At 41.2% G+C, this 127,083-nt stretch overlaps 14 protein-coding genes and 1 long non-coding RNA gene across 21 annotated transcripts; 6 read left to right on the top strand and 9 right to left on the bottom strand.

Moving 5' to 3' along the window:
- The first annotated feature begins 10,023 nt into the window (after positions 1-10,023).
- LOC147308519 (uncharacterized) lies at positions 10,024-21,446 on the top strand. The gene is made up of 3 exons (XR_015126053.1): positions 10,024-10,336; positions 17,607-17,644; positions 19,785-21,446. It is a non-coding gene; the product is annotated as an uncharacterized LOC147308519 (long non-coding RNA).
- A 3,247-nt stretch (positions 21,447-24,693) lies between these two features.
- Positions 24,694-26,154, bottom strand: LOC147308518 (C-C motif chemokine 20-like). Its single transcript, XM_086272163.1, has 4 exons — positions 25,971-26,154; positions 25,746-25,854; positions 25,549-25,623; positions 24,694-25,460 (listed from the first exon to the last, which is right to left on the bottom strand). The coding sequence occupies exons 1-4, from the start codon at positions 26,035-26,037 to the stop codon at positions 25,421-25,423; spliced, it is 291 nt and encodes a 96-aa protein (XP_086128289.1). The 5' UTR covers positions 26,038-26,154; the 3' UTR covers positions 24,694-25,420.
- A 5,388-nt stretch (positions 26,155-31,542) lies between these two features.
- LOC147308517 (C-C motif chemokine 20-like) lies at positions 31,543-32,229 on the bottom strand. Its single transcript, XM_086273288.1, has 4 exons — positions 32,083-32,229; positions 31,852-31,960; positions 31,680-31,754; positions 31,543-31,591 (listed from the first exon to the last, which is right to left on the bottom strand). The coding sequence occupies exons 1-4, from the start codon at positions 32,147-32,149 to the stop codon at positions 31,543-31,545; spliced, it is 300 nt and encodes a 99-aa protein (XP_086129414.1). The 5' UTR covers positions 32,150-32,229.
- A 2,548-nt stretch (positions 32,230-34,777) lies between these two features.
- Positions 34,778-35,579, bottom strand: LOC147308516 (C-C motif chemokine 20-like). The gene is made up of 4 exons (XM_086272255.1): positions 35,456-35,579; positions 35,260-35,368; positions 35,088-35,162; positions 34,778-34,999 (listed from the first exon to the last, which is right to left on the bottom strand). Exons 1-4 carry the CDS (start codon positions 35,520-35,522, stop codon positions 34,951-34,953), a joined length of 300 nt encoding a protein of 99 aa, XP_086128381.1. The 5' UTR covers positions 35,523-35,579; the 3' UTR covers positions 34,778-34,950.
- Positions 35,580-40,658: 5,079 nt separating this feature from the next.
- On the bottom strand, positions 40,659-41,299 carry LOC147308515 (C-C motif chemokine 20-like). The gene is made up of 4 exons (XM_086273287.1): positions 41,233-41,299; positions 41,000-41,108; positions 40,808-40,882; positions 40,659-40,719 (listed from the first exon to the last, which is right to left on the bottom strand). Exons 1-4 carry the CDS (start codon positions 41,297-41,299, stop codon positions 40,659-40,661), a joined length of 312 nt encoding a protein of 103 aa, XP_086129413.1.
- Positions 41,300-42,942: 1,643 nt separating this feature from the next.
- LOC147308514 (C-C motif chemokine 20-like) lies at positions 42,943-43,897 on the bottom strand. Its single transcript, XM_086272187.1, has 4 exons — positions 43,768-43,897; positions 43,567-43,675; positions 43,398-43,472; positions 42,943-43,310 (listed from the first exon to the last, which is right to left on the bottom strand). Exons 1-4 carry the CDS (start codon positions 43,835-43,837, stop codon positions 43,271-43,273), a joined length of 294 nt encoding a protein of 97 aa, XP_086128313.1. The 5' UTR covers positions 43,838-43,897; the 3' UTR covers positions 42,943-43,270.
- Positions 43,898-49,662: 5,765 nt separating this feature from the next.
- Positions 49,663-50,487, top strand: ccl20a.4 (chemokine (C-C motif) ligand 20a, duplicate 4). Its single transcript, XM_086270963.1, has 4 exons — positions 49,663-49,787; positions 49,897-50,002; positions 50,103-50,183; positions 50,310-50,487. The coding sequence occupies exons 1-4, from the start codon at positions 49,721-49,723 to the stop codon at positions 50,317-50,319; spliced, it is 264 nt and encodes an 87-aa protein (XP_086127089.1). The 5' UTR covers positions 49,663-49,720; the 3' UTR covers positions 50,320-50,487.
- Positions 50,488-52,063: 1,576 nt separating this feature from the next.
- Positions 52,064-58,437, top strand: capn10 (calpain 10). Of its 3 annotated transcripts, none has more exons than XM_086270958.1 (13): positions 52,064-52,378; positions 52,635-52,805; positions 53,108-53,239; positions 53,366-53,562; positions 53,663-53,892; positions 53,970-54,111; positions 55,188-55,321; positions 55,448-55,704; positions 55,780-55,982; positions 56,065-56,320; positions 56,504-56,697; positions 56,784-56,829; positions 57,371-58,437. In XM_086270958.1, exons 2-13 carry the CDS (start codon positions 52,662-52,664, stop codon positions 57,398-57,400), a joined length of 1,965 nt encoding a protein of 654 aa, XP_086127084.1. In that variant the 5' UTR covers positions 52,064-52,378; positions 52,635-52,661; the 3' UTR covers positions 57,401-58,437. The 3 variants fall into 3 exon arrangements, with proteins under 3 accessions (XP_086127084.1, XP_086127083.1, XP_086127082.1); XM_086270957.1 differs by having other exon boundaries at positions 52,065-52,378; positions 52,632-52,805; positions 55,188-55,354; positions 57,371-58,436; XM_086270956.1 differs by having other exon boundaries at positions 52,065-52,378; positions 55,188-55,354; positions 57,371-58,435.
- A 24-nt stretch (positions 58,438-58,461) lies between these two features.
- eif4e2 (eukaryotic translation initiation factor 4E family member 2) lies at positions 58,462-62,995 on the top strand. Of its 2 annotated transcripts, none has more exons than XM_086270961.1 (8): positions 58,462-58,705; positions 59,521-59,632; positions 59,952-60,086; positions 60,227-60,331; positions 60,416-60,568; positions 60,664-60,800; positions 61,961-62,038; positions 62,135-62,995. In XM_086270961.1, exons 1-7 carry the CDS (start codon positions 58,581-58,583, stop codon positions 62,007-62,009), a joined length of 816 nt encoding a protein of 271 aa, XP_086127087.1. In that variant the 5' UTR covers positions 58,462-58,580; the 3' UTR covers positions 62,010-62,038; positions 62,135-62,995. The 2 variants fall into 2 exon arrangements, with proteins under 2 accessions (XP_086127087.1, XP_086127088.1); XM_086270962.1 differs by having other exon boundaries at positions 60,664-60,804.
- On the bottom strand, positions 62,360-71,225 carry LOC147308510 (phospholipid scramblase 1). Of its 2 annotated transcripts, XM_086270960.1 has the most exons (8): positions 71,086-71,225; positions 69,711-70,029; positions 69,545-69,622; positions 69,259-69,451; positions 67,419-67,530; positions 67,227-67,326; positions 65,044-65,102; positions 62,360-63,372 (listed from the first exon to the last, which is right to left on the bottom strand). In XM_086270960.1, the coding sequence occupies exons 1-8, from the start codon at positions 71,086-71,088 to the stop codon at positions 63,346-63,348; spliced, it is 891 nt and encodes a 296-aa protein (XP_086127086.1). In that variant the 5' UTR covers positions 71,089-71,225; the 3' UTR covers positions 62,360-63,345. The 2 variants fall into 2 exon arrangements, with proteins under 2 accessions (XP_086127086.1, XP_086127085.1); XM_086270959.1 differs by having other exon boundaries at positions 62,360-65,102.
- A 259-nt stretch (positions 71,226-71,484) lies between these two features.
- chrng (cholinergic receptor, nicotinic, gamma) lies at positions 71,485-78,721 on the bottom strand. Its single transcript, XM_086271352.1, has 12 exons — positions 78,469-78,721; positions 76,953-77,089; positions 76,636-76,680; positions 76,419-76,543; positions 75,453-75,608; positions 74,966-75,063; positions 74,640-74,840; positions 73,024-73,138; positions 72,834-72,948; positions 72,466-72,730; positions 72,200-72,333; positions 71,485-72,092 (listed from the first exon to the last, which is right to left on the bottom strand). The coding sequence occupies exons 1-12, from the start codon at positions 78,719-78,721 to the stop codon at positions 71,877-71,879; spliced, it is 1,860 nt and encodes a 619-aa protein (XP_086127478.1). The 3' UTR covers positions 71,485-71,876.
- A 961-nt stretch (positions 78,722-79,682) lies between these two features.
- prss56 (serine protease 56) lies at positions 79,683-85,865 on the bottom strand. 2 transcript variants are annotated; one of them, XM_086271367.1, is made up of 14 exons: positions 85,239-85,862; positions 83,860-84,018; positions 83,485-83,739; positions 83,201-83,390; positions 82,990-83,098; positions 82,737-82,893; positions 82,500-82,642; positions 82,237-82,396; positions 81,884-82,072; positions 81,586-81,777; positions 81,317-81,513; positions 80,507-81,038; positions 80,314-80,420; positions 79,683-80,242 (listed from the first exon to the last, which is right to left on the bottom strand). In XM_086271367.1, the coding sequence occupies exons 1-14, from the start codon at positions 85,336-85,338 to the stop codon at positions 80,069-80,071; spliced, it is 2,664 nt and encodes an 887-aa protein (XP_086127493.1). In that variant the 5' UTR covers positions 85,339-85,862; the 3' UTR covers positions 79,683-80,068. The 2 variants fall into 2 exon arrangements, with proteins under 2 accessions (XP_086127493.1, XP_086127492.1); XM_086271366.1 differs by having other exon boundaries at positions 83,485-84,018; positions 85,239-85,865.
- Positions 85,866-93,689: 7,824 nt separating this feature from the next.
- On the top strand, positions 93,690-107,650 carry vwa5b2 (von Willebrand factor A domain containing 5B2). The gene is made up of 22 exons (XM_086272005.1): positions 93,690-93,799; positions 95,220-95,384; positions 96,737-96,943; positions 97,673-97,898; positions 98,000-98,157; positions 98,406-98,537; positions 98,625-98,749; positions 98,841-99,017; positions 99,128-99,238; positions 99,856-100,058; positions 100,978-101,092; positions 101,456-101,641; positions 102,367-102,577; positions 102,660-102,985; positions 103,314-103,551; positions 103,638-103,979; positions 104,079-104,213; positions 104,676-104,804; positions 104,883-104,933; positions 105,298-105,406; positions 106,109-106,232; positions 106,522-107,650. The coding sequence occupies exons 2-22, from the start codon at positions 95,246-95,248 to the stop codon at positions 107,281-107,283; spliced, it is 4,206 nt and encodes a 1,401-aa protein (XP_086128131.1). The 5' UTR covers positions 93,690-93,799; positions 95,220-95,245; the 3' UTR covers positions 107,284-107,650.
- Positions 107,651-108,324: 674 nt separating this feature from the next.
- On the bottom strand, positions 108,325-111,944 carry alg3 (ALG3 alpha-1,3- mannosyltransferase). The gene is made up of 9 exons (XM_086272006.1): positions 111,698-111,944; positions 111,131-111,230; positions 110,899-111,046; positions 110,408-110,568; positions 110,116-110,236; positions 109,796-110,001; positions 109,366-109,441; positions 108,750-108,895; positions 108,325-108,660 (listed from the first exon to the last, which is right to left on the bottom strand). Exons 1-9 carry the CDS (start codon positions 111,927-111,929, stop codon positions 108,480-108,482), a joined length of 1,371 nt encoding a protein of 456 aa, XP_086128132.1. The 5' UTR covers positions 111,930-111,944; the 3' UTR covers positions 108,325-108,479.
- mul2 (mitochondrial E3 ubiquitin protein ligase 2) lies at positions 111,939-117,891 on the top strand. 2 transcript variants are annotated; one of them, XM_086272008.1, is made up of 7 exons: positions 111,953-112,023; positions 113,072-113,093; positions 113,361-113,512; positions 116,099-116,186; positions 116,312-116,432; positions 116,529-116,760; positions 116,876-117,891. In XM_086272008.1, exons 3-7 carry the CDS (start codon positions 113,396-113,398, stop codon positions 117,350-117,352), a joined length of 1,035 nt encoding a protein of 344 aa, XP_086128134.1. In that variant the 5' UTR covers positions 111,953-112,023; positions 113,072-113,093; positions 113,361-113,395; the 3' UTR covers positions 117,353-117,891. The 2 variants fall into 2 exon arrangements, with proteins under 2 accessions (XP_086128133.1, XP_086128134.1); XM_086272007.1 differs by lacking the exon at positions 113,072-113,093 and having other exon boundaries at positions 111,939-112,023.
- The last annotated feature ends 9,192 nt before the right edge of the window (positions 117,892-127,083 follow it).

The following is a 127,083-nucleotide window of genomic DNA, read 5'->3' as shown; positions in this document are numbered from 1 at the left end:
CTCCTGGCGAGCAAATATATTCTCCGCACACATGTACATGAGAAGACGTGCGCATACAAAGCCATGCACTCATTCAAACAAGCACCCCACAACTGCCCACCCACTGTTTTTGGCCTCCACTGGAACACTAAAAGAAACACCTGCGTTACGGCCAGTGCTCCACTCTGAGGGAAAGTTTTGCATTTTTCTGCAATTTTTGTTTAAAGCAGCATACAGCTTTAAAAGCTTACGCAACAGTTTATTTTGTTCAGATTAAGATAAAGGTTATGGATGGATGGGTGCAGCTTTAGGTAGCCTACACACATTCAGGCGTGTTCTGTGTATCAAGGCAAAAATAAACTATCACATACTGAGGCTAGTTTATGCTGTTGACAAAGTGAGCCAACAGATCTGAGCTAATGTGACAGTTAACCAGCATTAATTCAGGAGCAAAAGTAAATGAAGCGGGCCTGCGGACACGACAAGGGAGTGCAGCGGGGATAGGAAGATGTGTGTACTGTACCACACTGGACCATGCTTGGATGAGCATGTAGGCCATGCCAACAACAATGCATAATACAGCCTCTGGTGATGGGGGGATGGATACGAACACACAGAGCTCCCACCTTACCTCATGTGCACACAACACGCAGACATTCACTTGTGCAAGCGCACGCGCACAAACTCACACGCATGCACAGACATTGACGGTGATGCGGCATGGAGCAGTTTATGCTCATATCAAAAGAAAGTCTTTGATCAGTGTGACAGGAAGGGCACTCGCCCCAAAGGAATTAGCTAACTCTCCTGCCTTGCACAGAAAAAAGCACATCCACAATAAATCAGGCGTGCTTGCATTTGCAACAGAGGGGAGAGAACGTTTGATATTTAGCTTCATTAATATGCTAAATGTATGAATATGATTTGTTCCAGTTCACTGTCCAGACTAGCATGTCCATAGTGCCATGATAACCATAAAGAGCAGAATGTGCAGAAATTCAGGTTGCATGTATAATCCGCTCAGTTTAACAGCCTGTTACTCTGCACAAGCAATTTACATACAGCTTTTAAATTAGTACCACTTTTATTTCTCCTAAAAAAAAATGTCCTGACACGGAGAATACTTTTAAAAGAATCCCCGATTTTGTTTATTTTTGCTTGCTGGAGCGTTTCACCGATATAAGATACGGTTAAGGTGATGTAATATTTCCTCTTAGTATATAAAATTGAAGATAATTAATTAGGAACAGTTTGATACTTAGGTTTTATTGCTTAATGTTAATAAGAAGATTACAACATTCATGTTTGTCACTTAGATTTGAGGCCACAAACTGGAGCTGTTTAGCTTTGCTTAAGTTAGCAGATAACTTAACCCTTTAAGACCTACCATATAACCAAGTCCACCGGAGCTTATCTTTATATTTTTACATGCTGTAGTGCCATTTTTGGGAGCATTTCAAGTTGTTATACATCAATACAACCGTCATAGCCCAAATGTTAATAATATGTATGCATTAAGTGCATAATAACTACATAAATTGCAAAAAAGTGCAATAAACTACAAAAAAAAAGAGTTAGTTAGAGAAATTTCCGAGGTTTATCCCTCAAAACTGTAAATACAAAAAAGTTGCACAAAATAGTTTCCAACAACAGGAAATGTATTTTGAGTGTCTTCATAGTTTTATTTTTGAGATACACCAATTTTTATATATTGCAGGAAAAACAAAAATAAATATTGTAATGCAAATTTGTGAAAAAAACAAACAAAAAAAGCATGTGCATAAAAAGAAACTATTTCCAGCAGTGCAATTTGAGTTCTAAGCATCCCAGAAACTATTCAGAAAAGCATGAAGTCAAACATGACTTTTAAAAACACCAGTATAGGCATATAAGGTCCCAAAGGTAAAAAACAAAACAAAAACTACATTCTCTGCGAAATGACGTCACTTCCGGTTTCGGGCAGGTAATGGCGGACATGCTGAGGTCTGTTCCAACATAGGAAGTGTTATGAACAGCTGATCGGATGGCAAAGCATGTTTCTGGAATATTATGCTTTTGTTGCTGCAAGTGCTTTTTATGCAGTTTTTGCAAAGCCATATGTGGAAGGAAACCGTGACTTAGGATAAGCTGATGGCATCAGATGTAAGTACAACTCCTGCAGTTTCTTAAGCAAAAGAAATTATTGCACTAGTGTACTTCTGGGAATCCATCCTACCTGAAATAACATCCTATCCAATGGTTCTGCGCAGACTCGGTGCATGCGCACAACACCAACCCCGAATTAACTTCTTTTTCTCTCACCTATCCGGAATATTTATATATTTATTTATTTATGAATTACACACCTATGAGAATGAGCAAGTCTAAATATTTTCTCTACTCTCAGCTAAGCTAAGCTAGCTTCTGCCTGACTATAGCTTAGCTGTTTTCAATCTCTTAATCTAGTTATAGTAAACAAAGTAAATATATAATAATATTATTATATGATAATGCAGCGGTAGAATCAGTCCATATTGTAATTCTACTGCTGTTCCTCAATAATTTGTAACTTTTTATAACTTAAAATTTCAAGATAACCACTCGAGTTATGTATCTAGCTTACATAATTTCAAACAACAAAACAAACACAAAAAACAAAAAATAAGCATCTTGAAATTACATGTTGTTTCTAAATGAGTAAGACTTAGAGATACTAACTTGAAAATTTGATTTTTGTGGCGGGAACAAGCTTCCAAACTACTGGTTGACAGTGACAATTAGCTACAAAGTAGCCACTGCTTCAAATTCTCTGTTACTTGTTATTGGTGTAGGAAGTCAACATTTTTTTATACTTTCATGCTTGCGTTAAAAGAAATTTAAAAAGAACTAGCTATGAGCTCTAATTGGGGGATAAAGTATTTTATTTTTATTTTATTTTTATTTTTATTCCTATTTATTCTATTTATCGCCTTCGTATATTTTATTTATATTGTCTCTGTATTTATATATATATATATGTGTGTGTGTGTGTGTGTGTGTGTGTATTATATATATATATATATATATATATATATATATATATATATATATATATATATATATATATAATATTCTGTAACTCTGTAACTTCTGTCGGTGCTGTGCTTTTTTGGAAATCGAATTTCCCAGAGGAACCCACCCGAGGGATTAATAAAGTTCTATCTAATCTAATCTAATCTAAGTAGGATTTGGCAGCTAGGATAACCCTGAAGGCCTTTACACAAAAAGCATGCTGTGAAAAAGCAACATGAGATCTGAACTTCCTGTGTAATGAAATGTGAAAAAACGAACTTAACATCAAACCATGATGAGCTAGTTTCTAAACAAGAAAAATACAAAACAGATTCATATAATTCAAAATAGAAGGCAGTTTCGTACATATTTTAGGATGTCAGTCCAGCAGTTTGAGCTCTTGTTGGCAGAGTTGGGACCACATCTGAGGAGGCAGAGAAATATTTTCAGACAGCCGATTGACACCAAGCAGTGTCTAGCTGTATGTCAGAGGTAAGTATCATTGTATATTCAGTACTAGTGTATGTTTTGCACTAGTAGGTCACTTGCTGCCAAATACAGTGATCTGACTGGTCAGCTCTATTTATTCTGATCCTATAAATTGAGCTAAATGCCACAAAAAAATCATCCAGCGAAATCAGGCTGTATTATGAATAAGTGAGCCCAAAACACATTTTTATGCATCAGTTGTGTAAAGGCCTTATGACAGGGTCACTTAGAAATATGTCACAATAATTTTTTATATTGAGCTGCAATAATAATGGATTAATAATGGATTGGATTTATATAGCGCTTTTCAAGGCACCCAAAGCACTTTACAATGCCACTATTCATTCACTCTCAGCTGCAGTGAAGTTACATTTCTATTCAAGCTGTGTGAAATTATATTACATCCTTATATGTGACCTGTGCTGCTGCAGCTGCTCTGAGAGTCACTGTTGTTTAGCCAAAGAAATTCAACACGATATAAGCAGAGGTTACATAATCATGCTGGTTTTCCAACCCTGTACAGTTTAAAGCTTGTACAAAGGATGAATTCGGTGAGTGAATCTAATCAGCATCATCATCTTAAATTTAAATTGCTGTCTGCTGCCCTTGATTTAATCTAGCATTGAGCATGAACAACACAATCTGCTCTGCACCAGTTCAACACAGTACATTACCATAAATGTAACCAGTTTAGCCTGCACTAACTACCTCATATTTTCATGTAACCTTCGAGCAACACAAAATTAGTGTGGTTCAGTTTGTTTTGCAAGATATTCACAGAATGGACCCCCCCGACCTATCAACACATTCAACAGCCAATTAAAACTGTAAAGAAATATAGAATTAAACCAGAATTAGTTTACCACACGTCAGTGCTTACCTTTGGAAATCATTTGTTCTGTCTTCTTTCTTAGTCTGGCACATAGTCCATTTAGCTAGCAGACTCACTGTCCTCTGAACAGAAACAGGATGCAATATGTGTTTGTTAAGCTGTTCGAAAAGTCGCATCTAAAGAAATTGCTCTTAAAAAAACTATAGATGCTGAAGTACAGCATGTGGAAACTTAATGACAGCTGTACTGTCAGAAGAAGGAACGGGTGGAGGGATCCAGATTCATGTTCAGATGACTTTATTAATCCCAAAAAAGGGAAATTTGTACCTGCTCACATAGTCAAACTCACACAACCCTGAGAGTGTGTGAGGTCGTGGGGTGTCGTTACATTCTTATTACAGAACAAGTATCTCCATGCCGTCAGCTGAAAGCATCACCAAGCTGCAGCGCACGAAAATGTGCTCACTCCTCAGTATTAAGTATTAATCTGCTTTTCTGCTTTAAATGCTCATTAGCCAAAGATGCCAGCACATTCGGGACTATTTTAGCCCCTAAATTTAACCCCTTCTATTCTTTTATACTTCGCTATAACCTCTAAATGAAACAAGAAGCTCCGCTGAGGGGATTCCCCCATTTATATAATCTGTGATATAGCCTATATGAGAGCTAATTTCTTCCCTCCTCTATTTCTCCTCTTTTCCCCCCTTCGTTCAGCCTCTTTTTAGTGTGAGAATCCCCCCGCCCCCCAGTTTATAGTGATGGTCAAATTGATGGCTCTAATTCTATCCAATGAAAAAAGGTTGTTAAATGTTATTAAAGTCACCCACCCAAAGCAGGGGAGAAAGGAAGTGAAAGAATAAGAACATGGTGAAGAGGAGAGGAATTAAAACTTGCTTTGTATCGGCAATGAAGAAAACTAAAAGAATAAATGGACCCAATCTGGCTGCACTTGGTGCTAGAATGGCTGCCCATCCAAAAGCCCATGCCCAATCCACCATGTCACTTTTGTCCGTCTCCAAACCCTGCGGATGCTCTGCTTTTATAGCAGATGCACAGAACCAAAGGATGTGAGGCGTGAAAGCAATGGGAAATTCATTACATATTCCTACCCCCCTCCGTTCACCATAATCACCACAATTAGCAGACATCTGCAGTGACTCCAAAGCTGGGAGTGTATTCAGGCAATCAGAGCAGCTTCACCAACAGCACTGACTGCAGCCCCCTCTGTGATGGGCCTCATCCTGAAGGGAAGCATTCCATTAGAAACTCAGTGATTAATTGAGACGCCGAATTCGCTTCTGGCATCGAGCACGAATGAAACCCAACAGGAGGCATCCATGATGGCAGAGCCGCGCACGGGATTGCGGTCCAGAGTTGGCGGGGACTTTAACATAGTGTCGATGGTGTTAGATGAGGCGCTCGCGCTGTTGGTTCGCAATTATCAGTATGAGAAGAGTTACTAGAAAACAGCTATGTGAAGATTTTCTGACCCATCAAGTAAACAAAACCTGTGTGTGTCTAACGATAACCTGGATTTTATAGGTACTTACGGATATTGGTATTATCCCCCGTGCTCTGAGAAACCTGGAATCCAGATTCCTGAAATCCACTAAAGCCTTTTATGTTGTTTAGCTGTAGATGTATCTTGTATGTAAAGGACATTTTAAAGGAACTGTTTAACTTAAATGTGAAGCACCGGCTGTCAGACATTTGCTTAGCATAAGATAAAAGCAGGAATCTAAAATAACTTTTCCAACCAAATGATGCTGATCTGTACTACTGTGTGTTATTTCTACCCTTCATTTGTAAATCTCTAGAGATGTTGGTACATTTAGACTCCCTGTGTTTATACTTCTTGACCTAAGCAAAGTTAACACTCTCAGTTTACAGATATGAAGCGTCAAGCTTTTCAAATCTCTGCGAGAAAACGGGCACATTCTTCAAAATGTCAAACTATTCCTTTAAGACGTCTCTGATTGGATGATTATCAAAAGTGTTGGGTGGCCCACTGTATGTTCTCCATCTGTAGTGGATGACAGCATGTTAGACAGCTCATTACTGAAGCAGTTGGAGATGTCACTCTTACTAGGCACAGTATGGAACATCCACGGCTTTAAGCCTCAGCTTGTCATGAAAATTAACAGTAACACATTGGACTCTTATCATCTTGCCTTGAGTCCGGCGCCGGCTCGTTTCCCGGATTGCGCGGCACGTGGAAGTAAGTGTAAATACGTACATCAGTCGAGCTTACGCGGACGCAGCTGCAATTGAGCCTCATTGTCCTCGGAAAAAAGGGGGAAAAAAGCCAGCTTTTTATAAACTCAGCAGACAGGCATGTTGTCACACAGACGAAAACACATTTGGAGTTTATGAGATTCATCTGCAGGAGATGAAATCATCCAGAACAGTTGAATGATTATGTGTATCACTTTATAAATGGTTTTTAGTAATGACTGATGCATTATTTAGAGAAACACCACACTATAACAAATACTCCAAACAATCCAAAGGAATCCTTTTAATTTTCCTGTTTTATTTCTTTACAGTGAGTGTTTTTCTCCAAATGCACAGAGTACACGCTTGATATTTGCCAAACTTAGCTTTTCCTCCTCATATGCAAAGCTGACGTACTTTGTATTCTGCAGATTTTAAAATGTGCATTATTTACATCAGATGTGATTATGCGTCCGCAATGGATTTCAGTGCTTCTTGGCACATCACTACGTATCAGTAGAATAACATGAAAGCCAGCCACCGCAAAATGTACGGCAGCCGTCCCGCTGCTTGCGTGTATGTGTCCTAATGAGATGCAAACAAAACATAAGACCACTCATCAAAGCACCGTTCAGTGAACTCATGCTCAAAATATCCACATGGTGATGTAAAATTATAGGATTTTGTACAGCATCGAGGGTTGTTTTGTTTGAGGAAGTTGGAGCTAACCTATAACACAGAGTGGTGCAGTGGTTAGCGCTGTCATCTCACAGCAATGAGATGACAGGTTTGAATCCACCAGCTCGTTGGGGTTTTTCTGTGAGTTTACTTTACTCTGGCCTTCGTCTCCCTCCACAGTTAGAAGACACGTTCATAGTTATGTTGTGATTCTAAATTAGTCATCTAGATTGTCAACCTAGGCTAGCTTTTAAGAAACTTAAATGTGCTTAACTAGAAGTACAAAGCAGAATAAAATGGAAGGGCTCAATGAAAGTACAAATACCTTAAAAAATCAACTGATTTTAAAACTGCTCTCGCATTAGTGTGCATTTTCTACCAGTGTAAAAACACAAGCAAACAAAGAAGCCTTAAGTTTGGAGTTATTATGTGATGTATGTAATGAGTAAATGTGGGGTGTTTTTTCTTCTTTTAAATGAGGCTTTAAATTTGTATCTGTAGTTATAAATGTTAACACGCTAGTAAGAACATTCCAACCCAGTGGAGAGCTCTGTGATAAACGGATCGTTCTGTTCCAGGAGTGGTTCATCGAATTAAACGCAGACAAAAAGGATCTTTTCAGTTTGTCTTTTACAGCAAGGCCGTTTTCAGCTACTGTCACTGTGCAAGTTTATCATGTTACACCTGCATTTATTAATCACCGAAAAGACTCTTTCCTGGTGAAGTCAGCAGAACTGAAAGGGAATTTCATGCAAAAAAAACTAACCCACCCAGCCCGAAACCCCGGGATTTCACACATATACTACCCTTCTCACAGAACAGAGCTGACCCTAACCAAAGCAGAAAGACAAGTGGGGGGCCCCAGTGCAAAACTGATGAAGAGGACAAGCACATCAGACGCCGCACAGGTCTTCAGGAGGAAGTTTCATTAAATAGCAGTGCTGTTGTATGATATCTTGTCTTGTTTGGTGTTGTGTTTGGTTTAGCTCACACAATGTGTTTGTAGAACACAGGAGTGGTGTTCGCTAAAAATGGACCGCTGAAACAATCGTAAACAACTAATGACATGTAATTCTGTGAATTCAGTGTCTTTTGCATTTCTGATGAATTCCATGTCATATCAGATCAAATACAAAAGGAAGGTCAGCTAAAAGGTAACCCTGAACTTTAGATTTCACTATACCTTGTCAAAAAGGGGCACCCAGATTCTTTAAAGTCACCGAGAACCATGTGACGCTTTGGTTTAAAAGGAAAGATGAATTGCACCGACTAAGGAATTATAAGGTTTTCACACCATAGCAGCCGCGCGCATAAACACCCACGTGGTTAGATTTGTGAAAGAGCTGTGATTGAAGCTGGGGCTAAATTAAGAGGAAAGACAGATTAGAAGCTTAACGGAAATCAAGCCAAGGCTGTTGCTCTCATTTGGATGTTGGAAATTAGACCGAATAGTGAATAAATCTAGGTGCTTTACTTTCGAGAGCACCGTTCCCACCAGTTATGCAAATTAGCCTTCAAAATGCACACAATAATCGAATGATGTGGCGCTTTGTTTGGAGCTTTGAGCGTGCTTATTTTATAGGTTTAACAGGGACGAGAGCGGCGCCTCCTCGTTTTGCGGCTTCTTCGTGGCTGTCGTAAAATCGTAGAGCTACAATGAAACGGGGTGTGATCCTCCACTTGGTGTTTCCTTCCTTCTAGCATGGGTCTGGGCCTTATAAAGGCCTGTGTGGTGTGCCACAGACACGCCGCCTTTCTGCTGTGTGGAGAAATGTGTTCAATCACCATGGCTACTGGACAGACCCCTGCTGTGGTTATTAGGATTTCTCTGTCTGCTCGCACAGGTTAACCACTCACTGTCTGTGTTACGGATGCGAATGTGAGTGAGTGTGTTCAGGAGGGTTACAGGTCAAGAGGTGATTTAATATTATAATTATAGAGCCAGAGTGGTGGGTTTTTTTAAAAGCAGGATCTCACCTAGAATGGATCAGCTCGGACCGCGCTGCCTCTCAACAGTATGTGAGAAGGGGGAACATGAGAAAGCTTTAAGCTGTATTGATTCAGCCGACTACTCTCGGAGTGAGTACCAGAGGATCTGAAGACAGAATTATCCATGCACCATTTCCTCCCCTGCTCCTGTGTGGAAAATTCTGCAGTTCCAGCTTTGTCGTAGCCTACATACAGCAGAAACACACACACACTCAGGGCCCCATAAACATTGTGCTTAGGGACACACACAGCAAGAGAGAGACACACACACACAGCGTTGAGGTTTGATGTTGCAGAATAATAGTTGTTTGATTTATTTATAGTCATTCCCTTCCATCTGAATGGCTCTGCATATTTTTTTGTTAAATTAATCTTAAAATAGGACAAGCAGACGGATTAAAAAAAACCCTGCAGAAGCACGCTGCTGTAATGCTGTAAAATTTAGGATTTTCTCTATAGGCTGCTACATCATTTTCCCCATATTAAGTTATGCCGTAATGTGGGTTATTATAGCGGTCTCTGAGCCTACATAAAGTGCGCTGAGGTCTTTATAAACACTAATAACACGCACTTGGGTGCTCCAGTTTCACTCTGAGTCCATATGAAGAGATTATGGGAAGCCATAAAACTGTGGAGGATAAGTCCCACCAATGAAATCTGAATTTCTGAGACACGGGGCATTGTCTGCATATGCCTCTTTGCCCTGAGTATCCTCCTCCTCTACTCCCCACCCGGTTTCTCCTGAATAATGCACGATGGACACCCCCTCCTGCGCTTCCTCCCTTCAGCCCCCTCCTCCGCGCCGGCCCTGTGTCCAATAGCCGACGCGCATTTTATCAAGCTATCTCTTCTGAGCCAATCCCAGTCCACTCAGTGATCCCTGTAAACCGGATGCCCTCCCTTCTGCCCCTCAAACAGACGTAATCTGTGGATCAGAGAGGCAGGCGCCCAGTCAGTGCGTGGACTTGGTGTCGGATGAAGAAGATGGGAGTAAGAATAAAAATTAAAAAAATTAAAAAAGAAAAGAAATACTCCCCGCTGCAGAATCAGAAGACACTGCGATCAGCGCCCCCGCGACAGGAGAATGAGTCCTGCTGCTTCACCAGCAGGGTGAAGGGAAATCTTGTGAGTATGCCATCATGTCAAATGCATAACCTAAAACGGGGATGTGGTGTTTTTTTGGTTAATCCGGTGCAGTCGGCGCAAAACCGGCGGTTTAGTTAAAAAGAGATGATGCATCTTTTTTTTTTATATATGTGCGTTTTTTTAATAAAGTATGAATGAGCTGATTAATACGTGGCTGGATGTGAAACTCTGTGGCGGTGTGTGATGTACTCCGGGTTGTCGCTCGGTACTATCGAGGCGGCTTTAGCTCTCAATGCCACTCATTTCTTCTTCTGGGCATCCGTGTGACTAAAGGAAGAGAAGGGGAAAAGGGCGATTTCCGATTGCTTTGGCAAGTATGAATCCTTTTAAAGCGCACTTCAGTTAAAAAAAACGCTCTCGCAGACGCGTCGATTGCACACGGTGGGCAGACAAACGCTGCCCTCCCTTCTCGGAAAGTTTTAACGGTGTGTTTAAAAGAGCTCAAAAGAATCACGCCGAGAGGCTTCAGTGCAGCATAACTTTGACTGCTTTCACTCAGCAGACAGTCTTTCGTTCACACTGAGGCCTGAAAGTCGGCTGATAAATGGTGTCTATTATTTTTCCCAGCCGAACAATGCGTACCGGCTTTGTTTGGACCATCTGTCATTGTATCGACATTACAGCCAGCCCTCCTGCCCCACAAAGAATCCTGAGTGGGAGACACCTGAAGCGCAGACAGCAGACGGCGGTCGTTCAGAGCCGCCACCCGTCTCTCGCCAAGCCGTGACTCATGGTGTGGTCCGTCTGAGTGGATGGGTGCGTAACGCGGCCACAAAATAAACAGGCGCTGGAACAAAGTGTTGCAATTGAAACATGATTTGTTTTTGGGGAAGGGATTCCACATCATGCACGCGTGTCTGCTGATGTGTGGTTTATCCTCAGATGTACGCTGGGACTGGAATAGTGCAAGTAGAGAAAAGCGTTTGCTGTATTTGCGCATCCTGAATTCTCGGAAACAGCTTGTTGCGCATCTGACTTCCTCCCGGAATTTTTGGGCCTTCGGCACATGGCGAAAAAAACAAAACAGCCAGACTGCCATTTTCAGGGTGGGCACACACACACACACACACACACACACACACACACACACACACACACACACACACACACACACACACACACACAGATACAAATAAACACACTCCATCACAAGCACTGCACACTCAGTTTGGGGCATAGAGGCCTGATAAGCAGCACAGCTTTGACCCTCCAGTTAGTTGAATGCAGCTGAGGCCAGGAGACTTCAGAAACTGCACTGCTTAGCTTATAGACACGTGGTACCAAGCACTAATATGCCTTAAGGTTAATGAGGCAGTCTCCATAAATTCTTTTGCCATCTGGATATAGTAGGTCTAGACGCTTAGTGCAGCACTACATTTTACCCACTATAGATTACTCACAGAGTGATTTGATGAAAAGAAAAATCAATGGAATTGAAGAAAAAACATTTACCTACTGCCGAGAGCCATTTAACTGCGTGTACTTTAATTTCTTTTACATAAATTAGTGGGAAAATCTGTCTCAGTAAGCCGTGTGGTGGAAGAACACTCCTGATAGGCACTGATGTGATCAGCTGTGATGGCCTCGCTTCCATCCCTGTCAGGACTGAGTTGCATTTAATTCACTTTAGCCGTGTCCCCTGTGAAGTAGAAAAAGCTGCTCCCTCACATTACAGAGCAACCAATGTCCGGGTGCATAGCTGTTTAATTCGGTTTCAGAGAGTTATCGGGGTGGGATAAGTGAACGGAGCAAAGCCAGCGTCTTCCTGCCGCTGTAATGTGGACGCAGGGGCGGTTTGGATGTTGGCTTATCTTATCTCCTGCTTGGATCTATGATCATCATTCCTGCATAGCTCATTATCACATATGATGAGTTTCATCAGCTGCACCCTGCAATTATGTTGAGAAGCAACCTGCTATCACAGCGGAGAGGCTCTCAGCCGCAGATCACTGTTGTTCCTCCATTACACGGCATCTATTTCTCAACAGAGTCCGCAGAACAGTTCCAATTAAACATTATTGTTGCTTTAGTTCGTCTCTGTCGGTGGAAATGCAGCGATGGCACAGGGGATCATCATCAGCAACAGCAGCTGGGGTTCGCCGATTCGTTCATTCTGGCTCAAATTCAACTCCTGGATGACGAAAGTGTTGAGGATAGCACAGCTCAGTTCAGCTGCACTCATTCAGCACGACTGCCTTTTTTTAAATAGCAAAAAACTAGTTACATCTTGTATATTTTTATAAATCCGTCTCTGTCTAAGGATCCAAAACAGCCAATACAATACAATCTCACAACTCCTGTGAAGAAACCTTGCGGTATGTCCATGCATCTCAGCTAAATGGAAGTTTAGGCCTGAATGCGTTCATATCAACAGGATCCTGTGTGTGTTTGTTCTTCCCCTGTGTGTGTGTCTGATTGGGTAATGGGTAAATGGAAAGGCTAGGTAATGGAGACCCCTGCACCCTGCCTTAGGCATTGTGACATACTGCGTGTCTAGATGAGTGTATGACCTCTAACCTCTTGTCTAGCCAACGGCTCAGGTCCGCTTGGGTCAAGCCAGGTGGCTTTCAAAAGCCTACTGGCCCGTTCACAAGCAGATGATATTTAAACTCTTTGCACGTCGGCTGATCAGCAGCAACATTAAAGCCACTTGCCATAACATTGTGAACGCCCACCTTGTCTTGCACCAATATTGCACCTCTTGATGGGTGGGCCTCCAGGATTGTTGGACCTTTGTCGTGTTTCTCAAGCTGTTCCTGAGGAGTTTTTGCCGCATTGTGGTGGACGCCGCTGCTATCAGGGAATACCCTCGCTGTGGTAGGTACACTTGATCTACGACCATATTCGGAGGGGTTTGATATGCAGATCAACGCACATCTCAGAGGAACGAAACAGTCCAAAATAAGATCTACTTAATTCAGCCTTTTCCTTACTTCTTAAATTCAGCTCCCGAGAAATGGCCTTTCTCTCGCAGCAGCTCAAAATCCCAAATTAAGATCTTAAAATGCTCTTTTTCTTCTCTCTGCGCTGGCCGTTTGTTTATTTGAAATGACTAACCCAAGAAAAGAGTAAGAATCAATCACATATATATGATTGGACTGCACAATATCAGAAATCAGTCTCAGTGATCGAAATCGAGCCTTTGAGTCTCTGTGCATTTTATCTCCTGCTTTTCTTGTGTTTCTCCTGCTATTATCCAACTGGGCAGAATAATTGGTCTTAGCTTGATTTATTATTTTGCTCTTCTTATGGTTCTGAGAGGAGACAAAGACGAGAGGAGACAAAGAAAATGGTTGTCTGGCTTTTGTGTTACAGGTAAATTTATAGAGTAGTAGTCGTGGGAAATGCTGATTATGGTGCTAAGAAAACAAGTTAAACATCTCTGGAATAATCAGATTTTACCCGTCCCATGCCTACATATTTTTTTTCCCCCAAACAGCCTGATTCTTCTTCTGCTTTTATCTTAAAGGGTCAAAGTGTAGTTGACCAATAAAGATATGAGAAACAACAGATTTAAAAATCCAGACGCAGATCGGCTAATCTGCTCGTTTTTCCCACGTCGTGGTTGCGGTGTTTAATCTCAAACTACCGTAAGACACAAACTAGCCTTGAACCTGTCGCTGCTGAGAGAAACAGCCCGTCTCCATTCTGTCACTACATGCTCTCTATTGTATCTCTGCACAAGAAACTCCCCATTGGAAATTTTGGAATCTTTCCCATTGTTCCTAAAGGAAAGGGGGGCTTTCATATGGAAGTGGGGAACGCCAGGAAATGACTGGCATTCTTTGTGGACAATTTGAAAATAAACTTGTGGGTCCTCACTTCTCTCTCAACAGCCAAGCACAAAACTAGAAATTAGAAGTGAGGGTCATGGTGTTAACAATTCCCTCTTTCTTGTGTTTGCTGCTGTAATTTGTCCCCAAATCTATATTTTCTTCTACTGGAGACGCGCCACCGCAGTTTCCGCTTTTTGTCGAGAGCTTTGCACCCTCTTCTCGACAGTTTCTTGAATGGACGCATTCTCTCTGTCTTTTTTTACTTTTCCTTTTCCTTCAGTATTTGTCCTTATTTTGCCTTATCTTCCCCCCGCCTGTCTTTAAACACAACCCCGCTGCTTGGGCTCTGCTTTATGAGGTGTGACAGTTGAAGTCTGGTTGCCGAGGCAGGCCGCGTGGACTGGAACGTAAAGCTTTGCATTCAGCCGGCTGCAGCCGGGTTTGTGGAGGACTTAAACTCAATTCACCCCTACAGTACCTCGTATACAGGAACTGCCTTCATTATGCTGAGCTGGCATGAAAGTGCAGAACTGGAAGGAGGGGAGAGCGGGGAGAGGGAAAAAATAACACTTTAACCTCGGAGCTCGTAGTTGAACACATGCAGTTGCTACCTTTGAAGGGAAAAACTGAAAGAAGATTAAAAGCAGATGTTAATTGAATTAATTCATCACTTCAGCTGCACAAAGTTTAGCCTCTTTTTTTTCTTGTGTATTTTGGCTAAAAGTGTTCATAGCTCTCTCTCACTGCTTTGATTTAATACTAAACAGGCTTTCTCAGACGATCAGCCTCTCCACCCCACAGATTGACACTCACACCTTACCCTCCTCCTCAAACTCCTCTTGTTGTTTTTCCCACCGGGCCAGGGGTAGTTCCCAGGTATTTGACCAGTCTAGCGTAGCAGGGAGGCTGGTTGTTGTGTCCTCTGTGAGACAAAGGCAGCGTGCCTCAAGTATAGGGATGAAAGGAAACGGGGCTGTGCAGCCACTCATTTTTACAATGGGAAACCTCCTTAGCGAGGCTGTAGGGCAAATGACCACCTTCTCTCTTCCTTTTCTTTAACAAGCACCGAGGCTGAGAGCGTGTCTCTATCTTTTTTCTTTTTGTAGTAGGAGGAGCAGCGCCGCGTATATACCTATAGATGTGAGTTTGTGTGCGCGTGTAAAGGAGGAAGGGATATCCTTTGTCTCTGCGCAGAGTGCTTTTTGAGCTTTCGCTTCCTTACACCTGCTCAGCTGACAGATGGTGCTTCGCTGTTAAAAGATGAACCAGCAACCGAGGTTGAAATTGTTAAAAGATGGGTGGGGGAAATTTAAGGGAGATATCAGAAAAATAAATACGTATGCCATTTAAAAATGTTGCTGGATCCTCTCTTCAGTAAAAGGGGACACGGACATTGGGTGTTTTGCTTTCTTCAAAATTGAAGGAATTACCTTCAATTACCAGTAAGAAAAAAAAGAAAGAAATAAAAGCCACTTTTAAGATATTAAAAGCAACAAAATCTGTTCAACTTCACAGTGTTACATTTAAGGCTCGATAAGGGCTGTAGGACATTTTGGCGTCGGTGAGTCTAAAAACCTAAAAACATACAATATGATGTGAAAATGCCTTTAATTTTATGAGCAAATGATATATTTTTTTCATTAAATCTTCTATATTGGTCCTCAGTGTAGTGTTGTCAGGAGGGGCGGGGGGTGGGAGCGGAAGCCGCAGGAGTCTTTTATGGCTCCAGGTCCAGAGACAACCTGTTCTCAGGCACTTCTCTCCTGGCACTTTTTTATGACATCATAAATTCCTCCATTTCCTCTGACCAGCCCTAGGTGGGTATAAAGGACGTACCTGGCCAGTAATTGTCTGTCTGGCCCTCTCATCTGTCGGATTCCTAATGCTGCTGGTGACCTCCTCCAGAGCCAGACTCTCAGACTGCCTCAGGATACAGAGATCTCTTAGATCTGCACCGTGGACCAATAAAAACTGTAGTTTATTTGTTGAGTGATCGAAAAAAAAGAGTGAGAGAGAAGAAGAAACAAAAAAGCTTGTTTCTAGTTCATTTAGATTAGCAACGAGAGTCAGCCTGGCACCCACATTATGGAGGCCTCTCTGCGTGCATGTGCTCTTCAGACCGTCAACATCAACCCACTCCCACTCTCAGACCTGTTGATACCTTTTGTTTGTTGAAATATGAGGACGAACAGCAGAAAAGAAGGGATTAGGGGAAGAAAGACAAAGTTTTTTTTTTCTTTTTTTTGGAGGGAAGGGGGCCCAGAAACACTCAGCGCTCACATTAATCTGACGCTCAGCTCGGCTGGCCTCAGGGAGGCTCGAACAATACACACACCAGCATGACAACATTCCTGGAGGTTAAAAAGGTCAGGGGTCACCCAGTGACCCCACCCTGCCAATCAGTTCCAGGGCACTAACTCGGGGCCTTTGTTTTTGCTTTATGTCTTCGCACTTGTTGAACAGACTCTGAGCCTTATGTTACAATGTGCCCTTTGCTCTCTAATAGACTGGATTGGCACGGAGCACTTTTACGTTTGTTAAGTCAGTTTTGGCTTAGATAATAATCGTTTTTTTAAAAACAGGGAGGGGGCTGCGAAGAAGGAGAGCGTAGCAGTGTTTCATTGCTGCAGCTTCGGGGTTCAGAGGCTTAAATGCAAAACAGAACATGGAGAAAGAAAACACATTAGCCCGAGGCTGCAAAATGTGCACATTGACTTTAAAAAGCTTTGGCCAGGTTTGCTTGGCAGTATACTTTTTAATATTATGTCTGTAGCCTATGGCGCATACTATAACCCAGCCAGATGTTTGGCAAGCCCACATCTATATATGGGAGCAAAAGGAACCACGGCAAAGCAGCCAAGCTGTAATTATTGTCCATATTTTCAATTGATTTATGCCCATTTTATATAATCAGCCCTCCCGTGTCACTTATTAGTCCAACATAGGCAACGTCGATGCTCAAAGTTGTATTTTTCCTTCCTCATGGAAAATCCAGCTTCGTTTTTTTTCTTCTTCTTCTTCTTCTTTTTTTTTTTTTTTTGCAAACAGCACAGCAGACTTCAAATAAAGTCTGCGAGCCGTCATTAAAGTGGAGCGTATGCATGTGTAGGCATGGAGTGGCATGTGAGGCCCCTACGGGGAGACTGCAGGTCTGTTAGTCATTATGACTGAATGTACAGTATACACTGGAGTGGACACGCAGCTACATTAAAGCCTCACCCACGGCCACATTGGACCACCCCAGAGACACACCGCTGGCACTTCCTCTGCCCGCTTCCATCGCTCAGCCTCAAGGGAAGTGCGTTTAGGGATTTCCTGAGCAAACTCGGGGCAATTAATCGTGGGTTGATTAGGAAACTTTCTAGTGAAAATCCAATTAATTGTAAGAAAACATTGTACTCTTTTCCTTCTTTTTTGTGTTTGTTGTTCTGTGCATTGAAATAAACACCCTCCTGCGTTTTCTTGTCTTCTAGGTTTTCCCACCCGGCTCCGTGAAGATGATTTCAGTCAGGTATACTTCACCACAGCACTCACTTTCTTGCAAAAATATTCACAGTGCGTCACAGAAAGATGGCTATAAACCTCTTGAATTTTATCCTGCATGCCAAATCCGCTTATACAGTGGAGGAAGGAGACACCGCTCTCTATTAGTCTGCAGTTAGAAATGAAAGCCTATCTTGGCTGCAGCTGTGGAGGAGCTCCAAAGATGGGGACGTTTATTGTCAGGAGCAAATAGAGGCCTTTTTATTTTGTCTAGCAGCTGACGCCTCTCCCCACCCACTCCTCCATAACCGCTTTTGTCAGTAATGTAGAGTGGCCTGCTCGGGCAAGAGCGAGAGACCATGAGAGTTTCAGAGTGGAAAGGGAAAAAAAAGAAAAAGAAGTGGAGTTAGCTGTTGATAGGCTCGGGGAGGAAAGGCACGGCTGTTTGCCATATGGCGCAATTATCAGCTATTTGAAATGATTATCACTCTCCATCAATACAGTGTTTAAATGTATATATCTGAGTGTGTGTGTGTGATTTGATCTCTGGTTTGTGCCCCCGGTGTAATGTTGAGATTCTGTGACCTGCAGCTTGGCCCCCCATTTAAACTGGGATAGCTATGATCTACCCACCTCTAACCCCAATCCCTCCTCCCTCTGTCACCCCCTCCTTCCCTAACACACACACACACACACACGCAAAGTCTACCAGCACAAAAGAAATATTCAGCTGTAGAGAGGGGGTCTCTCAGAGGGCGCGACATTGAACTGGGGGGGGGGGATTAAGTAGAAATGGCTGGCTGACACTGGGGTTGCCATGGCAAAGCCCCCTTTTTCTCCTCTCCCTTCGACCCTCCGCCTATTTTTCATTTTAGGTCTTATTGTGGGGGCGAGGTGTAAGTGTGTGTGTGTGTGACTGTGATGGAGTAGGGACAATCTAATTCGACATATGAATTTAGGCTCTTATCAGAAGCAGCCCTGCTTCACCCCGGGAGAAAAAGAGACCTCTGCTTCAGTCAGAAAGAAGAGAAACATCCGAACACGTGATGTTACAGACCTGCTATCTGCTGAGTATCATTAAATATTATGGTGCATTTTATTTAGCAGTTAATGTATTCCTGTCATTTAAAAAAAATAAAAAATGACTTGAACATCTTTGCATGTACACAGAGGAAAGCATCCCACGGCAGAATTCAGAGGCAGTAATTCAAAGACGCGGCGTATGCACGGGACAAAGAACCAAAAAACAAATTGTCTGTTTTATGACTGAATTACAGCGGCAGTAATATGGCGCATTACTCATCCGCTGCAGCCGGGGCGTTATCACGCTAGCCTCATGCTGGCCTCCCAGCAGCCCCAGCAGAGTAATGGATGCAGGTCGAGCTCGCGCGATGACATCAGCACCCTAAGCCGATGAAATGGGGCGATGAATGACCATAGATCAGCGTTTACCAACCTGACGTCAGCCCCTGCTCTGTGCAGCAGTGCACTGACACCGCCGGCAGTTGTTCCCTCAGATACTGGTCCGCTTCGGACAAAGGGAGCTCACAGCAGGACGTCAGTATTGTTCTCCGGACTCGGTGTCCATAAGACCTGTGCCAGGATTGAAGATGGTTAAGCAGAACTGCTCACAGGGTCTTTAAAGAGTAGAAATACAAGCATATGCTTATTATATTTTAGTAGAATTCAGCCTAATTACAGAAATCCATTTTCTCCCCAGTGCCCAGATATTTGTCTCTGAGATTTTATTTTATGCTTCCACCACAAAAAGACTGAAGATGAATGGAAGCACTACTTTGTAGTGAAGAAATGGCTCTAATGAACACCGCTGACAGAATGATATGTGGGTTATTTATAGAAGCTGGGACTTTGTTTCTGGAAAGATGGTTTCGGTATGTAACGTTTTGAATGTTTTTTTTCTCAATGCTGTGATCAAGAAAAACAAAAAAAGAAAACGGCATAAATCAAAGAGCTCAGACAGATCTCACAAAATCTATGCAAAAGAAGCCAAATTTATCCTCATGGCTACACACCACAGGAGGAAATGGAGAAAATGTTTGTCTGCGTGTGTGTTCTTCTTCTTCTTTTTTCATGTGTGTGAAATCAGTCTTTAAAGAGAAGACAGTGGGATATCAGCGCTAACAACTTTTTCTTTATCTGTGTTTCAGATGCTGTTACGAGCAATTTTCATCTGAAGATGAAAGACTTCGTGTTCCTCTGATTAATGAGGTGGTAGTAAAGCTCTAAAGCAGAGCCTCTCAGCTTATGCTCGAGCTTAAGTATGCTTCGTGATGCTTTTGTGTGTGTGTGTGTGTGTGTGTGTGTGTGTGTGTGTGTGTGTGTGTGTGCGGGGAACATAACCAGAACTGTCATTGCCCTGAGGACAGCGGACTCATTCTGCCACTGTCTTGTGTCGTTATGTCCTCTCGTTACGCAACCTGACCTCTGTGGTTCTGAGCATCGTCCCCGTCCCCCTGTCCCATGCCTGTCTGACTGGCTCTCCTCCCTCCTCTTCCTCCACACCCTGCCTCCCGTGTCAGCTCGGCTCACGGTCACAGCTGCCGTCCTTCCTCGCCTTGCTTGCCTCGGTGAACATTCAACGCTGTCGGTGAGTTTGGTATGGACACAAAAAACCATCGACCGTTGACTGTGCCCCGTGGTTCGCTCCGACGGCGTCAGGAACGAGCGAAGGAAGAAAAAAAAAAATGAACAAAGGGGCAAAGTGGCTGCATGAAAATCCGGTGACGAGAACAGACGCACACAGCCGCGCCGCACACAAAAGTGACACTCTGTTTCCACTGTACCCGAAGACCTAAGGTCACAATCAACATTCATTGCTGTCGCTGGGTTGGACTGTGTAGAAAAGCTCACTGAACAATGAGTGCAACTGTGGCCCAGATCTGCCTGACTCGCGTCTCAGCCAATCAGTCGGCCGGATGTGAGGCACTCTGATTATTTTATTTATATACTTCTTGTTTTTCACTTCTATTTTCTCCCTCCTTCCTCCCTCCCCGGTGCTGGGAGTCTTAAGGGGAAAGAGAAGGAGAGATAGAGACACAAATAGACTCCTGGCTGCTTGCTTGTCCTCATCCTCCTCTCCTCTAATTGATGGTTATGTGTGCAGCAAGGGGGAAGGAAGCGGAGTGAATGTGTAATCATTTGGAGTCTCTTCTCCTTTAGATGTTTCATCCCTCTCTTTTTTGTTTGTCTAATTATACACTGAGCTGAGTTAACTCTGCGTTAACTGTGCGCCTGTGCTGGCAAGAGAGACGGGCTGATGGAGAGGGAGGACAGGGAGAACAAAAACTCCAGAAAGCTTACAGCAGTAGATAAACGATTATCTAGTTTTCACTAGATTTTGCTCGATGTTCCCCCTCATGCAAACGTGCTGGGAGAAGGAAGGAAATTCCGGCTGTATAAAGTCGATTGTTTCCACCTTTCTCACCGAGGATGCCTCATTATCTGTGTTTGAGTTTCATGAGAGGTTTCCTGCCTGCCCCTGTTTGTTTGTGTGTGTGTGCGCTGGCTAAGATAGAGGACCTGTCTGGTGATCTCACGGTGCAATATGTCATTTTCCTTCTATGCTAAAGCCTGCTGTCTCATGGGGAGGGGGAAAAAAGCAGTCTATAACCTTGTCTTCCTTCGCAGTCTGGGACCGGCCACACCGCTGCCATTTCTCATTGTAGCCGCCTGCAACGACTTCTGTAATTCAAGTAAGGTGAACCCAAAGCTCACACATGTGATGTATGGGTGTAAGAATGTTTGTGTCACTGATTTGTCAATTAAACTAATAAAGTTGAATCAGTTCATTAGGCTGATGTGATTATTTACTGTTCGGATTAACTCGTGTTTCACGTAAGAACGATCTTTGTCATCTGTGTCATTTAGTCACCAAGTCCCATGTCCGTGTACCCCCGCCTCCCAAGTCTCTCTGTATTATTCATAGAAAAGCACTCTGTGCAGTGGTGCAGAAGAGTGGAGGTGATGTAATAGTGGCCTTGAGCGTGGCTTCGGACTGTCATTTGGGATGGATTCATGCGACAGGAGAAAACGCTCGGTTTGTTCAGCCTTGTTGGTGTCGCCAAAAGGCGCAGCTGATGGCAAGAGACGATAAATAAAAGTGTCATCACAGTTTTGTTGAAATTAAACTCGGAAAGTTATCCAAACCATAAAATGTATAAAGGGAACAGTGTGAAAGCCCACATCGTGTGAACCAGTGTGTAAGAAGCTGGGATGCTGAGAGACACGAGAAGAAACCTCGGGAACAGACTTGAGCTGGAAACAAATCCAAGTGTTATTGAAACGTTGTTTCACAGCACCTCAAAGTGACACTACCCCCATCTAGTGCTGAGCTGTACACACAGCCTCCCTCTGTAACGATGTGGAAATCATGTATCATTTATTTAGCATAGAGTAGCTGAGGGAAACTGACCAACCACAGCCGAGTATTTTGGTTAGCTTTAATTTTTAATTGATCTTGGGTTTTTTTTTGTTTGTTTTTTTACAGAAGTGCATTCCTTGTCATTAATCTTTAAAATTTTAAATTGCTTTGGAGCATTACAGAAAAAAACAACAACATTAGAGTGTTACAGTTAAATCATTTCCAACCCTGGCTTTGGTTTGGTGTAATTAAAAGTGCTACATAAATTGGGAATTATCAATTTGTTGAGATAAATACATCACATTAGTATTGAGAAATTAATAATGCGCTCGCACTGTAGTTTTTTTTCTTTGGACATCGGTTGCTTTTTCACTTCTGACCTTGTTCTATGAAGGATTCAAGCATAAAAAGGGCAACGAACTCCAGGGATGAACCAGTGTTGTGTCGACAAATAACGGACAACTTGTTAAAGAACAAATGTTAAAAACGATCTTTACCCACTTTGTTATAAGATGCTTTCTTTAAAAGACTCTATGATAATGATGATAGTAAGTAGGGACGGGTACCGGTTCTGACATAAACGGTAGTAACCAGACCGAAAAGCAGCGCACATTTCGGTGCTTTTTTTTCCTGAGATGTCACTTTGGATTCTATAGCCAATCATTTTAGGTTTCCGAGGATAGTAGGCGGGCCCAGGTACGTACGTTCTGTTAGAGCAGAGCTACAGATTAAAAACGCCCAAGGCGAAGCGGTCAAAGTCTGGCTGTACTTCACAGCAAAAGATGCAAACTCAGCAGCCTGCAACAAGTGCTTTAAGGTGATACTGTGCAAAGGAGGTAACTCCTCGAATCTGTTGAAACACCTGGTGACGTATAGCATTTTGTTATACGCCGAGAAATGCTGCGAGACCTCACACCGGGCACATCTACTGCGGGTGTGGTGCCTGTTATTGGACCCAGAGTTAGCAACATCCCCCAAAAACACGAAGAGGAGAGTCCTGGCCCCTAGCCCTGCCAGTGTAGCAGAAATGATGACGGATGATGACGGCAGCAGCAGCCGTTCTTCTCTGCATGAGTAGCTTCATGTTGTTCGTGTGTAATTTACGTTGAGTACACTAACCAGTTATTACATTAATGCACGTAAGGTGAACTAGCAAACACCTTTGTAGTTACATGCAGCTGTGGTCTTGTTTGATGGCAGATACTCCCTGCACCCTGGCCAAAAAGGCTAAAATGACCAAAGAAAAAGTGGAAAACAGTTAAACATGAGAGGTTTTGGACAAAGTTTGTGTTTTTTCCATTGTTTAAGCACTGCTTCCAGCCAAGAGTGATGCCATAAATCCCCCATAGCTGCAGAAAAGGCTAACATTGTTATCTTTTTACAAAAAAAACAGCTGAACATGAGAGGTTTTTGGACCAATTTTGTGTTCTCCATTCTTTAAGCACCGGTTTGAGCACCGTTTAAGCACCGGCACCGTTTCAAAAGTACCGGTTTGGTACTGGTATCGGATAAAACCTAAACGATACCCATCCCTAATAGTAAGTGGTGTTGGGAATTATGATCACAGATAAGTACTGTCAGATTTTGGCCTCCTCAGAGCCCAGACCAACAGAATAAAAGACGGCCAACATCCAAAGAAGAGCTTTGAATGTCCTTCAAGCCTGGAGAATTCTTCCTGCAGACTACTTAGAGATTAAGAGAAAGCTCCATGAAGAGAGTTCAGCCAGTGTTGAAGAATAATGCCGGTCACACCAAATACTGACTTTCAAGCTCTTTAGAATTGTACATGTTGTAAAGACCCACCTTTTAGCACATCCCAGCACACCCATTCACTTCACCAGATACACCTTGTTTAGTTCTCTCACCTTTGATTGGGTGTGGTGCTTGTCCTTAATTGCACTCACCTGTCACACATAATATAAGGACTGCATTCACTTTTGGCTCACTCCTTCTTCACTCCCACACGGGGCGGCAGCAGAGGTGAGGTTCTGTTTGGGGTTTTTATTTTATGTATTGTTTAAGGTAATGAGTAACTTAAATCTCTGTTTTCTTTCAGCATTGGCAGTCCATGTGTGTCTTTCCTTCCTTCTTTGCTTTATTGATTTGAGAATAAAAGGAGAACCCTGTGAATGATTAGATGACTGCTTTATTCTTATTCTAATCGGATGAGCCCATGATGCTGATTACTTAAACCCTGAGCCTTCCTTCCTTCATAACAGTACATACTCTGTTTTTGATTTATATACTTTATATAGACTCTATTTCTATTTATGTCTGTACATGTTTCAATAAATCGTTGCATACATCTCTCACTTTTCTAGCTAATTTTAAAGAAATTAGGGTTTGCTCAAGACCTTTGCAGAATATTGAAAATGTGCTCCTGACAGCACTTTGCAGCTGTACAGTCCTTTTGTATTTCTTATTTTGTCTACTTAAAAATCTTTCCCTCATTGCCATATTACATTATTACCATTAAAAAGATAAATTGCTGTTCTTTAATATTTACTCCATGTCTTACCCACAGACGCTTACCACTGCAGCCAAGTTTATCGTAGTGAGTAAAACTTAACACTAAAACCAATCAAATTTAAAAAAAAAATCTAATTTTGATAACTCTGCTGCCTACAGGCTGTTTCTGAAGGAGCCTCGGTTCCTTGCATGCACAGAATCTAGCAAAATATAATTAAGATAAGACGAGAAATACTTTATTTATGCCAACAGCTGGGAAATGACTGTGTTTAAGCAGAAAATTAAATGGAAAATACAAAAAATGAAGATCTTCATAAATCAGAATATAATACAATAAGATTACCTGCATTCATTTTGTGTTTAATGTGTAACGAGGTATTATACTAAGTCAAAGGTCAAACTAGCTTAACCACAGAAAAGCTACAGGTTAAAATCAGGGCAGATTTCTCATCTAACTGTCAACAAAGAAATACCTGCTCTGCAACATTCTTTAAAGAAACAGATCCCACATTGTCTTTCTGCTTATGTTACTGGAAATTCACCTAATGTTTAACGACTTCCTGGGTTTTTTATCACGTGGCACAGAACTTCCAGAAAACTTCTCACAGTGAGAACTTTCAGAGCTGGAATCTTTCAGCGTGAGAAGATAAACAAAGAACTAAGATAAAAGGAGGCATGCAGTGTCACGTGTTAATGTGGACAAATTCAACAGCACACAAGCAGAAGTGGTTTTAGACCTGAACAGGTACTCAATGTTTCCCTGAAACCACACAACCACTCATGGAACTGGTTACTCTTTCTCACCACAGCTTAATTCATGGACAACTCTTATATTTACAATGAATACAAACATTTAATATTACACAAGCTCTTAAAACTGAGTTGATATCTGCAGCATATTTGTCATTTGCAGCAGGCTCCATAAGACGCCGTTCACTATAAAACAGTGAGGAATCACAGGCTGCTGAGCTGGTGGATCCTCTGCGCTCTATTCCTAAAATGATGATAGATGGAGTTACTTCTCCTGCTGTTTATTAGAAAATCACAGTGTTTGCTCTTTATTCTGTTTCTAAAAATCTCACCTTATGCGATCGACACAGTTCATCACCCATCTCAGAGCTGGATTGGCGCATGCTTTCCCCTTCTTTGTGTAGAAACTACATTAAAACAAAGCAATATGTTAATATTTATACACCCACAGTAAACACTAATGTTGTGTCAAGTTTTTTTTTTTTTAATTTTTAAAGCAGTTTGTTAAAGTAATTGTAATGATGCTCACATGATGGCATTGATGGGACACATCTCTGTGACAGTCTGGACTGAGTACCCCTCGATGGCTGAACATGGTAATCTGCCTATCATGTACCTTCGACAGCAGTAACGATAAGCTGTGAAAGAAGGAAAGAAAACGTGTTAAATTAAAATATGTGTATGCTTATGTGTAAATGTGATTAAACAGACAAAAAATCAAAGAAAATAAGGCAAGAAGGAAACAAATACAAACCTGCTGATGTGTTTGCAGTCAGACAAACGGTAAGTGCGATCACCACCACAGCTCGGATTGGCAGCATGTCTTCTTCGTTTGTGTTGGCAGCAGTGACTCTGATGATGAAACTGTCTCGCCTTTTCAGGTGGAGTCAGAGAGGTTGTGCTGGTAAACCTGCTAATCACAGCAGCCTCATGTATACCTCAGCTCTAAACGCATCAAGACATGTGACATCATCACAAAAAGTCCCAGCATTTTCCCGAGTTAAAGATAAAAAAAGAGGAAGCGGTGGAACAGGTGGAGCAGGTGGGAGTGGCTATAAATACAAACTACACTGTGTTAGTGTCAGCATACCTTTGTTTTGACTTTAGTAAGTATGCAAATATGTGTGCACATGTTTATTTCACAGATGATATCAGTAAAAAACAAACATTCATGATGACATATTTCCAAGCAGGTGAGGAAAAGATGGTGTTCTTGTTCCAGCAAAATTATTAAATGTTAAAAATTTAATATCAGTGCAAAAAAAGTGTTCTGTCTAACGGTTCTATATGCATGTATATCTACGATCATTTTTAGTTTTTTTCATTTCTATGTTTCAAACGTCTGTCCAGAAAAAGAATCCAAACTTTAAAATGATGAATGAATAAACAAAGCAACATATTATAAAGCTTAACACGCAGTATTTGGGAGGATGATGACTGGCATACCACTGGGACCACCATCACCTTCACCCTCCACATCTTCTCGAGCTCTTCTCTGAGCCCTTGGTATTTCTCGAGCTTCTCGTGTTCCTTCTTCCTGATATTGCTGTCATTTGGAACCGCTACATCGATCACTACGGCCGTCTTCTTCTGTTTGTCACCACCACTATGTCCGGTTGGTTAGCCACCACCATTTTGTCCGTCTGTATCTGGAAGTCCCACAGGATCTTAGCTCGGTCGTTGTCCATCACCCTTGGGGGCATCTCCCATTTTGACCTCGGGACTTCCAGGTTCTATCTATCTATCTATACATACACACAATTATAAATTTATATAAATGTTAAAGATATATATATATATGCATACAAATATTGGGTCACATGTTAGGTTAACACTCCCTGACAAGACAAAAACTCCTGCAAAGCCAGCTCCTGCAACATGGGAAGTTTTATAAGGAGTGTCTTTGCGACTTACCAGGCAGTTAAAACAATTAAAACATAAAAGAGGCAAAAATAAAACTAATACAGTGTGAGACATTCAGAAGCACATGGGGATAAAGTGTTTAAAGAGGATAAATTATCAACTAATGCAAAATTACAAATAAAAATGAAAATCTGTGGAGTTGGAGAGCTGGAAAAGGTCACGATGAACATGTAGCCGGTGTATCAGAGAAACTCAGGAGAGTTTTCGCCAAGCACAACATCCCAGTGTATTTCAGACCCAGCAACACACTCAGACAGAAACTGGTTCACCCGAAAGACAAAACTCCAAAACACAAACTTAACAATGTGGTGTATGCTGTACAGTGCAGCGAGGAATGCCCAGACCTCTACATTGGAAAGACCAAACAGCCACTTCACAAGCGCATGGCAGAACATAGAAGAGCCACCTCCACAGGACAAGACTCCGCAGTCCATCTGCATCTTAAGGATAAAGGACACTCTTTCGAGGATGCCAATGTTCACATTTTTTTTTTTTTTTTTGTCTTTTATTTCATTTATTTGCAACAATGGTAGTAACATAACTGTAAGAGCCTTTAAGATAACAAGTGCTGTGGAATAACACTTGTACCAGGACACACACACGCAAACAGCAAAAGGAACACAAGAAACAAAGATGGTAGATACAGACGAGCGATAATCATGTCGCGTCACACAACCCATCAAATCTAAGATCTCTCCGCTGTGCCATATCAACTAACAGACAAACTAATGAAGAGGAAAACAAATGCCAAGAAATTCAAGTTGAGTGTTGAATGTGAAGATTTAAAGAAACAAAATCTTGCAGAACAGTAATTAGTGGTAATTGATCCTGGCAGCTTTTGATTTTGGGGACTACACTGAAATCTTAGAGCCGTGTGATCTTATTTACATAAGATAAATAAGATGAAAAGTGCATTGGTGTGACATGCAGGTCACCCCAATTCTGCGGATTCTGAACATATATGAACAACACTTCCCAGCAAAGGTTCAATGTTTTAGAATCTGGCAACATTGCAACACCAGGTTAAAAAGTCCAGCTGTGGATGCTGTTAAAACAATACAACAGAGTCATGGTTTTACTCATCTCCATATCTGGTTTCACTGTAGACCCCTGGAGCAGAGGCAGATACCACCTCCCATCATCAACGACCTCTGGGGAAAATCTTCTCTACTGTAACGACCACATACTTGCAACTGTGCATAACTGCACTCTGACCTGCTGGTACACTTTTGCTGTCCCCGCAGACTGAGGCTCTTGACAGCCTGAAGTGAATACTAAGCTTCATATTTCAGTAAACCATTTCCTGCAGGCAGTAATACCACGTCTTTTTCTAGGAGATACTGTACAGCTCATTTTTCCACGAAACATCATATTGCAAACAAGCTGCTCTTCACACGGCATCTTCTTTACAACACTGCTTCAGGTTAGGTCCTTCAGGTAAGGTTTGCAGGCTTTCACATATGCACAGCTCTCCTGTCACAGCATGTCAGTAAGGTCGAGGTCTGAACTCTGACTGGATCATTGCAACACCTTGATTTTTTTCAACAGGTTTAACTGTTGGACAAATGGCCCACAGGTACCCAGGTCCTGTAACTGCAAAATCAACCCAAAGCATCACAGCTCCACATATGTGCTTGACAATTAGTACGAGTATTTTGTTTTCTTACACACAATTGCGTGTAAGGAGACAAAAGAGCAACTGTCCCTCAGATTGATTGTGTGAATACAGGATGTGATCAGGTGGTGTTGAATAGAATTTAAAATTAAAGCTGGACAGTGGTCTATAAAGATATGGGACATGTGGAAAAATGATATTTGTTAGATTTATCTTGCACAATTTTTGCAGGTAAGTGCATATTAAAGTTACATGTTCCTTGGAAACAACAGGCATGTGTGGGGGTTTGATCAATTATCACTCTTAAATAAACCAGGAGACACGTGTCTACACATCCTTACCTTTCCCTGTCGATAAACATCTGTCTTTCTCTCTGCACCTTCCCATCACCTCCTCCTCCTTCTTTTCCTCATCCACCCATCATCCTCTGTCCCAGTGCTTCTTTTTTTTTTTTTTTTTTTTTTTTTTTTTTTTTCTAAATGACATCAGAAACAGCAGTATGCGACATTACGTGATGGCAGAGCTTCAGTTCATCCTTTGTCATTTTTTTTTTTTTTTTTTTTTTTTAATAAATAGGACAGGGGGAATGAATGAGAGAAAGAGGGGGAGAGAAAGAAAGAAAACCAAAGGGGAGAAGAGACGGTGAGAAGGGGGGGGAAGAGAGAGAAGAAAAAAAAAGAACTCCTGGGTCACCTGTATGGAGAAAAAAAACAAACAAACAAAAAAAACAAACAGAGGAGACAGCAAACAACAAAGAGCAACATAATAATAGAGAAAACAATGTTCACATTTTGGACAGAGAGGACAGATGGTTTGAAAGAGGAGTGAAAGAAGCCATCTATGTCCACTGTGAGCGACCATCTTTGAACAGAGGCGGGGGTTTACGACACCAACTCTCTGCCATCTATAATCCAGTTTTGAGATCCCTTCCCAGACGCCTTAACGCCCACTCACACCCTGGGCCATCTGACCTCAGGAAATCACATGATAGGGTGGGGTTAGGTTTCACAATGAGCTCACCCAAAACCAGGCTGATTGTGACCCACACCCATTTTCACACCTTGGCTCATGTGATTAGTTAGAGGATAATCAGGGGGTCCCTTTGTCCCTGTTTGGGGGGAAACTCCCACTGGGTTTAAATCTGGGACTCTCCACCATTTGACCTTAGAACTGAAGAAGCTTCTCGGATGAGAGATGAAACGTCTTCAAGCAACTCAAAGAAGTCCAGATGCTTTTCTTTGCAAGCTCCTTAGACTAGAGGTAGTAAACTATATTGCAGTTAATATATCTGATCAAACAAATACATAAATACATACAATGAAAAACTACTAGGAAAAAAAAGATAAGCATTTAAAACTATTACAAAGAAGTATAAAGCTAGAAGGCAACAAACAAAATGTCAAAACAGTTAAAGGAATAAAGAGACAGAAAAATCAAGGAGCCAAAGATTCAGGGACCACAATGAGATTTAAAAATAAAATTAATTAAATCAATTATACACAAAATGACCAGAAAAGACAACAAACTGCCATAAGAAACCATAAATTGGGTGATAAGAAGCCAGAAAATTGGAATAATAATATAGAAACATTTCCCAATAAAGCGATTATGAAACTGTAAATAATGATCAAGCAAAATGTGAAGTGACCATAAGAGCATAAGACATGCTGAACAGCCACGGTGTGTAGTGCAGAGTACCCGCAGTGGGTGGCAGTGCACAGCAGCACATGAAGGACTCGCCACATGACCGCTGTGCATCCATGCCATCTAAAAATCACTTTCACTCGCGTACCGATGTGGCCTAAAGCTACATTTGATTATCAAAGTGTTGTATAGCTGCTCAGAAAGTATTGCAGATGTTTCCAGGTAACAGGCCACATATAATAATGTTTCCGCTGCAGATGTAAGGTAAGATTCATATTAGCATCATAATATGGTAATACTATCCTAATACGTTAAAACATTAACCCATATTACCTTATTCTTATGAGGTTACAACCACTTTAAAGTCAGTAAATAAAAATTCAAATGCACAGTTCTTACAATTTTATTGCTAGCAGTTTATCATATTGTCCTCGATATACTGCTGTACTAACTGGCATTGTTTTATTGGCATATGTTGTTTCTACATTTCCCACTATTCCCATTTTCTGGCCTCTTATCACCCAATTAGTCTAATATTGGTTTTTGTCAAACAATTGTGATTCATGATATGACCTTGATATTACTTTAGTAATTAGTAATAACGTCCTCTTTCTGTGTTATTACTGGGCTCCTTCCACCTCATTACCCCCACTATTGCATCATTATTACCAGCCTGTAGTAAAAAGTGCAACTAAACACCATCATCAGAGCTGATGACATCTTGTCTGCACAGAAATACCTGTTCTGATACATGCTTTAAATAAACAGCCTGTGACTTCCTCCTGCTGATGTCACAGGACTTTCATCTGCTATTGTTTAACAATTAGATTGCAGCACAGAACTTCCAAGCTGGAATTTTTCACTGTTACAAACTAGGGAACAAAATAAAAGGAGGAATGCAGCGCCACGTGTTAAATGTGAAAAAAACTCAACAGCACATAACGGGTAATAGTTTAGACTCATTTTATTTAAATGTATGTATAAAATCACAAAAACATATTCATAAATTACGCTTTTTTGCCACAACACTAGATGCAAAAACCAAAATCTGATATTTACAATGTATAAATTAATATTATACAAGCTCTTAGTTTGTTTTCTGTAGCTGGCGTCAGTGGTCTGTTTAAAAACCTCAGATGATCTTCTACATCTGCAGCTGTGAGCTGCGCTGGTGGATCCTCTGCGCTTTTTTCCTAAAATGATGATAGATGGAGTTACTTCTCTTGCTGTTTATTAGAAAATCAGAACACTTGCTCTTTATTCTGTTTCTAAAAATCTCACCTTATACGATTGATAGCGTCAATCACCCACTTCAGAGCTGGATTGGCGCATGCTTTCCCCTTCTTTGTGTGGAAACTACATTAAAATAAAGCAATATGTTGATATTTGCACACCCACAGTAAACACAAATTTCTTTCAAGCAGTTTGTTAAAGTAATTGTAATGATGCTCACATGATGGCATTGATGGGACACATCTCTGTGTCAGTCTGGACTGAGTACCCCTTGATGGCTGAATATGGTAATTTGCCTCTCATGTACCCTCGACAGCAGTGAGGATAAGCTGTGAAAGAAGGAAAGACCATTTGTTCATATAACAGAGGACAAAAAATAGTGCTTATGTGTAAATGTGATTAAACAGAAAAAAATTAAAGAAAATAAGACAAGAAGGAAAGAAATACGAACCTGCTGATGTGTTTGCAGTCAGACAAACAGTAAGTGCGATCACCACCACAGCTCGGATTGGCAGCATGTCTTCTTCGTTTGTGTTGGCAGCAGTGACTCTGATGATGAAACTGTCTCGCCTTTTCAGGTGGAGTCAGAGAGGTTGTGCTGGTGATGTGCTGATCACAGCAGCCTCATTTATACCTCAGCTCTTAGCGAACTAGAAAAATCCCAGCATTGAAAGTTAAAAATAAAAACAAAACAAAACAGGTGGAACATGTGGGAGGGACCTATAAATACACATGGATCCATGGATCTGCAGGCTTCTGAAATTGCACTGATTATGGAATGTTGTGATATTTATAGACCAAATATGTGCAGATGCTTACTATTTCACTGATAATATTAGTTTAAAAAAATTCCAGGTATGATTAAATGTCTGTTTCAAAACTATTTAAAGATTAAGTAGGCGAGATCACATTTTCCTTCTTATTCCAGGAAAATGACCGCAGATCCAGCAGCAACAAGCCATACAGGACCTGATGTAAAGTACTCAATAAAAGACAAGCTTATGAAAAGCTCAAGTATGCCTGGGTAAATATACACTAATTTAAAGTTTTTGACTTAAAAGTAACAAACTATATTAAACTCAATATATCTGATTTCATTTTTAGTCTTGCTGAAAACTTTTTAGTTGCATTTTTAAGAACAACACTAAACTACTGAGTTTTACATCAGCAAAGACAAAATTCTGATAAGTAAATGAGACTAAAGGACACAGTTTCTTAATAGTAAAAGTAATACTGACCCTCCAACCATCCAACCCATCATCAAACCAAACAGCTAACAATCCAGCCAGCCAAGCATGTGATAATTCATTCATAGAATGATTGGGATGCATTTCCAGTTCACTTTTTACCTGCAAAGATTATGGCTTTAACCAAACTAGTGTGGTTTACCTATTCAGAAGAAACAGTGTTTCAGCTAACCTTCTGCTGTGTCCTCTTCATTTTATTTATTCTACATTAAATAAATGTAGTTTTATCAGCTAAATGTTTGTAAAGGAAGGCTCCATGTGTTGCCACGGTGCAGTGGTTAGTACAGCAGCCAAACAGATGAAAAGTCCCAGGTCGCCAGCTGGGAGCAATACAAGCCAAGCCTCTGAGAATGGGGAAATACATACCACTGAAGCTACAAGTTTATTTTCAACCACACAGGAATATTGGAATTAGATGAACAAGAAAGTCCAGGTTGCTAGAATTCTTGACTAAATGAGGAGCTCTTTTTAAAGTCAGCAACAAAAGTCAAAAGCTGAGAATTTTCAGAAAGGCATTGCATCATGTTGTTCTGATATATCTTAAGGTTTGCCAATGTTTTCTTTTTTAGAGTGAAAAGCAAATCTTTTAATTTTGTGCATAAAGTTGACCTAGTAAATCTTTAGAAAAATGTTTGCACTGCCACAGTTTTTTCATTACTTTATTTTTGAGCCGGGTGTGTGTAATAGTGAACTTATAATGCATAGAATCCCTGCAGTGTGTCCCCTCAGTGTACCAGCAGCCCCACTTGATCATATCCACGTCACTGTGTTGTGATAAAGTGAGTAATTGTTAAAAAGTCAAACAGGATATCAGATGAAGCATGATTACCTTCTAAAAATGAATGTTATTCACATAATTTTGTGGTGCAATGTTAAATAATATTATTAAAGTGTAAAGCAACAATGTTAAAGTACTTGAGGGAGGAAATTTGCCCAAATTGAAACCGAGCTCCCTCGGCACACAGCTGCAGCAGCTTTCCTTTCTCCAAGTTTCATGAGTACATAATGTAGCTAGTCTGTGTTTTTAAATATAATGCAAAAGTGAAATGTACAGGAATGCAGCAAAGATGGTCACAGGAAGCTGAACCAGCCAAGCAGAGTGTGTAGGTGCAGCTCTGTCTGAGGACCTGGACTTCCCCTATTGTAGACTCCTCCCTGTTCTCTGGCAGCTCTGTGGTTCTGGCAGGGCCGCCGGAAAATTTCACCTGTCTTTGCCCGCAGGTAGGACTGTGGAAATGTCTCAGCAACTTCCTTGTTGGTTATCTGCCATTAATCAGGTGTTGTTGTCAAGGTCATGTGAATTAACATTTTCTGTTCGAAAGTACAGACAAGTTTTTTTTATGGTTTTTAAAGTTGAATGGGGTAAAGTTGAATGGCTTATATTGTTAAGCACTTTGTGCAGCATCGGCTGTTTGAAATGTGCTATATAAATAAATTTGACCTTGACCTTGACCTATTAACACTAAAGTGGACAGAAAACAGGCAGTTATGCATTTTGCAGCTCTTATTTAAGCCTTCTAAGCCTTCCACTTCATCATAGCTGATGAAATACCTGCTCTACTACATGCTTTACATAAGCAGCTCCCACAACTTCCTCCTTTGAGAAGTTTCGTCAGTTATTGTTTAGCTGTTTTCTAGGTTTCATGTTATGACACAAATGTCTAGAGCTGGAACTCTGGAAAGATTAAAGGAGGAATGCAGTGTCACGTGTTTAGTGTGAAAAAATTCAACAGCGCATACGTGCTAATAGTTTTAGACCCACAAGAGGTACTCATTTTATTTCAATGTATGTATAAAACCACAAAAACAATTGCATAAATTACTCTTATTTAACACAACAGTACATGCACAAAACCAAAATGTTACAATTACAAAGTATAAATTAATATTATAGACCTCTTAAAACTGAGCTAATATGTCCATTGTATGACAACATCTTTCTTATTTACAGCAGGCTCCACATGATGGAGTTCACTGGACTATAAAACAGTTGCTGGATGCAAAGATCTCATAAAAAACTTGGTTTTCTGTAGCTGGCATCAGTGGTCTCTTTAAAAAGCTCCAATGATCTTCTATTTCTGCAGCTGTGAGCTGCGCTGGTGGATCTTCTGCGCTTTTTTCCTAAAATGATGATAGATGGAGTTACTTCTCTTGCTGTTTATTAGAAAATCAAAACATTTGCTCTTTATTCTGTTTCTAAAGATCTCACCTTATGCGATCAATAGCGTCAATCACCCACTTCAGAGCTGGATTGGCGCATGCTTTCCCCTTCTTTGTGTGGAAACTACATTAAAATAAAACGATATGTTGATATTTGCACACCCACAGTGAACACTAGTTTCTTTAAAGCAGTTTGTTAAAGTAATTGTAATGATGCTCACATGATGGCATTGATGGGACACATCTCTGTGACAGTCTGGACTGAGTACCCCTTGATGGCTGAATATGGTAATTTGCCTCTCATGTACCTTCGACAGCAGTCAGGATAAGCTGTGAAAGAAGGAAAGACAATTTGTGACTAAACAAGAAACAAATCATAGAAAGGCAAGAAAGGACAAGAAAGCAACAAATACGAACCTGCTGATGTGTTTGCAGTCAGACAAACAGTAAGTGCGATCACCACCACAGCTCGGATTGGCAGCATGTCTTCTTCGTTTGTGTTGGCAGCAGTGACTCTGACGATGAAACTGTCTCGCCTTTTCAGGTGGAGTCAGAGAGGTTGTGCTGGTAAAACTGTTAATCTCAGCAGCCTCATTTATACCTCAGCTCTAAGCGCATCAAGACATGTGACATCATCACAAAAAGTCCCAGCAGAGGCACAAGTAGGAGGGGCGTATGAATCCACATGGATCCACACAACGGCAGTGTTTGGAAACATTTGTTTTGATTATGGAAATTTATGGAACAACTTTTATTTAACACTTTTCCAGTCTTACAGTGTTTATGCACATACACACACCTGTCACAAAAAGGTAGTGTGATTACTTATTAACTGTGTAAAAACGTGTAACTTTTGGGAGGAATTGATTTCAAACCAGCTCAGTAGGAAGCAAGGAATTATAATTATGGGCAATTTAAAAGAAAAACATTGCATCATACATGTTAATTGTTGCATTAACACACCCTGACCGGACAAAGACTCCTGTAGAGGCAGCAGTGCAATGTGGGAAATTTTATAAGGCGTTGCTCCTTTTTGTGACTCTCAGCATTGACATCACAAAAGCGTCATTCTTAAATTAGGGAAATGTCACTGGTTTAAACATAGCTACAACCATTGATTTTTACTGGTCATAATCCAAAAGGCTGAGACAAAAATTCAATTATAAACCTGTCACTATTTTATTACCCAAGTGTGATATTTTATATATGGTATTTGTATTCAAATATCAGAATCAGAATCAGAATCAGAATACTTTATTGATCCCTGGGGGAAATTATTTTTTGTTACAGTGCTCCATTTTAAACCAACATTAAGACAAGACAGACAATACGCTAACTAAGAATAGTACAATATATACATATATATACATACATACATACATAAGTCACTCAAGGACATACATACAAGGACACATTAGTGTCTGTTTTAATAAAACAAACAATGTGGTGTAAGATGTATCAGTGTTTCGCATATTTGTTCATAAAAAGAACATCTTTGTTTCTCCTTTGTGGTGTTTCCATCTTTATCTTTTGTTAGGAAAAAGAAGAAGGAACACGCTTGGGTTGCTCAGCCTCTGCTAAATACAACTGGAGAGCAAACAGAAGTATAGCCGAACTGTTTCATTCAAAGACACTGGAAGTATAAACTATTACACTTCCCACTGTTGCATATGTATTTTATTTATTCCCACTTAGATGGGAATGTGATTTGTGAGCCTTAACTGTGTTTAATGTTAAATTAAACAGTTACATTGTGTGGGAGTATGTGCTTAAGTTTCCTTTCAGCATATTTTTGAGCATTCAGTACCTTTGAGGTTTTACTGAAGAATATTCTGGACTTGACATTGTATTTTTCGCTGTTTTGGATTGTTGCAAAAAAAAAAAAAGTACATTGATCAAGTAAAAGGATGTAACTCATCATTAGTAACTCATCAGTAACTCACCCCCGACCCAGAGTGGTAATTCCACCCTTTTCTGGCTGATGACTATGACCTCAGACTTGGAGGTGCTGATGAACCACATCATCTGCAAAAAGCAGATACGAGATTCTGAGAACAAAGTGGAAGCCTTTTGCCACTTGACTACTGCTATAAATTCTGTCCATAAAATTTATGATCAGAATCAGCCCTGATGGAGTCCAACACCCACCAGCAAACTTATTTGTCGGCTATGCAGACCAAGGTCTTGCAATAGAAGTATAAGGACTGATCGGCTCTTAGATGCCCCATACTCCCAGAGCAACTCCCACAGGACACTCTGTGGACACGGTCAAATGTGCTTTTGAGACTGAGATCACTACAATCACTCTAGATCTCTAATATTTATTCTATTCTTTATCATTGTATCATCATAAATACAAAAGATAATAAAAACTAAACTGAAACTAGCAAACCCACTCTGTCTGTGTGAGTGGGTTTGCTTCAGGCTTATCTTTTCCTGTGTTATGACAGATTTTTCTTACCATTGTGTAATTAACTGTTATTTCATATCTGCTACAGGTAGATTTTCTGAATGAGCCTTGCTTTCAAGCAAGGAAAGAGTTTTCATTGGTGGAGATTTGATAGACCAGTGTCCATAAAATTTTATGCTTTTTCCACATCAATGATGTCATCCTGGGCTATGGAACATATGTGTTTTCTATGTGCAGCCAAAAAGAAGAAGAAGAAGAAATAACTGTCTTATAGCAGCCGATTAAACAGAAAATACAAAAAGGTTTACACCGTAGTAATTCAAAATCTGGCACAACTAGGGGATTAAATATAAAATGAATGCCGGTATTGTAACCCACACGGGAACAAAAGTATAGATGCACGCCTATTAAATGTTTTGGTAGCCTACACCAGGGGTGTCCAACTCCAGGCCTCAAGAGCCGGTGTCCTGCAGGTTTCAGATGTGTCCTTGATCCAACACGGTAGATTTAAATGGCTAAACTGGGGAACCCAAGTCTTGTTTTTTAAAGTTAACAAAAATGTGTGCTGTACAATCCTTCCAGTAGAATTCAAATTGTGACTGTAATACCTGTTAAATAGAGAATTAAGAGTAAAGGAGGAAGGATACATCATTCAAACAGCACAACACAAAATGCATTTATAAAGATTTTCTCTTACACGCGCGCTGATACTGCATTGTTTACACCAGCAAACCAAAAGAGTCGCTGGCTGCTGGCGGCAAAGCTCACACAGAAAACAACATGACCCACAACACGATAACCAATATGTGTGCAACAGGTTGTATAAAAATGTAAGCGCACGTGTCAGCTGACATTCTAGAAACTAAACGATCATCTACAATTATCCCAACTCACTTGTCTTCATGGTGGGACTGTTTAACCTTTAAGAAAACATCATATCATGTTAACTGTAAACACAGAGAAAAATTTGCAAAGTAGAAAGTAATTTACGCTGTCACAATAAAAAGTGTGGTTTAAAAAACCACAACGAAACCTCCACAGCGAAAACCCAGCAAAAAAAGCATTTCCTTCTGAATTATAATGGACTAAACTGCAGTAAAATACAGGAACTTTAAATGTGTACATGAGCTTATATTTGGGTATTTTTTTGAAAGAACTTTAAAAAGACACATGTTAGCACAAGGTTTTTAAGGTGTTGTTCCTCTTTGTGAATCTCAACATGCACTTAAAATGTAAGATACCTAAAAATAACTAATACAGTGTGTGACATTTAGAAGCACATGGGGATAAGTGTTTGAAGAGGATCAGGTATTTCACCGAAGACCTTCGTGCTCTTGCTGAATGTGGGCGCTACACGTGGGTTGCTTTGAGGTTATACGAAGGTTTTAGGTCAAAGGGGCTTATTTTATACCGAAGACCGATGCAACAAAGGAAAAGCTGTGCATTTGAACCACTGAAATAGGTCACGATCCACGGACTATAAATGCAATTGCTTACTATAAACTTTCCACCAAAACCATCTCATGTCTTGGTTACATATTTCTCATTTCTGGTTATTACACATAAACTACCACAAGTGGCAAGCGGCTCTAGCTTGATACAGAAGAGGAAGTCCACACAAGTGTATTAGGTGTTGACTGACAAAAGACAAAGACAGAAAAGTCAGTAAATCAGTGCATTTCTGCGTGAGTGAGCAAAGAGTCTGTATCCATCAGGTCAGGCGTCTACCCATTATAACAGCCAAGGCTGTCATGGTCCTCCCGTGCATCGCTGCCATTCTCTCTCTCCTTCTTTATCACTATGAGTGTGTGGATGTGTTTGTGCGTGTGTGCCTAACCATGCTTTGTCTTGCAAGGGTTTGATCCTTCCAGAATTCCCACCTTCCACTCGGGGACACCTGACACAATCAAGCTCACCTGTTTGTCATGTGCTGATCAACCTGCCACTACTTATACTGGGAGAGATCCTTTAGTCTGCGTCTGAGTGTTGAATTAACCATGTTATTGAAACCTGCTCCAGTCTGCAACTCTGCCGCTTGTGTTCCTCTACGATTATTCACCTGTCCCTCTCTTCTGTGGAGAAGTTATCCTGCTGAGAGAAATCTGTGCGAGAGCGAGGGGTGGAGAAAAATTTGTTCCTCTTCACGTGCGATTGGAGCTCAGACCTCATTAATGGATTTTCCTCTACAAAGGACCTTGTAAATCGAGACTGTATGATTCGCGTTCATGAGCACTGCAAATAAACTCATTCAATTATGACAAAGTAACGTGATGGTTACACAAAGTAACACATTATTTGAGTTTGCTTTCATAGGTTATTAACATGGAGAGAAAACAGGGAGTTATGCATTCTGCAGCCCGGATTCCTGGTTATTGCATAGAAACTATCTCAGGTGTGTTTTTAAAAGACAGCAATTGACAGAATATTTACACAGTTACCTTCAAACACATGCTGGGGATGTAAGGTAAGTTTAATTTCATCGTCATAATATAATAAAACTTTTCTAATATATTAAAGCATCAACCAGTATTACCTTATTATTATGAGGTTACTACCACTTTAAATTTAGTATATAAAAATGTACATGCATAGTTATCACTATTTGATTCCTAGCAGTTATATATTCTTATTAATATATTACACTATATATTATAATATTTCTGATTTGCATTGCTTCACAGACATTATTACATCCAGTTTATGACCCCATATAACCCAATTAAATAAACTGCAATTTAATGTTATGCAGTTCAAACCATTATTGCTGTATTACTTAATTATTACATGAATGTTACTTTAATAATTAAGTGGTAGCTAATGACACCATGTCAACAGAAATACCGGTTCCTTCTTCAGCTCCCATGACTTCCTCCTGCTCATGTCACAGGACTCTCACCTGTCATTGTTTAACTATTAGCAGCACAGAACTTCCAAAGCTGGATGTTTTCACCACAGAAAACAACAGCACACAAGCAGATCGGGCACATGTGCTCGTTTTATTTCAGCATTTATATGAAACTATAAAATCCTATCTTACATTTACAAAGAATATAAAATTAAAATATTACACAAGCTTTTAAAACTGAGCTGATATTGCTGTTGTTTAACAACATATTTGTCATTTGCAGCAGGTTCCACGAGACGGACGTCAGTGGAAGATAAAAGAGTGAAGTGTTTCTTTAGCTGGCATCCACCGTGCGCGTAAAAAGCTCAGATGGTCTTCTTTTTCCGCCCCTGTGAGCTGTGCTGGTGGATTTTCAGTGCTTTATTCCTAAAACGATGATAGACGGAGTTACTTCTCTTGCTGTTTATTAGAAAATCAGAACACTTGCTCTTTATTCTGCTTCAAAAAATCTCACCTTATATGATCGACAGCGTCAATCACCCACTTCAGAGCTGGATTGGCGCATGCTTTCCCCTTCTTTGTGTGGAAACTACATTAAAATAAAGCAATATGTAAATATTTTTACACCCACAGTAAACACTAATTTCGTCTCAAGTATTTTTTGATCTTTAAAGCAGTTTGTTAAAATAATTTTAAAGATGCTCACATGATGGCATTGATGGGACACAACTCTGTGTCAGTCTGGACTGAGTACCCCTTGATGATGGAGTCCTGTAACCTGCCTATCATGTACCTTCGACAGCAGTGACGATAAGCTGGGAAGAGTAAAATATAATATCTGTATCTGCCAGATCCCAGTAGTGGCAATGCTGATGTGTAAGCGTATGTGATTAAGGGAGAAAAGACAAAGAAACAAAAGAAACAAAGACAAGTACATACCAGCAAATGTGCTTGCAGGCAGACAAACAGTAAGTGCGATCACCACCACAGCTTTAATTGGCAGCATGTCTTCTGTGTTTGTGGTGGCAGCAGTGATGATGAAGCTATCTCACTGTATCTGGTGGCTCTTCAGGTTGAGTCAGTGAGGCTGTGCTGGTAATGTGCTGATCAAGCAGCTTCATAAATACTTCAGCTCAGCCCAGAGCAGAAGAAGCTACATCATGAAAAAATCCTGCCACTTTCCCCAGTGAAACAAAGAGGAACTGCTTGGATCATTGTTGGATCAAAACAATGGTAGCGTTTGCAATCATTGGTATGATTATGGAATGACAGCATTGTTCAAATTTTACAGTAAAGTTCAGAAAATCTCCTGTGTAACTGTTTTTAACTGTTTTTCTATTTCTGTGTTCTGTATATCATCATATTGGTGTGTTTGTACTGTACAGCACTGATGTTATTATGTTTGAGCAATTCAGTTTAAGTGAATAGTCCATTTTTTTCAAGGCTATTTCTACTCAACGTTCATCCTATGAAGCGTTCCTCATGTTCTAAAAGATCAAATCCAGAGTACTTGTTGGTCTGACCCGAGTCAAACTTAAGTTGGCATAAAAAAATCCTCTGTTTATGGCCTCTCTCGACATAAACAGATGTGTCCAAATTTTAATTATGGCTTCAAAACATGCCATGTTTCTGTGATAACAGGCCATCAGGAGACATAAAATGATAAAAAGAATGTGGGATTATAGATGTGAGCAGATTCTTCAGTGGAGAGAAAAGCAAAGCGGAGAAAATGAGAGATACCGATTTAATTGTACCGCTTCCTCTGACTGATAGGGGACTGCGGCAGGTGTTTTTAACGGGTCTTTTTGTTTTGATCTGTGATACTAACGACATTAACGGTGTCTGCTTTCGACTCAGTCTGCTCTTTTACTTGTTGGATGAATGTGTAAAACGCTTGACTATGGCATCATAAGACTTTAAAAAATACAGAAATAACAGAAATAACATTGTCTGCATATCAATAAGAGAGAGTTTGGGGTTTTGTTTGTTTGGGGATTTTTTGGCACTTTGTTTCCATTTTTTGAGACTGTGTGACTGTCAGTCCATGTATTTCTTATTATATCTATCTTATTTTATCATGATAAATAGAGAGCATAATAAAATATATCATCTGTAATATGCCCTTATCTCATATCTGCTACATGTAGATTGCTTTTTTCTGAGTGAACCTTGCTTCCAAGCAAGGAAAGTTTGTTTTTTTTATTTGGCGGAGACGTGATGGATGAATGCCCATCGAATTCTGTGCTTTTATATCGACTTAGACTATGGGAAATTTGTGTAAATTACTTTAAAAATGTCCATTTGTGGTGCCGTGTGGCCAAAAAAATGTGGATGCCTTGTTTAAACATTTAAATCACCGCATTTACAATAAGTTAGAATTCTGCATTCTCAGTTTGTGATAATGTAATTAGAATATGATGAGAAATACTTTCTTTATCACAAAAGTTGGGAAGCTACTGTGTTACAGCAGCTGATTAAATAGAAAAAATACAAAAAAGTGATGCAATCAAAGTGTGATGGAAAAAGGAGATTGAATAAATATATATACATATAGTCAAAGTTAAAATTATTTCTGGTGTACACAGCCTAACGATAAAAAATTAAACAGCACACAAGAACAAGTTGTTTTAGACTTGGAACAGGTACTCATTTTATTTGAATGATTAGATGAAACTACAAAACCATTAATAAAACAAATGACTCTTTTTATAAATTATTTTATAAACATATAAAAGCAAAAAATAAGATTTACAAAGACGATAAAGACATAATATGATACAAGCTCTTACAACTGAGCTGAGATATGCATTGCTGAACACCACATTCGCCATTTACAGCAGGCTCTTCAAGCTGGAGTTAACTGGATTTAAAAACAGTGATGCATTGCTGGTTGCTGGCTGCAGGCTGCAGAGCTCACATAGAAAACAGTCTGCTGTAGCTGGCATCCTTAAAAAGCTCAGACGATCCTCTATTTCTGCTACAGTGAGTTGTTCTGGTGGATCTTCTGCGCTTTATTCCTAAAATGATGATAGATGGAGTTACTTCTCTTGCTGTTTGTTTCAAATCAGAACATTTGTTCATTATTTTCTTTCTAAAAATCTCACCTTAAACGATCAACAGCGTCCATCACCCACTTCAGAGCTGGATTGGCGCATGCTTTCCCCTTCTTTGTGTGGAAACTGCATTAAAACAAAGCAATATGTAAATATTTATACACCCACGGTAATCATTGAAGCTGTCTTTAACCTTTAAAATGATTTTAGTGACGCTCACATGATGGCATCAATGGGACACATCTCCTTAATAGTCTGGACTGAGTACCCCTTAATTTCAAGATCTCGTAATCGGCCTGTCATATATCTTCGACAGCAGTAACGATAGCCTGTGAAAAAGGAAAGAAAATATATAATAATAAATAATAGTAATAAATAATTAAAATTAAAGATGAAAAACAGAAAGGCAGCAAGTACATACCGTCAGAACTGTTCGCAGTCAGACAAATAGTGAGTGCGATCACCATCGCCATGGCTTTGATTGTCACCATGTCTTTGTTTCAGTTGACAACAGTGATTCTGATGATAAAGTTGTCTCGCCTATCTTCAAGTGGAGTGAAAGGGGGTGCACTGTTGAGGAGCTTCATTTATACCTCAGCTCTGACCACATCAGTGGTGCTAGACTGTCACGAAAACCCCCCTAATTTTTTTTATTTATAGAACCCAAAATTCTGTCCAACCAAGAGTGGAAACGTTTAAATGGTAAAACCTTACATAAAACCACTACAAGGAAAAAAAACCCCTTCTAATTAAAAAGTACTTTCTATAAAATAAGCGATCAATTAAACTTGTTACAACTTTGCTTGTATTTAGGGTAGGGCACAATAATTATGCATCATATTATATATTGTATTTATACAAAGAAATTTGTAAAGTACAAAATTATTAAAACTGTCACGTAAAAAAGAGTGTGGTTAAAAAGTATTGCTCGCTGAACTGAATTGAAATAAAAGCAAAATACAGAAGCTTTTTGAAAAAGCTCTTTATATTATTCAGTGCTCATTGTGTCATATGTTGGCCAAATATAAACTAGAAGTTGTAATTATAGGAAAACTGAAAAGAGACATATTAGGTCACACATGTTAGACATGTGACCAGTGTGACCTGCATCAACACACCCTGATAAGACAGAGCCAGCCGTGCAACATGGGACGTTTTATAAAGCGTCATTCCTCTTTGTGACTCTTGACATAAACTTAAAAGAGACATAAAAATAATTATATATATATATTTATAGATAGATATAAAGTATGTGACATTTAGATACAAGTGGAGATAAGAGTTTAAAGAGGATGAAAGCTTCACTGAAGACCTCCGTGCTCTGACTTCACGTGGGCCGCTACAAGTGGGTTGCTTTGAGGTTGGATGTTCTTTTCTAGGTCAGAGGAACTTATTTTATACCCAAGACCCATGCAACAACGGTAAAGCTTTGCATCTGGAGCACTGAAATAGGTCATGATGCACTTATTGTAAGTGTAATTGCTTATCATGAAGTTTCCAACAAAACCACATCACCGAGTTCCTGCAGTTCGCAATCTCATAGTCAAACATCATTGAAAACTATATATCTATCTTTCTAATGCTTTTACTTTACTTATAATATTCTCAATAATGATATCGTTAGATAAGATATATTCATCACCCCCAAAAGAGGAGATTACTGCGTTACTTACAGAAGCCAAAACATTAAAAATAATATTATTAAAATTCAATAAAATAAATGTGATATCACAATAGAAAATGGATGGGGAAACTGAAATAAAAATCAATAAAACAAACTCATTTAAACAGAAAATACAGAAAAGTAAATATATTTTTGATTTTTCAAGACCATCTTAATTCAACAAAATTCGGTGAGAGAGTTTGCTGTCAGTGTAAATGTCCCTCCTGTTCCCCAGATGAAAGAGTCCCTCGAATAAGATAAGATGAGCTGAGATGAGACAACATAAGATAAGAAGAGATGAGACTGAGATGAGAAGAGAAGAGAAGAGATAACATAACGTAACATTACATAAGATGAGATGAGATAAGATAAACTGTTTAATTAAACAGAAAATACAGAAATGTGACAGCCATACAGAATTATACAGAATGGGACTTTGCTTTATTATTAAACTGTACAGCTAGCACTGTATCTTGTTGAATCCATTCCATGACAAATTAACGCACTTCTGAATGCAAAAGTGGATCCAAACCGGTACTACAAAAGAGAACAGTGCGATGTCTGTCACAGCAGGAGATGATCAAGTGTAACTAATGACATTGTTTGCTTTCTAACCATATTCGAGTAAGACATGGCAATACATCAACAGTAAAGACTTTGAAATTAGAAAACAAGCACTGAGAACTTTCAGTGAAGGTCAACAGCTAAGATGAAAACAGCTTGCGGTTATACTTGCAGATAGAAGCCCATGTCTTGTGCACATGGGCTTCTGATGTTATCTGTCTAGCAGTAACATCAACAGGATGTTTAGTACATCATGCTCCATCTTGTCGATTAGATTTAACTTATTTACAGTGATGACCTAGCTGGATATTGTACAGTAGACTAGCAAAATTACTTTAGAAATATTATGACAGAACATCTTCTAAAATTTGCAGCATTATTATTTTTTTTTTTTTGGGGGGGGGGGGGGGGGGGGGGTTGTATTGCATTGTTACATTACAAAGCCAACCGAATCACATCCTCTGCAAAAAAAAAAAAAAAATTGAGATCAGGAATGATCTTCGGCCTCTTCAACAGTTGCATAGGGAGTGAATGGTTTGTAGCAAAGGGCCACACACCACATACCACCGAAGCACACACAAACCGAACCACATGTAGTCTGGTTGGGCAAAACTCCCACGCACCTTCAAATATCTTTGGTAGGATAAAGAGTTGGTCCACTGTTGCACGACCAGGACGAAACCTGCATTGTTCCTCCTGTATCTGAAGTTCAACCACAGAGTCACTTTCTTTTTCAGTACCCTGGCATAGACCTTCCCAGGGAAACCGTGGAGTGTGACCCCTCTGTATTTTGAGCATACCTTCTAGTCCCCCTTCTTAAAGATGAGAACCAATCCAGTCTGCCAATCCAGAGGCACCGCCCCAGATCTCTATGCGATGTTGCAGAGGTGTATCAACTAACGGCCCTACAGTATCCAGAGCCTTCAGGAACTCAAGGCAAACCATGTCCACCCCAAGGGTCCTGCTACCAAAGAGATGTCTAACTGCCTCAGTGACCTCGCCAAACTCCAAGAAAATGGGGATGGAGGAGGGGACTTTTGTACCATGCAGTAGTGGAGTACAACATACAGTTCTGGCTACGTGATTAAATGTTTTAACACAAGTTGAATAACAAACATACAGGGCTGGACTGGGACAAAAAATCGACCCGGGCATTTTGACTAGAGACCGGCCCACCAGGTATTATAGGAAAAACCATAAAGCCTTTGAATGAAAACAAACGCTGTTGTCACAGTGATGTACAGTGTCTTGTTGGTATATATGCATCAGTCTAATAAACTTAAACCTACACCATCCTCCCTATTCTGGTATTCTAAACAGTACCCGAAAGTAGACTGCTTGGTGTTAACCTCCTGAACTGTCTACAACACATGGTGAAAACCTGAAATTAAGACAGAGAAGACTAGAGGTGAGACATGATCATTACTGATTACTGATGACAGATTTAGATATATTTTCATAAACCATTCATTTGCCACATCAATAAACAGCATGGCAGGGCAAAATATTTTTTCTAACATGGCAACCTTTAAAAAGTGAAAGGAGATAAAAAGACAGGTGAGAAAGAATAAAACTTAATTGACTTTTTGATGGCATTTTACACACAGTACTGATACAGTATCTAGAAAATGTGGGAAAATACTGGCATCATATACAGTACTTAGCTACTTCTGAAGAAATTATGATGGGACCCTAAAAAAAATGCTATGTACAATAATGGATTTCTATACATTTTACATCAGATGAAAACGTTTGTTGTAAGATTCAGATAATTATTTGGTAAAAGCGAGACATTTTAAATGAGAAAAAGAAAGAAAAGTATTTCCTTGTGCACACCTCTCCCTGTTAATGCCCTACCTGGGCCCCAGGCAAAACTTTGCTAGATCCACCCCTGTACAGTTACCAGTTGTCAGCTACATAAAAAGATGATACAGCCATCATTGGATGCGTATCAGACGGGAATGATCAGGAATACAGGGGGGTCATCAGTGACTTTGTTGGCTGGTGTGAGACCAATGTACTCCAAATCAACGCCAGCATGACAAAGGAGATGATCATAGACTTCAGGAGGAAGTCACCCCCTACAACACCGGTGAACATCCAAGGGAAAGACATTGAGATAGTGGACTCTTATAAGTACCTGGGTGTTCACCTCAACAATAAACTGGACTGGACTACAAATACAGACGTCCTGTATAAGAAGGGCCAGAGTCGACTCCACCTGCTGAGGAGACTGAGGTCCTTCGGAGTCTGCAGGACTCTGTTAGGGACATTCTATGACACTGTGGTAGCATCTGCCCTTTTCTATGCAGTGGCCTGCTGGGGGAGTGGATGCACGGACCGGGACAGGAGCAGGATTGACAAACTGGTGCGGAGGTCTAGCTCCGTGCTGGGATGTCCCCTGGAGTCTGTGGAGGTGGTTGGTGAGGGGAAGATGTTAGTAAAGCTGACATCCATCATGAACAACCCACATCACCCACTGCATGAGTATGTGAGGAGGAGCGCTTTCGCAGATCATTCATCCCAACAGCAGTTAGACTCTATAACTCCTCAATCACGATGTCATAAGTCACAGGACACTGTGAACATCCACGGTCACCACTTCATGCATAATGGACCTTCCATGTGTATGGACATGTGCAGGTATATATGTATGTATATGTATACATATGTATATTTAGTGTGTACATATGTGTGTGTACATGTCTACAAATAGGGATAGTAGTGGTACAATAGCTACATCAAGCTATATAGTTTATGTCTTCCATATTTCCAACCATATCCATAATCGCATACTGTGTGTGCTACCATTGTATATAGTGTATTATCTTACTTTTTTTCATCGATTGTACTTATTTGTATTTTTGTATTTCCTTCTGATATCTGTACCTGAGCTGAGGTGACTCAAAAATTTCCCCGTTGTGGGATCAATAAAGTCTTATCTTATCTTAGAAAAGGATCCTGGTGTTATTTGTCTCTCAGAAACAGTTCATAACTTCCCTTCAACTCATTCATGTCACCTAAAAGGTAAACCTGTTTCTCCATCACCTGTTCAGCTCTGATGATTCAGTAAGGACATCTCCTGGTTTCACCTTCATGTTTCCCTCTCACCAGATAACCAAACCGACATCATGACCAGCTTTTACAGGTGTGGCTCCAGCAAACATCAGCTGATACTAGAAATTAATATTAAATAAATTCAGCTTTGTGTCTTTTTCATTGTAGCTGAAGTCCGGGACAAATTGTGCTCCTTTTCAGCTCAACACCAAACGCATAATATTTTCTCTGAATACGAGAGGATTCCGTTTTTTACGGGACGTTTGATAACTCTAATAACTAACCTTTATAAATAAAATAAGATAAAACAAGTTCAACATCATTAACATCACAGCACCCGCCCAGCTGTATATAAACTCAGCCATGCTAGCTAGTAGGCAGTACTACTTATTGTAACTGACTGTAAAAAGTCAGCATAACGAAAATAAACTCCACCTAAACTTGGTTCATATCTGAGCCAGATAGACTGCAGGTCATAACTTCTTACCTGAAGATCAGTTCACCGCCTCGGGTCTCTGCTCCTCCTGCCTTTCCCTCATCCACCTGCCAGTGTGTTGCACCTGCTGACCTCCACCACTTGCTAATGTTACTGAATCTGTGGAAGCTCCGCAATAGCCACCACCAAACAACTGAGTTATTTTTACACATCTCCCAGCATCTGGCCAATCCACCACCTTTCATTGTTTATACCGTTACGGGAAAAAAAACGAAAAAACAAAACAAAACAAACCATTGGCCCATAAAAATGAAAAATCACCAGTCCAGCTATGCAAACATATGCTAATTATTATTACATAGCAACTTTTAAAAGATGTTACATGTTCATATTATTATTTTTAAACTCTTACTATCATGAAAGTAAACAATTTTGCATAATGTACACAGAGGAGGGGGTTTCGGTGGTTGAAAAAAAGACGAGTCACATTTCCCGTTTGACTCAGACAGGGTTTTCCACCTCCCTGACCTCTCGTGGGACATTTCCATCTCACACAGTATTTAAACTTCTCTGCCACAGCCGGTTACAATCATTTCATCACTGACTCCCTGGGAATCCTGATCAGAAAACTGATTCACTGCTGATTTACTGAGGATGGCAAAGTTCGCCGTGCGTGTCTCCGTACTGCTGGTGTTGCTGCTGGTGGCACTGGATGAAAGCAGTGAGTATGGCTTCAGCGATTATTCACTGAGACGTTATTATAATGTTTTTTGTCATATTGTCATGTAAAATGCTGTTTTCACTGAAATGTCTCATTCTTTCCTTCAAAGGTTCCAATAAATATTGCTGCACACGGTACCAGCAAAACCCTGTCTCAGTAAAAAGGCTGAAAAGCTACACAGTCCAAGATGACAACTGCAAACTCAAGGCAATAATGTAAGTGGGGAAAATATCGTAACTGCATCTAAAACACATAATCCACACTGACTGCCAGCTCTGCTGTGATACTAATGTCTGAACTTTTTTTAAACATCAGTTTCAAGACTGTGAAAAACAGACATATCTGTGCCAATCCTGAAGACGAGTGGGTGAAAATTGCTATTCAGTTACTGCCACGGTAAGATCAATTCCTTACCCTATCAGTAGCTATCAAACACAAGAAGAAGAAAAAAAAAAACCTGTTTCAAGATTATTCTTGTGTTTCTGATTTCTAATCCTTTCCTTTTTTTTTCTTTTTAAACAGAAAACACTGAGGACAACATTCACGGAGCTCACTTGAGTGCATCAGTTTACAGACTAGTTCTGTAAAAGTTAAATAGTATTGTATTTTATATTTTATGTTGTTTTTTATATTGTTTATACTTCATTTGTATAACATGATTCAAAGCTAATAAATACAGTATATTTTTTTTAAAAATATATCAATAATTGCATCCGTTGCTTTTTATTGACCTCATGAAAAAACATCACTATTCTGCATCACTATTTAGCAGTAAAGCTGACTGACACAGCATGAGTATGCGTTTACAGAAAAGAAAAGAAATCCATTTTACAAACAGAAGGGAGTATCAGAAAACAGTAAAAGGTTAAAAGTGAGAAACTAACTTTTTTAAAAAGCACTTGAGTACAGTAATGGAGTAAACATAAACAAGAATTTCAATTTATGAGATAGAAGTAAGACAGAGACTTAAAAGAATAAAAATGTGGAAGTAGGACGATACTAAAAGCAACAATAGATATAAATACAGCAAAAACTAATTACAAGAGACACAATAAAGATGCATAATACAACCAAAGTGTAAAGTACAAAAGGACCGCATTTCAAACAAATGTTAAAGAAAGCCAAAGGTTTGGTCACAAAGGGGTGCAGGATGACTAGTATAGACAAAAATGATGCCAGATGTCCTCATGAACTGTGTATGAAGGTAAAACAAAAATGTAAAATGACTAATGAGTGACGTGAGACAGACAGACAACCACAAGTAGGTGTCTTTCTCCTTCCTAGGAGTGTGGCACGTCCTGCATGCCCACAGCCAGGCACTCAAACTAAAAAAAGAAATGAAGAAATTTATTACAGCACCCACACAGTCCACACACTGCAGATCCCCATCAGATTAAAAAAAAGGCAAATTCATAACCTACAGATTTCTACAAAATCATCAATTTACACAGAGAAGGTGGTATTCTGCATTTACTACTTCTACATTTACAGTGAGGGAAATAATTATTTGAGCTCCTGCTGATTTTATAAGTTTGAGCACTTACAGAAAACGAACAGTGTAATTTTAATGGTAGTTTCAGTTTAACAGAGTGCGACAGAATATCAACCAAAAATCGAAAAACAACCAAACAAATAAAAGTTATAAAAATATTTGTACGCTGCTGAGTCAAAGAAGTATTTGATCCCTAAGCAAAACACGATTTAGTATTTGGTGGAGAAACCCTTGTTGGCAAGACGTTTCTCTCGTAGTCAGTCACCAGGTTTGCACACATCTCAGGAGGGATTTTGGCTCACTCCTCCTTACATAAACCCTTTAGATTTCTTGGTTGTCTCACAAAACTTCAGCACCCTGCACAGATTTTCTGCAGGACTGAGATCTGGAGAGTTGCCATCCCAGTCCATGACCTCCATGTGCTTTTTTCCTTTGTTTTCTTGGTGGTATGTTTGGGTTGCTGTCATGCTGGAATGACCCATCTTCAGTGTTGTGGCTGAGGAAAGGAGGTTTGAGACTGACTGAATGTCACATAGCACACAGCCAGTCACTGGGAGCCACAATTCTGGCCGCTTTGCAGAGAATAAACTATTATTTACATTATTTCCCTCAATGACAGCAAAAAATAATTATATAATTTTTTCTGTAATCACTTGGTAAAACCTTTACCTAATTCATAATGTATTATGGTAAATCTCAACAAAAACATTCTACACTTTTAGAGTTTTTCCCCCGCTTTAAGCTGGACGTATCCATGGAATCTGAAACACGGTGTTCCTGCAGTTCAGAGATCCCAGCAGTGGGCGGCAGTGGCCGCAGCACAGGAAGGATTCACTGCATCACCGGAAGACCCCGTGTCTGTTTTATTTTCACCATCACGCTATGTCTGCTGTCGATATAACTTTTACTCATCGCTAAATATGTCACACTGAGAGAAAACCGCTGTGGTTATGGATTTGAAACCACGATAAGATGAAGCGATATGGAGATGCTAGCGTACCTGCTGTGTGTGTCTGTGCTGTGCAAGCTAGCTCGAGCTAACGATGCTATTATACACAATGACAGCTACGTGGCGAAATGAGCTTAAAAGAGGAGCAAGGTAAGATAAATACACACATGCTGTTTCTGACATTATGTTTCCAACATCTCTTTGTATATTCATGTTAGTATGTCATTGGTATTGAGTGAGTGAAAGCTAAAACGTGAAGGTGAATATGCCGTAAAAGTCAGTGATGCTCTGTAACGGCAGCTTCCTCTCAGATCCGTGCAGACTTCACGAATGCATAATGTAGTTAAGGTGTAATGCAAGTGTTATATGTAGGTACATGCAGTGAAGGTGGCCTTTGGTCCAGCAGGTTTCCAGGCTGAAAGCAGCAGGAGCCATGAAAGAAGAGGGCAGGGACGAGTGCGGAGGTCCAGCTCTGTATGAGGACCCGGACTTCCGCTGTGTGGACGCCTCCCTGTTCTCTGGCAGCTCCACGCCTCTGGCCAGACTGCAGGGAGACATCACCTGGCTACGGCCCCAAGTAAGCCTGTCTAGTGGAAATGCCCAGAAAATTCCTTATTGGTTATCTTTCCATTGATCGGGTGTTGTTATTGATAAGATCCTGCCACATAGGGCTTGACATTTGTGGCCTATTAGCTTGTGCCGCCTCACAAGATGAGGGGATTTCCTTTTTCTGGTGGTTGACCTGATTATGAAGGACTCTCAAAGTTACTGCTCTGTATCTCACAAAAATAAATATGTGCAATTAAATTAACCTGCTCTGCTGTTTCCAGCCATATCACTGTCTCAGTCCCAATTATTATTTCCATTTCACATGTCAAGGAGATCTGCCCGTCACCAGCTCTCTTCCCAAGCAGCATCAGCCTGGGGCATGCAAAGCAAGGCCTGTTAGGAGACTGCTGGTTCCTCTGTGCGTGCACCTTCCTGCTCAAGAACAAACAGCTTTTAAACAAGGTAACACAGGCTGGTTGTCTCATCAGTTTGATTTTGTGAGCCCCAGCACTGGTTTTGTTCTAAATGTGGAGAATGTTCATCGTGTGTTTCCTGTTGTCACTCGCATTGTCGTTGGATCCTGTGTAGGTTCTGCCTGAAGATCAGCCACAGTGGGGTGACAGCAGGTACAGAGGCTGCTTTCATTTTTGCTTTTGGCAGCAGGGACACTGGACAGAGGTGACCATTGACGACCGCCTGCCCTGCATTAATTCATCTCTTTGCTTCTCACGCTGCCACTCCCCCACTGCCTTTTGGGTTGCCCTGTTGGAGAAGGCCTATGCCAAGTCAGTTGATTCCTTGAGATTAACATGTATTTTTCAAACAAGACCTAATCATGAGGAAAAGTTTGAAACCCCCCTTTCCTTTCCCTTTCATCTTCTGCAGGCTTCGTGGTTCATACGAGCGACTGTGGGCAGGTCAGGTGTCCGAGGCCCTGGTGGACTTGACAGGTGGTCTAGCTGAGCGATGGAGCCTGGGTGACTTTGGCTCGGAGGAGGAGCAGCAAACAGCACAGGACAGTGACCAAGTCAGAAAGAGAAGGCTGGACCTGAACCTTCTGGACCCTGTGAAGGATGACTGTGTGCTCAGCTGCTCCACTCACAGCACGCCCGGAGGTCAGAAAAGTGTCTGCTCACAGATAATACAGTGAGTGATGCTGTGCCACATCACTTGCTGGCCTTCTCTATTTCAGGACTCACTGAGCTGGATCAGTACCACGCTCTGACTGTCATGGAGTGGCTGGATGTGAAGAAGGTGTCAGGGGGTGAAGTACGGCTGCTAAGGATCAGAAATCCTTGGGGAAGACGCTACTGGGGAGGAGCCTGGGTATGGAGGTGTGTGTCAGACTTGTCTATTGTGGAGTATATCTGACACCCAGATGTGTGGAGTTGAAAGTTGTTAAACCAGATGCTTCAAATTACAGATTACAAATGTTCTTAAGATTAAAGCTTTTTGAGTGCTCAGAAAAGTACTATACAAGAACCAGTCCATTTACCTTTTATTTACCTAATATTCTCAATAGCAGTACCTTGGCCTCCAGTAACACTGTGATGAATCTCATGGTCATTTTTGATCAGGAAATGTCCTGTAGTGTCCATATTAAACAAATGAAGGAGCACTATCTTGAATTTGTGTGATATGTCTAGTTCACACATTCAGTACTTCTAGGCTGGACTACTGTAATTCATTATTGTCAGATTGTTCCAAAAACTGTGTATTTGGACATTGATTTAAATTTTTAAAGTTAAATCATTCACAAAAAAGAAAGCAAAACAAGACAGCTGATCTGTTAGCTACTAGTTGATGCCATCACTCTACAGATCCACAGCCACACAGGAGCATATTCACATAGTTAGGTTCTGGTGACAGCTCTTAAAGGTAGAGTTCTGCTGATATTTGGTGATTTAAAAGTCAGATATTCCAATATATAAACCAATGTTGTTGTTTTTTTCGTGTTTAGTTATTTCTTTACTCATTTATGTCCGACTCTGCTTGGATCAGCTGCTTTATTGTGTTTGGAGTGTTCCCAACAGGGAAGTTGCAGAGTGCCATCTTGTGGACAAACTGTGCAACATCAACACAGCAGCGCATCTTCTATATCTTTTAGTTTTGGTTGATAGATTGGCAACTAGCTCATATCAACCTGTCAATAAATAAATTGGCCGGGCTCTACTCAAAGGTTACTCAATTTATAAAGTGATTCATTAGATTTGACAGCACTGGCTTTAAGATTTCAGACTTTAGTCGCAGCCATTAGGTGTAACTGATGTCTGTCTGAAGTTGTGATTTTATCTCACTAAAGTCACAGTTATTATACGGAATTTGGAGTGCATTTCTGGAATTCACACCTACATCAACAAATTTGTAAATGTGGGAAAATCCAGATGTTTCTTTGCCTCTCTCTCTGCAGAGGTGCAGGTTGGGATTCTGTTGCCCCTGATTGTGCTTCGGAGCTACAAGCCAGGGTGGCAGAGGGTGAATTCTGGTTGGACGAGGCTGAATTTATGTCCCAGTTTGATGACGTCACAGTGGGCTATCCCATCAGTGAGGAAGGACACTTGAAGAGCATTTATACTGGTGTTGCCTTATTTTGTTAAAGAGGTTTTTGTTGTTTCAGATGTTACTTTCTTGGTGCCCTTGTTTTAACCTGATGCCTCTCTGCTCCGGCAGGAAACCTGCTGACACACAGTCATCAGCTGGCTGGTCGCTGGGTAAAAGGGCACTCTGCTGGCGGTAGCCGAAACTGCGGCAGCTACGGCAGCAACCCCAAGTTTTGGCTTAAAGTGTGCGAAAGAGGAGAGGTGGTGGTGTCTCTGTTGCAGTGCCGGAAATGGAGAAACACAGAGAAATATGCACAAACCCCAGTCGAGGACAGCAACAATACAAAGCACCAGCATTACCAGGCCATCGCGCTGCACTTGTGGAAGGTTTGTTCTCTCATTTAGTGTTGACATGCGCTCGTGTGGCTTTCCATCGCTTTACTGAAAGTATGTTTGCACTAGGTGGAAAAGAAGCGTTTCAATCTGAGCCGGATGTTGAACAGACCTCCTCGCGCTTCTACTCACTGCCATACCTACGAGAGAGAGGTGGTTCTCCACGGGCAGCTGGAGCCCGGATTCTACCTTCTCATCCCCAGCACCTACCAGCCAGGAGCCGAGGCCCGCTTTCTCATCAGGGTCTTTTCCTTCTCTTCCATCTCCCTCAGGTAAAATTATTAAGTTTTTCACGAAGTTATTTAATGTTTCTGATTTTATTTGCGCCATTAAAACAATTAATCTCATCCTCAGTGCCATGAAAAGCCCAGCACCCCCACTGCCTTTAACAGCAGACAGTGAGTGGGAGACCAGCTACTTCCACGGCTCGTGGGTTGAGGGAAAGACAGCCGGAGGAAGCAGGAACTTCCTGTCTCACTGGCAGAACCCCTTCTTCCCTTTTACAGTTTCTGATGATCCAGCAGTGACATCAGGAGTTAACGTCAGGGTTACCCTGCACCAGAGCCGGCCTGATACGGATCTGCACCCTATTGGCTTCCACATTTATAAGGTCAGTAAAATACAAAGTCAGAGCATTAGTGTTAGCTTAGATTATGTGACATCCGTCCTTCTGCAGTTCAGTCTATACACTAGGATAGAGTTCACATCGCCTCTGAATAGCTTAACATTATTTTGCTTCTCTTTATCCGGTACTGCTTTAAGTCGAAATATCTGCTTTTAACAACATAACTAGGTAGTAGAAGGACAATCTGAGCAGATGATATCCAGGGATGAGGATCCTGTGGCCAGCTGTGTCCCTCACTGTTACACGCAGGACGTCAGTCTGGCCTGTTCACTTCCTCCGGGGGCTTACTCCATAGTGCCGTCCACTTATCAGCCCGACTGCTCTGCAGGCTTCACTCTGAGCCTCGCTCGCAGAATACAAAGGTTAGCTCTGTCATCAAGCAGACGTTTTTTTTAATAGGTAGCAAGTTCTTGTCGCTAATGATGGTGGATCTGTGTGTGTCTTTCAGGAAAGTAGTGAAAAGCCAGGAAAGGCTCGGGAAAGCCGTTCAGGAGGTTAGTGAATTTGAATTATGCATTGTATTATGTAACACGAGGAATTCATTAGGTGGAACCAAAGGATTTAGTGTCTGGGTGAATGTGCAATATTGTCCCAATCCTCTCCATCCTTTCCTGTGTTATGAACTTGAATAATGGCCAGAAATGTAGTTACCGACGAACATTATGACATCACGGCGATGTTGACCTTTGACTATTTTAATTGTTTGATGTCATTACTTCTCCATTTTTTCCTATTAGACTTTTGTGATAATTTTCTTAGAATTGACATGAATTCTTGCAATGTAAGCTTTTTGTAAAATAAGGGTGACCTTTAACCACCAAATTCTAATCATTTGTCCCGATGTTCAGGTAAGTGTTTGTGCCAATTATGAAGGCCTGACAACTCGCACTGGAACACACGCTAGTACAATTACGACTTGTTAGCATGCCGCATATTTGCGTGACTTAATGCGTAGTTAACTGTTTAATGATTGTGGTCAGAAGATGGCAGCACTCAATAATCCCTCTGTCTTGTCTGCCTCTGTCTGGACGGCAGGTTTCTCACGTCTCTGTGATGCAGAGCTAGATCTCTGGGACCGTTGCTGCTCCACTAACATCGACTTACCTCCATTTGTCTCTTGGCCCGTGATGAAAGAACCAGCCAGGCCACAGATATCGCGTGTGTGTTTGTGTGAGCATACATGTACACGCTCCCTGTGGATGAGAAGGCAAGCAGGCTTAGTGGGAATCCCAAAAAAAAGCCTTTATCCTGAACCGCCAAGGCTCTGGGTTGATGGGCAGCTACATGCTTGTCGGCGATTAGGACATCAGAGGTTGTCGGTGGGCTGGGCTGCTAATGAAGTATGACGGGACTGGCTGGTGTAAACAAACAGCCGCCACTGAAGAAGGCCGCCGCTGCTCTTGCTCATTCACTCACTGGTGCGCCTGCCGGCCCAGAACAAAGGGCCCTCTCATGAAGGTCCTCGTGGAGGCACAGGGGGCGAGGGGATGGTCTGCAGAAGCAGCGCCAACCGAACCACACCACACCGTGATATACCACCCCGGAGCTTTCTTGCTGTCCCTCACCCCCAAACACTCTGCTTTTTATCTGGCTTTAATTGTTTGTTTCCAATACACAAACACAGGGGTTTTCATGGTCTTGTAGCCACTAAGCTTCCATAATAATGCCTGAACCGATTTGGACCAAAAGAAGTCCCAACTCCATCCTCACCCTCCAGCTCCCTTTGTTTTTGATTTTTTTTGCCTCCCCCGCCCCTCTTCAAAACTTGGTCCACAGCTCTGCTTGGACCTGAGCACAGCTACTGTTTGAAGGTGCTGCGAGAACAGATTACAAGCAGAGGAATGGAAAGCGATGAAACGAGGGTTGCAGCGTATCAGAGGAATTCGATTGCTGTGATTAAGCCACCCGTGTTGTTCTGAGGCTGTTCTTGTGTGACAGTGTGTGTCGGCCTGCACATACATCTGCGCTGAAGACACAGGGTTTCTGTTTATTCAACAGAGTCATCAGACTCTGAAAAACTACAATTAACAGATCACAGTGGTACTAATGTGCATTTATTATATCTTAAAGTTCTGAAATGTGGAGAATAAAATAAAATTATTGGGACTTTTGCTTCATGTATGCATATTTCTTAATTACTTATTTATTTTAATGCACATTTCAATTAAGTATAAATGAGCACATGCTTGATAGTAAAGATGTGGCTCACCTTTGACCTTTTCGTGCTCATCACTAAGATCGATACATGGCATGCGCGTCCACTAAACCGCTGCTGTGCGCGTCGCCGTCACTTGCTGCGGGATTCAGGAGGCTGTGGTCGGACTCCGAAAAGACTCCTATCTACAAAATAATGAACAACAAATTTGACGCGTGAGTATTTAAAACATTTCGCTGAATATCCAGAGAGCGGTCTCGTCGGTCGCTACTGTGAACTCACTGGGGAGGGTAACGTAAGCTGACCGTGGTTTGCGTGTGTGAGAGGTGTGTCAGCTTTATTATATGTTTTTGCATGAATTCTGTGAGTTAATAAAAGAACAGGAGTGCGAGGGCAACACCTACACGCGCTTTTAAAAAGAAAGGGAGCAATACCTGTGAGTAAATGGTGCTTTTTGATGAAGAATTTCAGTGTTGTTAGCTGTTAGCTTGGCCTGGAGGAAGGCGGATAGGCCTCGAATCCTCGGTGTGGTAGTTAACTGAGAGGCGGGGAGAGGCGCGTAGAGGCCGGTCACAAATTAGACTCGCGTGGCCAATAAATGCAGGAAACTGGAGAGACACTGTTACACGCAGAGAGCTCTTATTAATAGTGACCGTAGTTTAAGATTAGCACAGAGCGCATGTTTGCAGGCCACAACTTTAAAATGCATCAGTTGCAGGTTTATTGGGTTAAGTTGCCCTAAATGAATACAGCAGCCATACTGCAAATCTTCTATTCGTCGAGGATATAGTTTGTGTTAATTTTTTTTCTTGTATTTCTGATGTGTTGACCAGGATGAGGGCACAACTGAATAATTTAGATACTGGTTGCTGTAAGACGGTATAACGCCAACAGACTGGGTAACAAAATGACAAAAGATTTGATTTAAAACACTCTGTAAAAGGAGTTAAAATGAAAAGGGCTGTTACCTGACAACAGGTGTAAAGTCCCTTTTGATTTCAAATATTGATTGCATTTCCCTCGATTGTAGTCTGAAAGACGATGACAGCGGAGACCACGACCAGGACCAAGGCTCACCGAAAGACGGTGAGAAGGAAAAAAACGAAGATGAAGAGAAGGAGCAGAACACTTCCAAGAAAAAAGTGAGGCCGCTAAAGTCTTACACAGATGTATGTGCAGATTGTGCTACTATTTGTTGAACAAAGGTACAGTTTCTTTAGTTTTGGCTTGTTTGTTAAACTATAAAATTTTGAACATCTGGAAATGAATTAAACAGTAAATATAATTTTTGAAGAACCTCTTAAATTAAAGCAAAAAGTCTGCACTTTAATCACATGTTAATTATTAGATTTAAAATCTGCTTTGGTGGTGTACAGAGGCAAAATGACAAATTATAGCTCTGAGTCTGTATAAAGTTAATATGTCAATGAGCTGTACAAGTTACTCTCTCATTTCCGGCAGATGGTGGTGCCAGGAGCAGGAGAACACCCTCTCCAGTACAATTACACCTTTTGGTACTCCAGACGCACCCCAGGGAGACCAGCCAGCACTCAGAGCTACGAACAGAACATCAAACAAATTGGCAGCTTTGCTTCGGTCCGTCGCTCCTCATCACATCTTTATATGGCTTAAAACAGGAGCCAGTGCACTTTTCCTTTTGTTTATGTGCCCATGCAGAGCTGCACACTCCACATATTGACTTGTTTTCCACTAATTATTACAATTGTCCATCCCAGGTGGAGCAATTTTGGCGTTTCTATAGTCACATGATCCGACCTGGCGATCTGACAGGTCATAGTGACTTCCACCTCTTCAAAGAAGGCATTAAACCCATGTGGGAGGTAAACACACTGGCTGATATCCTCTATTTGCTCTGGTTGTTTGGTTATGCGTGAAAGGCCTGATCTGAAATTGTGTATGTTTAGGATGATGCTAATAAGATGGGTGGGAAGTGGATCATTCGTCTGAGAAAAGGCCTGGCGTCTCGATGCTGGGAGAACCTGATCCTGGCTATGCTCGGAGAACAGTTCATGGTAGGAGAGGAAATCTGTGGGGCTGTGGTGTCAGTACGTTTCCAGGTATTGCCAAAAGCAGACACACTCGGTTGCACATGGTCACTAACTGCCTGACCTAACGCTCACACATGCCTCCTCTTCATGCTGCTTCTCGCCAGGAGGACATCATCTCCATCTGGAACAAAACAGCCAGTGACCAGGGGACCACCGCCCGCATCAGAGACACCCTGCGCAGAGTCCTCAACCTGCCCCCCAACACCATCATGGAGTACAAGACACACACAGACAGCATTAAGTATGTATGTCTTCTCCTTTTTTTATTTTCTTCTCCAGCTTTCCTTTCTCTTCAGCTCATTCCATAAACCTGCATGCTCACACACATTTTCCAACCAAAGAGGCAACGAGAGAGTACACTTACATGTTGCCTTTTTAATGGCTTGTTTTTAACATGCTCAGGTGATAAGATGATGGTTTTCTGTAAGTTAGATTTTTATTTTGACAGTATGTTTGGATTTTAAGGGAGAAATAACAAACACAATTATCAAAATGTTTTATTTTATTGTTTGAAGTATTATTCCAAATTGAAATGTATAACTGTACACACAACCACATATCTTGTGCACGTCTATATACTAATATAATTTTACAAACTCCCATATTTTTCTATTAGTTCATTAGAGAGTGAAACAAATGCCCATTTAACTGATTATAATGGTTTTCCATTGCAGTCTTAACCTTGAGTCAGTATTTCTTCAGTATACAAGAACTCAGTTCTGCCTTTTGTTCCCATTTTCATGCTTTTCAAAATCCAAGTGGGGAAAAAAACAACTAGTTCTGTGTCCATGTTTGTCCTTTGTAGCTTTGAATGTGAATGCCTAGTATGATGGCTTTCAAGTCCTTTTACACAATCTCTATATCCTCATGTAGATGTTGTTGCTCCATTTTTTTTTTTCGCTTGGCGCTTGATATTAATGAGATGGGGATGTTCTTGACACACGTTGTTAAAAACTTCTGTTTATAATGGCCAGCCTGTCCAAAGAAAGGATAAAAAGCTAAAAGACCAACTTCTTCTGCACGAAGGCACAGAAAAGATGCACAGGGATTATTTTGAGCTCTGAATCGTGCAAAGCTTCTCTAGTAAAGTCTAGAAATACCAGTATGGAGCTAAGAATAATAAGTCCCATTCATTCTAACATGGCCTGTATAAATCTTTATAATATTGAAATGACCTCTGTTAGTATATTTCTTTATTTTGGCAGCTTTAGCTCATAAAGCTAAGCCTAAATTTTTTATTTTCATCATTAGTTTTTGGTAACTGTGAATACAACTATTTTTTTCCCCATCTAAAGCTCTCATTCAGTTAACTGATGGGCTTACGATTCTTCAAGGAAAATAATTATTTCTTTATGCTTTTTACTGCGAATTATAATTTACTGCATCCTCCTCTGTTTGCAGAGCATGGGAAGACTTCCATGGTCTGGTGAATGCTAGCGGAGGACGTTAGCCCCCCGTCACCGAGATGCTCAGCGAAGAGTAAGAACTCCTGCTGTGGGATTTCACATGAACAACAACACAACCTGTGTGATGTAGTTAGACTCTACTGATGTGGTCTCTGTTTGCGGTGTGCAGGTGTGTGCATACGGGATGTGTTGGGGGAAGCCGAGTCCAGAGAAGGGCAGCTCTGCGTGGATTGGCACTGCGTAATGCGAAGACAGAGCAAAAGTCGGGGACCGAGGCCAGGAGACCGTTGGGTCTTTGTGTCAAATTGGAAATGAACAGAAAAGCCTTTCAACAGAACACTGAAACAGGTCTATGAAAGAGGTGATTTTAATCAACTGGAAGAGGAAATTACAGTTTTGTTTCTTTTTTTTCTTTTTTCCTTTTTTAGTAATGCAAGTTGTAACATCTTTTAACCAGTGAGTGACTGGTGTGGGCTGTTCTGGTCATGAACGCTCGACAAAGTGTGCTTTAAATACAACAGAATCAGTTGTACTCTATATAATTTTATTGCTTAACGTGACATTTCACCTGCTGTTAAAATAGGTGTGCTAATCAGTTTTATTGGGACTCAAACAGGGTTATTATAACACAGTGCTGTATTTTAACTACAATTCCTCTGGTCATTTTGGACTAGAACAAATATTAATGTTTAAATGCAATCCACATCAAAGATCACTTAATACGATTTTTAAAAAGTTGTATCCCAAAGGATGAGGATCCTGTGTTGGGCAGGTTTCTATAACCGGCATCTTTAGAATGAACTGCCAAGCTGCCTAAATCACTGTGCCTGGCCTCAAGCCCGACCTGAACCAGGTTTCCCTTCCCTGCCTTCTCCTTTCTTTACCCCACCTTTTAAAGGAAGGGCTCTGCTTTAATGTTAAAGGTGTATAGGAGTCCTGAAACACTGATATTCACTCCTTTTCCATTTTGTAGTCCACGAAAGAAAACGGGGCCCAGGGTCTGTTACAGTTTTTATCCTGGGGAGCTTTTTTGTTTTTTGTTTTTTTTGTTTTTTTTAATATGTTAAGAAAGAGCCTACAGTTTGTTGAAAAACTGTAATGCTGCCCTTATTTGTTATTGTGATGATGGATGCAGGTGTGTGTGTGAGTGTGTGGAAAGCGAGGAAACACTGTTGGATGTACACCTGATGGATTATAGCAATAAATGGTAAATATGCATCTGCTGCTAAAGATGGTTTAGTGCCATTTTTCTTTTATAAACGCTGGAACTGAAGCTGTGGAGTTTGCAAGAAGCCGAGATTCCTCTTTATCCGCTCTTCTTTCTTCCCAGACCGGGAAGCTTGGGTGCCCGTTGGTCTGTAAATCATGTGATGATGCTGGTCAGCTCATTTCAAAAAACATATGATTCTGCAGAGAAATCATTCAGACAGGTTAGAAACAGTGTTAGTTTTTCCATCCATCTATTCGCTTCCGCTTATCCTTTTCAGGGTCGTGGGGGGGCGCTGGAGCCTATCCCAGCTGTCATAGGGCACGCTCTGGACAGGTCGCCAGTCTGTCACAGGGCCAACACACAGGGACAGACAACCATTCGTACTCACATTCACACCTAGTGACAATTTGAATTATCCAATTAACCTATCCCCACAAGCTGCGTGTCTTTGGATGGTGGGAGGAAGCCAGAGTACCCGGAGAGAACCCACGCAAACGCGGGGAGAACATGCAAACTCCACACAGAAAGACCCCGGCCTGATGTTGGAATTGAACTCAGGACCTTCTTGCTGTGCGGCCACAGTGCTAACCACTGTGCTACGTGTTAGTTTTTCTTTGTATTAAAATGTCTTCTTTATGTATGCTTTTTATGTTTTTTAGAGAAAGAAAGCAAGTGTGCAACGGGGGGGGAGAAGAACGGTCTGAACATTTTTTGGCTCAAAGTAATAATTTACTCCTTAAAGAATCTTTACATAAGCAGATTTTTGATGCTTGCGATTGATACCCGAGGAAGATCCCACACATCAAAATGTTGCTTTTGTTACATGTAAACATGTTGGTTGTTTGCATGTAACATCAATATAAATTATGATCTCCAGTTGTAATGCAAGTTCCAATTAAACCAAATCGTGAAAGGCTCCTTACGAGCCAATACATCAAATATTATATTCTAATATTACAGTGCACCCATCTGGGATCATCTTAATATAGTGTCCTGATTTTTATACTGAACCGCTGATTTCCAGTTAGTATACAATGATCCCAAGGCAGGGATGTCAAACATACAACCTGGGGGCCAGATTGGCCCTACCAAAGGATCCAATCCGGACCAAAAGCATTTAGGAAAATTAAAAAGAAAAAAACATCAAATAAGGAGGGCATGAACTTAAAATATGTTTAATAATTACTCAGTCAAACTAGAGTGAAAATAGGAGAAACCTCCTTGCAACTTAAAAAACAAAAATCTTTATCAAAGCATTTAAAAAAAATAAAATAAAAATTAAAGGTATTTGTAATGACCAGCTGCTTACCAAGAGATGGAGCGTGTCAGTGATCATGAGACGATTGCCAAGATTGCCGGGTGGGAAGGAACTTGTCTTCTAGACATATTGCATCTTATTGCCAATTTGACCTCCATTCAGTCACAGAGTAACCAGATTCTGTCTTATTGTGGTTTTATTGATGTATTAATGCACAAAAGTCATTTTGAAGACAGCAGCTGACTGCGAGTGGTTGCAGACCTGGTCCTTGTCTTCAAAGCAACCACCAGTACAGATGGACCAATGATACTGTTAGCTAAATGTACTTTTATATTAATATGATTAACAGTTGAAATCATTACCTAAAATTACAAATATATAAGTTATTCACTAAAATTATAGAATGAAATTAAAATTGTTAGCTGCTGTTTGAAGTAAGTATGAATGAACAGATAAAACTGTTGCTGAATGTTTATTCATTAGTAAGCTAATTTATTCATAACACATACTTGCAACTAAGTCTTCAAAGTCTGAGGTAGAAACTTTGGGAAAGGTATAATTATATTGTGTATGACAGAACATCTTCCCACTGACGGACACACGTGCTTACCAACAGGAAAGTGGCTGCCAGGAGAAGGAGTTTGGTGTGTGACTCCATACTGAGTGGAACTAGAAGATGAAAATAGAATACATACAGTTGTACTAAAGCCGTGATTAAATAATAAACTATGTTTGTGACTTTGGTATACTTAGAAATGTTAAAGAAGTCTGATACTAGCCAGAGAGATGCAGTTAATGTTTGGCAATTATCTTTTTCTTTTTAAAAAAAAAACAATCTAGTGGTGTTAGTTGATGTCCCTGTAAATATCATGGAACAGTCTTTTTTTCCATTTATTTTTTATAAATTAAAAGCATTCACCGGTGACTTTATTAGGTACACCTGTTTGGCTGCTTGTTAAAACAAATCTGACCAGCTAATCACTAGAGGTGGGAATCACCATACATCCCACAATACGATATTATCACAACACTTAACCCACGATACGATATTATCACAACACTTAACGCACAATATGATACGATATTATTGCAATTTTTAAAAAAATATTTTTAAATATATTCAGATTCTGTACATACAGGTAAACTTTATCAATATTCATTTTATCTAATATCAAAGTCTCACACTCAGTCTCTCATTTCAGTCAGTTTTATTGTTGACAAACTGAACGGTTTGTATTACAGTCTAGTCCAACTTAACTGAATGCAACCATCTGGTACAATTATAGCTATAATGAAATATGAAATTTATGAAAACTATGCAGCCCATTCAGCAACTGAAGAATTTGAAAGTAAATTAAAACAAAATATAATTTTACATTAAATAAAGTTTTAAACTTAATTAAAATAAAACGTGTCTTAAATTAAAATAAGTAAACTGTCATGTTTATTGCTGCCAAAAAAGGTTAAACACATTTGGACAGTGAAGTAATGTCAGGATTCTGGCTCAGAAAAAGGATCAACATGCTCTGAAGTCAGAGCATGTTCCATTCCACAAACTTTTTTTGTAACAAAATATCGATTTCTGCTGTCCCTGTATCGATACATTATTAGCAAACAAAATATCACGATACTACACAGTATCGATTTTTTTCCCCACCCCTACTAATCACATGCCAGCAGCTCGAAGCTTTTAGGCATGTGGTTGTGATGAAGACGATCCACTGACGTTAAAGTTAAAAGTGCCTTGTTGATGCAAGATGTCAGAGGAGAATGAGCAGATTGCTTCAAGCTGACAGGAAGGCAACACAAAGTCAAATAATACTAACTTTATTATTAAAGTTATATAGCACTTTTCTAAACAGAGTTGCAGCCAACGTATGCAGAAGACAGTGTCTGAATGCACAATACATCAGGCATGCTCTTGCATACCTAGCAGAGCTACAGCAGACCACACTGGGTGCCACTCCTGTCAGCTATGAACAAGAAGTGCATTGAGGTGACTGTTGTTGAGGTTTGGTGCTATGAATAAAACTGAATGTTGTTGATTTCTGCTGCAACATTCAGTTGTTTCAGAATTTAAAATGAACAGTGTGGAGTCATCGATCCATCTTGCCTTGTATAAATGGTTCAGGCTCCTGGTGGTGTAATGGTGTGCCAAATATTTTCTTGGCACTCTTTGGACTTAGTATAAACAGCATTTAAACACCACAGCCTACCTGAGTATTGTTTCTGACTGCGTCCATCCCTTTATAAGCACAGTGTACACATCTTCTGATGGCACCATGTCTGAAAGTGCAAACTGTTTGTTTTGTTTTTAATGTGACAGTGAGCTCACTGTGCTCCAATGGCCTCCAGTCACCAGGCCTCAATGTAATGGAGTAACTTTGGGATGTGATGGAAAAGGAGATTCACATCATGAATGTGCAGCCAAAACTTCTGTTCCAACTGTGTGATACTGTCATGTCATGATAGACCAAAGTCTCTGAGGGGTGTTTGCAGCAACTTGTCGAGTCTCTGGCACAAAGACTTAAAGCACCTCTGAAGGCAAAATATACTGCAGTTTAGTACTAGCGAGGTGTACCTAATAAGGTATCCGGTGAGTGTGCTTTATTATATTGGTCTGTTGTTTTTCTTTCAGTCATGTTTCTTATCTGTTCAGTAAATAAAAGTATCAGATCTGAAGAGGTCGATTAAAGTAAACTTGGTCCGAAACTAAACTTTGGGAAAGGTAAATGTTCTCTGGCATCCTGTCAAAGACAAATTAGGAATGTAATTTACTGAGGTAGAACTCACCCTCCAGCCCAAAGTATTCATGGTCCATGTTGTGTTCTTCGTTGAAGCCAGGCCATTTCTTCCATATCGTGCCTATTTCCTCACCAATGTTGGAGACAATCTAGTGTATAATTTAAAACTGCATGAAAGCACTACTGCAATGTTACACTTTTCAGTCACACATATACTTTTATGAGTTATAAATATTCCTACCTGGAATTGTTGGTTGGAGAAGCAACGGCATGGACAGCAGGAGCCCTGGATTCTGATGGTAGACGCCCCTCCTGAAGCGCAGACCTCCAGGAGGGGCGTAAACATGCTCCACCTGAAAACATGGTCACCAACACACAGCAACTCAGTAACCGTGCACTAAGCCTCCTGGCAAAGAGACTGGCCAGTGCTTCACACAGAGGCGCAGCCCAGTCTTGATGGTTGGATGATTGCATTTTCAGCTGTCATGATTCTGCAGCACCAAAGCAATTGTTTGCTCGGTGTCAGAAGAGTTCAATTTGAGACATGCTTTATTAGAGCACAACTGAGAGAATATTTATACCAAGTCGAACTCTGGTCACTGAAACCTCTGCCAGGCCAGTCCTAATTGGGCACAACTTCACCGACTGTCGCTTCTGGAAAACTCTAAATTTGACACATAAAGACACCCCCGCTAACCCTGGAGTCAGATTTAGGCCAGATGAAGAAGGAAGTATTTTGGGTTGACGACAGAAGAGCCGTGAGCCTGCCATGCCATTGGCCAACATTCCCATTAGGAAGGATGTCGCATTCCTTCCCCTACGAGCCCACGCCAGCTCTGTTGGTGTGTTTTTGGTGTGCAGACAGCTGTGCTGTGCATTAACCATCCCAGGTTTATATTACACTCAGCCTGTTCAGAACAGGAAAGGCCCCGACTGCTATTTACAGACAGGCCTGAGCATCTAGGCCAGTGTGGTCCCAGGCCTTGAATGACATGGAAAAAGGCTCACATGCGAAGTGTTTAGTCTGACAGTATAAAATGCTACTGGTGTTTGTTCACCCAAATTAAAAATGTAAAATTATAGTAATAATAATAAGAAAAAAATATACTATGTGAATGTTATTCTTCAAACTCAAATGATCCACAAAACAACCATTTTATCCAGACTAGTTCCTTACTTCTAGGCTGGACTGCTGTAACCCATTATTATCAGATTCTTCTAAAAGTTCCCTGAAAGACTGTCTTTTTGACAGTACCTAGGTCCTGTCAAAATGATGACAGGACCTAGGTACTGACAGGGACTAGAAAGAGAAAGCATATTTCTCCCATACTGGTTTCTCTTCATTGGCTCCCTGTTAAATTCTGAATCAAATTTAAAATCTTTCTGATCACATACAAGATCTTGAATAATCAGGCCCCCTTTTATCTGAAAGACATCATAGTACCATATAACCCCAATAGAGCAGATTGAGGTTTAAAATGTTCCTTTCTAATCAACTTATAGTTAGGGCTGGACTCTGAGCCAGGTTCTCCCAGAGGTTTCTCCCTTTTAAGAGAGAGCTTTTCCTTCCCTGTGTCGCCAACTGCTTGCTCACAAGGGGGTCATCTGCTCGTTAGGGTTTCTTTCTAATATTGTTGGGTCTTTACCCTACAATGTAAAGTGCTTTGAGGAGACTGTTGTTGTAAATTGGCAATATAAATAAAACTGAAATGAATGAGTGCAGACTAAAGACTTCTGTGGACTCCTTCAGACATAATTATATTTATGTTTATAATTTTTGTTAACCCATTAACCAAAGGCCAGTAGTTTGTAAAATTCAGTTCATTAGATTTCTCAGAGAAGCTAAAGAGGCTCATGTATGAAGTATGTCTCCTTAATATAAATCTTCACCACTAACTTTACCTACTTACCTACAGTACCTACCTATATATTCACTCTCATTATAACAACAGAAGTGAGTTATATAAGCCTAAGTGTGGCTTGATCACATGTAGTTTAGAACTACTGAGCAACATAAGGAAACAAACTCATCAGCGTTTAGTAGGAACATATATACACCAAGGAATGAACAAGTTTCCTACCTCTGATGTACGGTGCCAATGAGATGGTTTTGAGGTGTGTACGCTCTCATCTCCATCAGGCAGCAGCCGAGGCAACAGGCGTCCACCCTAAGGGGCCTTTCAAAATAAAAGACCTGACTGCCCTCACTGTCAAAGCCTTTCAGGGTGTAGGCCCGAGCTGGACCACAGCACTGCAGACACACACAGGAGCTCTCTAAGAGGAGGGAGAAGAGAACAAATGCTGAGAATATGCTGAAAAACATCAGTAGTTATAAGAGTAAGACACGTGGTGGAACGGGACAAATACCTTCCACAGCCACAAATGACTGTGACCTGTTGCCTTCTGTAGTGATGTTATAGATCCTCCTAGAAACACACTGAGGACCTGCAGTCAGGATGTGGTATTTTCTTAACGCACACACATCTAAACAAGAGTCCTGTTTTATGTAAAAGAAAAAAGTAGTCCTCCTCACCTTGCAGCTCTGGCTTGGCAGTGATATGAATCTCACTAGCAGTTTCCAGCACAGACATAAAGCATGATCTCACTGCACTACCAGTCTTCTTCACCGGTGGCTGAATCAAGCCATTCTCAGCAGTCTGGCCCAAAAGCTGCTCTTCAGATTCCAGGTCAGGAGGCATTTGGTGGGATTTGGGTGGAGTGCTTTGAGTCTGGCACTCACAAGAGGGTCCACAGCGGTTGTGAAAAGCCCTGAAGACCATGTGAATGTGCTTCTCTCGCTCAAGTCGTCCAAAGGGAAGAGGCTGATTCATCACGGCTGACATGGTCTCAAACTGAAAAATGAATCATACCGAAACCTTAAAGAAAACATTTGAAGGATGGATGCTTTAACTCATACCCAGTCTATAGGCTGCAAGCAAGTTACTTAAATAAAGTATAGTAGGTGCTTAAAGAAGAAAATCCACACACATCTTTCATTATTTACAAACCAAATTCCCCCAAAAGTTGTGAAAGTGTGTAAAATGTAAATAAAAACAGAACATGGCAGCAACATGTATTAAAAAAGCTGTGAGCAGGGCCATGTTTACCCTGTGTAGCATCCCCCCTTCTTTTAATAACAGCCGGTAGACATCTGGGTACTGAGAAGACCACCTGCTGCACTTTTAGAAAAGCTACGATCATATCTGCTCAGCACTGCTGGATCTTTGTCATATTTTTGTTTAATGGTGCAATTAACCTAATTAGTTGTAAAATGTTCCTCCAGCTGTTTCCTTTGAGTACCACTTACTTTCCCAGCCTTTTGCCCACCCCAATTTTCGGAGCCATTTTCTCAGTTTAAACGTTTGATATGTTTTCATTGTTCTATTGTTAAGAAAATGTAGGTTTATCAGATTTTCAAACAATTGCATCACAACTTTTTGGAGCTGGTGTTGTGCCTTAAATACTAAATATTAATCTGACAAAATGATAAAACATCCACTAAAACGGTCTCAAAATCATAGCAAATAGATCTTTATCATGTAAGCTTGTAATTTAAAATTTAATAAATTTTTATGTTGTGATCAAAAGTTTGATAGGGGAAAAAAGGAGCTTTCCTTCTCCTGTACTGTGTTTCTTGGCAGTTCCCTGGTATCAATATTAACATCCTCCTTGCAATAGCTTAATACTTTTTCACATTCAGATCACACGTTAATATTCCTGTCTCACCCAGCCTGCAGCTGCGAGTAGCAGCTCACAGCATCAAACCGAAGCTCCCTTGTATAAACATTGATAGCTCAAGAGTTTCTATACTGGCTAAGATCTTCCTGGAGCCTTTACTTATCATGTATTTCCAATAAGAGATTAGAAAGAAAGAAAACAGCACAAAAGAGCATCACAGGCCTGCTTACCATCAGTGTTCACCCTCCACAGACTCGGATCATCTAAGTGTTACGAGCAAGAAACCAGGCGAGCCTTCATGAGTTATCATTATCTGGAGGGACTAAGCCTTCTTACCCCCCGTGTGTTTGTGTGGCTATTCACATAGCAGTGTTTGGCTTTGTGAGTGTTTTCGGACTTCAGCTCCATCTCAAAACGACTCTGTTTCCATCCCAACCAGCCGGATCTGCCTTTTGTTGGGGTAGAAAGGCACCACTCAGTCATGTAATTGAAATGCTTCCAGAGGAGGGGGGCTGTGCAGGATATTTGTGCTTCAGTGGCAGGTTTGGGAGTGGAGGGGTGGGGGCCGAAACTTTCCACTGGCCTCAAAAATGACTCAGTCACAAAAATCATACAATTAAAATGCTTTTATTGATAAAAAGAAAGATTCTCGTACAACGAATGAAATCTGTGGTCGACACCATGTCTCGTGGCTTGTGCCCATAGTTTTGTTAAAAATGAACAGCACTTAGAGCAAACACTGAGATGTAAGTAAGGAGACCATCTTCTACAGCATTAAATGCAACACAAACAATCTCAACAGCCAGGACAGCTGATACAGTATGCATTCACACAATGGTGCAGTGGATTGTACTTGCTTCTGTGATCGTCCGCAGCCCCACAGCAGGCACCTGTGCAGAAAACACATACAGCTGCATCTTCTCCATTCTTTGTATCATAGTCATTAGTGAAAGATCACTAGTGAAGGCTGTCAGATTCTCACTCTGGCTAAAGTGATAACATCAAACATTTTCTCCCTGGTTCACCCTAAGGCGTTTGTTTCCATTCCTGCTACAGCAGTAATGTTGTGTAGTGGAGGGAGATACTTCTTTGGATCCCCAGGAAAAGGTGTAGAGGGCGGCTGGTTGAAGTGGCCCATCAAGAAGATGCCAACAGTGCCGATAAAAAACACCAACACCATGACAATAAAGCAGACCCTGTCGATGACACGGGCAACCAGGAACCATTCTTCATTTTCCTGCGGTTGAGTGAGATGATACATTGCTATTAGCTCTGGCATTCCCAACTAAGACCTCATCTAAATGTCCATTGCAAATGTGCAAAGAGTAAAATGGTTAAGCATACACTCTGGAAGTCATTCTGCTGTCTTGCAGTCTCAGCGATGTGTTTGCAGGAGACCACACACTGCTTCAGCTCTGGACTGGCCTTTGCTAGACTATTAACAAGGTGCTGTGCTGTACCCCCCTCCAGCCCATCATCTGGAGTCATATATTCACAAAAAGCCATATATTTACGTGTTATATTTATGCATTTCAAAGGATAACCTAAACTGTCAAAAGTTTTACAAATAATTTAAAAAGAATGTGTAACAAACTCTTTCAAATACTTACGTAGCTTCTCCAGCACTGATTTCATCAATCCATTTCTCCCTCTGAGTTTGTCAAACATGAGCTCAGACCGAGCTGTTTTCATTACGTATTCCTCCGCCTTAGTGATGACAGTGATAGAGCTGCGGCGACGGCAGGGAACCAGGTGGACACCATTCCTGCCTGCAGACACAGTTTCACCATTTCTCATTTCTGATGCATGGCCGGCGTTTGGTGTCCAGGGTTGCATCTGCATCCTAAGTAGGCGAGGCAGGATGTTTAGGAAGATCTGAGGGTGACACGGTGTTTAAGATGAAATCACAGCTAAATAGACGTGTTCCCTTCATTGAGCAGCTTTAAAAGATATTCAAATGATTCAGACACAGCCTCACCTTCCGGACTTTGTCTGCCATTTTGTGAGTGTTTGGGGTTCTCAGGGATACGTTGAGGACTACGACACTGTTTATCACTACCATGGTGGTCACCGACATCACAAACATCAGATACCTGCGGTCAAATGTTCGTATCATTTTCAACACAAACCTAAAACTCTGAGCTGAAATCTGAAAATCAGCCGCTTACTTTCCAATAAGAGGCACCGCTTGAGAAGTCTCTGGAACCTTCTTAGCAATGAGGAAGAGGAACACAGTCTGGCCCAGAAGAGTCACAATAGACATGGTGCACTTCTGACCACCAGCTGTAAAACCAAAACCAGCACTCAGTCAGGGTGGTGCAGTTTTGACCTAATGTATGCATCAACGGCTAGATCGTCACTGTATTTCTATGATCATAGGTCAAAGTATGAATAAAATCCTGACTCACTGTCTACGTACATCAACAGGCACAACATTATGACAGGTAAAGTGAATAACACTAATTATGTCTTCATCATGGCACCTGTTAGTGGATGGGCTATATTAGGGACCAAGTAAACTTTTTGTCTTCAAAGTTGAGGTTAGAAGCAGGAAAAATGTGCAAGCATGAGGATTTGAGCAAGTTTGACAAGGGCCAAATTGTGATGGCTAAACGACTGGGTCAGAGCATCTCATATTTTGCAGCTCTTATGAGTTGTTACTGGTCTGCAGACCAAATGTGGTCCAGGGAAGAAACAGTGGTGAACCAGCAACAAGGTCATAGGCAGCCAAGGCTCACTGACACATGGGCAGCAAAGGCTGGCTCGTGGGGTCCAATCCAGCAGACGAGCTCCTGTAGTTCAAACTGCAGTTCATGCTGGTTCTGATAGAAAAGTGTTAGAATGCACAGTCCATTGTAGCTTGTTGCATATGGGGCTTCAGACCTACATATTCACTCCAAAATTCCTTACAGTTCAATTCAAATACATTTTATTTATATTGCAATTACAACAACAGTCGCCTCAATGTGCTTTAATTGTAAAGACCCTGCAATTATACAAAGAAAACCCCAACAATCAGACAACGCCCTATGAGCAAGCACTTGGTGCCAGTGGGAAGGCAAAACTCCCTTTTAAAAGGAAGAAGCATTGCATAGCTGCATGATGCCCCCAGTCTAATGGGCATGTGCACGTCAGAACTGGATCACAGAGCAATAGAAAAAGGTGGCCATGTGTGATGAATCACTTTTTCTTTTACATCACGTGGACGGCCGGGTGTGTGTGCATCACTTACCTGGGAAACACCTGGCACCAAGATGCACTATGGGAAGAAGGTGAACTGGTGGAGGCAGTGTTATGCTTTGAGCAATGTTCTGCTGGGAAACCTTGGGTCCTGCCATCCATGTGGATGTTACTTTGACATATACCACCTATGTAAAGATTGTTGCAGACCATGAAAAAGCTTTCATGGAAACAGTATCCCCTGATGGCTGTGGCCTCGTTCAGCAGGATAGTGCTTCCTGACACAAATGTTTCAGGAATACTTTGAGGAGCACAAGAACAGGTTTGAGGTGTTGACTTGGCCTCCAAATTCCCCAGATCTCAGTCCAGTCGAGGATCTGCAGGATGTACTGGACAAACAAGTCCAATTCATGGAGGCCCTGCCATGAAACATTTTAGGACTAAAGGATCTGTTGCTAACATCTTGGTGCCAGATACCAGAGCACACCTTCAGGGCTCTAGTGGAGTCCAGCAAAAGATGGACCACCACAGTACTAGGCAGATAGTCATGATGTTATGCCTGATGGGTTTATGATCACACTTTACACAAAGTAAGAAGAAGAACCTTTGGCAGGTAAGTAGTAGACTAGCAGGCCGAGGGAGGAGAAGAGGACACAGGGAGCAATAATGTTAATGATGTAGAAGACAGGCTTCCTCTGAATGATAAGAAAGAAGACCAGCTCCTGATACTCCAGGTCATCTTTGGTGTACTGAGTGTTGATCACCTTCTTGGCTGGTCTGTGTCTGATAATCCACTCTCCATTCTCTAAAAAACACAAAATAAAAGTCTTTAATAGTCTTTTATCACAAGAAAAAAAGTTTCTTCTTCTTTATATGAACCAATGGATGTCTTTATTGTGTTCACTAATTTCAAATCTATTCTTCAAATACCTGTAAAGGCCTCTGGGTCGATATCCACCCACTCTAATGTGACGTCATCTTCTTTTGTGAGAACCAGCTCGATCTCATTGGCGCTGTAAGTCTGCGAGCTGAACACATGGCACAGAACATGCGGTCAGAGTCGACCAGTCAACACCTTCAAGAGCAAGAAGGTAACATGACTGAAGGAAGCTGATTGCTGTTGATTTAGACACTCTGGATTCTTTTTACATGTCATGCCTTTAATTAAATTTTATTTATATAAGAAGAAATTACATAAAGGGTTGACCCTATAATAATACAGAGAAAACCCCAGCAATGAGAAAACCCCCAATGAGCAAGCACTTGGTGACAGTTCGAAGGCAAAACTCCCTTTTAACAAAATACCTCCGGCAGCACCAGGCTGGGGGAGGGACAACCATCTCCCTTGACCGGTTGGGGGTGACAGACTTGTGATTGCTTGCGTTTTGTACAGATCAAGTCCCATCTGATCTCTTACCGGAAGACCATGGTGCAGTTCTGCCAGTCGAAGGGAAAATAGTTCACAGTGATGGCACAGGCGCTGTGGTAAATAGCAGGAGGCAGCCAGTACACACAGCCATCAGGAGACACCAGTGCATTGCAGTAAAGAGCTACCTCAAAATGTCCATCAATGCTACGGACCAGAAGGAAGATGAGAAAGATGGTGTATGGTTTATCTGCAGTTAATTGCATACATTCGTGCACGCATGCACACATCAGGCCTCATTCATGATTTCACACGTACAGGCTTGTAGATTTATCTTAGATAAGAGAAACTTTACCTGGAAACAAATACATCTGTCATCATAATGTGATAATATGTGTTTTTAAATGATTGCAATAGTATTAAAAACGAAATCTGCCTCTAACAGTGTGAGAGTGCAGAACCTGAAAGCGCTATCTGAAGTTCACTCATGACTTCTTTTACCTAAACTCTGCCCTTTGCTTCCATTTTTGCACCACTGTGCTTCTCCTCGGCGAGCACAGAGGAAAGGAGATTTTAGAAACACGATGTAATGTTTACCTTTCACTAGGGTTGGTGCAGCTCAAAGAAAACAGAACCGAAGTTTTGTTTAAAAAAAAGGCAGCTACATCTTTGGTGAATGCTTTCTTCGCCTCCCACATGTTGTTTGGTTTACTTTCAAAGTACTTTAGGTGCATTTACAAGGCTTTAAGCAGACTGGTTAGTCCAGAGAAACCTGATTTAACCCACAGGTCTCCTGAATAAACAAATATCAGAATCAACTATGATTTGATGGGTGATTGTATGAATGCATTTTTAATGTTCCCATTTATCCTGAAAATGAATTTATTGTTAATTAATATTTTAGAATGCTTCAACTAACAGCCCAAAAAAGTCCTCAGAGACGTATCATGATGGCTGCCTAACCATTAAAACTCATATCTCAATGGAAAATTCATATCTGAAGGTGGATTCACTCACTTGTTCTCCAGTACAATGTCAGGCAACCAGATGCTTTTGGAGGGGACACGCAGACTAGAGGTGATGTTCCCATACAGAGCTGACCTGGGTGACTGGTCCCATCTCAGCCTGTAGTCGCACCATTGCTACACACAGAAACACTGCAGGTTTGACTTCTTTTCGAATGCATAAACTGGGTATTTTTGAAAGAAGCTAAAAAAGGACCTCCAAAAGTTACCATTTCGATCCAGACGTTGGTGGTCAGGGCCTCCTCCTTTTCATTCTGAGGACACAGTTTGGTAAACATTGCAACCATAGACAATAACCCTCTGAGGTCATTATAGATGATAACCCAACTCTAACCCTAGCCTGTCCTACGTTTTGAAGACGAAAATATTACATTTTTGATGTGTGTCAGTTAGACTTTGCTCATGGCTTGGGAGAATAATTTAATAAAAATAAAAATGATGTATCCTGATTGTCTAATGTGAGAATTAGGGTTTTGGTCAGGGTCATCACTGGCTAATCATACGCACCAGGACAAGCTCTACTCACCAGAGAGATGAGGTTGGTGAGCGTCATCTTGATGGAGACTTTAGTGATGTCTCCACTCTTCTCCATGGGCCGAACGTTCTTGTTGTAGCCCTTCATCAAATCCTTAAACAGCTCCCTTTCAAGGTTGGCTGCCGAGGCTGCGCACAAGAACATGAACAGCCACGACAAAGCAGGTTGATTTAAAGGGTCGATCTGCGCATTTTTATAGCAGGTAAAATAGCCAGACAATCCAAAAAGCTGTGGGAATCAGCAAATAAAGATAGTAAGTTGTAAAAGATTTGAATTCGACTGATCTTCTGGTCAAGATCTTCTCAGGCACGTCCAGATGTCTTCCAGTACATCTGATTTTATTTTTGTAACTTGTTAGAGACACAAATGCAAGGGGACACAATGGAACTTCTATGAAGTGAAGCAGATGTAGCATCCGTGCTGAAATAAGTCCAGAAGTCTTGTGTAGAGATTTTTATGTTTATGTGATGATGCCCGCAGCTTTTCGATCGTATCTCTTGCATTGTCTGCTCGTCATAAGGAATATTTGCTCCATAGTTGCATCAGCTCTACTGTGACGTTTGAGATTACAACATGGTTACCGCGGTTTCGATTTGTGGCAAAATTATTAACAAACAGCCTGCTTTAAAAACTGGATGAAAGAAGTTAGTATATAGGAGGTATGGGCATTTGATTAAAAATGCTATTGAGCTGCATGATGGGAAATGTAGGCTTCAGAACTTATTAAGCCAGAAGATTAGGTATCTCTACTTACTTCTTTCATCTCCCCAACATTATGGAAGCCTAACAAAAAAACTGCTGAAGTGCACGGGTAAAAACAGTCTCTCGTGAATGTTTTGACAAAGTTTAATTTCCCAGAGAAACTTTGTCGTAATAATCAAATGATCAATGAAGAGACAACTACATTATAAAAATATTTGTTTTGTAAAAACCACCAGTGCACAAAAGATTATTTCAGTTTACTAACAAACTGGAAAAATAACAAAAAACAAAAAAAGTTATTAAAAACAATTTCAAACTGTCTTATGGAGGAAAGCTTTTAATTGTCCTTTGGTGCCCGAGAAAACAAAGTAGTAATGACTATTAAAATGTATATTTCAAATATTCAATAATTTTTTAAAAATGTAGTTACCAGACTAATAGTCGACTGTGAAAGAGAACACATGCATAGTATCAGCATAACAAAATGAGTGGGACTGTGTGCACTGACAAATGTATATTAGATCTTTTAGATAGAACAGATGTTTTGAGATTTACCAGTGAAAATGCCAACAACACATGGTCTGTACAGTCTGGTGATCAGTGCTTTTCAGTGTACTGCACTTTGTTTGAATGCAAACACAGTGAGAATTAGTGAAAATAATAGACTGCTAAAAAAAAAGCATATTGTTTCTAAGCAACACTCAGCAGCATCTTTGGTCTTCAAAAACAACAGCATGCAAATCACAGCAACAAGAAACCCAAACTGCTTCCCTCAAACTGTGCAGTGGCTCCTTAGTGTTCCTACCTGTGGCACAAAACACCAACACTCCAATAAAGAGTGGCAGAGTGCACGGAGCTCCAAAGTCCATCAGCGTGTCTTTGTGCAGTGCTGTCCCAGACAAACCCTCAACCACTAATGTGACACGCACGGACTCGGGCACCCGTGTGTGCTTCCCACCAGAGGTCGAAGCTCGGGTTGACGGGAAGGCTGAAGGTTGGGGGTTGGTGACTGGGTGATTGTTAGGGTAAAATCCAAAAGTGGATTTCCAGCACGGCATAGCCAGCTGTCACACAGACACACACCCATAGTGTGAGCATTGTACTCTGTCCATGGCTGCCCTCCAGTGTTAAACATGTCGCATTATAATTCTGTTCGGTGCACCTGTCTATTGTTGCTCAGTTACATGAACGCAATTCTCTGTAATGAACTCAAAGCACACTCGGCCCAGCACTGATATCTAAAACTCTCAGTTTTATAGTCTCAGTTAAATCTATTCTTTACAACAGAGGGATTAAACAGATCTGGTGTTAAAGAGAGAAAGAGCACAACAAGCCAGAAACTAAAAAAAACTGACAAACAGCAGAGAAGACAACAGGTGGGAAGTCTTGTCCATTTACAGCACAGCGTCTGTGATGAGTGGCCAGGCCCTGGATGCCAGCACATTTGTGTCCTGTCATGACTTGTGTGTGTGTACGTGCATGTTTGTCACAAAAATACACACACTTAAGCACGCAGGTCAAAAGCAGGAGTTAATGTGATGTAACAGAGGTATGTATCTGTGTTTACTCAGCTGTCTTGCCCCTGTATGTTCCTTTTCTGGGAAATTACCTGTCTGTGATCACAACGTTAAGTACCGGCTTAATTCAACCGATTGTTTAAAGACTCAAATACAGGATTAGAGAAGCAAAAGTCAACACAAAGCAATAATGGGGGCCTGTTTGCTGCTCAAAGAGTGCCACTTCCTTTAAACTTGCCAGTTGTGGATAATGACAGACAATAAGAGACTCTAGAGGGTGGTGTATTTCTGGATCCTGTTAAGAAGAGAAATCACGGAGGTTCTTGTCATCACAGTAACAGCTGCTGCACTGACCGTAAAGCTCTGCTCAAAGGGTGAAACCAATGAATGTGGGGTCACAAAGACGGGAAGATCAGAAGCTGCATTACTGCTAACGCAATCTTTCCTTACAATAAACACAGCATCCCATAACATTAATAACTTTTTTATTTATAGACCTTAATTTTTGTTTTGTTTTTTTACAAAAATACAAATACTTTTCTCTATACAAATAAATATTACAAGAATAAACATTACATAATATATATAGCACGTATGTGCTTTACAAGAGGCTCAACCTTTGTAAAAGACAATATGAATAACTTATCATTTTTGTTCGGGTTCATACGTTAGACAAGGCTGCGTCTACAACCACATACAAAAGCTTGTGGTGTGACCGGTGGTCAGTAAGTGGGTTGATACATTCATGTTTTTCGTTTAGAGTCAGGAAACAGCAGAGGCAAGAAGTAAAGTCTGTGCGCGCTTTCAACGCATCTGTCTGTTAAAAGCTTCTCAGTTGACTTGGAGAGGCTTTCTGCCATCATCTCTCCTTTTTAGCGTTGGCAGCAGTTACGACTTGAGAGCCTCCAGTGCCAAAGCGATGATCCTCGGCACGCTGCGGTAGAAAGAATCGTTTTCTAGGCCCACAAGACTGTAGAAGGTCAAAGGTCGTCCTCCAACTACAGCTCTGACCCGCGCTTGGTAAAGTCCTCGGTCATTCTTGGAGCCCAGATCAACTAACACCTGAAGAAAGGAGAGAGCTCATTAAAAGGCTGTTTCAAAAAGAATATTGCATGCATCTTACTGGGACTTACCTCCTGGAAGTTCATGTGGAGATTCTTGCTCGGGATGTTTAACACCCAGCTGTAAGAGTCTCTGACTTGGCTGACTTTCTGTGAAGACTCTCTCACTCCAGGACAAACTACAGGGGGGAAACAAACACACTTGAGCACATGCATTTTGGAATATATGTAATGAAACTTGTCTGAATAAAGATGTGGCACACACTTTTCATGTTGGCGCCGGTCGTTTGCCTCCTGTGAACAAGGCTCCTGTATTTTCTGTGAAGAATTAAAGGCTTGACAGCAGCCTGTCTGAGGTCAGCAGTCTCTGTGGGCGCGCTCTCAGTGACTGGCTGGAGAACAGTTGTTGACTCTGTGCTGTCTCCATTCTCAGAAAATGTCAAATCCTCTGACGCGCCTCTCCGTTTTTCATTAGCAGTAGCTTCTTCACTAAATGAGCTTTCACTCTGCGATCCTGCTTCTGTGGCAATCCTACTTTGTGCCTTTAAATTCTTAACATCATTTATGAACGCTGTCAGAAGTGACCAAGGCTTCTGTGATACCCAGGAAGACGAGGGTGGGTGGGTGTGGTCCGGCGCTCCAGTGGATGGAGTAAAGACAGACGGAGACTCCTCGTGAAGGTAGACTGTGTCCAAGTGCAGGATGGGAGGAGCAGCTCTGGAGTCCAGTTTGGAACGCAGAGCTGAGATGATGGATTGATATTCTCCCTCGAGCTGCTGCAGAAAGGAGTCCTGTGTCTGGAGACATTAAAAATAGATTTTGATGTTCAGATTAAGCTGAAATTAAAACATACGGAAACAAAGTGAAGCCGTAGCTGAAAGAAACTCACATTAACCCTCCCTAGGTTTGATTTTCATTGTTTTATCTTACTGGGATTTGTTTTGTGCTGTAATTAACCACAGTTTACTTTGTACACATGCAGTTATTCATTAAATTAAACACATATACAATTCAAATTGTCGTCTGTGTAAGATAAACCATGCATCACTTTATTCTTGAGCATTAAACAGCGCACCTGCAAGAAAAGGTTGTCCTCCTGCTTCCTGATTTTGGAGGAGATATCTGTGTCAGGGTTTTGTTCATCCACATCATCGGCCATGCTTCTCAGATATTTCTCCCAGTCATCCACCAACGCCCCGACATCTGTGAATAAGGCTGGGGGAACTGGAGAAGGGCCTTCCTCTGCTGGCACCACAGCACCACCTAGCTGTTCTGCAAGTAATAAAACACCTGTTACAGCAGCAAGCAGCAAAACATGACAGGCATCCTCTGTCAGTCATGTACCTTCAATCTGTTTAAGACTGTGGCTCAGGCCTAGGTCCCGCCTCTCTCTGGTGTGAGTGAAAGCTGTGCTGTAGATATGCTCCACAAGCTGAGGCAGAGTCTGGGTGAAGAAAGTCAAGTCCACTTTGTCCCTGATGTAGTCCTCGGCCCTCTGGAGCAAGTCCAGCAGGGTCTGCAAGAATGAGTGCAACTCTAGATGATGGAGAGAGAATGAAAGATCAGAAAACTCAGCGCAAACAGTATATCAGGTATTTGTTGTACATTCATGAAGCCAGGCGTTTCAAATAAAAGTACTCACGGCATTTCTTGAAGCGGGTGAGGCATTTGTCCTCGGCCAGTCGGCTGCAAGCGCTGGCAGACTGACCAGAAGGACAGGTCAGTTTATAGAAGCGACACAGAGAGCTGAACTCTGACCTCTGTTCTTCTTCTGTCATTTCAGTTGTCTTTAGAAGCTCTGGACATGTAGGCTCACGGCTCCCAAATGACTCTAAAAAGAAGAAGTAGAAGTGATGATTTCATGATGAAGTGCAGTATGTCAGTATTACGGAGTAGCCACTGATAATACTTTTCAAATTACTCAGATGAGTTTACTTTTACGGTAAAGCGAGGTTATGTCAGATTACTTTATATTGATATAAATACACAACTTACTTTGTATCTCTGCCTGAATCCAGTCAGAGAAGGCAGACACCCGCGTATAAACGCCGGGCTTGCCTTTCTCTCCACAGCCGTCTCCCCAGGATGTGATGCCATGGAGCTGAAATCGACCAGATATTCGGTCCTGGTAGATCAGGGGGCCGCCAGAATCTCCCTGCAGGTGATAGTTTATGGTTTGCAATGAATTAAAGTGGTGCCACTTCAGTAACTGATAAAGATAATTCAAAAAGAAAACCCAGAAATTCTAATGTGCCCACCTGACAAGAGTCTATGCCTCCAGAAAGATAACCAGCACAAAGCATAGTGTTGGTGACCAGTTCTTTGCCAAGAGCACTCTTACAGGTGCTTTGAGGCAGCAGGGGCACCTTGGCCTCCATCACCACATCAGCAGATGGGCCATCTGTGGACAAAAATACACCATTATTGATTTGGTAGGATACAAAAATAAGTTGAGGCTAGCATGACACAGTGTGTCTATAGGATACTGAACTCACCTTCATAGAGGGAGCCCCAGCCTGCCACCAGACACGGGCTGCCAGTGGGGGGCTCCATACCAGAAGGAAGACACACTGGGGTGACGTGTTGAGACAGGACCACTGGAGAAGTCAGCTCCACCAGTGCTATATCATTGTTAAATGTCTTTGGGTTGAACTGCAGAGACGTGACAGACCTGTTATTGCCCCTGATCAATAAATCGGTGATTAATTAAAATACTAAAAGCTATGATCCCGCACGTTGGATTTTTACCTTCGGATGGGGGATGACGCGATTCACTTTGAGAACCTGTTCATCAGGGTCAGTCTTGGTGATGTCGAACTCACCTACGACAGCTGTCCAGTAGCTCTCGCTACGGCTGCTGCAGAGGTCAAAAGACAGTTTTAACAAATGCTAAATGCTGTGAATTTGACTACTATCTCATCTGTCTTTGCAAAGAAAATAGTCACACATGCACACTAACCCAGCAAAACAATGTGCGGCAGTGACCACCCAGGAGCTGTCCACCAGAACCCCTCCACACATCAAGGCACCATCCAGCTGCAGGTTAACCAGCCAGGGCCAGCTGCCTGGAGGTGCAGGAGAGCCGCCCACAATCCTGGAGCGAGGCTGCGTAACATTTTGCACTGTGGCTGACCTCTGACCGCACACTGCTGCTGGGACAGAGAACAGGCATCGCTGGTGAAAAACGATGCAAAGCAATTAAATCTAATGCCTCTGCGTGTGTAAAAAGATGTCTCCGCTCACCCTGTGCGTGCGTCTGCATAGCCGGTTCCAGGTTCTGCATTGTGTTGAGCAGGCTGCACTGGAGGACGCGAGCGCTGCAGCTCTCCCCCATGACCCTGATGCAGCTCTCCGTGTCCGCCTCACCAGGTGGGCAGCGATGCTGATAGTACGCACAGGCCTGACTCAGAGCCCAGCTCCTCTCCGCCTCACCTTGAAGCTTCTGGGCCTTACTGATGACCTCACAGCTAGGCTCTGATAGAGCATTGGAAGAAGACGCTGTTGACAAGAAGGGGACATCTAAGACACACCAAGATATAGCGGTGGTGGAGCGGTGACTCGATGTGACTAAAAGGTGATCAGGATTGAACAGGCAAGTAAGCATGATGTTGCACTCACAGCAGGACCCTGACAGCTGTCCGCAGTTCTGAAACAGACAGGGAACACAACCCCGGCAGCTGGCTTCAGCCCGGCTTCTCTCAGACGTTGCACGCTCAAGAGTGGATAGAGCACTGGCCATGGCTGCTTCCAGCACAACAGTGCCCCGATCAGACAGAGCTGCAGGAAGGACAGGAAGAAAAAGAAAAGAAGAGAAAGGAAAGGTGCAAGAAAAGAGAAGAAAATACAGATGAGCAACATAAATCAGCCAAGCCGATGTGCAATGACATACGCTGATATTTGCCTCCAAGGTCCAGAACTGCACTGGGATGAATTCCAAACTCAATCAGTTCTACTGTGAGATTTTATTTCCTGAACACATATGCAGAGACTTGTTTGCATTATTATCAATAAAATGACCCAATTTTTGTTTTGAGGAGAAGTTTGTGGCAGTGATTTTAAAAAGAAGGACATCTAGGTCATCATAAGGAAGACAGTCATTTGCTGTGGGAACACAGTGTATGTAAGCATTAACATGAATTGGTGCAGCTTTCTGGTATGTGTGTGAGTAGCCCCCTTTTTTCTCATGCTGCTCTTTGAGCTCATTGGCAGCATTTTGGGGAAGCTAGCTCACGCTCAGCGCCCTGGTGAGTCTTCTACAGACACACTTCAATCGGGCTGCCGACCCTGCTGCCCCCCTCTGTGCCGCAAAACATCACAGGATATGCCAGTAACAACAACAATACTGATTGAAGATTTAATTAGAAGGCCAAGGCTGAGCGGGCAGAGGCTGGTGGGCAGGGACAGGCCCTAAGGGCACAGGCTGGCAGCCCCGGGGCCGTTGGGACCCATAGTCCCGTGTTCCAATCACACTGCCATCACCAGTCACTTGCATGAAGGCTCTGCTGTACTCAGCACCTCAACCAGAGAAGGCCAGAGGCCCCTCAACACTGTGCTCTACTGTAGGATTTAAAGGTCACACAGCACTAATAAAATTAATTTAAACAACTGTTTGCTGCTTCAAACAGGTCCTGAAGAGTAGTGCTGAAATTGGTCAGTACTCATTATTTACATTTGTGCTCTTTACAATGTGTTGTTTTCAAGCATTGAAGTTAAAAATCCATGAAAGCAAAACTTTAGATTTTTTTATTAGATGTGTACATGTGCCAAACTGAAGGTGAATCTCACTCAGACTAGCAATATCCCCAGATGTTTCTTCTTGTGTTTGACTCACTGAGAGGTATTAATGCTTTAAGCATTACTATTTGTTTTCTGCAAGAGACACATTTGCTACTGAAGACATCTGACATAAGCTCTCCTAAATATAGTCACAGATAGCTACAGCTGTGACCACTCTTAACACAAACTGCCATCAATGAGAAATGATGGGTCAGTTTTACCTTTAAGAGCACTCTGGGGCATCCTGTAGACCTCTCTTCCTGTTGGGGCTCCCAGCAAGCAGTCCAGCCCCATAAGCAGCAGTGACACCAGCAGCGGCATGCTGTCAGAGCATCAGACCTCCACTCCACAGTGGCAAGAAGCAGGCAGGCAAGAGACACACAGAACGACTGAAGAGGATGCAGATGAGCTGGAGATGAGTCTGCAGTGTTTCCAGGTCCTTGTTGTCTGGCAGCTCTATGCATTCACTAACTGTCTCCCTCCTCCTGACTCTCTGGGCTCTTTCCCAAACTGTGGTGCAGGGCATCTGTCTGTAAGTTTACTTAGAGGAACAATAGATGCCTGGAGTAGTCCCTGGTATATATAGAGCCCTCAGGGGACCACAAGCAAGAGGGAGGGGGTAGAGGATAGGAAAGAGAGGGAGAGGGAGGGAGAAATGCTCCCATGGCCAATACACAAACAGATGAATTCATTAAGACTGTGACAGCAAATCGGGCGCAACTTGCCAAGGCTGGACATTACAAAGAGGCTTGGTTCTATGAAAGAAGACCGAGTGAGGGAGCGAGAGAGATACAGAGGAGGGGGGGAAGAAGAGCGATTGGCTGGGCTTTGAGGAAGGGGGTGTTGTCTGAATTAATGCGATAGAAAGAGGGAGAAAGTTATACAGTTAAGGATAGTAAATGATGCAGAGTATAAGCATCTAAACCAAAGAGTCATAGTATTGCAGGAGGAAGCAGGAAACAGAGGGAGGCTGAGTGTGAGAGAGCAGGAGCGAGGGAGAGGGAAGTGTCTGCCATTGCCCATGCCCCTCAAAGAGGGCATTGTCCCAGGCGTCCCTCTGAGGATGGCCACATCAAAGCCGTCCTCCGGGCATCACTTGGATGCCGCTTCCATTGATCACTTACAGTCTTTTATCCCCCCCATTAAAATATTGTCAGTTCACATCACTTTTGTCTTTCTCTGCTGAACTTTGCTTTTGTTACATAAAGATACAGTAAAAGACTGCTCAGGAACATGATGTATTTTTTAAAGAAAAAGAGAAATCCTTGATTAAGACCACAACTTGAATTATGTTGTAGATTATGGTGATATTCTCACCCGCCAAAACAATAGGGGCACGTTAAAAGTCAGAACAATTTCCTACTACATAGACATGTTACATTATAAACTTTTTTAAAATGAATATTTATAGGTTTTTGAGAAAATGCCACACAGGGCAAGCAATAAGATTTTGTGAAATGTAAGGGATAAAACTACGGAAGAGGATTAGGGCCACTGGAAAAAAATCTGAGAAAAAAGTCAGAATTCTGACTTTAATCTCAGAATTCAGGAAAAGAAAAGAAAAAAAAGACGTGCCCACTTTTTTCCCCCTAATCCTCTTCAGTATAAAACTGTTATGTAAAAATATTAGATGAATAAATCAACAGGACTATGCCCCCTATTAAAAAAAACAAGGTTAATGCAGCATAAAGGCAGTGGTTAAGTGACGTCATTAGTTGCAGTTGTACAGTGTAGACTCAGGAGCATAAACAATAAATGCTAAGTGTCGCTAAGTGATATCTAAAGATGAGAACAATCATTTTAAGGCTATTCCAGCTGTTAAAATCTGGAAAAAAACAGCTATACTGTTTCATCTGATGTAGGCATAGTCCCAAATCCCTGTAGTGGAGCTAACATGCTCACTAATTTAATCTATTTTTAAGCTGGATCTGTTCTACTTTTAACTTACACTTTATGTTTAGAAATAAATAATCAGCTTACCATTTATCAGTTGTGGTTAGAAAACTGCTTCAACCATTTATCCATAACTACTGGCTTGAGTTAAACCATTTGTCTACTAATTGTTGTTACTACGCTAATCAATTTAACAGCTAGCTGTTAAGCTAGTTTAAGCACTTGTAGCAGTTTCCATCCCATCAACAATTTCAACTGATTGCCACACTTTAAGTGGGCTGTTTCAGCTGTTTCTATAACTTCTTTTGACCATTACCGATCATTTTAAATCAGATATGTATTTATTTTCGTGGTCAGTGTTTTCTTTTTGTCATTTATTTATTTATTAACCATTTAGCTCAAATCTGTTAAGGTCCACTGATTGAGCTAATTTCTCACCCAACTCCAGCTACTGCACATGTACCACCTGAGTTGCCTGCTTTAACTTCTGGTTGTGAATGAGGCTTTTCCAGCCTTAGGTGCCACCAGTGACTATACAGCTGACTACCCAGCCATTAGGCCAGAGTACTTAAGGCCACAGAGAGGCGAGCTCCAGTACTAGAGCGCCTTTGTGTTGCAGCTTGTGAGCTGTGTGTGTGTTTTGGCAAGGAGGGTGTTTTGGCAATTTTCAACTGTTTTGACTTACTCTTTTGATCAGCTTCTAGGTTTTGTTGGGCTTTTCTTCTTTTGATCGTGATAGCAGCTTTTGTTTGATTACTTAGTAAGAAAAATGTATTTAATTGGCTAATTTACCCTCATGTCTCCTTTTTCAAACTGAACAAGTTGTGTTGCTTTCCCCCCATTACCTTAGCTTCCTGGGGTATAACAACCAACTTTAGTAGTTTTTAAGAGTGATTATATTGAATAAAAACAAAATTCAACATGTTCTGACAACATGGAGCCACAGTCTAGATGGACGGACAAAGTGGTCTCTGCTGACAAACCCAAAGGAGGAGTACAAATTGGAGTCAACTCTGAGCCAACTAACCGGCTGAACGATAAAAAGAGCGGCTGCCCAATCTAGCAGAGCATTATCAAAGAGGGCCGTCCACTGCTGCCACAACCCAGCCCTGACAGTTCACACTGACAGCATTATATACTATGTGTTAGTGTGTGACTGTGTGTTTATGTTTCAAAGCTTCTGCTTACGTAAGTTCAAACACTGGAAAACCGCAAACAGTCAAATATGAAAACACGAGACTTTAAAAACCACTCTGAGTTAAACAAACTGCGCTAATTGCACTTCTTCTTTTTCAAGCTTTGCTTAGACATTTGTTAATGTGCATATGTTTTGTGGTACTCATTGTGCTCCAGCCCCCTGTATGCACTCGTGCGGCATGATGAGATCAGAGAGCAGGTTCGGGAGGAGCAGAGCGGGACTGAACAAACGGGCGGCACTCTTTCATCCCTTCCCCATTTGCTGTTGATGTCCTTTGATTAATTTGCCTTTTGATGAATCTTCCTTCATCTATCTACCAAACATGGAGCGCTCTCTTTTTTCCCCCTGCCAACTTCTACATCTGTGATGTTCTGTTCTCCAACGGTTCCTTTGACACATTTCAGGATCTTCAGTTCAAGGCAAAGGTTTTGTCATTCTGCTTGTTGTTATTGGGATCTATGAGTGTGAAAGAAGAAAGAAAGAAAGAAGCTTTGCAGGACTCTGTGTAGTCATGTGAGAAACTAAGCACACCCCAGCTTCATGAGCAACTTGAAGCAATCATTCACTGTGTATCTATCAGTCTCTCACATGGTTGTGTAGAAATTTTTCCCACTGTGCCTTTCAGTGTTGCTTCTTTTCATTGAGCTTTACAGACATTCACCTATGTACAGATCTCCAGTATTTCAATCAGGCTGAGGCCTGATTTGCTGCTGTGCATGGGATCATTGTCCTTTGTATTTTAATTTGGGCCAACCTTTAGCTCTCAGACAGAACGCCTCACATTTGACTCTAGAATCTTTTAGTTTAACACTGTAAAGTGCTGTGGCTGCAAAATAAGCCCAAATCAACATCCCTCCACTACTGTGCTTGACAGCTGATGTGATTTGTGCTGGTACGCAGTATTTGATTTCTTTTCCAAATGTGGCACTGTGCACCATGACCAAACATCTTCACTTTGATCTCATCTATCCATAAGACATTTTTTTTTCTCTTTAGGAGGCTTTCTGCTGACAATCCTTCCAAACAAGCTTGTTCAGTCTTTTTCTAACTGCTGTCATGAACTTTAACATTTAACGTGCTAACTGAGGCATGTAGAGTCTGAGATACGGCTCATGTTTTGCAGTTTCTCTGAACACTGCATGGGTGAATATGCTGAGATGTCCACTCCTGGAAAAACTGGCGACTCTCTTGAATGTTTTCCATTTGTGAATACTATTTCTCACTATAGAATTATGGCCTTCGGATGGCTTGGAAATGGCCTTATAACCCTTCCTATTTAAGATCAATAATGAAGTATTTCCTACTCAGTGTTGTGTTAGCACACACTTGAATATTTTAGACCAGCAAACTGCCTCTGCTTTTATAGAGGTGGTCACCTAAGCTGATGAACAGTGAATCAAGAGCATTTGACTAGCAGCTCTGGGCTTTAATTAAATTAATTAAATTAAATTAAAACTGCAGCACTCAACCAGACAGTGGATGGAAATTTCACTTTTCTGTGACGCAATAAAGACAGGATTTAAACAGTATTTTTAAAACTGCTTTTTATTATTATCACATAACAAACAAAATTAAGATCAGATTGTGGTCTAGTGAATAAATGACTACTTTAAGATTGTTAGCTTCCCCAGGTTTCAGGACAGATCAGTGTAGCTGGTATAGTTTTAGGACCTGCTGGCATTTAAGGTTATTCAGTGGTCTACATCTGTCTCAGGCCTTCAGTGAAGCACTGACTAAAATATATTTCTCTGCAATCGATATTAAAAGCACCACACTCCTCAGGAGAGTAATGTTTTATTGAGGAAATATGAGAGGTCTGTTAGAAGCAGCAAGGAATATACTAGCTTCTCTGCAGAAATTCACATGGATGCACATCATCTGCTGAACAGTTCACAAATGATTTACTGAGGGGTTCACAGGCTTTTCTGTGGTTGGCTGCTTGAGCAGGTTACATTGAGAAAACGCACAATGCACAGCACAGCACAAACTCACACTACAATGCGACATTAACAACAATCGTGTTGAAAAACTCCCAGGTATTGTGTTCAGTTATGAAACCATTCCCCCCCCCCATTGTCTCGGGCCGAAAACAATTGAAATCTAGGTCAGTGGGGTACGCAAGGGAGAAGAGGTTCCCAACATTTCAGCACAGACAGACACTTGAACCTCATGACAATAGTCAAGCAGAAGCAGCTCGTCTGCACAGGCCTGTCATTGTTAGACATGTTGTTAATTAGATCTATTATGACCTCAACAATCACATTAACTGCCATTAAGTTCACATTAACCACCAACTGTTCGATAATGAAATCTCCAATTTACGTAAATGGAGTGAGAATGATGACATGGCTGATTAAGTTTATGTGGAAACATAGCTCAGATCATCTTTCCTGATAATAATTCAACCACGCACCCATGATCTTCTCATAAAATATTGCATTTTTAGGGAAATAGATGGAGTTGTTAAAAGAGTGGCACGGAGATATAAAACTGTGCTTAGCTATGGTTTGAAATTGGATACTCTGAATCTGTATCTTTGACCTTGGAGCCACATGTGAGGGGTGAAAAGCTTTTTCTTTCAGTCACCCTTTGCTAAATGCTTTGAAACTACTTAGCATCTTCTGGTTCATGTACCTGCAGGGAACGGGCAGTCTGTCTCTAAAATGTGTATTTCTCTGTGCTGCGTGCTTTGGGCTCCTGATCACTGAAATAAGGCCACAGTTTGTTGCATCAAAAACGAAAAAAGACTAGCAGCCAGCTGAAAAAGGAGACAGGCTGCAAGAAGAGAATCCACAAGCAGCAGCTTTGTAAAGACTGACATCTAGTGTCACAGCAGTGAAACCTCCTGTTTTAATAGCTCTGCAGTTCAGTCTGGTAGAGTATTTACCCTCTGCTAAGATCCAGTTCAATTTATAATCTTCAGTTTTTATATAACAGAAACCGAAAAAACAAAACTACTTATATAAGATCGTGTTAGATATTTAAAGCCTGTAAGTGACTGTGTTCCTTAGACTATATTGATAAAAATAATAAAGTAAGAAACTGCTTTTGCTTTGAATTGTTAATACAAAGTTACTTAACTGGCCAATGTCATTATTCTTATTTTAAGCTTCTTCAAAGAAATCCATCTTTACTTCTACAGCTAACTAGCTTAAGCTGTTAGCTTGTATGCTTTCCTCCAGCTTCGGCATCTTTGGACTCTGCAAAGCTTTCAGCTTCTTCTGATCCAACACTTTAGGCTGGATTAATTTCTGTTGTTTTAGATCTGCTGTATTAATAAAATGGAGTTAGCCTGACAGTTAATATGAATCGGTTATTATATGCAGACATTTAATACTTCACGTTTTTCCATTTCAATAAAATAATTATTTTCAGTTTAGGTGTACTCAATATATTATTTGAATGGCTGAATATAGTCTATATCGGTCAGCTAAAGGAGCAACTAGAATCATCGCAGCTAAGTAGCTAAGCTAGCCTAGCTAATAAGCTAGCTAGCTGTAGAAACATCATAGGGATTTTTTAATTACTGTTTGGTTGCTCAAGTGTGATCATTTATTTAAAATGCAACATATTAATAACATTTTTACATTTACATTTTCACACAATTTCAGTTATACTGGATTTAAAGGCACAGGGAAGAAAGGTTAGCCAGATCACCCCATGCTCTCTCCCTATACCTGCCTTTGTGTTTCTGTTGTACAATTCACAAGCAAAAAAAAGAGTTTTAGCAATGTACTCGTATTCATCATAAATAAATCCAAATATGGCATTTTAATATGTGCTTATTGGATGCACCATTTAATTAATTTAATGATAAAGAATGATGCAATATAAAAAACAGACAGTATTGTACAGTGTCTCATGTCTTCCCATGAACATCAAAAACAAACAGAGTGCTCTTCAGGTGAACTATCAGGAGATGGTACTCTACTATGCTGACCTTACCTGCTTCCTTTCTCTTTGTATGTATCTGCTTTTCTGTCTCACACACACACACACACACACACACACACACACACACACACACACACACACACACACACACACACACACACCTGTACCACATTGAACTGCCAAAAAGTAGTGGATAAAACTAAGCAAATAAACAAATAATCAATAAAACGAATACAGTTACTTGTCTTGCAAAATGTTCTATCTATATATCTGCTTACATATATGACATTAAGTTTAGCAGTGACAGAAATGTTTTCATTTTTTAAGTTTCTTTAATCAGCATTTTTTTTGTGACGCTCTGCCAGGCCTTTTCTGCAGCTGTTTTTTGCTGCTTGTTAGTGAGTCTCTCTGCTTACAGTTTCGCAAACAGTAAAAGACGTCCAAGCTTTAAGATTGTTACATTTCTTTGCTTAAAGAAGCCCCTGGTTCAGTTTGTCACTATCCCCCTGTGTTGTGTGGCGCCACACTATCACTTTTGCAGCAGTTGACTGAATCTGATCAGCGATTAATGCCCTAAATTTAGTTTCATGAATATTAGAATTTGCATCATTAGTGAACATTAGTGACCCAGTTCCATTTGCAGTCATTCTTTCCCTCTGCACACTCTTCCCATTATTTTTAGTTAAAGTTCATCCATTTTCACCTGGCAGTTTAATCAGGCCTTTCTGTTCTTGAGTTACAGGTTTGCATCCTGAACTAAAACCTCTTTACATTCATGAAGGCGCCTCTCATACTTATATAACAATGAGCTTAATTTGCATAGCTAGAGTTTCTGTCAAATTCAAAACTCCAGAACTTTTACTGCTTTCACTGTCTAACTAGATATGAACCCAACTGTGATGCTCTTTTAACACATTTTTAATACTTTTTAAAATTCTGTAAAATTTATATTTCAAACCATGGTCTCAGATGACAGATTGAATTAATTTTTTAATTCTTTGCAGTGTTAGACCCACTGAAATGTAGACTGGAGGACAAAAACCTGTTCCTTCCTTGGTGTCACCTCCCCATGCCTACTGCTGCTTCTGACTGACCTGTTGGGAGAGGCAGAACACATCACCCCCCCCCCCCCCCCCCCCCCCCCCCCTTTCTCTCCCTAGCCAAACCATTAGCCATGAATTATGGTGCTGCTACCATCACGGCCAATTGTCTGGATGAAAAGCAGGCTCTGCCTCACTTACCGATCTGAGCTTTTGCCTCAACATCAGGTTCCCGATCATAGTTTCCGATCATCCCCTTGGCTCAAGTCAAAGCAGGTAAGCAAATGACATTTCACATAACAGGAAATGTGGGTTCGTGTGGAGATGCATGCTGGTGATTGATAGCAGCAGTGAGACCTGTTGTTAATCTGAAAGAGTCATTTTAATGCGTTGCCAGGCAATGAAAACACATTTGTACAGACTTTATGTAGCTATGAGCCAAATAATCAGTTGTACATGAAGATGTTTTTATCAGCTATTAGCTTTGTACCATATTTGTTGTTCATTAATGAATATGCATTTGTGACAGTGCTTTGTGACTTGACTTTCTTTATAGGGCAACTGCTGGATTTATGGACAGAGGCAAGGAGAGACAGAAGGAGGGAGCGAGAGAGACAGAGAGGGAGGGAGGGAGAGCAGAAAGCAGTATCTGTTAACAGGAAAACTCCTAACGTATCACTTGGGAAACCCGCAAGCAGATGTGGTGGCGGAGTGATGCAGGGACTGGACAGAGAGGCAAATTAGCAGACACAGCACAGTAAGTGTTCCTGGACGATTATTTTGCTTGTTATCTGGGGATTGTAACTGTCATGAGGAGACTGCAGTGTTGCCCAGAGCCAATTCGCAACCACCTCTGCTACTGCAAACACCGGACTGCTTGATTAAGTCTTGGCAAACAAACACAGGATCATCACTTTCTAAGATTTCAGTCTACTTTTAATGCATACAGTTTGAATAGTGGGTGCCATGGCGACTTTTCATGCACCTGAATATGTTACAGGATATGTTGCAGTATTTGTTTTCATATTTCATATATATATAAATATATATATATATATATACATACTTGTTTCAGGAACAACTCTTGAAGGTTAATATGTACATGCATACATAATTTTCATCTTTATTCTACAATATGTATTATATGCATGCACACATGCACACACTTACTGTGTAAAGATGTCATTATCTGTGTCTTACTTTTTTTGTCAGCAATAAACCTAAACAGATCTTCTATCAAGATTATTCATTAGCTTTGTCAGAGATCTTGTTCTGAATAGCCCAAAGAGGGCCGCTGTTGTACTTTTCCTTTCACGTGTGTTCTAGCAGTATTACTTTGCCCTACTTTGACAAACCAGGCATTTATTTGCTTGTTATGCACTGAGAGCACAGTAGCCAGATGGAGGCTGTTGATCTTGTTAGAAAGGTAGATGTGAAAAGACCATTACCTTGAACACAGCAAACACACACACACACACACACAGAGACGCACGCACACAAATGCACCCATGTGTGCATACTCAAACACACGTACATACACACACACAGAGTTTAGTTCACACTACCACTCACTAAGTAAGCTATACATAGGTTTCAGCACCTGTTGCACTTACAGTTATGAAGTGATCAGTCATGAAGACTTATTGAGTACAGTTTTAATTACATACATGAAAATTAGGACATATCTTAACAAGTTTTAATACTGTATTATTTCTTCCTGCAGTTAGAAAAGACTGAAGTAAGTATGGCACTGCAGTTTTAAGAACATGTGGCTTTGCATAGAGATTAGCAGCTAATTGCAAATGCTAGGCATGATGCATAATGGAGCAAGTGCTGACCTGCAGTGTTAATGATTAACCAAGCCTGTTATACTCCAGCTATCACAGTTGGTTGCTACGAGCTTGAGGAGACACGATAGGATGTTAGATGGCCAATAACTGATATGCCTGCACATATAAACAAGAAATATATGGCCTACGTTGTGTATACACATAAAATTGGGAACTTATCTGTTTTTGTTTAGTGTTAATTTGAGCAGCAAAAATCAGGTCTGGTTTACAAGGATCATTGTAATTGTGCTCTGAATAGAAAATGAGAGAATTTAAATGCACACTCACATGTTCCCCTTCCTGTCTGTGCTGGCCATTTGTGTACCTGTGTTTTGATCCAACCTGCAGGGCAGAGGCTTAATTTTACAGAAAAGATGGTGGGGCTGAGAAACCGCTCTACATGGAAACCACTGCTACTCAAAGCCTCCTGCATCAAATCTTGTGCTAATGGTTGCTCCATGGGCATCACTGCGCACCTTACCTATGCCAACGCTGACATAGAGTCTGTAGAAGGTGAGTACTAACTGCCAAGTTTAGTGTAGCTAAACTGTGATATTATAATATACCACGAGACACAAGAAAAAGAGTTTTTGAGTGCAAAGGATAATGATAATCCCAGATTAAAATTGGGAGTGGGACAAGACTTGGCCCGTGAGGAACACCAGATACTTTGAAGTAAAGATGAAGAGTAAAAATCAACAAATCTCTTTCATGTTTATTTGTACTTTATCATTATCAAAGACATCTAAAACCAACATGACCAAAACTGGCCATTCGATGAAATAAACAAGCAAACATACAATAGTAGTATGACTATTAATTTTCTGTATATTCAGAATAACTGACAAGTTTTTTACTTCCTTTAATAATCAGGAGCCCCTGTATGAATGTTCCAGAAGACTAAACATAGTATTTGCTTTGCCCCTATTAAATTTGTTCAAAAAGCTGCCACTGTCTTACACATTATATGCCATGAAGGCAGCGCAGCAGGAGCTGATGGCACAAAACAACTTTAAGTCTTCTCCCTAAGTTTTCCTTGAAGTGTTTACTTTATTAAAAGCCCTTGATGCTCGCCTCTGTCAGTGCGCCCCAGGGTGGCTGTGGCTACAATGTAGCTTGCCATCACCAGTGTGTGAATGGGTGGATGACTGGATATGTAAAGCGCTTTGGGGTCCTTAGGGACTAGTAAAGCGCTATATAAATACAGGCCATTTACCATTTACCATTTATTCAAGTAAGATTTTCTGCTTATCTTCTACTTAATGAATACCTTACAGCCAGTCAAAGTGATGCACAAAAGACCTAACTTACCAAGTAAGAAGAAGAAAAGACCTATAGCCCTGACTCTAACTTAACAGTATAGCCAGATTTATTACAATAAGTGAGGAAATTAAAAAAAAACAAATGTGTTTGTTGGATTCATTCCTTTACGACAGAGTAAACTTAGCACAAAATGTAAGGTAAAAAGCAAAGCAATTGTTGTTTATTTTACTGCTGAAAAATATCTTTCAGTGAAAAAATATCTTGTTCTTTGAAGGAAATTTGGTTAAGGAAAGCTGGGAGAAAGACACGCAGTGACCAATCTCAAGGGTAGATTTGAACCCAGGCTCTTCCATAAACCCTACAACAGCTCAGTCACCTATTCAACCCAGCGAGCTAAACTAGTATCCTGACAAAAGAAATGTATTAAGGTTTTCCATATTATGTCTTACCTAAGAAGAGAACTTAAGGTATGCAACTGGCTCCAGATCCCCCGATCTTAGAAATATCTACTGTACTTATTTTACTTATGAACATTTCTTTAGCAAAAGCCTGTTTCAGTTTTATGTGTCTTAGCAGCTTGTGTGTCTGTAACCTTCATCCAGGTGTGTTCATATACCCTCTCGGTGAAAAGGAGGTTGTGGTGGGCTTTGAAGCCGTGATCGCAGGCCGGTTGGTTGGGGTCCAGATCCAAAGCCGAGGAAAGTTAAAGGACTGCTGTTTGGATTGCTGCCCTGGAGTTGGTCTTGAAGGGAATGGCCTGGAGTGGGGCTGCTGTGGGAGCCCCAGTCTAGACATGCAATGCACCAACGGTGAGGGGGAGGATGGAAGAATGCCGTGAAGGCAAAAATATTATGTTGAAGTTGTTACATTTTTCTCTGATACAATTTCAGAATTGTAAGGAATAAACATTAGAGTTATACCAGCTTGCATTTAAATATATATAATATTATAAATGATATATAATATTATTTATGGATACTGCTGCAGACATGATTCATTGCTTCTCTCCTTGCAGACAGTCTAGCGCAGACGTAGAGAGGGCTATCTGAAAAAGCCATCTTTACACTTGTGAAATGCATATATTTAGTTTGAAAAGCCCTTGATGCTGATGCTGATGCTGCATGACACTAAAGCAATAAAATCGGCTTTTAGCTTATAATAAAAATGTTTTATATAACTGCAAAACATTTGTGTACTGATGCTGCAGTAATAATGTGGCTTCAGTACGGTAAGTCCGTTCTGTGTCAGATGAGGAAGGCCATCTGATCTGGATCCCTGCCTAATGTTGTAACGGCATTCACTTAGTAGAAACATATCTACTTAACTGCAGACCACAGAACAGTTTATTTAATTCAGCTGATGGTGATGGATTATTCTGAGTAAATACCAGCAATTAATGTGCGTTTGTGTGCTAGGTTTTCAATCATGTGCTCTTTTCACATTCATCTACATGTATTTTCATATTTATTAATGATGTCGCAGACAGTCTTGAAAATTTAACATAAGGTTCTAACACAACATTGTATTTTGGGCTTTAGGACATCTGATCCTGGATGAGGACCTGGAGAGAACCACTTTCATCGTGGGCACCGGAGTCATTGGCCCCATGGATATAGTGTCGATCATCATAAGCACGACACTAGAACTTCCCACATTAGAAAACGGAGCCATTCGGATCGTCTACCCCACACTCCTTACCCCGCTTGTCACTGGGAAAATGACTCCAAGCAAGAGTGAAAGTGGAGGGAAGTCTGATGAAACTGGGTATTTATCAGACGTGGACTCCTGATTTTTTCCCCCCACTTCTTTCATATTATTTTCCTAAAAAACTTCCCATTGTGCGCCTTTTTTTCTTGTTTTTGTAGGGCGACCAGTTGTTTTGGTGCCACCTCAGGAAAACAAGATCGGATCGTGCACTCTCAGCAGCAGTGTGCGCACGCCATCTTCACCAGCCCAGCTGTCAACCTGGCACCTTATGAGCTGAACTTCCAGCTGCTGGTCAGAGGGGCCTGTCTGCTGGCTGGTACTGCCTGTCTCCTCAAATAAGGCTGATTCAGTGGTTTTCATCTCAACCATTATGAAATATGAGAACAGCAGGCAATCTCATTACTGAATAAAATGAATAGCTTCATAGGCGATCTCAGTCCAAACACAGCCAGACGATGAAACAGATTTAATCTTCACTAGTGTGTGCTGTAAAGAAAAATTAACTCATTCAAAACATTGTAATATGTTTACTGATTTTCATTTTTTGCCTCTCTTTATTGATAGGACTGGAGAGCCCTACTCACGCTCTGAGGGCAGATGCAGATCCAAGTGCTCAAAGTGCCTCTGCCACCTACATCACCTTGGCACAGGAGCATCCCTATGACAGACACATAGAGATTATTTTGCACCTCAGCGGTGAGCGATGACAAAGTGGTTTGGGAAGGTCTGAACTTTTCATTGCTGTGATTTTCTTTTTATTCTGACTTTTAAACCCTTCCTCAGAACCTCACAGCCCCTTGGTCATCTTAGAGAGAGGCAGGCTCTCCTTCAGCCAATATGAACAGCAAATCTGCTCCCGTCGAGATTTCATCCGATGCACCCGCAAGGATTCAGAACCTGAAAGAAAGGTTTGTTCGTTTTTTCCTGCTGTCAAACATTTAAATACACCTTTCTCAAGACGTTAAGCTTTCATTGCTGATTTTCCTTCTTCGCCTGCAGCTGGAGTTTGTCAGGAAGCGATACCACAAAGACATTCTGTGCAGCCCTGTGTTGATGCTCAATTTCTGCCCCGACTTGCTGCGTGAACCTCTGGAAGTGCACAAAGCCACCAGGGAGCTGCTGTTTCTCATTGATCGCAGTGGCAGCATGAGTGGCGCCAACATCCAGCGTGTGAAAGTGAGCAGTAGTCAAAAGCATGCAAATAAAACATGAAGTTCAGATTTGAGAATGTATATATATGTATATGACTCTGGCTCCATCCTGTATATGCTTTCTTATTCTGACAGGAAGCCATGGTGGTGGCACTCAAGAGTCTACCTTCTGGCACAATGCTCAACATTGTGGGATTTGGTACCACCATCAAGCCCCTGTTCACCTCCAGCAAGCTTTGCACTGATGTCAGTATTACCTAATGAGCTTTGCCCCTGAATTGGGTATTTTTAAAAGATTTTCAGTGTTTTTCATGATATCTGTGAATCCCTTCCAGTAAACGAGAACACACGGAGCATTTGGATGATGTTTTTCTGAACACAAAATGTCATTCAGTCGTTCAGGACTATCTGTTCTGTTTTCTACTCTCTAATCAGGCAATAGGTCAGTTCTTGGGTTGCCTTAGTAGCAGAGTATCAGGTTTTATCCAGACCCGGGGCTGCAAGCACAAACAGTCTTTCCACATTCTCCTCACCATATGGTGGCCTTTCATGCATTTTCACTTAGGCAGGACGTGTCCCTCCATCTCCTGCACTGACAGCTATGTTTATCCACCATGTGAACTGAGGTCATTTTAAGGCAGGTGCTAATGTGTGTTTGTTTGTGCTGTCTTTATTAGAGAAGGGTTGATTTAATTTGTTGCTTCCCTCACAGGCTAATTAGTGCATCTGATAACAAACAGTAAATTTATCCTGGCAACATGTTTGCACAGGCGCTGCGGTTCGACAGGAGTTGTTTGCTTCTCCCTCCTTTACTCAGGATCTGATTGCATCCCCACTTTAATCACTTGTGTGTTTGCGTGCAGGTCACACTAACTCGGGCCTACGAGTACGTCCAGAGGATGAGAGCTGACATGCGAGGCACCAACCTGCTGGGGGCGCTCTTCTGGGTCTATCAACAGCCCATGCAGCGCTCGTACCCTCGCCAGGTCTTTATTATTACAGATGGATCCATCAGCAATGTAGCTAGAGTGCTGGAGCTAGTACGCAGAAACGCGTGTGCTGGCAGGTATGGATATTATGTGCGAAGGAGGGTACAGAGGGAGCAGCTAGTTATCTATCATGACAGACAGATAAAACTGACAATAGTTGCAACAGCTGGTTAATAAAAATGCAATATTAAATAAACCATTAAATCAGTGAGGTTAGGAAGCAGGAGATAAGTAAAGGAGAGTGAATGGAGGCAGAAACAGGTGAATGACATGACAGAGACAGTATATGGGGGAGGACAGCAAGAGAAACAGAGCGTGGACCCAAGCAAACAGTGATCATAAAGACCTGAGAGCAAATCTCTGTGGAAGAAAGACAAGAAAGGCTTGAAGTATTTTTCAGCCCCGCCCAGTAATCCCGTTAAGTGCTCTCCTCTGCAGTAAGAGTCACGCCCCTCTGGTTTTCCCCAGATGCAGAATGACTTCATTTATGCCTTATTAGTATTCGCCTGTCGGACTGACTTTCTCCACTGTAATTTTTCGCTGTCCTTTAGCAAACTAGGAACACGTTTGTTCGTTTCTTTATTCTTATGGAAAACATCTAATTCTGCCCAGTGTAAATTAGATTGCCATCTCACTGCAGTCTGCACCTGAGAAGGTGTTGTACATCATTTTGAGCTTCTGTTTCCATATTTAGCCAGCCAGACTGCTGCTCAAGAACTCAGCCTTTTTCGATTATTCCGTCCCCTGAGCCATTTAAACTCTTAGCTAGCCAAATGGCTGGTGATCTCCACCAGTGTCTGTTTGATGACTCTACATTTTCTATTTGTAAGCGACATAGAAGCAACATTTTAGGTTATTTTCAGGCTACTTCAATAGACATAAAAAATAAACTGTTATAACACAAACAGTGAAAATCATCCACAATTTAATATCATAATTAAATTTTCTCTTGTGACGTGATAAAAATGTAATGTACACACTGTATCACCTTTGCAGATGCTTTGGCTTAGGCCTTGGTCCACGAGCCTGCAGGAGACTCCTGCAGGGCGTTGCCAAACTGACAGGAGGGACTACAGAGTTCTTGGATGATGAGGAGAGACTCCAGCCCAAGGTCAGCAGCGCTGCAGCACTGCCACCTATTGGAGTGAAAAGAATTGCAAATTAATTAAAAGCAAAGTCTTGAAAGAATACATATGTAAACCTTGGGGCATTACATTAGCATTTCAGCATAGAGAAAAGCAACTAGCAGTCGTAAAGTGTAATAACTACTCAAGCATTTAAGTATAATTTAGAGTTATTTTACTTTAGTATTTTCATAGTATGGCTTTTATAGTTAGTTTAACAACTGTTAGCCATTGAAGATATACATGTATAAGTTTAAGTTTACCAATTTTTTAGCTTATGACAAATCACGGAAAAAGTGTTTTTTTAATTAGTTTGATACGTTTACTTCTTCTCCCCATTTCTGCAACAGTTAATCAAGCCCCTGAAGAAGGCCTTTGAACCTGTTCTGACTGACGTACGGATCGACTGGTATCTGCCAGAAAACATGGAGGCTCTTCTTACACCCAATGAAATCCCTCCACTCTACCCCGGGAACCGCCTCATAGGATACTGCACGCTTTACGACATGACCAGTTTCAAAGCAAAAAAGGCAGAGGTATTACTCTGTGTGCATTACCATGTAAAATATTAAGTCAGCACTTATTTGTTTATGTTGCTTCAAGTGAGTCAGATGTTATTGTATTTTTACAGTGTTCTTGAGCAAGAGTTCTCCAGGGTTTCTGAAACTCTTGCAGAGTTTATCTTTGGACATTTGCTGATTTTTCGCTCGTTGTTAGTCCAGTCCTTGTAGCTGACCAACTTTAGAGCTATAACTGACCTATGAATCATTCAATCATAAATAACACACCAAACTAAATGGATGAACCAGTCTTGTGTCTCCACATAACAGACAACTTAGCAAAGAACAAATGTTAAATTGTATCTTTAGGCACTTTGTTCCCATTCCTTTAGTTGAATCTATGACAAATGTCAAAGATAACACAGTTTGGCAGGGATAAAGTATTATTTTTGCACCTGGAAACCTATTCCTGAAGATTACTTAGAGAACCTATGAGAACGCTGCCAAAGACAGTTCAGGCTATGTTGGAGAAAAAAAGATCGTCATACCAAATATTGACTTTGTAGAATTCTAATGAGTTTCAAACTCTTTCTTTTTGCTTTATAAGCTGTATTTTTGTACATGTATATTTTAATACATTGCTGAAGCCATTTCCAGTTTTTCTACCAAAATATGCAGAAGTGAGGGTTGGCCCCATATTTTTGCACAGTACTGTACCATTTTTTTAAATGTAATCTTTGCATTTTATTTTTTTGCTTCAGGAACAGAGCTACAAAGATTTACTTCGTGGTTCTACGGGTTCAGTTTTTGGCCAGTCGAACGATGAGCTTTCACCTCCTCCTGCCTCTGAGCTCATGCCTGTGGTGACATGTGCAGATGGCACTGAGTTGGAGGAAGCACTGAGGGAAATTTCTAGAGAGATATCCTCTGAGTTCTCCTGTGCCAAAGACACAGACACAGGCACCAGTCCAGGTTGGTCACTCATCACGAACATTTGCATTTGCCAGCACACTTTAAACCACAGTGGCTAACAACAGGCTTTTGTCCACTATAGGTGTGGAGTTGGACTGGTCCAGCGATGTGAGGAAGAGGATCCAGGAGAGCTCTTACATTCAGGAGCAGTACATCCTCACTCGCTGCTCACTCAGCAGTGAACGAAGTCTACAAACGCAGTCCCACTCTCACATACATGCCTCAAATTCTGACGGGGGCTTTCTCTCCAGCTGTCACTGCTCTGGTCCAGTGCTCGATACAGGGTCTCTGCCCCAAGGCCTCGAGAAGATGCCCCCTCCAGAACAGAGATCATCCCTGTCTCGCTGGGCAGACTCATCATGGCAGCAAGACCTTTCAGTCAAATCCCCAGACAGCGGGACCAAAAAAGTAAGACTAAAGACTGACAGACTTTTTTTTGGGAATTTAGTAAGTAATTGGGAACACACAGACAAAACAAGACATGAAAATATAACAACTATATATAACTATAAACTTCTATCTTTCCTTTGGAAGAAAGATCATATAAATTAAAAAGACTGCTTATTTGAGTCATGCACAGCTGAAGCACACAGTCAGTATATCACAGGAGGTTGCTGCAAAGTTATTCTTGCAACATGGCAAATACATTTCAATCTAATGACCTTAACATACTGCAGAGAAAAGCAAAATGATACCCAAACCTACTTCTCTTTGCTTGTCCCCCTTTTACAACCAGAACGGGTGTCTGGATGGAGCTGAGGAGTCTCGTAGGAGACAAAAAGCACTAGCACGTTCAACGATGGCAGCGCGAAGTTTTTCATCCCCCCAGGGTGAATTAGAGATGCATCGGCTGAGAAGGGCTCTGGAGAGGGTCTCCTTTGACCAAACACTGGGAGGGAAGCTGGAAGAAAGTGACGCGGAGACACAGCCAACACCACGAGGGACAGCGTCCCACAGAAGCCTCACCGACTCCAGTAAGTTTCACTGCAAAGAAAATAGGATCATATTTATTTATTCAGTCCCGTAAAATTTCTATCCTATTTTTCGCTCTGCCCCTTAGATGGACTCTTGTTTCCCGCCTCCCCTCTGGACTGGGACAGTTTCACAGATCCAGAGTATCTCTTCGCTGCTGTCCCGCCTGACAGTCCTCCCCCAGGCCAGTGCCGTTCCCTTATTCATGGTGTCCTGAGTGGCAGGCCTGTGTCCTGGGAGGTCACTGTAGACCTGGGGCACCTCTGGACCCCTGAGAGTCAGGACATTGAAGTAAGTGGGGTATATGGAAGGGGAGGTGAAGAAGGAAGAGGAGGGAAATCGTGCCAGGAGATCATTCACCAACTGACCGCTCGCTCAGTTATAAGAGACTTTGAGAAAATGGCAGAGAAAGAGAGCGACATTGGACATGGTGGGCGGTTTACCGGTTGCTTTTTCCTACTGATTAATGTGCCGTTATCTCCAAACTACTGTGCATCTCTTACTATTCCTCTGTTTGATGGCTTCTTAGGCTCAGCGAAGCGATATCGTACAAAGGCTATCCAGACAAGTAAGCACTGTAACATCATCTGTATGTACACAGCCTTCACCACCACTGACAGCAATCCCAACAAAGGCTTGGCTGACATGGATGTGCAAACCACAGGTGTGCCACCCACCAACACACATACACAGAATAAACTCTCAGCTCAACTTTCATCCAGGAAGTTTTGTTTACTTGTCAATGATAATAAGATATCTGTAAAGAACAATCCTGATCTTCTCATTGGTGTTATGAGGAATCAAGCATTAGAATTTGTCTTCTCTTTGAAGCCTGGTTTTATGTGTATGCAAGTTTAGAGCATGCAGCTTGAAAGACTTTGGCAGTAACAGGTCTGTATAATTCTATATTTGTGTCTGATCCCCCTGACCTTGATTTGGATAATGGAGGGATGGACGGACAGACGGAAGGAAAATCAATAGCTCTTCTGAATTCTCTAACTTAAGGAAAACAGTGCTAAGTGAATTACAGAAGCACCATTTTAAATGTTATTTTTATTTATTGTTGGATTCAGTTGATATTTTTAAGGGTCCACATTGTGTTCTGTTTATTTGTGTGTGTCTGCAGGGCTACATTTGGGAAACAGGCAGGCTTTTCAGTCAGGCATTCGTAGGCAGAGGACTTATTCTGTAGGTCTGGGCAGACGGCACACCACTGGAGACAGTGCAGAGGTGGAAGACACCTGGAACTCTACAGGTAAGAACGACCGAATGATGCCAGCACCCATTTCTGTTATCAAGACTTTAGGTCATCAACAATCTTTGTATCTCTCAGACAGAGATGACACTCCTGCCTCACCCTGTAGTGTAACATCCTGGGACTCTAGTAAGTACTGCTGTCCGTTCGCTCAGGGAAAACTCTGGTGTAAGTAGTCTCGAGGCTTCTGAAGAGAAAGCTGTGGTGAGAAGGAGAAAAAGGAGGACCCCTCTCCCCCGACTCCATTACACACACAACTTGTGAAGAAGCTTTTAAAGGATCAGTTCATCTAAATAAATCTTCCTTAACTTTATTGGTATCCAATCGCACAGACATATTTGCTTTTATTCATTTAGTTCCAGATCCATGTAAAATACCTCTGATCAGTTTTGTTTAATCTGGATGAGCTGAGCCTTTAAGCACAATCAGAAAACACCACTTTTATCACTGAGCTGATAAAACAATACAATTTAATGTTTTAATGTCATCCCAGGTGTAGGGGGCAGCTCCTACTACACTACAGCCATGGCAACAGGCACCCCGAGCACTCGCTCACAGCGATCTATAGAGAGCAAGTCAATGGAGAGCTTCTTTGGCACCAGGTAAGACTTTCATATTAAACTCTTTTAACAGTTTGTGTGAGACTGACAAAGATGCAATAAAATAAACAGCATGAAAGGACTAAAAGGCGCTAAAAACTCCTAAGAAGTAAGACACGAAAACAAATACTGTAGTTTCTTGAAAAGCTCCTACTTTAAAGTTGTTCATGTATACACTCCGGTTTGTGCACATGTTACTTAAATGTAAGAAATGAGCCACAGCATCACCACTCTGTTTACCCACATCTGTAAATGTCCTGAGAGTGAATGATGGGCCATTTACTGAAGTGTAGGAGTTAATAAATATGTGAAAACAACTCGGCCCTGGAACTCATACAGCACAGACTGTAGGTTCTAACCGTGATTGATGCAGTGAATGTTGTTCAGGTCAGGGTTCATCTTTTCACGCAGGCATATGGCTGTTCACTGCAGCTGCACGCTAATTCAAACCCAACAACCCTTACACGTGACATGTCTTTAGCGACTCCCATCACAACAAAGGTTTCTAACTGCAAATTGTCAAAAGTTGTTGCAAAACTCACCGTTGTAGTGAATTCTGATGTAGATTATACGGAAGTATTCATAGGATTTCTTTTTTGCGAGGCTCCTGTTAAATCTGACACTCTGAATCCATGTAATTTGTCTTTTGTTTAAATGTTAGATTTTTTTTTTTTAGCGTACCTGTTTTGTTTTTTTTAATTCCAGGTTCCCGCTGGGCAGGCTCAGGTCCTCCATTTCATCAGGAAAGCAGGTGCCTGTCAAGTCCCACTGCTTATCTGCCGAGACTGAGAAACATCCTGAAAGTGAAGCTCCAGACTACCTGCCCCTGGTGAGCTGTGCCAACATGGAAAACAGTGAAGTGCTAAAGTTGTGTCCACTTTATTTGTTTACCCAGCACACAATACATACCATCAGCTCCCAAATTCATTCTGCAAACTCCTGGAGTCAGTCAACATTTAAAGGCAGAAGAACTTTGGAAAGTTAAACCACGTGCTATGACAAATAGTGTGCAAAAGAGAAACACTGCCACGTTAAAGGCAAAGTGCATTTGCAGCATTGTAATACTGTGCACTCATCTTCAAGTGTGCTCATTACCCATGTCTGTTATGACTCCTCAGGTTCGTCTGCAGCTGGCATCAGGAGCTTTTCTTCTGACTGAGATCTACTCTGACTGTGTCCAGATTCCTCTGGACCGCCTTAAAAGAGCATCGCCATACAGTCTCCACCGCCGTAGTCTCAGCCCAGCCTTACGCTGCACATCTCCCAGTGCTCCATCCTTGTCCACTAGTGCCAAACCTCCTGGTGCTCCCTCTGGTCACCACGTTACCTTCTCTCCTTCCGCTTGCTCCTTTGTCAGACCAGCCATTCCACCTTTCCACCACACTCCAGATGATACTCCCCTAATTTTGGAATCGAGGCTTCGCCGAAGATACCTCTCTGAACAAGACCCTGTCACCTCTCCCACTGACCTCCCCAGCTCTGAAGAGGGTTCTTTGGAGTTATCCATCAGCCCCTTTCAGAACCAGAACCTCGGCCAAGCAGACAGTGGCCGTGGGTCAGAGACAGATATATATGAAGGCTCTACACCTGAGCAAGCTTACCTCCAAGGGAGCAGCCAGTTGGCTCAAGAGGATCTGGAGGGCTCAACTTGGGCCACAGCTGTGGCCCTAGCGTGGCTAGAGCACCGGTGTGCCGGCTACTTTATGGAGTGGGAACTGGTAGCAGCAAAAGCAGACTCATGGCTGCGCTGTCAGAAGCTGCCCGAGGGACTGGACATGGCAGGGCTTAAGGGAGCAGCCAGACAGCTGTTCCTGCTGCTGCGCCACTGGGATGAGAACATTCAGCTGAACATGCTGTGTTATAACCCAAATAATATGTGAGACAATCGTCTCAGAGGAAACCAAGCCAACTCTGATTGTTAGCATTCTCACCATTTCCCAACGATAGTGACTCTAAATGCCTTTACATGGAAAAATCGTGTTTTATTAACTTAGGCAGTGCCAAGTTCATTCTAATACTACATGCCATAGACCAGGGGGCCTTTTATGATCAGTGTGCTTTATGCAATCACAAATATGCCTTTATCATCTAAATGGGCTTTTTGTAGTCTAGCTTTTAGTTTGCAGCCAGTATAATATACTACTATACCAAATATGTAATCACAGTTACTGTAAAATGAAGATTTTGATTATCAAGATGATTATTTGATAAATTAAACAAAGATGAGCTTTAAACAGTGAAATGATTGTTGGTAAAAATAATAAAAAACACTAAAATTCAACCATTTGTTGTATTGTGTAACAATGAAGACCACACAGGTTTAGTAGAATCCATTTGCCGTTTTTCAGTCTACTGCATGTTTCTCACATTAAATCCATCTATGAGTGCGGCCACTCACAACAGAGGATGACAAGTTACAGAAATCAGACAAACAGACTGATTGTCCACAGCTGACTTTTACACATTTGTGTAAAAATACAAAAAAACATCCCCTTCGATAGAGAATACTTATGTTTCATAACTGTGGCAGAGGAAATGCCACAAGCTTACGCTTGCTATGCAGTTATTTTAAAGCTTGGCGTTCAAGTTCTTATGCACATTATTGACACTTTCAATATACGATCATCTGAGCACCAGTAAATAAAAACTTGAGATGATATCAGCCTACATGACTAGACCAGAGGAATTATGGACTGAGTGTAGTTGTACCACAGTAAGTGGGAATAGAGCTCATGTAATCAATTCTTTCCACACAGCATAACATCCATGACATTCTCATAGCCTCCACTCTTCTTATTTTCTATCTAAAACTAAACCTGAGAATTCTTATTTTCTCTTCTTATCTCTGCAACTGCATATTATTCCATCGTGTGGGCATCAGTCTGCACACACATGACGCATCCTTCACTTTAAGCAGTGAGAAGCTTTAAATGGCTCCTTTAATTCACTTATAAACAGTCTACCACAGCGACCGCCCTTTGCACTGGTGCTGTCAGGATCAAAGACAGGAGGATGGAGCGGGCTTGTCATCAGCTGATTCAGCCGAATAATACTTCTGGTCCGATCAGGCCGGGGCTCAGTGGCGTTTGTCCTTTACAGCTTTCTGCTCTTGTGTTTCTGCTGCAGCTGAAAGCAAAGGTGGAGCTAGCCAGAGACATAACAGGATGATGAGGTGACAGACGTGAAGGGCAGCTGAGCTGCTGTTAGTAGAGGGATAGGTGTTCCACGAAAGCTCGATCAGACCCAGGATCAGGACCCTGCATGCAAAAATAAAACAGTTTTTCATTAAGATGTGGCAGAGTGTTCAGGGAGGTGCTATGCTTCAGGACTTGTGATTCTGTCTCACCTGAGCAGATGGGCCAGCTTCTTGACACCTCCACTCCACAGCAGGTAAGGCAGCGAGTGGAAGTACCAGACGTAAAACTGGTAGTGCAATGAGCGACTGAAGCACATGCCAATGAAGTTACAGGTGAACAGAATCAGCACAATCTGTGATTTTCAGATAAGGACAAAAAAAAGGCATGTCTGGAAGATCATATGAAAAAATCTGCTAAGCATTGTTTTACCATGTCCTGTGTCCTGTAAAGAGAATGTTCAAAGCAAAGCTAATTTCAGGTGCTCACTTGTCACCAGGTTTCCCACAACAAGTAGCACCACAAGTTTTTTTGTTTTTGCAGAGTTTTGGAAGAGAAAACCTTCTTTTCCTGTGACTCTATGTCTGTCTCCTCTTGAATACAGTGGAACTTTAAGCGCTAAGTTTTTGGTTCTCTGTCCAGAAATCTTGACCCAGTTACTCAAAATAATTAAGATCCACAAATCTTGCTGAGAAGAGTTTTCTGTATGATTTTTTTCATTCTGTCAACAAGGCCTGCAGATTCATATTAACATCTAACAACAGACTTACTTAAAAATATATTTCACATTAAAGACAGGAGTAGATTGAAATGGAACAAAAGGATATGATCCACAGTGCTTTTCTGAGCTGGGATTTTCCTCTTGCCTGGTTCCTTTAGAAGTTCAAAGATGCTTTCTCCTGGTCTGGTGCCACAGACAGAATATGGTTATTTGCCATTTTAGAGATCTAGGAGGTACGTGTGTATTAGTAAAACATAAAAAGGTTTCCGCTGCTGACTGATGAGAACCCTGAAATACCAACAACCATTTAGTGCTGTTACTAGAAATCAATTGCATTTCCTTGTGGCCTAAATGTCTCTGCAGAGTATAAAGTAGTGACAATCCTGCTGAAATCGCCTTCCATTTTTTCATGACACCTGTCATGCATTGTCATAATGATGTGGTTTTGATCAGTATGTTATCATGCAAAGCATTTATAAATGTAAAAAGAAAACAGTGTTCCCAGTGTATCCCTGGCACATTCAAAGTCTATCTCACCTCTTCCAGCGGCGGAAGGCAAAGAGCAGCAGGGTGAGCAGATGAGCGGCCAGCAGGAGTAAGTGGAAGTAGCGATTCAAAAAGAGCCATTCTGGCAGGAAGCGCCAGTTGACCGTCCACTTGAACATGAACTGGCGGCCAAGATCAAAGGCACGGCTCATGTAACCAACGGGATTCTCTAGGAGGAAAGGGAGCCCCAACACAACCTGCCACATAAGATAAAGAAAGAGATGATGTTAGCAAAATACAGTCATTTGCTAAAATTTACTGTGGACAGAGTACTACAGTCAAGCTGTACCTGTTTTAATGTGTATATTTACCTGTATGCCTGCACACAGCGATAACTTGGGGATCGTCTTCATTAGACCAAACTCTGACAGGAGGAGGAAAAGTAATCCAGGGGCAAAGAGAAGCACGTTCATTTTCACAGATACTGCTAAACTGTCAGAAAGAGGAAAAGATTGAGTTGTAATTTCATCTTGCTACTCTCAGGAAAAATTAACAATGACAATGTAGAAGGTATGTAACACATTACAGATGTACAGGTGCCACTTGTTGATTTAGGGGAAGCCAATAAATGAGTATCCGCTTTAAAGAAGAGTGCACACTTGCCTGTAGAGGCCACAGCCCAGAGTCCAGTATCCATCTATGAAGAGATTGACAGCTGCAAACAGCAGCATCATGGCCACTGGGTCATTAAAGAGACGGAGCACAAAGATGGAGTGGATCCGATAGGATGCACAGCACACGAAGAAGAACACATAGGGAGGAACCTGGAGAAAAAAAAGAAGGAGATTTAATTATTTGTGAGATTAATTATTAGAAGAAACGCTAAAGAGATTAATTCTGCAAGTGGCTCAGAAAAAGAAGAGCTGCAAGTAGAGGAAAAGGGAGGTCTCAGTATTTTTGTGGTTCTGGACCTGGAACCCAGAGCCAGATATGCAACAGAAAACTAATGAATTAATGTGTGAGAATATTCTGAAAATAACATTAAATTTTGTTTCTGTAGGGTATAAAAGTTGAATTCCATGAGCGTTTTAGCAAAATGACATGCTGCTTAATATATAGGGTTCCTGGCACATTAGTATTAACATTAGGCTCACCTTTTTGGTGCGATAGTATATTCTGAAGACAAGCAGCAGTGTGAGGAGGTAGAAAAAAGCAAAAATGTACTGGCCCAGACGGATGTTCACCCCATGGCCGGTAATGTAGTAGAGAGCTGTGAAGATGTAGACGAACCCAGCTGGGTACCTACAACAACAGTGTTCCAAATTATCTAGGAGACCTGCACTGAAAAGCGTGGTATGGAGAGAACTACATCATTTTGAAACTCACACCAAAGGGCCTGTGTCCCCTTTCAGCTGGGTGTAGTCATAGGTGCCATTGATAACTCCTTCCACTTCATCCATGTATGCTTTCCAGTCGATCTCAGTGTCTGCAGTACATAATAATATTAATAATAACGATGATGTGGATGTGAATATCTTGATGCATGCTCAATAGTCATGCTCAGTGATGACGATAGGTTCTGGAAAAGACAACTCAACCAGAACAAACAATCAATTTAAGAAGGAGAAAATATTATTGGTATTTTTCTGTTGCAGTTCCGTCTTGTATGTGGACGTGTAAAAAGTGAGCAGTTACTTTGCCTTTAGAAGTTTACTTCTTGTATTTACTATTGAAACAGCTACCTTTGGTTGTATATAGTCTTAAAAGTAATGGACGTTATTTGACGTTGGGAGAGAGTAAACCATTGTATTTGGTCATGCAGTGACAGTAAATTCCCTTTGACAGGTGGCAGGCAAAGCTAATACTTTTCTGACGCTAGCTACTTAGCCTTCAGCCGCGTTCAGATAAACGTCAAAATACAATAGCGTGCTAACTAGTCGACCAGCTACTTACATGCTACTTTCTGTATGACCCACACATTGATGCCGATCTCCAGGAACCACAAAACTGAAACCACCAGCAAGGTGTATTCCGTCTTGAACAAGAGCAAATACTTGTCCTGCCAAAGCGTATGGAGTTTCCCCCACAGCGGGGACGGGGAAACGGGAGACTTTCTCCGCACACCTCCAACTCCTGCCATGTCCGCGGCGTAGCGACGTGTACGCGGAGGCCGTAACTGACGCATGCGCCCAGACTTCGTCACGTGACAACTCTGTCACCGCACGTCAGATACACGGTGCTGCAGAGTGAATACTGGGAAGGTTTCGTTTCCTTTACAGGTATAAAAAACAAACTTATTATTAGTTCTAATTCTTGTGGAAATATATGTGTTTTATAAACTTCTAAGTGTTTCTTATATGACTGTTTAAAAAAAATCTTTAGAGGTCACTGGAGCCATGTCAACGTTAGCTGGCTAGCAGCTAACTTTGTTGTAGGGAAAACGATCAGGAGAATAACAGCATGTAAACATGTTTTAAAAGGCACAGCAAAGAAATGAAACTTCAGACAATGGAAATATATTTTATTCAAGCTTTCCATCAAATAACGTGTGACTGCAGCTTGTTGAAGTTTTGATTTTAATGTCAGAGTGATCAAGAACAGCTAAGTGTCCAAAATCATTTTCCTTCATATTATGGAGTCACATTTGTTTGTTTGCTTTTCCCATTTTTATTTGTTCTCCAACTTTTTCTAACTCTTACCTTAATAAGCTGGTTTGTCTTTTCTGTCATATTCTATTATATTTTTGAGCTCCTGAGTCACTTTGCTGTACGCTGCATCTTGATGTTTTTGCTGCTGGACTCCAGAAATAAATTTCACAGAGAAATTGTTGGAATAAATATGTCCTGTGCCTTTGATCAGACCAGAGAGAAATTTAGCAGTCTCATTGGCATCATTTTAAAATTCAATCGAAGCAGTTATGCAGCTGTTAATAATTTGTTGTTTCTTATGGTATTTCAACATAACCTCGTTTGTGCGTGGTGGCATTTTGTTGTGTTTGATTTTTGTATTATAATGTGTGTATGTATGATATAGATTGTGTATGCCATTGGGATGGGCATTGCTAACCAGCTTGGGCTATGAATGTTGTGGTATATTGCCTGGTTTATGTAACACACTTCGTCCTATGTAAAAATATGTAGAGGAAGCACACAGTAAAGATGCACAGATGTAGTAAAGGAGGACATGCACAGGGCTCATGTAACAGATATGGATCTAGGGAGGTAGCTAATCTGCTGTGGTAACCCCTAAAGGGAGAAGCTGAAAAACGAGGAAGACTACCTGTTGCTAGCTTTTTATCAACATTAATCCCATATTTTTATTTTGCAGTGTGAAAACAAAAGACATGCTGGTGAGTCTGTATTAGAAGAAAAATAATGTTCCTCTTTATCACAAAAGGCTGCAGTTCAAAATGTATGGCAGATAATTAACACTGTACATAGTTAGAGAGGCAATATTATCAGTTCCTTTGTTATGTCCCACACGTACCTCAAATCAGCCAGTAATCACTGCCACATCGTGTAGGCACATCAAAGCATGTCACAACATAGCCATGAGCCCCGCAGCTGTGGGTTTACAGACAGGTGATTCTTCTTCTTCTTCTTTTGTGTTTGTGCAGGTGCTCTTGGAGCCGTTACAGGAGACACGGGGCCAATGGAAGGATTCTTCGTGACAATTTCAGAGGCAGCGTGTCTTGGAGTGAGCCTTGCTCTCTCAGGCTTCTCCTTCTACCTATATAAGAAGAGCCGAACAACAATAGACAAACTCAACGTGAGTTGTTAATTTTGTGTAATTAGCTTTATTGGAAGACTAAACCTCTAAGAAGCTTCTACTTCAAACCCCTCATTAGAGATTACAGCTCATATGTTTTTGATGGAAGAGTTAAGGTCCCTTCTCAGATGTTAGTAATTTTTTCAGAGATGTGAACAATTAATCTGGGTAGAGAAATAACACAACAGGATTTGGAGTAGTTTAAATGTATAAGGTGAGCCATATATCACAGTAACATTTAGTTTATCTTCACCATATTGCAATAGACACTGTAAAAACAAACTTGCATCGCTGTTATAAAGCTGTAGGTGAGAACAGTGAGCACATCTGTGGCTATATTGCACTAAAAAGTTAAGATGGAGAATTTGGACAAAAATGCAAAAAATTGACATTCTGAGAATAAAAACAAAATGTCAAGAATAAAACTGAAATAGTATTTTGAAGGAAAAAAAAAAATCAAACTTGGAAGTGTTGGCTCCATTTGTGCAAGAAGAAATAGTGGCAAGGGGGTGTTGTATCAGAAGATCAGGCTGCAACTGACATTTCACAGATGAAGGTGTAAGATACAGTTGGGCAAAGTATTTAGTCAGCCACCGATTGTGCAAGTTCCCCCACCTAAAATGATGAGGTCAGTAATTTGCACCAGAGGTACACTTCAACTGTGAGAGACAGAATGTGAAAAAAAAATCCATGAATCCACATGGTAGGATTTGTAAAGAATTTATTCGTAAATCAGGGTGGAAAATAAGTATTTGGTCAATAACAAAAATACAACTCAGTACTTTGTAACATAACCTTTGTTGGCAATAACAGAGGTCAAACGTTTACTATAGGTCTTTACCAGGTTTGCACACACAGTAGCTGGTATTTTGGCCCATTCCTCCATGCAGATCTTCTCGAGAGCAGCGATGTTTTGGGGCTGTCGCCGAGCAACACGGACTTTCAACTCCCGCCACAGATTTTCTATGGGGTTGAGGTCTGGAGACTGGCTAGGCCACTCCAGGACTTTCAAATGCTTCTTACGGAGCCACTCCTTTGTTGCTCGGGCGGTGTGTTTTGGATCATTGTCATGTTGGAAGACCCAGCCTCGTTTCATCTTCAAAGTTCTCACTGATGGAAGGAGGTTTTGGCTCAAAATCTCACGATACATGGCCCCATTCATTCTGTCCTTAACACGGATCAGTCGTCCTGTCCCCTTGGCAGAAAAACAGCCCCATAGCATGATGTTTCCACCCCCATGCTTCACAGTAGGTATGGTGTTCTTGGGATGCAACTCAGTATTCTTCTTCCTCCAAACACGACGAGTTGAGTTTATACCAAAAAGTTCTACTTTGGTTTCATCTGACCACATGACATTCTCCCAATCCTCTGCTGCATCATCCATGTGCTCTCTGGCAAACTTCAGACGGGCCTGGACATGCACTGGCTTCAGCAGCGGAACACGTCTGGCACTGCGGGATTTGATTCCCTGCCGTTGTAGTGTGTTACTGATGGTGACCTTTGTTACTTTGGTCCCAGCTCTCTGCAGGTCATTCACCAGGTCCCCCCGTGTGGTTCTGGGATCTTTGCTCACCGTTCTCATGATCATTTTGACCCCACGGGATGAGATCTTGCGTGGAGCCCCAGATCGAGGGAGGTTATCAGTGGTCTTGTATGTCTTCCATTTTCTGATGATTGCTCCCACAGTTGATTTTTTCACACCAAGCTGCTTGCCTATTGTAGATTCACTCTTCCCAGTCTGGTGCAGGTCTACAATACTTTTCCTGGTGTCCTTCGAAAGCTCTTTGGTCTTGGCCATGGCGGAGTTTGGAGTCTGACTGTTTGAGGCTGTGGACAGGTGTCTTTTATACAGATGATGAGTTCAAACAGGTGCCATTCATACAGGTAACGAGTGGGGGACAGAAAAGCTTCTTACAGAAGACGTTACAGGTCTGTGAGAGCCAGAGATCTTCCTTGTTTGAGGTGACCAAATACTTATTTTCCACCCTGATTTCTGAATAAATTCTTTACAAATCCTACCATGTGGATTCATGGATTTTTTTTTCACATTCTGTCTCTCACAGTTGAAGTGTACCTCTGGTGCAAATTACTGACCTCTGTCATCATTTTAAGTGGGGGAACTTGCACAATCGGTGGCTGACTAAATACTTTTTTGCCCCACTGTATTTAAAGAATGACCATTTCGTGTAAAGTTTTATTCTGTACTTCTGAAACCCGTCATCTTTTTTATTCAGTTTTTAGCTGTTTATGTTGTGCACTTTTAGTCTTTCTGTGTTTCTTGATTACATCCTGATTGTTCTTTTAGCTCATGCCATTTGCATCTGTCTTGATGTAAATCCATGAGGATCTTTTAGGGACATATCTTTTCTTTTTCTCAAACTAAACTGGTTCTTTTGAAAGATTTACTATTACAACCAGTCATTTATAGAATTAATAGCAACACTGTGATTGCTAGCACTGCACAGAAAAGTACCCATTTACAGCCAGCTGATTAACACACACCAAAGACATAAAACCACTGGGAAAGCAAATGCATGACTTATTAATTAGTCAGTCTTATTTAATGTGTGTGCTCCATGTTTCCAGAATGCTCCACGGTTACCCATAGATAAAAAACTCAAGGACCTCTTGAAAGTTACTCCAGGAGCGTGTCTACAGTATGTCGTCATTGAAGGTAATCAGTCTTTTATTTGTTTTTGATAAGGAGTAGTACATTTATTTATTTTTTTAATCTGAAAACTTGTATACCGGCCTGCCTCTCATTCCCTGTTACTGTATGTGTGCTTGTATACATTTTAGGTGGTGTAAAACCAGCTGGAAAGCCTCTCATTAGTTGGCACAACATAGAAAATGTTGGTGTGCTGCGTAGATTCATGGTGAAAGAACACAGGCTGTTGTGGAATGGATTTTTACGTACATGGTGAGAACATCATCAGATCAAGCTGAAGTTCCAGTACATCTAACTTTTTCTACTTATTATCAGATATGCAAACTGTTTCTCACGTTACCTTTGCAGGACAGATAATGAACGACTCTTGCACGAAAACGTAGAGGCGGTGCCCTTTTTATTAGTGGGACTGGATAATACCGAAATCAGAGTCTTGTCGCCTTTACAGGCCGCTGGGCTGGACATGGAGGTCACATATGAGAAATTTCACCAGGTCAGTCACAGTTTGGGTGACCTCATGGGGCAGTACTTTACTGGGGAGAAGCCAAAAGGTCAACTGGAGATCGAGGAAATGCTCAAAGTAAGTCATTCTATTCAAACTTGAATGAATTAGTGTTCACTTCATAAAGCCCAATTTGTTGTTAATATTAAAAATATATTCTTATTGATAAGTGCCACACCTTTTTTTTTTCAAGGTGGGGACAAATCTTACAGGTGTAGGCGAGTTGAATCTGGACACAGATGGCACTCTGAGTCTCCGACCCCCTTCTAACGGTTCACAGTACTTCCTGACCCCAGCGGACTTCGACACCCTGCAAGGGGAGAATGAAGACATTGCTTTTTGGTGGAAAGTGTTGGCCATTACTTCTGCTTTGGCAGGGGCAGCAATCATTTTCTGGGCCGGGTTACGCTACTACCGCCACCTTAAGGATCTCAGGGAGCAGGAACGGGAAAGAAGGGAATTTAACAGACTGCAAATTAATGTACCAGACCAGGACAACCTTCAAGACGTGGCCATGTGTGTTATTTGCCTCAGTCAGCCCCGTAACTGTGTCCTGTTGGACTGTGGACACGTGTGCTGCTGCCACACCTGCTACCAGGCTCTGCCACAGCAATATTGCCCTATTTGTAGACAGAGGATTGTAAGAGTGCTACCTCTATATCAAGTCTGACGTATTTGTGGAATCGGGTCACTTCAGTAGAAGCTTCACGTCTAAATTGCTTAACTTATTAAATTCAAAATTAAATGTGAGTCATGTTGTGAAAACATTTTGTCCATAATAGAGATTTGTTGTGGGAAATATGGGGATATAAAGCAAGTCAAAAAAATGTGTAAACTTGTGCAATACAAATGTTTGTTTTGCTCAGTGCTCATGTGCCTTATTTTACCATTTTCTGCCGAGTGATGGTACTTTAAAGTAAATAGAGTGATTATTTTATAGTGCTTTCCTACCCTACCTGAGCACTCAAAGCACTTTACACAACTTCTCTCATTCACTGGTTCAAGCACTTTTTTGCTGTGATTTTTCTACGTAGGTTCTTTCTCCCTAACAGTTACAGTGATTCGTACTCTGATGGATGAATCAGAGGAACTTGGGGTTAGTATCTTGCTCGGGGATATTTGGCATGCAGACTGGAGCAGAGTTCAGACAGTTTAATTTCCATTCTTGTTTGTATCGGAAATTTACTGAAACCCAAATAAATCTAATGTCGAGAAGTTTTACCCTTAGAGTGTATTTAAGTGTATTTAACACATATTTTAGAATCCGTAGTGTCACTTTTAATGTGTGCATGCACACTCACACCCAGTTTATTATGTATTATGTTTGTTTGACTTCTCCTTAATGCAAATATCTTATCAGCTGATCACATGACAGACACTCAATGCATTTAGATGTTCATACATGGCCGTACTGCTTGGAGCTGATAGGAAGGCCAAAGTAACTTGTAAAACAACTCCTTAGAACCAAATTATACAGAAGCGCATCTGAATGGACACATCCAACCTTGAAGCAGATGGGCTACAGCAGCAGAAAACCTCACTGGGTGCATATTCTATGAACAAATAACAAGGAAGCAGGAAACAACCAAAGCAGGACAAGAGAAGGAAAAAGACTTAATCTGATGAGTTGTGATTTTTGCTGCGACATTCAGATGGTAGGGTCAGAATTTGGTGTAAACAACATGAAAGCGTGGATCCACCCTGCCTTATATCAGCTACTCAGGCTCCTGCTGATGCTATAATTGTGTGGGGAATATAAATCTGCAGCACCTGCAGGATGCTCTCATATCATTAGACCAAAATCTCTAAGGAATGTTTCCAGCACCGTGTTGAATCTATGCCATGTAGAATTAAAGTAGCTCTGAAGGCTAAAGGGGATCCAAGTCAGTGCTCCAGGAAAACTAAGAGTTATTCCCCTGGAGGCTTCGGTCAACCACATGCTGAATTAAGCCTCCTACAGGAGTTTCCCATTACATATTTCCACTTGATCAAGTCGACTGATTCAAAGCTCTGGGACACACGGGATTAAGCTCAAGTATGTACAGATCGCATCATCTTATATAAGGTCAAGGGTTAGGTAACTTTATTTATACCCAAAGACAAGGTAAATTTGCTTTACAGAAAAATGACAGCATTTGGCATCCCTTTAAAAAAAAAAAAAAACACACACACACATACCTAGTAAATATATAAAGCTCACTGTGGCACATATATAGTAATTTTAATATTTCGAATCAAAAACAGTTCTTATTTAATTCAGTGACAGCAACGGGGACAAAGCTATTTTTATAACGCTTTGTCCTGCATCTCGGAAATAGAAACCTCTGTCCTGAGGGAAGAAGCTGAAATTCACCCCTTAGAAGATGGGAACCATTTTTAAGGATTGATAAAGCCATCCTCTGTACCTGCTTAGAGTACAGGGAGGCTAAACAAGACTGTGGCTCACCTATCAGACGACTGGACCATCTCACTATCTGATTTAGAGAATTTTTCTCTGTGACAGAGGTCTGACCAAACCATGCCACCAAACAAAAGGATAAAACAGACTCAATAAAAAAATGATAAAACAAAGTTAAAATTTTTTGGTCAATGTGGAAATGAGCAAGTGTCCTAAGGCAATAAAGGTGCTGGTGACCCTTTTTACAAACTGATTTGCAATTTTGATCAAAGTTCAGTTTTTCATTTATTATGGTCCCAAGATATTTATATGATTGTACTTGCTCTATTTTCTGACCTTTAATTAAAGTGACTCCGTGCCCATTTTGTTGTTTCCTAAAATCAATCACCATATCTTTTGTTTTAGATATGTTCAGCTGGAGATAAGACTCCTCACACCACTGAACAAAGTCATCAATGACTGGACCGTGGTTAATTTCACCCTCTTTCAGTAAGCTGACAATAACAGAGTCATCTGCATATTTAATAATGACCCTGTTTTCATGTCTGCCCTGACACATATTTGTATAGAGAGTGAATAATAAGGGCGATAGGGCGCACCCTTGAGGAGAACCTGTGGAGGAGAACACTGGGTCAGACAGAACCCCATTTATTCTCACTCTTTGTGACCTGTCAGTTAAAAAAATCTAAAATCCAGCCCACCAGGTTTTTCCTGATTTCAAACTGTTCTAAAAGTCTTTTAATTAAAATATGGGGCTGTATTGTATTAAAATCCAAAGAAAAATCAATGAAAAGAAGTCTTGCAAAAGTCCCTTTACTCTCTACATGTTTAAGAATTAGATTTAGTAAAGTCAAAAGTGCGTCCTCCACTCCTCTGTTGGGCCTGTATGCAAACTGCATTGGATCCAGCTGATGTTCAGTCTCTTTCATAATCACATTTCTGATGATTTTTTCAAAGACTTTCATTACAACTGAAGTGAGGGCAACAGACCTGAAGTCGTTTAGAATTTTTGGACGACTAGATTTAGGGACAGGAACCACGACTGCTTCTTTCCAAAGAGAGGGCACATGTTGTGTTTGCAAGGATTTGTTAAAAATAACCTGAAATATAGGACTGAGTTCATCAGCACAAGATTTAATTAGGCGGCCACTAATATTATCAGGACCCTGGCTCTTGTTCACATTGACTGTATGAAAGGCCTTTTTAACATCGCTGAGTTCAATGATAAAGTGCTGAGTATCTCTCAGTTTCTGTTTCAGTTCCAAAATATCCTCGCTAAAATCAGAAGAACTAAAACGAGCATAAAACATGTTTAAAGCATTTGCAAAATCTCTGTCTTAATTAAAACCATCTAAAATGACCTGACTACTGCTCTGGGGATTTTGAAACCCTGCTATGGTTTTCATACAAGTCCAGGCAGACCCAAAATTTTTTGCAGCAAATTTGCTTTCAAGAAGGTTTTTGTAGCTCTGTTTTGCTTTCAAGATCTCGATTTTCATTTCCTTGGTGGCTGTCTGAAAATCGGCAACAGCCCCCTCTTTAAAGGCCTGTCTCTTTTTCCTTAAACAGGATTTGACGCTTTTAGTGACCCATGGCTTATTGTTAGCGTAGACTTACGGGGTATAATCATGTCTTTACAAAATACTGCATAAGAGCTAGTAACATCCACCAAAGCGTCGAGATCTTCTCCACAAGACTGAATAAAAACTTCCCAATCTGTACACTTAAAACATTCCTGCAAGGTAAGCACAGATTCTTCTGACCATATGTCAAAATCCTTAGTCTTTGTCTTCTCTCGTTTTAAGACAGTTTTATAGATGGGCAGAAGATGCACACACTTATGGTCAGAAGATCCCAGAGGAGGAAGCGGGAGGGATTTATAAGCATTCTTCACCGATCCGTAACAAAGGTCCAACATTTTATCCCGTCTGGTAGGATAGGATACATATTGATACAGATTGCCCAAAGTTGATTTAAGGGAGACATGGTTAAAGTCCCCCATTATAAAGTTTGGTGCATCAGGAGAAAGCGCCTGCAGCTTCTGCACTACGTCTGAAATGATGCTGCAAGTGGAGGCGGGGTGAGCCTTCGGGTGAATGTAAACTACGGTAATAAAAAGTTGTGGAAACTCACGAGGGAGATAAAAAGGGCGCAGTGACACGGATAAAAGTTCAACATCTGGTGTACAAATACACTCTCTAACAGTCACAGCGCTACAGTAACGTTTGTTCACATACAAGCATACTCCCCCTCCTTGAGATTTCATACATACATGAGGTGAGGTCCTTACCATCATACGGTAAGTTAAGTTGTAACAGTAAACAATCCTCAGCTGACTCACGGCCTCACCCACCTCATTGGAAACAAGCCAGCACAGTAGAAATCCAACCACAATGAAGAAGAAAGAATCCATGACGTTCTCACTGTTGTGGAGCGTGTGTCACTTTGTAAGAAAACTGTCACTTCTTTCAACCAAAACACATGCCAGCAATAGAACCGAAAAGAAATGGTAAAAACTTAAAAACTTAGGATGCCAAACTTAGGATGCCAAGCTCTCACTCACTGCCGGTCGCTGCGTGCGCGTGCGCATGCGCCCTGTGACTGTAAAGACTTGGTGACCACCTGTTCATCTTAAACATCAGGAAAGTAGTTTTGTCTTGGCCCGAACAGGCACACATTTCACAGAACTCTAAAGATGGTAGGGGTTCATGTTGGGTTTTCTAAAAACACAAATGCTTTTTTACAGCACCTGGTGTCTGAAAAGACTCGCATATAGTGAATTATCAAGCACACTATTTCTGTCACCCCTAACCAGCAGTGGCTGTGACACGCCACCTCCAACCTTTTGCTTTTTTCCCAAGCATTGCCACAGAAAGACAAATGTTAACTAGTGTGTGTTTGAGGTGGAAGACGGCATGTGCAAGATGAAAAGTGCAGCATCAGGCTCAGGTCAAAGAAGAAACCGGGCAGGTGGATCCCATAAATCTTCTTCAGTGGTCATAAGCTGGACAAATACAAAGCTCTCTCAGCAGATGGCAGCTGTGGTTCAACAGGACCAGATTATTACTGCAATCTCTCAGGGCATGGGGGAAAAATGCTCTGTGTGTTTACTTCAATGAAAACTTGTATGTTTTTGTTATAGAAGATTGTCCAAATATGTGAGAGTTTTCGAATTAGCACTGCATGAGATTAACTGGGGCACAGATCATAGATCAGATCATGTTGTTGCACAATAAAAATGATGGAGGTGTCAGAAACGGTCTGGCCCTGGTTATTGTCTCAGATAGATTACTAAGAAAATGTTTTATTTAAAAATGCAGAAGGAGCAGGAGCTCTCCTCTCTTCAGGAACTCACTCTGCAGGCGGGGGAGATACAGGAGAGGTGGAGGAAGATCTCAGCCTGGGCGTCTATTGTCTCGTGTAGTCTGGAAAATGACTGGATGACGGGGTGGGTGCTTTTTTCTGTGTGGTGGGGTCGGGTGGGCTGTCCCGGGCTCTGTGGGGCCAGGTGGTGCTGCTGTACTGGGCCCCGGTCCGGATGGGCCTGGGCCCCCTTTCCCTGGCGGGTTGCAGAGTATGGGGGTGCCTACTGGGGTCAGTGGGGGAGCTGGCCCCAGGGAGGGGTCACTTGCCCCTCCCTTCCTTCCCTCCCCACCTCCAGCTGCCTCCCTCTTCCCGCTCCACCACAATCACCCACACATGCAGGGCCTTGGGGTATCACCAGGGTGCAGGGGAGGCATCCCCCCCCTCTGTCCCCTTCTGGCTGCCTGTGCCTCAATTTTATCTCACAACTTAGACATTCACATTCATATAGGATCTTGGGGGTGGGCACGCTACACGGACTCCAAATTACCATCAGGGTGTACACCTCACCCCTGGCACCGTTGCCCACCTCTCAATTTTAAATACACGTAGACATTGAGGGCTATCAGGAGGGGCTATGCGCTTACCTGCTGCTCTCTGGCAGGTAGCTCCATGCCCTCCTGGGTTTTAAATGCACCTTAGAACACACATACACCAACACTACACTACATATGAGCGGGTGGAGGGAGGTTTGGAGTCTTCTCACACCCCCGTTCTCTGCGGCCTGCTCGAGCGGGGGTGCTAGGAGGAGGAGTTGGCCGTCCGACTGGGGTCTGGAATGTGGGGCCTCCCTGCTGCTGCGGAGTTGGGGCGGTCTGCTTCTCCCCACCCCAGGGAAAAGGGTAACACCACCTGGGTCTGGGTGCCTAGACCTGGGGTATGGAGTACGCTTGGGGAGTGTGATTGTGTGTACAGTGTCTCTTTATGTCTGTCTCCACGTTGGGTGAGTGTTAAGTAATTGCATATGAGAGCAGACGCCACCTCTCTGGGGACATCTCAGGCCCTCCAAGGTATGGAGGCCTATCTCCCCCCACCACTTCCCCTGCCAGTGGCAGACGCCCTCAGACATCGGTGCGTTGGTGGTTCTTTGTGTCCGGGGATGGGCGTCCAGGTACACATCGGCTCACTCCTTGGTGGCTGCTTATCGGGGCCTGGAGCCTGGGGCTCGCTCGGGCCACTTCGGGGGTGGGGTGCCCTCGGCCTCGGATCCAAATTTTATTCTCTCATACCCTGTCCCACCTGCAAATTAGCGGCATAATACTATAAATAAGACTTTGCCAGTGTGGTTCTTTATCACAACTGATCAAGATGGCAAAAGATTATCTGCTGCGAGGGCCATCCAATTGGTTTTGGAAGAGAGAGAGGCTTCGGATGATGATGTTGACAAAGAGGTTTCAGAATATTTCACATTTCTGAAAATTCGGGTTTCCGGTACGGATCGGGTATTGACAAGTCTGTCGCTACCCGATCCGTACCGGAAACCCGATCGGTACCCCGCATGCGCAAATCTTACGTCACTTCCTCTCTTTGCCAACATTGCGACATTCAATATATTTGAATGACACGGTTAGCGCCCAGTTAGCTCTTAGCATTTCTCAACAGCTCTGCCTCCTTTTTGACTACCAGGACATTTAAACAATGGATAATCTGTATCCGCAACAAATTTTTGCTTTTCTCCTCAACAGAGAGCGTCCCCCGATTGAACAACAGCGCCATAAAATAAGAAGAATGGTGCCTAATGACAGAGTTAATAATACAGACTTTGTAATATGTCACGTGAAGATTCAGCAGCCAGATGAAGTGTTTACTGGCAATTGACAGTGATAGCGGACATCATCATAACTATTCCAACAATCCTCTCCAAACAGACAAGCATAAACACATTCGACTATCACTAAATCAAATTCAACACACGTTTGTAATGACGCTAATTCAGTTTACAATAGGGTTCATTCGCTCAGTCACCAGGTGGCGGTATACTCTTACACTGGGGAGTAAACTGCCATTAAACGAATAGAAGAAGAAGAAAACCCCTGCACATGCGCGGTACGGATCGGGTAGACCCGATTTGTACGGCCCGACTTTGCACATGCGCAGTAAGGATCGGGAGTTCCGATCTGTCACTATCTTTTTTTTGTTTTTGTTTTTGTCTACATTATATTAAATGTTTCATTATCGGAAACATTTTAAGAGATACTTGTTATTCTTAACATCTTAACAGATACTCTGACATGTAACTATCGTAAAATGCTTCGACCGGAAGTAGACACCTTTCGCGCATGCGGGGTACCGATCGGGTTTCCGGTACGGATCGGGTAGTGACAAAGTCCGATGCACACTTCGTGGTCCCAAATTATGGGCAAATACCACATACACAAATGCAAATGGAAAAGTAAAAGACCTTCCCTAACTGTATTGAAAATTGAATTAAAATCTTTTTTGTCATCTTTAGAATTACTGAGGGATTCATGTAAAGAGGCTGCTTTGATATGCGACAATGGGACTCAATCTCTATCCTTTTAATGATTGTGTTTTTGGTGTACTAAGTAAGCCACATGTATGTTAAAGTGTTCGCAGAAAGGAAACTGTTATATGTCATAAAAATGGCCTTCATATATTTATGTATATGTATATATGTGTTTTTTTTTGTTTTTTTTTGTTTTGTTTTTTTTGTTTGTTTTGTTTTTTTTGTTTGATTTCTTATTCAACCTTTTCAAGATGTTGTTGCACAAATGTTGTCTCCCAACGAGAGATTGTAATATGTGCATAAATTTAATTAAAGTATTTAAAAAAAAAAAAAAAAAAAAAAAAAAAACACTTCGTGGTCCCATATATACGGTGGCCCCTAGAGACAAAGCACGTACAAACTCCAAAGCACGTGCAAACTCCAAAACACTTGCAAACTCCAAAACACTTGCAAACTCCAAAACACTTGCAAAATCCAAAACACTTGCAAAATCCAAAACACTTGCAAACTCAAAAACACATGCAAACTCCAAAACACTTGCAAACTCCAAAACACTTGCAAAATCCAAAACACTTGCAAACTCAAAAACACATGCAAACTCAAAAACACATGCAAACTCCAAAACACTTGCAAACTCCAAAACACTTGCAAAATCCAAAACACTTGCAAAATCCAAAACACTTGCAAACTCAAAAACACATGCAAACTCAAAAACACATGCAAACTCAAAAACACAACGGAAGTGCTCCAGGACGCTAGGGGCAGTGTTGAGCTTTTGTTACCTAGTAACTACACAAGCCAGGAAGTGCCAATGACCGGATTTGGGGTTTGCAGCCTTTTTTTTTTTTTTAAACTTTATTTATCACATTATAGACATACAGTCAAGTAAAACAGGGATCACATAAAAGATGACATTGTGGTAGTACAATGAGGAACAGAAAGAGTGACAAGGACAGTGAGACAAAAGTGAGTACAAAAAATAAAATAAATTAAGGGGAACATAAATAAACAAAAGTTTGCAAGAGCCAAAATCAAGTTAGCAGTTTCAATCGGTTACAGATGTTAACAGTCTTGAGAGCCTTAGTGTTTTTTGATGAGGAGATTGTCCTTATATATTGTGCAAGTTCCATTTTTAATACAAGAAGTTCAGGCTTTCTGCCAAGGACTTTGCTTTTGTGTATATGAAATTTTGCCAAAAATAAAACCAAATTTATAAAAAAGAAAGCATCATTGTCCTTGTCTTTAAAATTATAATAGCCAAAGATAACATCCTTATAGTACAGTTGAAGATTAGGGAGAACAAAGTCAGTATTCTGGAAATCCTTCCAGAATTTACACGTAAATTTACATGACCAAAACAGATGAGAAACTGTTTCAGGTTGCTCTTGACAGAAGGTACAATTTACATTTATTTAAGCCATAAATTTGGACAAATATTGTTTGGTAGGGTAAAACTTATGAATCAACTTAAAAGAAATCTCTTTAATTTTGTTTGTCAAGAAAAACCTTTGTGGTAAAGTCCAAACTTTTTTCCATTCAATATCTGTTACAAAATTGGCCCAATAAAACATGGCTGATGGAACAGAGACCATTGCATCCTGAAAGAGAGATCTTATTTTGGTATTTATAGACTTATGAGAGGAAAAGCAAACATTGCCAAGAGAAGAATGTAACACATCCGGGGGAGTGACCTGTAGTGGAGCACTGTGGGAGCATCTGTGTAACATGGACAGACCAGATGGGTATGGAACGCCAGGACTGCCATAATGAATTAATTAAATACACCATTAAATAATTAATTAAATGTGGCAATAATTAATTAAAATTGGAATTAATTAATTAAATAAATAGTTATGACACATGTAATTAATTAATTATTGACACATTTAATTAATTATTTATGTATTTCACATTTTAATTAATTATTGACACATTTAATTAATTATTTAATGGTGTATTTAATTAATTCATTATGGCAGTCCTGGCGTTCCATAGTTTTTGAGTTGGCAAGTGTTTTGGGGTTTGCATGTGTTTTGGAGTTTGCATGTGTTTTGGAGTTTGCATGTGTTTTGGAGTTGGCAAGTGTTTTGGGGTTTGCATGTGTTTTGGAGTTTGCATGTGTTTTGGATTTTGCAAGTGTTTTGGAGTTTGTACGTGTTTTGGAGTTTGCATG

The sequence above is a fragment of the Aulonocara sp. 'chitande type north' Nkhata Bay genome, linkage group LG18, assembly GCF_057382095.1.
Source record: "Aulonocara sp. 'chitande type north' Nkhata Bay isolate Kocher_YH1m ecotype deep benthic linkage group LG18, A_spYH_male_GT1.1, whole genome shotgun sequence".
NCBI classification, from domain to species: Eukaryota; Metazoa; Chordata; class Actinopteri; order Cichliformes; family Cichlidae; genus Aulonocara; species Aulonocara sp. 'chitande type north' Nkhata Bay.
This window is presented reverse-complemented; position numbering and strand designations above follow the sequence as displayed.

Coding starts and splice junctions, on each gene's coding strand:
- alg3 (XM_086272006.1), bottom strand. CDS start 111,929: ATGCGTCAGTTACGGCCTCCGCGTACACGTCGCTACGCCGCGGACATG. Junction 111,231..111,697: donor GGTCATACAGAAAGTAGCAT/GTAAGTAGCTGG, acceptor TATGTACTGCAG/ACACTGAGATCGACTGGAAA. Junction 108,661..108,749: donor AAGCTGGCCCATCTGCTCAG/GTGAGACAGAAT, acceptor TTTTGCATGCAG/GGTCCTGATCCTGGGTCTGA.
- prss56 (XM_086271366.1), bottom strand. CDS start 85,338: ATGCCGCTGCTGGTGTCACTGCTGCTTATGGGGCTGGACTGCTTGCTG. Junction 82,073..82,236: donor GATTCAGGCAGAGATACAAA/GTAAGTTGTGTA, acceptor TCTTCTTTTTAG/AGTCATTTGGGAGCCGTGAG. Junction 80,243..80,313: donor TCCACATGAACTTCCAGGAG/GTAAGTCCCAGT, acceptor TCCTTTCTTCAG/GTGTTAGTTGATCTGGGCTC.
- ccl20a.4 (XM_086270963.1), top strand. CDS start 49,721: ATGGCAAAGTTCGCCGTGCGTGTCTCCGTACTGCTGGTGTTGCTGCTG. Junction 49,788..49,896: donor GGTGGCACTGGATGAAAGCA/GTGAGTATGGCT, acceptor TTTCCTTCAAAG/GTTCCAATAAATATTGCTGC. Junction 50,003..50,102: donor TGCAAACTCAAGGCAATAAT/GTAAGTGGGGAA, acceptor TTTAAACATCAG/TTTCAAGACTGTGAAAAACA.
- LOC147308516 (XM_086272255.1), bottom strand. CDS start 35,522: ATGCTGCCAATCCGAGCTGTGGTGGTGATCGCACTTACTGTTTGTCTG. Junction 35,163..35,259: donor TGTCCCATCAATGCCATCAT/GTGAGCATCATT, acceptor ATTTTAATGTAG/TTTCCACACAAAGAAGGGGA. Junction 35,000..35,087: donor GACGCTATTGATCGCATAAG/GTGAGATCTTTA, acceptor TCATCATTTTAG/GAAAAAAGCGCAGAAGATCC.
- LOC147308517 (XM_086273288.1), bottom strand. CDS start 32,149: ATGCTGCCAATCCGAGCTGTGGTGGTGATCGCACTTACTGTTTGTCTG. Junction 31,961..32,082: donor GACTGCAAACACATCAGCAG/GTTCGTATTTCT, acceptor CTTCTTTCACAG/CTTATCCTCACTGCTGTCGA. Junction 31,592..31,679: donor GACGCTATCAATCGTATAAG/GTGAGATTTTTA, acceptor TCATCATTTTAG/GAAAAAAGCGCAGAGGATCC.
- LOC147308515 (XM_086273287.1), bottom strand. CDS start 41,299: ATGCTGCCAATTAAAGCTGTGGTGGTGATCGCACTTACTGTTTGTCTG. Junction 41,109..41,232: donor GCCTGCAAGCACATTTGCTG/GTATGTACTTGT, acceptor TACTCTTCCCAG/CTTATCGTCACTGCTGTCGA. Junction 40,883..40,999: donor TGTCCCATCAATGCCATCAT/GTGAGCATCTTT, acceptor ATTTTAATGTAG/TTTCCACACAAAGAAGGGGA.
- mul2 (XM_086272007.1), top strand. CDS start 113,396: ATGGAAGGATTCTTCGTGACAATTTCAGAGGCAGCGTGTCTTGGAGTG. Junction 116,187..116,311: donor ACAGTATGTCGTCATTGAAG/GTAATCAGTCTT, acceptor TATACATTTTAG/GTGGTGTAAAACCAGCTGGA. Junction 116,433..116,528: donor AATGGATTTTTACGTACATG/GTGAGAACATCA, acceptor TTACCTTTGCAG/GACAGATAATGAACGACTCT.
- vwa5b2 (XM_086272005.1), top strand. CDS start 95,246: ATGGTGGGGCTGAGAAACCGCTCTACATGGAAACCACTGCTACTCAAA. Junction 98,750..98,840: donor ATTCAGAACCTGAAAGAAAG/GTTTGTTCGTTT, acceptor CTTCGCCTGCAG/CTGGAGTTTGTCAGGAAGCG. Junction 101,093..101,455: donor AGGAGAGACTCCAGCCCAAG/GTCAGCAGCGCT, acceptor TTTCTGCAACAG/TTAATCAAGCCCCTGAAGAA.
- chrng (XM_086271352.1), bottom strand. CDS start 78,721: ATGCCGTGCTGGAAATCCACTTTTGGATTTTACCCTAACAATCACCCA. Junction 74,841..74,965: donor CGACCCAGAGGCCTTTACAG/GTATTTGAAGAA, acceptor TGTGTTTTTTAG/AGAATGGAGAGTGGATTATC. Junction 72,949..73,023: donor GCGGTGCCTCTTATTGGAAA/GTAAGCGGCTGA, acceptor ATTTGACCGCAG/GTATCTGATGTTTGTGATGT.
- LOC147308510 (XM_086270959.1), bottom strand. Junction 69,623..69,710: donor TGCCAAGCCAGAGCTGCAAG/GTGAGGAGGACT, acceptor TCCTGACTGCAG/GTCCTCAGTGTGTTTCTAGG. Junction 67,327..67,418: donor TCTCCAACCAACAATTCCAG/GTAGGAATATTT, acceptor ATTATACACTAG/ATTGTCTCCAACATTGGTGA.
- eif4e2 (XM_086270961.1), top strand. CDS start 58,581: ATGGCATGCGCGTCCACTAAACCGCTGCTGTGCGCGTCGCCGTCACTT. Junction 58,706..59,520: donor ATGAACAACAAATTTGACGC/GTGAGTATTTAA, acceptor CCTCGATTGTAG/TCTGAAAGACGATGACAGCG. Junction 60,801..61,960: donor ACACACACAGACAGCATTAA/GTATGTATGTCT, acceptor CTCTGTTTGCAG/AGCATGGGAAGACTTCCATG.
- capn10 (XM_086270957.1), top strand. CDS start 52,662: ATGAAAGAAGAGGGCAGGGACGAGTGCGGAGGTCCAGCTCTGTATGAG. Junction 54,112..55,187: donor GGAGGAGCCTGGGTATGGAG/GTGTGTGTCAGA, acceptor CTCTCTCTGCAG/AGGTGCAGGTTGGGATTCTG. Junction 55,705..55,779: donor TCGCGCTGCACTTGTGGAAG/GTTTGTTCTCTC, acceptor TGTTTGCACTAG/GTGGAAAAGAAGCGTTTCAA.
- LOC147308518 (XM_086272163.1), bottom strand. CDS start 26,037: ATGCTGCCAATCCGAGCTGTGGTGGTGATCGCACTTACCGTTTGTCTG. Junction 25,855..25,970: donor GACTGCAAACACATCAGCAG/GTTTGTATTTGT, acceptor CTTCTTTCACAG/CTTATCGTTACTGCTGTCGA. Junction 25,624..25,745: donor TGTCCCATCAATGCCATCAT/GTGAGCATCATT, acceptor GTTTTAATGTAG/TTTCTACACAAAGAAGGGGA.
- LOC147308514 (XM_086272187.1), bottom strand. CDS start 43,837: ATGGTGACAATCAAAGCCATGGCGATGGTGATCGCACTCACTATTTGT. Junction 43,676..43,767: donor GACTGCGAACAGTTCTGACG/GTATGTACTTGC, acceptor CCTTTTTCACAG/GCTATCGTTACTGCTGTCGA. Junction 43,311..43,397: donor GACGCTGTTGATCGTTTAAG/GTGAGATTTTTA, acceptor TCATCATTTTAG/GAATAAAGCGCAGAAGATCC.